General features: G+C 39.1%; 1 protein-coding gene and 1 long non-coding RNA gene across 2 annotated transcripts; both read left to right on the forward strand.

Annotated features, from left to right (window-relative positions):
* The first annotated feature begins 44,958 nt into the window (after positions 1-44,958).
* LOC131239855 (quinolinate synthase, chloroplastic) lies at positions 44,959-117,364 on the forward strand. The gene is made up of 7 exons (XM_058237743.1): positions 44,959-45,928; positions 56,860-57,144; positions 82,350-82,568; positions 82,723-82,902; positions 100,511-101,026; positions 116,866-117,027; positions 117,111-117,364. The coding sequence occupies exons 1-7, from the start codon at positions 45,197-45,199 to the stop codon at positions 117,156-117,158; spliced, it is 2,142 nt and encodes a 713-aa protein (XP_058093726.1). The 5' UTR covers positions 44,959-45,196; the 3' UTR covers positions 117,159-117,364.
* Positions 80,405-80,895, forward strand: LOC131239856 (uncharacterized). Its single transcript, XR_009168442.1, has 2 exons — positions 80,405-80,649; positions 80,699-80,895. It is a non-coding gene; the product is annotated as an uncharacterized LOC131239856 (long non-coding RNA).
* Positions 117,365-121,896: the final 4,532 nt, after the last annotated feature.

Below are 121,896 nucleotides of genomic sequence, written 5' to 3' on the forward strand. Positions count from 1 at the left end.
AAGTTATTCCCAAGTTTTGATTCGATGGTAGTCTAATGATGTGTACCAATCTAACGTATCGCCTTTTTAGAATTTTTGAAACGGGCAGATCAATGCTCTGTCATTACCTGCCACAGTATTAAGTTCTCTACAGAATGCTCTTAAGTGGTCCTTAGGATACCTTGTACCATCATATCTTTTAAATTTTGGTATCTCAAAATCTTGAGGTACATTTGTATCAAGGAAAGGACAAAGACCCATGAACTTGGTGAATGGGAGATCCACCCCCTGCTGCTTCCATAGCTTCCACTACATCTCTCATAATTGCTCTCGGAGCTCTTCAATTTTGGATGAACCAGATGAGAAGGATTTTGTCCCTTGGAATTGACCGAATCTCCTATTAGGAAGATGACGTTGGAATTAGCTGGGATTCTTAGTAGCAAGTGGTTGATTTTGGTAGCGATTCTCATTAGTGAGAGGCTGTTGGAAAAGATTCTCAGTTGCAAATAATTGGCCTTTATGGTGACTCCCATTGTTAGGGGGGATGCTAGAAAGTTGATATGATTGGGGCTCTAGGTGATGATACCTTTATAGTTTAGGTAACCCCTCTTTGAATATATTAAGCAAAAAGGTCCTACAAAGCCTTGAGATTTTAGGCCATATTGTCCATGGATACGGTGGTTGCAGTATTACCAGTCATGAGCTTGGGTGATCCGGAAGTGCCTTTTATGTGCAATGGTTTCTTCTTTTTCCTTTGCCATGGCAACTTTGGATCAGGTAAGCATAGGGGAAGCAAAAGCCTTTAATTGGTGCAAGCTAAAGACTTATGCTCATCTTTTTTTATACAAAGTATGAATGAAAATATTTGTATGTAAAATATCCCCTAAGATTGGATTACCACACTTTTTTGAGTTGGTCTCAACTAGTTCCAACTAGCAAGTCCCCAGTAGAGTTGTCATTCTATGAATGCAGAAAATTGGTGCCCACACTTTTTATGATTGTTTTTTTAGGGTATGGGCTGATTTTGATTGATGATGTAGTAGACTTGAAGTCGTCACTAGCCAATTAGCTCAACATCGCACTGTCAGCTAGAACCTGCAGAAATTGTAAAAGCTAGAGAATTCAGAGACTATCTTGCTTTAAGTTGACTCATGATCTACGACATGGGATTTCGAGTAAGGGACCTTAGTTACAAAGAGGGAATGTATTAGGCACCCTCTTTGCCCATACGGATGTACGGTCTCTACTTTGTATAGTAAGATGATCTTAAGGGATAAAATGACAGGATGTAAAGCATTAAAATGAAACTAGGCAGACTCAGATTTCTAATGTGGGAGGGTCCGAAATTCTGGCAAGCCATAGAGCATACGTCCAAAGAATGTCTAAAAATGGGATTTACCAATATATATGTTGATATTGGAATGTTATGTATGAGGACTAGGATACCATGACTTTCTGATGTGACAGGATCCAGAGTTCCAGCAAGTCACAAATCATACATTCAATGGAAATATAAAGGAAAATGGAGGTTAAGGAGGAAAGTAATGATGCAATTGATGAAGTAAGAATGCTAGCAATGATGGTACGATCTTTGGCTTGTACTTGAAATGGCTTGGAGTTTTGGGTGCATCATGGTTGGAAGGGTTGACCTAAGTGGGACTAGCAGGCTAAGAGAGGGTTAGAGGAGGCTAGGGGGATTGAAGAAGATGGGAGCTTGAGAACTCAAGCACTCCCTCTCACTCACACTCACTTTCTTTCTCTCTCACTCTCCTTCTCTTGGGTGAGACTTGATTCTTTGGTTTTTTTTGTTGTGAAATGAAGACATTGGGGGGGGGGTATTTATAGCCCATCGGGATGGTTTTTTGGTAATTATAGGGATTATGAAGGGTAAATGATGACCTGTCAACCTATGATTGGTGGAGGGAAGGGAGATACCAGATAACACTTTATTATGGGTTAAAGGGGCTTAGTAAAATGATAAATAGTAGGAACTCCAAGGTTAAATAAGTCCATCATATTTGACTTTCGAGGAGAGTAATAGCTATAACTCAGGGCACAGATTCCGAGATGAGACGATAATTCAATTACCGCTAGCAGTAATTGGATTACCGCTACTCACTGTTAACTTTCACGACTTAGCCAACTAGCTTATCTGGACCTAGAGAGTGGCTAAAGGCTTGGGTTTGAGGGTTTGACTTGGAAACGGCTCGGGTATGGATCAGCTTGGGGAGCGGCTTGGGTATGGCTCGGCTTAGGTAATTGCTTGGCTTAGATAATGGCTTGGGTTCAGATAGGGTTTGGCTTAGTCTTGGAAATGGTTGAAGTTTTAGGTAAGGTGTAGTTGGGTTTAGGTTTAGTTCATAAGGATTATCCATGCTTCATCAAGTTGCTATCTTGAATGGGGTGTCTGTAATAACACAGATCTGGATGAAGGAAAAACACAAAATCAGCTTGATCTAGAATGTTTGTGGCTCCTAAGTAGTTTTTAATGGTGAGCGTTCAATCACCACTTTTTCCTTCAGTGTGGCCCACCTAATATTTTGATCTACGTTATTTTTTAGCTCATGCCCTAAAATGAATTGGAAAAATAGATGGACAACATGGATAAAACACGTTATCTTAGTAGGCCCACAGCACGGAACAGTATGGACCTCATTAGTAGAGGTGTCGCTACCGAATTTGAGTTAATGAGGAGGAGGATGTTTGATGAAGGAACGATTCTCTACCTTATGTCGTAGGAACGGCATTCTATTAGACGTTCCAAAGTTGGCAATGTTATAGAATCAGTCCTCATCTAACATGACTGAAACATCCTCCTCTTTTTGTGCAAATGCGGCTGAAAATGCTATCTTCATCTAACATTATACTGAAACATCGATCTCCTTTTTCACAGGGTGCTTGTCATATTATAAGTGACTTATGTCTGGATCACGTAGAGAACCTTGCTTTAATCTAACATTAATATTGAGGAAACATTATTCCTTTTTCAAGTGTGGCAACATGGCCATCATCATCTATCATTCTAAATTACCATGAGAAATGCTACCGTAATTTGTGTGATTTTGCCAAGAGGCCCATTGATGGTGATTTTATATTACCATTAGCATACCTGTTTAGTGCACAATTCTCATGAATAAGTATTGGGTCTTTGTCCCGATGCGAGGGTGTTTAGGATGTCTTTGGATACTTCTCTCCATATCTCTCGTTTCCTCGTGTGTGAAGGTCTAGTTCTTTTATGTTTTGCCAGCTTCTTTTTTTTTGTTTATATAAGGAGCATGTACAAGTAAAAAGGTATTTCATTCATTTATTCTTCTAAAACTTTTAAATATAAATTCCTTATACAGAGAAAGAGTTGGAGAGAGAAAAGTCACTTTATATTGTTTTCTTGTTAACGTAGACATATCCTCGGATCACCTAAACATTTATATTTCTTGTCTCTTAATTTTGATTTGACCTCTAGCCTTGACCTTTCTCTTTTTGTGACTCGGCTTGTTCTACATCAATTATGTACCTGTCTTTTTCAATCATTATAGTCCAATGAAAAATGTTGCATTATTGAAATATCAGTCTCTTTCATGCTAGTGCAGCTACATTGTTCATCTTCATCTAATGTTGTTGAAACAATAATAATCTTTTGTGTAAGCAAGTGTGCCACAGTTGGTTATCTTCATTTTGGGTAAGAATATAGACGTGGTGGGGCCTACCTATTAAAGAATAGACATGGATTTTTCACAAATGTTAATAATAATAATAATGAACAATATCGACTAGATGAGGTGGCTGGGTTGTGTTCTCCTACTTAAGATGGAGACTCAAATTGAGTGGTGGTTGCGTATCCATGATATAATCTAGATTAATTACTAAATAAATATAGAAATAAATGGTCACAAGTTTGGCTTAGGCTCAACAGATTGTCAGGCTTAATTTATAGTTAAGAGTTTTGAGAGTGGGGTTGGGCATAACAAGCATGTGTTATGGCCAATGTCCGCGGTAGGGTGCAAAGTGTAGACTATTGGGACAAATATCTTGATATTTTTGTTTTTTGTTTAAATCACACAATGATGTTGTCAAAACATTATTATGAGGTTTTATTTTTTTCAAAATCTCAATAGTTTTTAAATTTGAGACTTTTTCGGTAAAATTTCTTAGGAATTTGCATTTTTCCAATGAAGTCAGGACAATTAGAAATTTCCAAGAGATGCTTTTCAAGGGAGAAATTATCACAATGCCCTCATTTATTTTTTCCTTTAAAAGTAGCGAAGTGCGAACGCTGCAGGGAGGCACACGCAAAGGTTCTTCGTTATCACAGTTCGAGGGGTATGATATTGGCTTGGATACAAAATACGTTTATACTACAGTCACCACTAGCCAAACGATACCTTGGAATCTAATGCTTGGTAGAAACCATAAAACCGATATTCTCCCACTCACATGACTACCGTGGATGATCTACATCATAGATTATGGGATAAGGGCTTTGGTTACGGAAAATGAAGGGGTTAGGCACCCATTCCACCTGGCCAAAATTCGGACTCTACAATATTTTTCAAGTTTTTTAGAGATTCGGCATAACTTCAAAAATTACTATATCAAGTCATACTCTGTAGGGTGTCTGAACTCTAGGTAGGCAAAGTTTTTTTTTTTTAAGAAGTAAATAGAACATAAAAGAGTGCAAGAAGAATGTGTGAATATGTGAGCTTTGCAAGCATATTGAGATGTGCTGAATGGATAGTAGGTGTTGATGCAGAAATTTGGTTAACCTTCCTTAGACTATCGAATAACTACACACATAAAAGAGAAAGGAGACCCTAGCTACAGCTGGGGACCCTCCGATGCCTAAGTCAGGTAGGGAATCTAGGTCTAGTAGAGAGTAAGGTTTTTAAGCTTAGATTGTGCGTACCTTCACATTAGCGATGCTCCTATTTATAGGTGAGGGAAGGTAGTGGCGTGAAAGGAGATCTCTCTATATAGTAGGAACGTATTGTAGAAGGATTTAGATTCCTCGACGTACCGCAATGATCTTCCGAGATCTTCGGTGAAGAACTCGGATAGAGCCATGTCACAGTCATCTTCATAGATCCTCGACTAGGATCTCAGATGAACAAGTTTGGTGAGATCTGGACAGTCAATACCAGGTTGGAACTAGTAGAAGCAGGCGGTAGGAGACCGAGGTGACTTATATAGCTGTTCTGGAGAGTGGTTTGCCGACCTGAATTCTTTAGTGAACCGTAGTCGAATTTTCCCTTAGTTTCATTGCCTAGTATATGGTTTGAATGAGTAACCAGACAATTCTTCTTGTCTTTTGGAACCCATTTTATGACAAGATTTTTTACTTTGGTAGATTCAGCCGCTTGATTAAGTACTTCCTTCACTCTGCCATTCATTTTAGATGATGATGGATGTGTATTTCTCATATTCCTAGGTGGACACATGATGTCTTGTATTTTCTTGGTTGGTTTGAATTTTTGTCCAGAATTATGTTGTGTCCTCCTAGGTGATAAGCATTCAAACGTATAATGACCCGAATCACCACATGAATGACAAACTAGAGTAGTTCTTGTGTTACTTCCCAAAGCGGCAGATTTTCAGTCAATCGTGCTGCTTTTCCAGATTTTGTTTTAGATTTTTCATATCCTAAGCCGCTCTTGTCCTTTCCAGGTCTTCCCATACCTAGAAGCTTTTCTAACTTCTCACTACTCTGGGAAAACTTATAGTTTAGCTTAACGATTTTTCTAGATTCTTCTAAATCAAACAGGAGTGTATGATTTTCATTTTGAAGGAGCATGTTTTTGTCTTTTAATAGCTTAACCTGTTTGTTTAATTTTTCAGACTCGGATTTAAGGAAGGTGTGGATTCTTTCAAGTCTATCGTTATCTGAATGATATTGCTGTAAATCATTGATTAGATGTGTATTAATTTTTAGAGTTTTATCCAATTCTTTTTGTAACAATTTCTTTTTATTTTCAGATATTCCAAGCCTTCTAACAATGTTGATGCTATGGATGTAAAGTTGATTATAAGCATCTTGTAGTTTATTCTGTTCTTCTTCTTTCTTTTCAGTTTCCTCATTATCTGATGGAAATGATTCAGTGGCTTGAGGTTCTTCGTCATTCTCAATTTCACTGGGAATGATTGGAGTAGTGGAGACCATAAGAATTTTCAAAGATTTCTGGTCTCCATCGCTCTCTAAATCGCTAGATTCTGAGTTTGACTCTTCCGTATCATCTCATGTGACAGTCATTGCCTTACCCTTAGTTTTTCTATTTGAGCATTCAGTAGACAGGTGTCCAAACTTCTGATAGGCATAACATTGTAGTTCTTTAGTCTTTTTACCAAATTTACCTACAGACTGTTTGTTGTCCACCCTTTTTCCTTTAAATGGATGGCCACGATTTTTCTGAAAGAACTTTCTGAATCGTTGAGCCAACAAAGCCACTTCCTCATCTTCATCTTCTCTTTCACTTTCAATGTCCTCATTTGTTGTTGTTTTTAACATTTTAAGGATAGTAGTTTTGGATTTTGGGGTTTGTTTGAAGTGTAATTCAAATGTTTGTAAGGAACCTACTAGTTCTTCTACTTTTATTTCATCTATATTTCTACATTCTTCAATGGTTGTTACTTTAGGATTGAACCATTCCGGTATTGACCTTAGTATTTTTCTATAAATTTTTGGAACCGGAACTTTCTTACCTAATCCACCCATGGAGTTGCAAATGATATTCAATTTTGTGAAAAACTCTATGAAGGTCTCATGCTCTTTCATTCTGAGACTTTCAAACTGTGATGTTAGGAATTGTAGTTTAGATCTCTTCACAATACTTGTTCCTTCATTGGTTGTTTCCAACAAATCCCATGCTTCTTTGGCTGTCCCACACATACTGATTGATTGAAAATATCTTGGGACACAGCATAGTAGATAGCATTCATAGCTTTAGCCTCAGCAGTTTGGTTTTCTTTATCGAATGTTGTCCATTTTTCTTTGGATTTTGGTTTGGTGATAGTTGTGCCATTTTCAAGTACTATTTGTTCAGATGGTGGCACATATCCTCTTTCAACTATATCCCAAACATCATGATCCAAATATCTCAGAAAGTAGTGCATTCTAGCCTTCTAGTATATATAATTTGATCCATCAAATACTGGAAGTCTAGAGATCGATGAGCCCTCTCCTTTGGCCATATTTCCAACTTTAGTCAAGATCACTCCCAAGGCGATAAAGCCCTTATGAGAGACCCACTCTGATACCAAATGAAATTGCGTTAATGACCACTTTAGTTAAAGTAGGATTATGCCAATATGTCCTAGAGGAGGGTGAATAGGACTTTTATAAAATTTTATAATAATTTAAAATCCTATCACTCTAATCCTAATAGCAAGCATACATTAGGATTACTCAAAAGTAACTCTATTGGCTTCCAAGCCCGGTAGAGGATCTAATAACAAACTATTTGAGAAATAAACAATGTGCAAATTAGTTTATGATGGATATGACTATGTGTGTGTGAGGTGTGATCTCAAATAATCAAATATGAAAATACTTAAGGAAATCACATACGTAATGGAAGACAATAGCAATCTCAAACACAGTCATTTTTATAGTGGTTCGACTACTTGACTACTCCACTCCTGGCAACTGCACTTAACCCTTGAGTGTACCAGATTTCACCAAGAAGGTTTCACACGATTCACCTCAAACCCGAGGTTTTAAATCAGGTTCACCTCTAACCAGTATGACTTACACCTAGGCTGACAGTTTATGCTCCCATGAGCAAGGGTCAACACATAGCACCCAATTTTAGGCACACTGGCCAAGGATCCACTCAAGGAACCTCACTTGTTTATGCTCCCATGAGTAAGGGTCAACACAACGTACCCGATTTTAGGCACACTGGCCAAGGATCCACTCAAGGAACCTAACATTTATGCTCTCCACAAAGCAAGGGTCAACACAAAGCACCCACCACCTACACTCCCGCTGGAGGCCTCCTAGAGGACTTGTAAGGGTTGAGAAACACCTTAGACCCAATCCTACAAAGGAATGATCACAAGGGTCCTCTAGATTCTATTGACATACAGATAAGTAGATAAGCCACATTCAGCACGTTGTCGAAGATCTCCTCCTTTGTTGATGAAGAATCTTCTGCTTCCTTGAACCATAACTCAGAAGATGTACCAATATATGGTGACAGGTTGGGTCAAGGTTGTAATGGAATCCTACTCTAATGAAAGTTTTCCTATAAGGGAAATAGAGTGATTCCAATCATTTATGCATTAAAGGCATCCCAGCTTAATGATTTGCCATTAAAATGGTAGCAAAAGGATCCTTGAATGCGGAAGTTCATTCCCCAATCCACTCTATTGAATGTCAATGACGATGAACTTCCATGAGAGAAAGGGTTTGGCTATATGATCTAAGGTTAAACACTCAAAAGCACTCTCTTCTTTCTCTACAAGCAACTAAGGACAAGCTCTTTATAAATAGGCAAAAGATTCCAATAGATATAAAACGGTCATATTTATGACATAGTTCAATATCATCGAGCAGGGTAAATATCATCAAGTGTATACTCTTGATTGCACCGACTGGCCGCTTGATGAGACAAACTCAAATGTCATACTCTTTTGAAACATTTAGCCAGCTGGTCGAGGAAACTGAAACTACGTTGATGTCATCGAATTTCGAACTCTGATTTCATCGACATGAGGGTCGATTCCTCAACATTTGAAAATGAGAGAGACTTGCCTTAGAAATATTTCAAGTCAAAAGGTATGATCGAGGCATACTCGATATCATCGAAATTTGAATGTCGATGATATCGATAGTCCTGTCGATGCATCGATAAATCCAAAGGATTTTCCCATTAAGTTTGCTGGATAGTTTATGTCCATTTTCGAAGCAATCGACCCAGCCTTGATATCATCGATATTTGAATATCGATTCTATTGAGTGACCCGTGATCCAAGATAAAAACCACCTAAAAATATGGCTGGATAACTGTGTCCAAGACCGATATCATCGAAGGCCTTCCGATATCATCGGTATTTGAGTTTCGAGGATATCGAGAAGAACTTTGAGATATCGAAGATTTAATATGGTTTTCCATAGAAAAAATAGGGACACAATATCTCTGCTATCAATTTTATCGAGTTAACTTCGATAGACTCGAGATTCAAGTTTCGATGATATCGATACAACTATCGATATATCAATAATTCTGTCCAGAAGTATATGCGGTTGCTGGACAACTTACGTCCTCATTCGATACTATCGAGTGAGCTTCGAGGACATCAACAGCACTTGTCGATAACATCAATCAGTTTATCGATAAATCGATAGGGGCAGAAAACTTAGAGATTTTCTGAAGTTTTGAAAAAGTTTTCTAACCTAAAAACCCTAAGATATTCTAATCGATTTTAAGGGTTTTAATTACCGAGTTTTTTAGGACATGGGATGTAAGCCTTATATTTACCTGTGGCGAGTTCGGGCGCACATCCGGTTGAGGCAGATGATTGATTGATCTTCCTATGGAGCTTCTCTGTCTAGCGGACTCAACACTCACGCTAATTGACAAACCAAGGCACTTTCACCCTGATCTCTGATCATAATCTTGGCCAATAATGTCGCATCCGTTGAATCAGTGGGAGGAATCAGGGACATTCCAGCACAACAGGGAACCAGAGGATTGGGACTTGTGGGAAAACCCACCATCTCCGCTTGTAATGATGAGTGGTAGGGATTTTCGAGTGTTTCACGAGTCAAGGATGACCGAGCAGTCCTCGGCCAAGCAACTAGTAGACGTTGAGGGGTCAGCCCCAGCTAGGGAGGAAGCCGATCAGTCTTCGGCAGAGTCAGAAGAAATCGGGCCGATCGGGTCGACGCTTACAGAATCTGACCTGGTGCAGATCAGGTTGAAGTGCCACATTCCAAATTCAGTGGTGCTCCGAGCTCTCGCACTTGGTGAAATTCCAAGTGAGCCCAAGGACAATGAGGTAACCATGTTTTTGTCGCCCTATAATGCGGCTTCAGACTCCCTCTCCATCTTATATCAAAAAGGTTCTTCTTCACTGGGGTTTGGCTCCCGGGCAAATAATCCTGAATGCCTAGAGAGCCCTGGTGGGGTCATTTATTCTGTGGTCCAAGCTCGGCCAGCCCGACCTTACAATGAATGAATTCCTCCAACTATACCAGGTGAAGTCCAACCCTGGTCATGAGGGTTGGTATTACTTTTCGGCTTGGGTGAAGATGGGCAAGGCCCTTATTACAGACGCCCTGACCTCAAACAAGAATTGGAAGAGCAAGTGGTTCTAAGTATCGTGGGACTTGAAGGCTCTAGTTGCTTCTAGGATACGACCTCAGGTCTTGACCCATTTTTCCCACCCAGGTCGGGTATATCTGAACTGACCTATCTCTTTAGCTTGTATTTCTATAGTCTTATTTCTAACTATAGTGGCTTCTGACAGTTCTGCCTAAGTATCCCTCTAACTTAAGTGATTCAGAGCACGGTCGGATTGCTGAGGCAAGGTATTGGATACCTGGCTAAGGTCTTGAAGGCTACTGATCACGCTCGAGCAGCTCCATCAATTTGATCTTGCTTCATCCGTATCAAGTACATCCATCCGCATCAGGCTACTGACTTAGTCGAAAATCATTTTATCTTTGTGTGTTTGTTAATCACTCCTTTTTATCATGTAGGGATGCCTAAGCAGGCTCGTTTCAGGCGTTGCTCTCCTTCTGAGGCCGAAGTGGCCCTGATAAAACAAAAACTATCACCTAGACAAAATAAAAACTATCTTTGAAGAGGAGGGGTACCGCCCCCTTGTCTACGCCAGGTCGGTCAAGCCTAGCTTCCGAACCTACCGCCACTACTACCACAACTACTTCGGACCCACCAGTGGTCACAGAAGTGGTCAAAGTCGATTCATCAAGGGAGGCGGCCCCTAGCATTGAAGCCCAACCTTCCGAGGTCCGAGCAGTTCCTGTCTTAAGGCTCAACCCCCCATCTCCCGAGCTCAGGTGAGCAACTCGACTGATTACAAGGGGGGCGAGGCTCAGGGGGCTCTTTGGTCTGCATCCTCCATGACAGAGGACCTCTTACGGTGGATAGCTCGGCACATTCCTGTTGACAAGTTTACCAGGGTGATGGAGACACCCCCGTCCGAATATTGTAGACAACGAGTAGAATATAAAATATCCCGACCTCAGGATTTTTATCATAGATTTTAAATAAGACACATAGATCTCAACCTAGTAGGTCGTTTATTGTAGATTCTGAACTGCAGACATGTAGACTTCGACTTTACAGGTAGTAGATCATCAGATAGTTGGCGTTTCATGGATGCGGCAGAGGTTGCCCTCTATGTCTTCGAGTCAGTAGGTTCCTGGTCAGGTTGTGCCCGTTATCTTGTATGGTCCTTCCCAGTTCGACCGCAGAGTCTCTGAACTAGGCCCCTTGGTGTTTTGGAAGGTTCAGTGGAGGACAAAATCTCTAGCTCGAAATCTTCTCATCATTACTCTGGAATTGTAGAATCGGGTGACCTGCTGTTGCCGAGTTGCAACCAAGAGTTAGGCTTTCTCACTTTTTTCTTCAAGAAGATCGAGGTCCGGGCCATGTGCCCAGCATTTTATTTTTCATCGTAAGAATGGATCCGAGTAGTATGGAGTCCAATCTTGACTGGGACAACAGACTCAGCTCCAAAGGCCAGGGAGAAAGGAGTCTCTCATGTGGTCATTTGTATCGTGGTTCGATACACCCAGAGGACATGGGGGAGCTCCTCATCCCAAGCCCCTTTAGCTTTCTCGACCTTGGTTCAAAGGTGGTTCTTGATGATCTTGTTGACCACCTCAACCTAACTGTTAGCTTGGGGGTGCCAAGGTGATAAGTAGGCATTTCAGATTTTGAGGTTCTCATACATGCCTTGGAACTGATCATTGTTGAGTTGCTTCCCGCTGTTAGACCCTGTAACGCCCTGAAAATCAGGGATCGAGCAGAAACTCAGCTCCCGAGTTCTAACGCATCACTTATGCAACATAGATAATGATGATTGAATGTTGTTCATATTAGTGCATTAAACATGAGTGGGATTATACCAAAACAACATATCATACTCCAAAGACAATTAACTTTCGCAAGCAGAAGACTATGATAAATATATAAAATATATAAATTGTTGTAAGTCTCTAGAGTGTAAACATGATTCCAGGTTAAATATATACATGTATACTCCAAAAATGAACAAAATGAAGATACATGGGTGTTCCAAAGGTGCAAAATAGCAAGTGTAATGGCATCTAATAAGCATCCCTATAACCCCGTCGATCAGAACATGGTCTATATAGACCCGCTTGATAGCTGCATATAAGAGAAACCCTCCTTATCATCATAAAAGTCTGGCTCCGCTTTGCAAACATCGCCATCATCTGAAACTAAAACAGGGTCTGGTTGGTGTTTAAAACATCGTCCCGTAACGTGGGAGTGAGTGATCAACTCAGTGGAGCCATAAAGCAAAGGTTAACATGCTGTCAATTCAATCAAGCAGTAATGATAAAGCAATACAATCAAACATCCCTAAGTACTGTGATTAATGCAAGAATGGTATGTAATAATGATACATGCCCTCACCTGCACTCCCTCTACGATCTTCATCTCACGGTCACTACATGTCAGTCACTTCCTCAGTGCTCTACCCAACATCAAACGGCACATGCAATGCGGTGCATGAGCGTGATTACCAAGTTCTTATTAGGCCTTTTCATACAGTAGGATTGGGAAACTAAGGTACCTCCCTTATATCATTTCCTAAATAATGATCCATTCTAGGGTCGTCAGTCCTAGCTAATCTCATATGATATTGCGGTTACAAGTCGCTACAAAGGGCTCGTCACCTCGATGCATGCCTGCTTTATACTCTTATTTACTACAGTAAGGCTCGTCACCTCAACGCAGTCTTAGAATATGCTCGAGGTCACTATGAATGGCTCGTCACCTAATTGTAGGCCGACAGTTCGAATACATTGTCTCATACCACCGTATTCGGCTCACGAGTTTGGGTTGCTCACTGGTTACTACGGGGAGGCTTGTCACCCTAGTGTAGGCCGACAGCACGACCACGGTGTCCCATACCACCATGTCCGGCTCATGAGTCTTAGCAGATCGAGGTACCAAGGTTAACGGGATTTAACTGGTGAGTTTGGTACCTTAGGTTCAAGCAGTAGCGTCCATACATGGTGAACATACATCGGGTCAATCGGGTTACTTGACGAGCTCGACTGGAATGAGCGCACCTCGAGTTGATCGACATGAAGTGCATAAGCACTCCGTGTGGCCTAACCACTGTTGACAACCAAAGTACGGCTTGAATTCATCGAACACATCCCGTGTGGCAAAAAAACCTCAGCCAACTGGTCAAAACCTCTTACCGATTGCCTGGACTATACCGTAGTCCCAAACACACCCAATTCCAACAAGTACTCATATGACATACTCAAAGCAGTAGTGAACAAATCATTCCAATCCTACAACCATTTGAGCATGTTATGAAATACAACATACACATGAATTCACACATATGCATTCCATGAGTAAAACAGACAATACAGTGTAAGTTGCATGGAGGGATTTATACACCCAGTTAAAGTAGTTGAGAATCTCATCTCAACACCCACATAAAGAACAATTCACCAAATACTTACTCATACAGACATTTTTACAAACACTTAGACTACACGTTCCAACATACACGACGTATGTTGGCCGTAATATGTATTAGGGCAAATCCTTTCGTCAAGGAGCTGTCGCATATACAACAATCATATATTCACAATAATTAATCATGGCAAGCACAAATCTAGATTCCATACGAATCCAATCATTTTATCAAACACATGGAATACACTAAACTCAACATAGTTCATATATATCTGAAAAGTGAAACAAACGTCGCATTGGCATGTGAAATGGCACCCACGTCAGTTATAAATCATTAACCGACATTGAAAGCCTTGAAAGCTATAACCTAAACGTTTATAGTCCGCACCCTACGTCGGTAACCACTAAGTCTTTGTCTACGACACCACAACAACCCATATCAGGGAATAGGTTAGCTATTTCATCTATTACACTAGTTGAAAACCCTAAAATAGGTTAGGTTTAGGATTACTTACCTAAGTACGTTGTCGAAAACGCCGGTATAGCGATACAGATGGGGTGGTTGAGTGTGTGGAGTAGCGGGATCGAATTCCAGGAAGAATCGCCAACTCACTCTCTCACTTTCTCTCTCTTTCCTTCTCTTTTCTCTCTTCTCTCCCTTAGGGTTTTCCAAATTCATATGGAATGAGAGAGAGAGAGAGGGTTTAAGCCCTTTATATAGGCTCAGAAGTGATGGGAATGGCCCTAGGGCCAAGGTATACTTAGGTTACCGCCAAATAATGTCTGTTCCAATCCAACGGAGCACTTCTAAAGGCCCCTTTGCTGAATGTGGTTGGACTCAAGCTCCCTGGCCATGGATCTAGGTCAGGCTAAGCTTTTGGTCCGATCGGGTCAGTGGATCGACCACGGCGGACCCGTTTCAATTCAACGGTCACTGGTACTTGATCAGGGCCACAAGTGCACTGACATGTGTTGGAAATTTTTTCTGATCTGAGGGTGTAGTTGGGTCAGATTTCAACGGTCAGAATCCTTAGATTTGGCCTGCAAGTGAACGACTCAATTCACTTAAGTTTCAGTTCATTTCCTAAAGATATTCACGTTTCTCACACACTTCGCTCCAGGCTTAAGTAAATAGCTTTGGGATACTATCTGGACTTGATTTCCAAGACGGTTGTCAAGTCCAATAAGGTAGTCATAACCGTATAGTTTCACAGTCATCGGACTTTCGACGTGTGGTCCAAGTCCGATACAGAGTTTCAAAGTGCTCCCGAGAGCAACTGGGTTTAGAGATTGATCTTAGGTTTCTAGGTAACGTAGCATTAGTGGTTCTACTCATTTTGGGTCTTATAGTTCGTATTTAAAGTGGTTCAAGCTAATTTTACTGAGTATTCAGTTTAGTACTTAACTAAATTATGCCCTAATTATGACAGAATATGGTCCTAGGGTAGTTGTACGCCCCTGTCTGGCACTTTTAATTAATATATTATTTTAATTATTTTTTTAATAGTTCTTCATTAAGTCTGGTTCATTTCTACCAAATTTCATTAGATTTTGTGTCGTAGAAAAATTCTAAAAATTCTAGAAGCAGGAGTTGTCCAAACTAATATTTTTCATATGATTGTCACAATAACCTATATTTAACTATATTAAAATATTTATTATATTTTTCACTTATTTTTATATAAAACTAGACTTATCAAGCTTCAATCTGGCTTTTGAATCACCTAAATCGGAGTTATAACGAGGGAGATATGACTTTTCAAAGTCAGACGAAATAACTGCAGAAAACGGCAGGAAACGGGCTGCTCGACCCGCTAGACGGCGAGGCCTCGCGGTTGCGGCAAGGCCATCACCGACTCGCTACCTTATCCGGGGTGCTTTCGCCACCCAATATTTGAAATGGGTGTATTTAACAAGATGGAATGAGTTATTTGACGTGCAATATATGTTTTTGGGGTGGGAGAAGCTGGTATATCCAAATAGCCTACTTATTTAGTGAGATTCCAAAATAATAATGATTAAAAACCCATTTTAAGTATTTAATTACTATTCATAGTAATTTTTAGTTTAAGTATTGTTCTTCATCACCTAAACTTTAAAATTTGTGTCTAATATGAAAGTACTTAGAAAATTTTGAAGAATAAGGTGGTGAAAGGAGAGATTTTTGAAGGAAATGGGAGATTTTGAAGGAAATGGGTTGAAAGGGGATTTGAGACTTTGGGATTGAGTTTTTTAGAAGTAATTAAGGTGTTAGGATCGACCCATTGCCTAAATACGTCTAACTCCAAGTTGACAAAAAATCCGGGGTGTTACAAACTCGATTGTTTGAGGGATTCTGTACTGACATATGATAGTTTTCCAGACAAAGTTGGTAATTTTCTGCTTGGTGATCTTAACTAATGGCTCGGCCTCAGGCCACTTGATGAAGCAGTTGACCGCGACGACTGCGAACTTGGTCTGCCCTTTGTCGATTGGCAGGGGGCCGATAATGTCTATCCCCCATTAGGCGAAGGGCCATGGCCCGGTCATGGGGTTAAGCTAGTTAGGTGGCTGATTAGGTATTGTCACGAATCTTTGACACTTATCACATCTCTGGGCATACTATTTGGTGTCTTTCTAAATACTCGGCCAAAAGTATCCCTGTTAGAAAACCCTATGGGCAAGAGCACGACTGCCGAAGCGGTTACCAGAGATTCCTTCGTGTATTTCCTTTAGAACATAGTCATCTTCCTCAGGTCAAAGGCACTGTAGGTAAGGAAGGAAAACCCTTTCTTATAGAGAATGTCCCCAACTATGGTATACCGAGCTAACCTAACCCGGATTCTTCATGCATCAAGCTTGTTCTCGAGTAGTGTGTCGTTATAGAGGTATTCAATGATCAGATCCATCCAGCTTGGGGCCGAGCTAATGGGGTAAGTGACCTCTGGGTCAGACTCATCAATGCTGGGGACAGAAAAGAAATCGATGGGGATCGAGTTTGAGATGTCATCCTCGGTTGTTGTGGCCATCTTTACTAGTTTGTCAACTTTGGAATTCTCTGATCTGGGGATTAGGGTAGCTTCACATTTTTTGAACTTGCCAATGAGTTCAAGGGCCTTCTAAATATAAAACATCATTTTTTCTTCCTTGGCTTGATATTCATTGTGACCTAGTTGACAATACGTCGTGAATTGTTATGGACTACTAAATTTTGGGACCCCATTGTTGCTGCCAGTCTTAGCCCGGCTAGCAGTGCTTCATACCCTGTTATGTTATTTAACGTCTAAAATCCAAATCTTAAGGCATATTACGTGCAGGTCTGGTCAAGGGCCTCAAGAACCACCCCGGCCCCACTGCCTTTAAAATTGGATGAGTCGTCGACGTGCAGAGTCCAGGTTGGTCGGTTAGGTTCCACCACCTGACCAGCTTCGGTCAGCTGGTCGGATTCACTGCTCTTTCTAGCTTCCAGGTTATGTTCGACGGCAAACTCGACAATGAAATTGGCCACTGCTTGACCTTTGATGGCAGTTTAGGACTGATATTTGATGTCGAATTCACTGAGCTCGATTGCCCATTTTATGAGTCTTCCTGACACCTTGGGCTTCTAGAGCACTTGGCAAAGAGGTTGATTGGTTGGGATTATGATTTTATGGGCTTGAAAGTATGGTTGAAGACGGCGGGATGACACGACTAAAGCCAGGGTGAGCTTCTCGATGTTCGAATATCTGGTCTCGATCGGGACCAGGGCTTTACTGAGGTAGTACACAAGTAGTTGTTTTCCCTTTTCTCATGGACTAGGGTCGACCTAACCGCTGCGGTCGAGATAGCCAGGTATAATAGTAGTGGCTTTCCTTGCTTAGGCTTGGAGAGTAGTGGGGGTGAGCCTAGGTACTACTTGAGCTGTTGGAAGGCCAGCTCACAGTCCTCGGTCCTACCTTCTGCTTTCCTCTCAACTACTTGAAGAAAGGGAGGCACTTGTCAGTGGCTCGGGAGACGAATCGATCGAGGGTAGCGATCCTGCCGATGAGGCATTGAATTTCCTTCATTGTCCTAGGAGAGTTCATGTCCAGAAGAGCTCAAATCTTGTTGGGGTTAGCTTCTATTCACCTTTAGCTGACCAAGAAGCCAAAGAATTTTCCCGACCTACCGCTGAAGGCGCATTTACTTAGATTCAGTTTCATCCGGTACTTCCACAAGATTGCGAACATTTCCTTGAAGTCGGCAGTGTGGCATGTGGCTTTGATGCTCTTGACAAGCATGTCATCAACGTAGACCTCCATGGAATGTCCAATTTACTGAGTGAACATTCTATTGATTAATCACTGGTATGTGGCCCCAACGTTCTTTAACCCGAAGGGCATGGCCTTATTACAGTACAGCCCCTTGTCAGTGACAAAAGTCATCTTCTACTTGTCGTGGGGGTGCATGGTGATCTGGTTATAGCCTGAATAAGCATCCATGAAGTTTAGGAGCTCATCGACAACACTTCTAGTTGAAGACATCTTCTCCTCCATCCGACAAGCTCTCATCAACAATATCAAAGTGGCCAAGTCCCCTGCTCTTTCCACCGAATTGAGTGTCTCAAGGAAGAGCTCCAAACCCTAATGCATTCGGGTTCATCGGGGACTATATCGGTCTAGATGATCGATAGGCTTACCTAGTTAATCAATCAATATTGGATCCTTTTTTATTTAAATGAGAATCTCTCGGCCAAACTACCGACCCTTAGGGATTTCTTGGAATACATTAGAGAAAAATACAAGCTCTATACCATAATCAGATGTTTCGAGGCAGAGCACGTAATAACGGGATCCCAAGTGGCCATGACTAATGGTATTATTGACAAACTATCACCCTACCACACAGAACTAAAGACATTAGATGTAGAGTTAGAGGAAATGAGCATACGAATTGTTGCTCAAGAGGCAGATTTGATGACGTTGAAGAGAGATTTGAAGAGAGGAGCACTAAACGGAATCGAAAGAAGAAAATGGTTGAGGACTTGGCCATGTCCGTTAAAGCTCAAACAGAGGTTATCGGCCAGGTTCGTCAAGCGGTCGTCAAACACGAAGTTGTTCGGCACAAGACGAAAGTCAACTAGAGAAAGTGGAAGCAACGGTTTAACAATTTTCTTCTTTTGAATTGTAACCTTCCTTTCCTTCATATTGTAAAAGTTGATCTATAAAATTGGCCATCGAGCCTTCTTTCATCATTAGTCGCCTTACTTGGTGTTCTCATTCTTTGTTTATCGAATAACTGACTGATGACATGGCATCCGGAACATGAGGACTTGTGCATGATCCTCCGAAATAATAGTGAAAAGGGCGAGCTTAATAATCCCAAAGGGGGGGTGAATAGGACTATGCCAAATAAAAATTAACTTGCTAAAATAATAAATAAATCAGGAAATATACTCCCACTAGTATTAAAAAATTGATTCAAACTTAGTTCATAGGACAACCTACACCCAAAACAAAGTTTAGGCAGGATAACCATATTTCACAAACAATCATAAGGATCAAGATCTCAAACTAAAGCAAGAAACAATAGAGCTATCTATTACAAGCATTCACCACATTTGCATAAATAAAATTACAACCATTCTCCACATATGCAAAAAGTAAACATTCACCACAAACACTAAGAATTATAGTGGTTCGGTGTGTAAACCAACTGTTCTCAAACAACCACACCTACTCCACTCCCAATAATCACAATCCACATGATATTGGCTTTCACTAAAAACAAGGTTTTCACAGGGTCACCTTAAAACTTGATATAGTTGTGATTTTAAAGGGCTATCACAAACAAAAACCCTACACTGAGATTTTCTGACTATCTCGAAAAAACCAACAAATGAGATTTTTTGGTTATCTTATAAAAAACTAAATACAGAAAGTAAAATGATACTTATCTTCGCTGAAGAAGAAGTTGTAGTCGTAGATCGCTTTTCTTGAATGACGAATGTTCGATGTTCAGTCCAATAGAAAACGTCCATGGTTCTAATTGATTTTAATTAGATTTAAACTCAAAGGCTACTTGCATTAATTCCCTCAAATCTTAATAAGAGTAAACACTCTTTTTGATAAATCAGAATGACAAAGTTTTGACATAAAGGAATTAATGAAAAAGTAATAAAATAAAATTATAAATACCGCTTGATAGCTTGATAATAAATGAGGCTTCTCTCTCTCTTGAATTAAGGCTTTGATAGGCTTAAGTTGTATTTTTGGATTGAGAAAGGACCTCTATTTATAGTCATAAAATCTGTTCCTTCGACTGGTCGAAGCACCAGATTCAGTTCCAATAAATTTTTAAATTCGAGTGGGATAAGATCCAACAGATCTTCGACTGATCGAAAATCCTATTCGACTGGTCGAGGGTGACCTTCGACTAGTCGAACAGTCTGTTCGACTAGTCGAGCAAGCTGAATCTGATTATATTATAATTGTTGGACTTCGAGTCGAGGAACCTTCGACTGGTCGAAGACGCAACAGAATTTCTATTAAACTTCGGCTGTTTCTTAGCCTAGTCGAGGAATTTCTTAGACTGGTCGAAGTGGTCGAAGTCGAATTTGGACAAGTCAAAATTTAGTCAATTATAAGTATAAAAACTCAATTTAAATATGTTTTGAAAGCCCCTAAACCTAAGGTCTTTCTAGGGTTTAAATTACCTGTATGGACTGAACTTCATAAAAACTTGAAGTTCTCAAAGGCGCTTGATCTTATACGTAGAAGAGTCATCAATAGGAGTTGAACTTGTACTTGAGCTTGATCTTCTACTAGCATTTTTAGTAGAACTTGAACGTGAAGGTGAACTTTCCATCTTGATCCACGTGACTTAAACTTCAACTTGAACATAAGCTAGAGTTCAACTTGAATATGAGCTTGTCTTTAACTTGAAGAACACTCTGCTAAGTTGTTTTGACAAGATGAAATTTGACAAACCAAGTGTAACATGTGCATTAAACATAATAGCACTTACAAATAGTCATGACAACTACACATTAATAGCTTCCTAGAACACAAAGTGTCATTGCTCACCATCAATGCATTGAACGTGGATCCCGTAGTCACCTATTTAAACCACCTTGGACCCTATTCTAAACTCACACTGAAATCCAAGAAAATTAGCAAGCTCCTTGATATTACAGCCATACTTCTAACCCAAGCTCCCCTTCCTTAATTACGAGAAGAGTTATCTGAAGGAGATCCTTGACTGGGTTCTCATCGAATTCAGCCAATCCTCATTGCTTTTCAATGCTAATTGCTTCATCTGGGAGGCCTCAGAGGTAGCTAAATCAGACGCCATAGTGGAAGCTCTTGAAAGTATCAAAGCACTTGTATTTCCTTAAAAATCGCTACTTCCAGCTCATCTTCGAGTCTAAGCAGCTTGTCGAACAGATGAGGTAACAAGCCATGGCCCGAGAGGATTCCTTGCTAGTACATGAAGCTTAAGAACTAGTGTGGAATGATTGATTATGGTGGAACTAGATTCACCAGTTTAACCGTACCTTGCTTTGTGTATTGCAAGCACAACACACCGAACTGCTAGAGGACATTAAGGAGAAGAAGCGTTCTTATGCTCCTAAGGACCCTACCATCCCAAAGGATCTCCTTTCCTTCATCGATTCGCAAATCGCCAATTGTAAGCTCGATCGAAGGCAAGCTGGATGGAAAGAGGGAGGCTGAAGGTTGAGTCTCCTCACATGGCAGCCGCGTCGATCAACTCCAGCATTTCCTACCTCTATTTATAGAAGAATAAGCTAATTGGAAACTACAACAAGAACATGTTAAGGCCGAGAAATAACAACTCCTTGAGGAGTTCGAGGAAATAAAGGAAAAACATGCCTGAACACCAGAACTGCTCAGTCATTTTATTTTTTTTACTTTCGTTCACTCTTGTAATGCGACCGATGGCTAGCTTACTTTTGAATGTGTATAATACATATCTAAAACTCCTGGGAAAAGTTGATCATCCAAGTTAGACAAATGGTCGGCCAAGAAATTAGTTATGGCTTGACCTTTTACTGCCTTTTGGGGAACATAACAAAGATCAAACTCAGATAGAGCCAATACCCATTTGCCAATTTGGCAATTCAAAATTGGTCGGTTCAACATGTATTTCACTAAATTGGTCAATGCTATTACATTCGCTCTTTCGGCCAACAAATAATACCTTAATTTGGTAGTCACGAAGTACAATGATAAGAATATCTTTTCTATGATAGAATAACGTCTCTCAGTATCTAGGAGCATCCGACTCAAGTAATAGATCGCATAATCTTTTTGGTCATCATCATCTTGGGCTAGGAGGGCTCCGACCGACTCTTCCGATGTTACAACATATAGCTTGAGCAGTCAACCTTTAACTAACGATATTAACTCTGACAGCTTCATTAGATATTCCTTAATCTTATAGAAAGTCTATTGATGCTCTTCCCTACACAGCTAGATATAAATCTCCATATGGAGTTAATCTGACTAAGAAATTGTTGCAGTTTCGATTTGTTCCTTAGTGGATTAGCATTTATAATCGCTTAAGCCTTGTTCTGATCCACCTCGATCCACTCCGATGCACCAAAAATTTCAAGAATTACCGACTGAGACCCTAAAAGCCTACTTAAGGAGATTCATTTTCAGCTTATGAAGCCTCGTTCGCTTGAATGATCTGCGTAAATGAGTAAAATGACCTTTTATGCCATCCGACTTCACCACTACATCATCGACGCAAACCTCCGTAAATTGGTCGATCATATCATGGAATATTGCGTTCATTATCCTCTAATATGTAGTCCTTGCATTCTTAAGCCCAAAGGGCATTATCACCCAGCAATAGGTCCCTAGAGTGCCAGGGCACCTAAATGCCATTTTTAGCACATCATCCGGTACTATATAAATCTAGTTGTACCCAGAATGGCCATCCATAAAGGACACAATCCGATGTTCGGCAGCCCTGTCGATCGGCTAATCAATGACTGACATCAGATATTCATCCTTTGGCGTTGCTAGAGTTAAATTTCAAAAGTCGATACAGACTCGCAACTTACCATTCCTTTTTATGACTGGAACCACATTCGAGATTCATTTGGCATACTTAATGGGCCTGATGAAACTAGCCTTGAATAACCATTCGATCTCTTCTTTTATTTTCTGGGTTACTTCTACTGTCATCTGCCGAGGTGGTTGTTCATGCGGTCGATACCCTTCCTTTATTAGAAACCCGTGCTCGACCAAGCCCCAATCTAGTCTCAGTATCTCATGGTAATCCCATGCGAAACAATCAACAAACTCTTTGAGCAAATTGGTCAATTCTAATTTATCTTGGGACCTAAGCAGTTCACTAATAAAAAGTAGGCTTAGGATATTGTTCGATCCCTAGGTTCACCTCTACTGAGGGGTCTTGAACCTAGGCCCTGGAGTCTTCTAACTTGTCAGGGGCTTCCCTAAATTCCATGTCTTCTTCCTCAGCCAAGGCATCTATGTTGGTCATATTCACAAAACTGTCATCATCGACATCCTTCAGGCTTTCTTCAAGCCTCCTTATCTTAGCCGTGAAATTGGCCCTATGCCGGTCACCTTTCGGCATACCAATCATGTGACTTCTTCGATGGTGTAGTAAGGAACCGGTTGAAAAGGAATAATTTCCCTCTGCAGGTTATTGACTGGATGGATCACTTCTGTGATATCTTGCATAATGTTGTATAGATTCTTTTTTTATCAATACTTCAGTCGGTCGATCATACTTATTCCTTCCAATAAACTGAATTGGCCCTACTTCTTCACCATAATAATAGGCTTCATTTGCATTCAAAGTGGCCAAGAAGGGTTTATTATCATCTAAAACCAATTCGACTTTATCTTAGTTGTAGAAGATCATGAACTTGTGTAAGGATGATGGGATGCATGTAAATGAATAGATCCAATCCCTATCAAGGAGAGCGTTATAACTGGATGAAGTATCGATCACAAAAAAATGGAGCTAATACCATTTTAGTCCCTGACAATTAGGTCAAATAGCAAAACCCTATGTGTATTTGTAATGTGACCAGCAAAATTACTGACGGTGACCTCAAAATGAGATTAAATCAAGCATTGACTTTCCCAATTTTGACATCATTCTTAATGGGCGAAGATTAACAGCAGCCCTATTATCAACCAGAATCCTGGTGATTGGGCAACCTTCATATGAATCAATATATATAACAACTTGGGACGTCGTGTCATACCGTGGGTGGGTCTTTCTATGACCACTTTTTCTGATGTAGCTCTTGATTCCATCATAATCGTGTTCACATGTGGCGCTTCGTCTACTCTTGGTTTCCCTTCAATTGTTTCCTCCGAAGGAAAGGAAGCATGATATAATACTATAGGGGGATTGAATTTCTCTACATCACCCACCATCTTGCTTGGTTGGGATAGCTTGACTTATAGATTTGAAGGCAGGGTAAGTGCCATATTGTAATAAAAAAATGATGGGTGGCAATGTCCCAACACAATATTCAGATTTGGACATTGCCCCTAGTGTTTTTGGACCATCTTGCATATTGGAATTTTCATTAATATGTTTAGCGTTCTTGTCAGCCGCAACATCGGAAAACGTGGTCATTAGTGAAGTCACTTATAATGCTTTAGTGGTCATCACTAGTCCATTTACTAGCCACTCATCCCCTGGAAAGCATTCATCACTGAAATAATCAGATAGATTATCCCACTCATTCTTGTCCTTCGAAACAACTGACTCACTGGGTTGGGCATCATCGTCTGTGTCTTAACCACATAAAACCAGTTATAGAACTGCCTCGACTGTGTTAACAGCCAAGCATTCTTCCGATAGCGGGATTCTCCAAAATGACTGGGGTTGTACTGCTTTTAGTCGAGATGCATTCTTAACATCTGCCGATTTTTTCCTCATGGTTGATTTGCGCCTCTACCAGTGATGCTTATGAGTTCGACTCATTGCTTCTGGCATGCCCAGGAATTTGGGGTGTGTGACCCGCTTCTAGACTCCCTTCAGGGTTGACAGAGGTTTAACCATCATTTGATTTAACACTAGGCACTGGGGGTAACAATTAAGAGGTGAAGGTATTCTTTACAACCGATGTTGACAGCTTCCTTTGGCTCTTTTTGGGGCCATGTATTGGCTTTGTGTCCTTGGTCAAGGAGGTTCTACCCAACTTGGGATAGTCATTCTGGCACATCGGTCGCATAACTGTGAACTCTGACCGTCTTGCCAAACAGTGTTTGACTGCTCGGCAGTCTACTTGGGAGGTTGATATCGCCCCCACGCTGATTGTCGTTACGTGGTTTCGCGGTTAATTAGACCAAGATCAACCCTCTGTTGCAGTCGATCAGCCTTTCATAGATTTGCCCTGTTAACTTTAAGATTAAGCAGGAATGGATCGGTATCGATTAACATCTCTTCATCACCTTTCTTGGGGAACTTCAGCAGCCCGTGATTGATGTTATCCTGAACCATATTCCTGAACACAACACATTTTTTAGTCAAATGGGAACGATTTCCATGCCATTTACAGTATTCAACTTTTAACAATTCGCTGGCTGGGGTATCTTATGGTTTATGAGAATCTTGATAAACTTCCCAGACAATAGAATCTCAAATATCTCGTCATCCCAAGTAATATTAAAAGTATATACCTTCTAGGCATTTTGTGCGGTCGATGTGGTCAATTCTGCCTTTACCAATGCTAAGCATATGAGTGACTTTTTAGCCACTACTTCGCAATCGCGATCTCATAATTTGGGTAATGATAATGTCCCAATTGACAAATTCTTTTGCCTAGCACCCTCCTGAAGAAGTTCCTCGTATCTCGAGACCTTGCTAGTCAAGTTTTATAGGTCCATGAACTTCATTCCAATGAATATCTTGCATAGTTTGTATTCAAGCCTGTCTTGTGCAAGCTGCACAAATTCATCTTCAGTCATAATGACCATACACCGGCTCTTCGCTCTTTTGAACCAGACAATATAACTCTTGTAAGTTTCCCCTAATAGCTCTCGAAAATGGGCGAGATCGGCTATGGTTATTTCCATATTCTTAGAGAAAAAAGTGAGCATGGAATTTTTCTTACATCTCTTGCCAAGTATGCATTGAATTTGGCAATAGGTTGGAATACCACACAAAGGTCGCTGCCATTAGCGAATGTCCAAATAATTGCAGCTTATGATAGTCATTATTTGCCAACTTCACACATTGCATGGTGAATCAGTCCACATGCTCATATTCGATTGACTGGGCTCACCCAAAAATAGGGCAATGTCAGGTCGATAATTCCTTGGCAATGACTATCGCCGATTAATCCATTCAATATAGGGATTATGATAGACTGGGAGAGTATTGTGGCCAAGAACTTGGCTTGCCACTTCCTGGACCATCTACATGATTTGATCACGATCCACTCATCGGGTTTCAGCCATCGATGGTAGATCAAGACCTACTCGATTCTGTCCCTCTAGGAATAATGGGTTCTTAGGGAATTGGTGGAAATTATGCCCTCCTAGTAACCCCTGATTCTGGACAGGGATGAAATTCCTAACCACCTGATCTAGTCATCTGAATTTGACAGGTGGCGGGGCATTTCATAACTCCTGAATTGGAATTGGTGGTGGGTTTCGCTGTAGGGGAAGCATTGGTGGCGGTTGGACTATATTGATGATAGAACTTCCTTCGGCATTATATTGTGTTGTTGCGAGTGTTCTTTAGGTCATCATAGCCATCAATCAACACATAGCCTCAATTTGGCTAGACATGTACCTATTAGTGTTCTCAGTTTGAATACAGAATTACTTGACCAGGGCCTTTCCGTAATCTTGAACATGTTAAATACTCAATTGTACATCTCGGAGTGCGACCGTTATCTCTTCAGGAGAAATAGTCTAAGAGGTTGAAACGCCTTCTTGATTCCTGGTACTCAGTGTTGGACTATTCAAATTTAACACTTTGGGGACCGCTTAAACCAACACGTCCTCGGTCGAAGGTGGTGCGGTCGATGTGGAATGTTTGACCCCAATGATTCGATTACTCATTCTATTCATAATTTCGATTGGCAATGTTACACTGGTAAGTTAGAGATAGTGTCCCACCAGGCGTGCCAAACTATTGTTGTGGTTGTTTTTCAAATTTGGCCACGTGATTAGTGCAGGCATGCCATAATTGAATTTGCGGCTCAATTCAAACCAAACAACTATGACCCCAAGTGTCAAGATAGGCAAATGTGTAGTATATGACCAAGATCGAATGAGATTGGCCACATATTCAGCCATTTTCTCAGTATGTAAATAGGATCAAACGATATTTAGAGGGTGGGCTTCATCCTCTGATGATGGGATACACATTTGCCTTCCGTATGAAAGGACTTTTCAGTACAGATAAAAGATCGAGAAAGGAATTCTCATAGTCGATCGTGTAGAACAACTACGAAGCACCTTCCTGTATGGAGAACTGAATCCAGCGTATGATAGTAGACCCAAATTACAGTTAAGATTATCAGCTACTTAATTAATGCTACTGACTACACTATGGAATGTAAACATCGAGCAAAGAGTAAAGTATTACGCTAAGAAATGTAATTGACTTGTAAAAATGTTGTAACACCCCATACTTTCAGTACTTGGGTGTTACCATGAAAATCTAAATTAATTTACATGTGCGTGGGAACACACATGATTTACCTTACACATCATCATCCAGTGGTCCTCAATCTATCCATCTAAACCATCATACTGCTAATCCAACCATTGATTTCTCTTCCAAGTAGAATCCAAGACCCTTAGGACTATTGGAAGAAAGCTTTATCCTTAAATCAAATGATTCATCCATTGGTTTTCAAGATAGATCATCAAATCATTCATTTTGTGAAACTATCTAAGGACATTAATCGACAACTTAAAACAAGTCAGCCGTTGGACTTTAAAATCATCCATTAATATTGAGATCAACTATTGGTTTAGATGATAAACCTACTTAGCCACAAAATTGACCATCTAAATGTCTGTTGTGGACTAGGAAGCATCCTGATCACCCAAACAATATCCAAAACTATTAAAGTCCAGACTAGAATCAATTTGACCGCTGGATCAATATGAACTAATAAAATAAATAAGAAATCATTTGATGTTGCCCACCTAAGCTTTGGATCTGCCACATCTTCAATTCCCTATCCTAACATGGTCTTGCAAAATGAACCAATGGATTGGATCATTCATATAATCCTTAGTAGACCCCACCTTAGATCCATAATAATGTGAATATTCTTCGCAAAAGAAATATGAACGCCAAATTCTGTCAGTAAGGCCCACTTTAGTGATGGACCTACATCTAAATCGGGTTGGGGTCCTAATTTGAGCAAGTGAAATGAATGAACGGAGTGGATTTGTCGATTGCATCACAGTGGACCCCACATTAGTATGTGTGTGAACCAGGGGCATTGCAACCACGATGCACTGGACTCTTAACACAGTCAAACGGGTGTTGACAGTGATGGGCGGTGTCCATTTGATTGAATTGTGGCCTGCCATCATGGACCATTGCAATGATCCGAACCGTCCATCTTGAAAAGCCCTCAAAACTGACCAAAACCCAACTCTTCACACCCGTCACTCTGCACCCGTGTGCACGCGAGATCCAATGTAAGTTGAGCTGTGCGCACGACCCATTTTCGAAAATGAAAACCTTCCATAGCTGACAAGCTGGCAATCCGCATATGGGAGGGCTCTCACAATCTGAGCCATCTAACTCGAAAAATCCCAGCTCTCCATTCCAACCTATTTTTAGGGTTTTCACAACGAAAAAAAAAGGCGGAAGGAATCCCGTCGTTTCGAGCGCTATCACGACCCCAGCCATTAGATTCCTTCTAGAAATCCCCTCAGATCATCCTAGATGTCCAAACTAGGGCGATAGGAAGCCCTTTCACTTATAGTGAGGAGATCTTGGGAGAGAACTTGTCGGCCCAAGAAAAATGTGCGGAACGAGAAAACCCCACATATCGTCTATGTACCTGTCCATTCATCCAAAACGTGGGCCCCACAATGATCAGAGTACAAATCCACACCGGTCAGACCATCCAGATCATTGGATTTACCTACCTTTCGAGATTCACCATGATCAAGGGAGTCATCTTCTCCTTTCAGCAGAAAGAACCCATCTCCATTGAATGGCCCCCAATTTCAAATCCAAGACGTTCATTCAATGGGCCACACACTTTAATAATCATCGATGGCATTAGGTCTTAGTCATGTAGCCTAATAAGAAGTCGACACTTCAAATATCACTAAAAAAATTGCCGCTAAAATGCCTTTGGTTGTAACTAATCCAACGATTAGTTACAGTCGAACTTTTGAGAATGAGATTAGAGAGCCTATTAAAGACAACATTTTAGGGTAACCACTAGCTAAAAATTAAAAGTTTTAGACAGAGGGAAGAAGCGTTGTTTTAGATGCTGCATTACATCGATTCAACTTAGTCCGAGTTACTTTGAGTTCGAGTTGAGTCCAACGCCCCATTCGGGTTTTCCTAATAAAGAGAGAGAGGAAGATAGGAAAAAGAAAGAAGAAAATAGAGGAAGAGATGGGTGTCGAGTTGTTCATCGTGTTGCTGTCGAGCCTAACTCAACTGAGTCAAGCCAAATCCTGGAGTCGGTTATAGGTGAGTGCGGATTTGTCCAACCCTATAGCTGTCCAGAAAGAGGAGAAACAAAGAAGAAAAAAAAAGGTGAAAGACAAAGGAGAAGTGTGGTCCGGGTTGCTGCCGAGTCGAGTAGATTTGATTCGCTGTGACCGAGTCGGGTCTAAGTTGTCAAGTCGAGAAGAATAAAAAAGGAGAAGAAAGTAAGAAAGGTAGAGAAGAAGGAAATTGAGAGAGGGTGTTGTCTACTGGGGTTCAATTCTGGGTCTCATTAGTTAGGTTACATCCAAACCAACTGAGTTGGCCGAGTTTTGAGTTGAACCAAGGTGGACCTGGTGAGCTAGATCTGTGGCCAAACTCCTTGCCAACTGACTCAAAAAGTAGAAAAACAAGAGTAGGAAGAAAGAAAGGAGGTAGATCAGAGAGAGTGCGTGTAGAGATGGCGGACAAGTTAGTGACTCGCTAGCTCGAGTCAACTCAGTTCGAGTCGCGGCTGAGTGCGGGCTGAGTCCAGAATTTCTTTGGTCAAGCAATGAGAGAGAAGCACAAGGAAGAAAAAGGAAGAAATAGGAAGAAATAGAGAGGAAGAAGGAGGAGAGAGACCGAGAGGTCATTATTGAGTCGAACAAGTCCGACTCGTTGGGCCAAGATCGGCCCAAGTTGGATGTGAGCCTGGTCATATCCAGATGTCGCTGGTCATCTAAGGGATAAAGGAAAGGAAAAAGGAAAAAAGAGAAGGAGAAAGAGAAAAGAAGAAGAGAGAAGCTAGTTAAGTTGACTCAACCGAGTCGGCATTGAAGATCAAAACCCGAGGTTAAGATCTTAACAGTAAAAGGTGTATGGAACTTAGATCTAACCCGTTCGAGTTGGATTCGTGCATTGGAGCGTTCATGTTGTGATCATCTAATATAAAGGTGAGGATCACCATTCAAGCCTTTCTACATCATGATAGTTAACTTTGTTTATTTATCTTCGTCCATTTGTCATAATGATTGCTTAATTTAATATCCAATAAAAATGATGATGAATGTTAGTTTCTATTTGAGTGAATTCTTCATATATGATTGATTGTTGGAGCTATGTTCAAGTATTTGAACATGTTATGTATTGTAAATATCTCTATTCTAGTTTAAATAAAACATTTTATATGAATAAGTGTTATTAATATTATTTGTCGCTTGTTTTGCCACTTGTGACTACTTGAGGGTGTTTTAGGAGGTCCTCGAACCAGTGGTCGTCTTGCCTAAAGATTAAATAGAATGTTTGTTATGGAATTACTATCTTGTGGATCATTTTTGCCTATATTGCTTCTGGGAATAATTCTTTTTTATCGCATCCTTGAATGTAATATTTGGCCTTTGTGGCTTTGATGGAATGATAGCCCTATATGACTTTGATGGACTATTTACATATAACATTGCGATGGTAAATTCCACTCATCGGACTATAATTAGTCACTAGTTGACGAAGTCACCTTTAAAACACCTTATTTGTTAGATCCCCATGTGTTGAGGATGTTGACATGGGATATATATGCCGAGTTGTTGGCTTATGTTGGGTGACAAACCCTTATAGTGACCTTTAAGCTTTCATAAATTGGTTGATTGTAATTGGAATAACAATGATTGGGCTAATCATACATTTCATGGCACACAAAATTTACCTGGTGGTCAATATAAGACAAGGGGTTTTCTTGGATCACTACGAGCCATACAGTAGAGTACTTTACCTAGTGATCCTAAGTTATCGTCGCGTGCATTCGACTACCATGGGTTGTCCTTTTCACCTAGACTTTTCTGGGTGTCTAGTTTTCCTTGGGCATATCATAGAGTACTCTTCCAAGAAGCTAGGTCACCTTGGGTATCCTTGTTGCATGATCTTTTCTAGGTAACTAGTGCCCCTTGGACGTACCTTGAGTACTTTTTAGGTGGTTAGTTCTCCTTAGGAGATATTTTGCCAGCTGGATGTGCATCCTCAGGTTTGTGAGCATGTATATGCATCCATGCATTTAAACAAGAATACCACTGTGAAATTTATTTAATGTTTGCGCATCTGATGAACTTTGTCTCATTATTATGATGGTTATTGCAAAATATTCATTATAGACTGCTCCTGATAAACTATGCTTAATTATCTTGATGTTTTGATAAATCTTGGGAGTTATACCTCATTGGGATATCATGTGGAGTATGAGGAGCTAGATGACCTTATTTGTAACGCCCCGTGTTTTCAGGACCTGAGTATATGACCCGTTTCCCAAAAACCCGAGTGTTAACCCCAAAAATTTATTGTCAATTTGAACAGCTTATCATTAATTAGAGTAAATAACAATGAATATAGAGTGAACCATGCATTGTATAAAAGCATTTCAATCATTACAAAATTCCAAGTGTAGCGCCCATACAGGACTTATATAATTACAAATATCCATGTTCATTAAACAAAGCAGGAATTTATCAACTAGTAGTGGAGCTTAATATGGGCCGCAAGAACCACGTCTAGCTTCTCAGCTACCCGATCTGCTCTAGCAACTCAGTGAATAGTATCAGCTTGCTCTACACCTGCACCAACTATTACGGTTTAATAGTGTCAATGACTATCGCAGTGAGGAGCACCCTCTAAGATTGCACACTCATCATTCATAAACCAGTATAGATCGCAAGACATGCAAAATGGATATATTAAACAGGGTATTTCATAATCATGATCATATTCTCAAAAATCAAGTCAATCAACAAAATCTCATCATAAGCAAGATATAATAGCAATCGCAATATAAGGGAATATGTCCAAATGATGATCAAATAATCAATCATGCGACTTTCTATTGCACCCGAAAATCACATTGTTCGTGAACTCTGCAAGATGGCTAGAAAATCGATAAGCGAACTTCAGCTCCACCCGAAAAGCATGGTACAAGTGAAATCTGGAAGGTGAATGGAAAATCAACCTTTAAACCTCTACTTCACTCAGGAATCATATCGTACGTGAACTCCGCAAGATGGCTAGAAAATTGATGAGAGAACTTCAGCTCCACCCGAAAATCATGGTACAACTGAACTCCATAAATGAAGAGACAATCAACATACAAACTCTAGACCACCAAAAAAATCATATCATATGTGAACACCGCAAGATAGCTAGAAAATCGATAAGCGAACTTCAGCTCCACCCGAAAATCATGGTACGACTGAACACCGTAAGATGGCTAGGAAACCAACATACAACCCTCTACTTCACCCGAAAATCATATCGTATGTGAAAATCGTGAGGTGGCTAGAAAATCGATAAGCGAACTTCAGCTCCACCCGAAAATCACCATACGACTGAACACCATAAGATGAAGAGAGTACCAATAAGAGAACTTCGGTATTATTCGGAAATCATATAAACTCCGCAAGATGGCTAGAAAATTGACAGGTAAACTTCAACTCCACCCGAAAATTATAACGAACTCCGTATAATGACCCAAACATTAACAAGATGTGCAAATATAACCAATAAGCCACGAAGAGCACCAATAACCGATCCAAGCCGTTTAAGGCAAATGTGGATCGCAGGATGATAAGTCCAAGGTAGGTTTCACTCAATTCATTATTTAGGTGCAAGTGGTAACACATAGTTAATTATTACAGTTACAACAAAAGATAGCATGTTATCATCAAATCATCTATACATGTTATAATTAAAGAGATGTTTATCATTTAACACATGAATTAGTTGTACAAACAAGTTAGCATATTCAATAGTAAGGTAAGTAACTCAGGGGAATCATGTCATCATCTATATCCAAATTGATGAATTTAAGTGGGAAGCTCAAGGGGTGAGTCCTCACCTTACGTTTGAACCGCTTGCACCATTGCTAAGAATTATGTGCTTCCTTGGAATCAATTCCTACCATCAATTGCAAAGTTGTACAATTAGACCCAAGCTTACACACTATTTAGGGTTAGGGTCTTAACCTAGCAGTTGGATTACCCAGGTCTAGGGTTTTGTGTAGGGCTTAGGGTTTTCATCATAGGGTTTAGTTATAGGAGTAGAACTAGGATGTATGAGCAGCTTAAATACAGTATAATAATAATATGGTTAGTTATACTTTAACGTTAATGATATAACTAATATTTGTGACCATGGTAATAATTAGTATTATAATCGTAATAAATAGTATAACCTATTATTAAAGATAATATTCTCAAGTGATGGACGCCATGCTAATATCATTAATGGTAAATTCATCCATGATAACTAATATTAGCGTAACATGTTAATAGTAAATTCATAATTAATGATAGAATTATAATTGATGATAACAACAACACTAATTAAAACAATATAGTATTTATTTATATTTCTAACAACGATATTAATAACAAAAGTAAATGACAAATCTGATTGATGAAAAGAGGTGAAAATCCTCACATGGCTGACTCGGTTCGAGCCGAGTTGACTCGTCTCAACATACCACCCACCGGTTCTTTCTCTCTAGTTCTCTTTCCTTCTTCTCCCCCATATTTTCCCTTTCCTTTGTTGGAATGTCCAGCCATACCTGGATAGGACCCAAGCCCAGCTGGACTCGGTCCCAGCCAACTCAGCCTTCTCCCCCTAGTTTCTTTTCTTCCCTCTCTTCTTCTTTTCTCTCTTGTTTTTCTTCCTTTACTTCCTTACTTTCGTTTCCTCTCTCCATTTTTCTTCTCTTTCATTCCTTTTCTCCCTGCGTCACCTAGAATGTAGCCAGCAGTGGTTTCATGACCAAGGATTGCCGAGGAAGACGATGGAGCTCTAATGGCGTCTTCTAGATGGTGATGTTTTCATCGATCTAGCTTTTATGGATGGTCTAGACAGACCCTACGAAGCTTCTAAATGCGTTGGAACGGAGGTTAGAAAAACTTCTGGCAGTGGGTTTTGGTGGAGAAGGAAATGGCTAGGAGGGCTGGTTTTCAGTTGCTTGTTTTTCTACCCAGCCCCAATTGTTGGATACGGTGGAGGATTTTTTGCAAATCCAAAACTGTATACGTATCTTTTGAGCTAGCTGTGCATGCTAGCTATGAGATTTCTTCTAAGTTTAGTTTGCTAGCTGGTGAAGATATACAGTAGATATTTTCTGGATTCTTTTCTTTCTTTAGCTGCCCCTAGGATGAATCTAGACAGGGATAAATTAGTCATTTCATAGAATAAGAAAGCCTATAAAAGGCAGCAGTATAATACGTTTTCATTTATTCCAATACAGTTGCAGTTCTCTCTTCTTCTTCTTCCAAAAGTTTCAGTTTTTGTTTCATGGTGGCTGCAGCCACACGTCAGCAGGAAGCTGGGTTTTGGACCCAATAAAGTGGTATCAGAGCCCTTGATCCTTGGGCCTCATCAGCCGTGAGAAGGAGCTGCTAATCCTTGGGCCTCATCAGCCGTGAGAGCCTCATCAGACGTGAGAAGGAGCTGCTGATCCGTGAGAAGGAGGTCATGCACCTCTACCTGTTTTGGGTGTCTGCAAATACCCAACAACAAAACCAGCAGAAAATTTCCAGCAAGTTTTCAGCCACAACAGAATTTTTTTTTCAAAAAAAATCTATTTTCAAAAATCAGATTGCAGAAAAAAAAAATCTGTTTTCAAAAAAATCTGTTTTCAAAAATCAGATTGCAGAAAAAAAATCTGTTTTCAAAAAAACTGTTTTAAAAAAAAAATCAGATTGCAGTAGAAAAAAAATCTATTTTTTTTAAAAAAAATCAGTTTTTTCAAAAAATCAGATTGCAGCAAAAAAAAATCTGTTTTAAAAAAAATCAAATTGAAAAAAATCTGATTGCAGCAAAAAAAAAAATCTGTTTAAAAAAAAAATCAGATTTTAGCCAAAAAAAATCTATTCTTCTATCTCCCTTCATTTTTCAAAAAAGAAACAGCCATTCCTTTAAAAAAAATAGAAAAGATAACTAGCACAATCCAGCCGTAGGTTCCTAAGTTGTCAAAGGACAACTATGAAAAATGGTGCATTCAAATGAAGGCATTGTTCGGGTCGCAAGAACTATGGGAGATCGTCACCGATGGGTATGAAGAACCCACTATGGAAGAATAAGCCACCTTCACCAATGAAGAAAAGATCACTCTAAAAACTCAAAGGAAGAGAGACAATAAGGCTTTGTTTCTCCTCTACCAAGGGTTGGATGAATCCACCTTCGAAAAGATTGCCGAAGCAATATCAAGCAAGCAAGCATGGGATACCCTTAGCACCATCTTCAAGGGTGTAGATCGAGTGAAGCGGGTTCGCCTTCAAACATTAAGAGCCGAGTTTGAAGCGACTCACATGAAGGAAGGTAGGAATATTACTGATTATTTTTCACGTTTGCTTGTAATTGTTAATAATTTGAAAAGAAATGGTGAAAAGATTGAAGATGTCCGAGTTATTGAAAAGATACTTCGATCCCTCACAACCAAGTTTGAGCATGTGGTTGTGGCGATCGAAGAATCAAAAGATATTGAGAAACTCTCCATTGAGGAGTTGATGGGATCGTTGCAAGTTCATGAGCAACGAATGCAGAAGAATGGCAGTTCCATGCCGATGGAACAAGCTTTGGAGTCAAGATTGACTCTGAATGATAACAATGGTGGACGTGGAAGTTCACAACATGGTGGACGTTTTGCTAACAATCACGCAAGAGGCAGAGGGTGTGGATACCAACAAAGCCATGGCCAAAATCAGCAGAAAAATAACAATTTCCGTGGAAGAGGAAATGGTAGAGGTAGATCTATGCGTGGACGAGGAAGTACAAAGAACGTCCAATGCTACAATTGCAACAAGCTTGGCCACTATGCATCTGATTGCTGGAGCAAGCCAGTGACTCAAGACGAGCTATCCAACTATGTCAAAGTATCAAGCCATGAATAAGAAAGCTCCACACTTCTCCTTGCACAAGAGAAAGGTAGTGATCAGCATGATGTATAGTATCTTGACACAGGTGCAAGTAATCACATGTGCGGTGACAAGAAACTCTTTGTGGAACTCACAGAAGAAGTTCATGGCGATGTAACGTTTGGAGACTCATCAAAAATGCCTGTGAAAGGTAAAGGTAAAATTTAAATCTTTCAGAAGAATGGTGTTCCAAACTATATCTCCAATGTGTACTACGTGCCTAATATGAAAAGTAACATACTGAGTCTCGAACAACTCCTCGAAAAAGGGTATGTTATACACATGGAGAACTCTTCTCTTTCCATTAGAGATATGCATGGACGTTTGATTGTAAAAGTCCAGATGATGAAGAATCATATGTTTCCTCTCCATATAAACACAATGCTTGAGAAGTGTTTTTATGAAAAAGCAAAGAATGATTCCTGGATGTGGCATCTTCGCTTTGGTCATCTAAATTTCAGTGGCCTGAAACTTCTGTCCTCATCAAGCATGGTGCATGGTTTGCCTACTATTGAAGCTCCAGAACATGTGTGTGAGGCGTGCACACTTGGGAAACAACAAAGGAACTCCTTTTCAAGTGGCGTATCCCGAAGAGCAAGGGAACCGTTGCAATTGGTTCACACTGACATCTGTGGACCATTAGATCCAATCTCTCTTGGAGGTAATAAATACTTTATTACCTTCATTGATGATTTCAGTAGAAAATTATGGGTGTATGTAATTAAAGAGAAGTCTGCTGCTTTTACTAATTTTAAAAATTTTAAGGCCCTTGTTGAAAAAGAAAGTGGTCTTAAAATCAAAACTCTTCGATCTGACAGAGGTGGGGAGTACACCTCAAATGTTTTTCGAGAATATTGCAGGGAACATGGCATTAAGCAATAATATACTGTTGCGTACACGCCACAACAAAATGGAATTGCGGAACGGAAGAACCGCACTATCCTCGATATGACGAGGACCATGCTAAAGGAGAAAAGTCTGCCAAAGAATTTCTGAGCAGAGGCAGTTGCATGTACTGCTTATCTGCTCAATAGGTGTCCGACTAAGAGTGTCAGATTCCAAACACCGCAAGAAGCATGGAGTGGATACAAGCCGAGCGTGGCACACCTTAAGATCTATGGTTGTGTTGCCTACGCTCAAGTTCCAGAAGCAAGAAGGAAAAAGCTTGATGATCGTGGTGAGAAGTGTATCTTCATCGGCTACAGCGAAGAGTCAAAGGCATACAAGCTCTACAACCCACTAACCAATAAGCTGGTGTTGAGTAGAGATGTGGTATTTTGTGAGGAAGAAGCATGGAAATAGAACGAGGAAAACTCAGCCAAAGAAAAGCATGTCGAGGTCGAAGAATACGAAGAAGAGAGACATGAGAAGCAAGGGCAGACACCCACATCACCCCCTTTGGATCACAGAATTCCAGGAGTACGCTCAATCTCTCCTAGAAATACTTCATCAAATCAGAATTCATCCAGCACATCTTCATCTGATTCTCCTTCACCCTTGGCTCCCATTAAAATGAAAAGCCTCAATGACATTTATGTAGAAACTGAGGAAGTGAATTTACTCTGCTTGTATGCGGACCACGAGCCTCTCACATTCGAGGAAGCTGTGAATGAAGAATGTTGGAGAAAGGCTATGGAAGAAGAGATTCATGCCATCGAGAAGAATCAAACATGGGAGTTGACCTCACTTCCTAAAAGTCAGAAGACGATTGGTCTCAAATGGGTGTACAAAATCAAGCGGAATGCCGGTGGTAAGATCGAACGATATAAAGCAAGGCTCGTAGCTAAATATTATAAACAAAAATATGGGGTAGACTATGAAGAAGTTTTCACCCCAGTTGCTTTCCTTGACACTGTAAGAATGATTATCTCCCTTGCAGCTCATCACAGTTGGATGATTTGCCAACTGGATGTGAAATCTGCATTCTTAAATGGGATACTCGAAGAAGAAGTATACGTTGACCAGCCTGACGACTTTATCATGCAAGGGGAGGAACACAAGGTATATCGGCTGAAGAAAGCCCTGTATGGGTTGAAGCAAGTTCCCCGTGCTTGGAATGAATGGATCGACGGTTATCTTCAAGAGAATGGTTTCGTCAAATGTCCGTATGAGCATGCCTTCTACACAAAGAAGAATGCCCATGGTGATATGCTTATTGCTTGTTTATATGTTGATGATCTGCTGTTCACTGGGAACAGCCAGGTGATGTTTGAAGAATTCAAGCAGGCTATGTTCAAAGAGTTCGAGATGACTGATGGTGGATTGATGTCTTTCTTTTTGGGCATTGAAGTGAAGTAACAAGTCGGCGGCATTTACATATCCCAGAAGAAGTACATAAAGGAACTTCTTGAGAAGTTTCAGATGGTCGACTGTAAAGCTGTAAATACACCTGTAACAATAGGCCTGAAGCTCACAAGAGATGGAGAAGGAAGAAACGTTGACTCAACCCTATTTAAGAGCCTAATCGGAAGCTTAAGGTACCTCACAATCACTAGGCCAGATATAGTCTACAGTGTTGGGCTTCTAAGCCGGTATATGGAGCCCCAAAAGAGTCACACTGGCTAGCTGCAAAATGAGTACTGAGGTATATCAAAGAAACTATTGAATTCGGTCTCTTTTATCCATACAATGATGAAGCAATGCTGTATGGATATTCAGACAGTGATTGGGGAGGTGACCAAGATGAGAGAAAGAGCACCACTAGCTATGTATTCTATCTCGGAACGACAGCATTCACATGGAATTCAAAGAACCAGAGTATGGTCGCCCTGTCCACAAATGAAGCTAAGTACGTAGCAGCTTCATCTACTGTATGTGAGGTGATCTGGTTAAGGAATCTACTAAAGGAGCTGAAGCATCTACAGGAGGAATCCACTGTTATATATGTGGACAACAAGTCGGCAATCGAACTTGCCAAAAATCTAGTTCAGCATGGAAGGAGCAAGCACATCGACACAAGATATCACTTTCTTAGAGATCAAGTAAAGCAGAAATTGGTAAAGCTGGAATACTGTCACACCACTGAGCAAGTGGCAGATATCTTCACCAAAGTATTGCCAACTGATACATTCAGGAGACTTAGATCAATGCTTGGAATGAAGTCGGTTTTGGTTTAAAGGGGAGTGTTAGATACGGTAGAGGATTTTTTGCAAATCCAAAACCGTATACGTATCTTTTGAGCTACCTGTGCATGCTAGCTATGAGATTTCTTCTAAGTTTAGTTTGCTAGCTGGTGAAGATATACAGTAGATATTTTCTGGATTCTTTTCTTTCTTTAGCTGCCCCTAGGATGAATCTAGACAGGGATAAATTAGTCATTTCATAGAATAAGAAAGCCTATAAAAGACAGCAGTGTAATACGTTTTCATTTATTCCAATACAGCTGCAGTTCTCTCTTCTTCTTCTTCCAAAAGTTTCAGTTTTTATTTCATGGTGGCTACAGCCACACGTCAGCAGGAAGCTGGGTTTTAGACACAACACTAATCTCTGAAAATGGAACGGACGGCTAAGATTACTTTGGTTTGAACGGTGGAGATGCAAAGATGGAACGTTACACGGATCGGACATGACAACAGAAGATTTCAATTTTTGAAATGTTGTGTTTTTGGGTCCCGTTTGCATCGGATCACGTGTGCACACCCGCGCATAGTACCTAGTGGAACGACCATGGTCCCAACAATATGGACAGTTTGGATCGTCAATGAACAGCCCAGATGGTGGGCCATCGATCAAACAGACGGACGTACGTCCGCTGCTGAAAGCCGAAGACAGAGAGAGAGTTCTCTCCTCTTTCGGCAGAACACGGGTCAGCTCGTGCTGACCGTGTTGACAGGTCCAATACACCTCGAGCGCACGACCTCTGTGCACACGTACTGCCTCAAAGTGGGGCCCACGAGACTGTTTTTCATAATCCCCACCGTCCGTGATGTTCCATGGCTCAACTAAGCCGTCTTGACTGAAGGTGTGGCAGATCCGATGCTTTGGTGGGCCATACTAATGAAACTAGGGTCCTTTTGTGCCGATTACATTGATACGATGGTCAAATTGATTCCAATTCAATCGTCAACGGTTAAAAGGTACTAATGGACCATATGTATATCCAAGACCCTCATCATATGTTAATAAGCAATCAATAGTTTTAATGTTTTAATTTTACTTTATTATAATTATAATAATAATTATTATTATTATTAGTAATTATTTACCTTATATATTTTGTCATATATAATTTATATTATTATATATTGTTAATAATTATAAATTATATGAACATCAATAAGCAAAGATTAATATATATATATATATATATTATTTGTATATTATTTGTGTGGTTATATATGTTTTAAGTTTTAAATTTTATATAAAATCTAAAATTGCTTGAAATATGTTGTTTGTTATAAATTTTATTAATTTATGTAATATAGATTTTTATGATTGAAATTCATATAAATAATGTCACAAGTGTATAATTATAATATGGATTGTAATTACATATCAACGTATTATGAAATTTTAAATATTTATGAAGTATACAAGTAACGTTTCGTAGTGTATGTATTTATATTGTATTATAGTATTTATTTAAGCAGTTAGATCATATAACATACAGATACTAAGTTATATATATATATATATATATGATAATTATTACATTTACACATCCTGAATTGGATGACCAATCTGATGATCGAGTAATTCCAATATTGATCCCAAGCGCACCTAATTGCTTCTTGATATTATCATCGATGCTTCTAAGTGTCCCCCTGTTATCATGGACGGACTCTAACCGTTTCTCTTAGGATTGCGTGGTTATGCCGTGTAGGCCAGCATCGAATCATCCCATGGGAAGCTGCGGGCTTGACGAGCAGTGGATCCTGTGATCCATAGATTTAAATCTACAATGGTTGGGATGGATCTGTTTATCAATGAAATTAGAATCCTAAGGATAGGTTTTCTGATGACGTGATGGTTCATCTCAAGGAATAACGAATGGATAGTGTGATATATGGGTGGGAACTGTTTTTCAACGGTCGGATTTTGACTAGAATGCACATGAACGTTTGCTTAAGCTACGCCCATACTTTCACTAAGCAGGGTTACTCGGTAACACCCGAGTACAAAAAGGTACGGGGTGTTACATTGCGGTTCTAGCTTATAGACTTCATTCATGTCTAATTTGTATTTATATGTATTTGTAAAAGATTTAAGATCTTGGTTTGTATAAGCCTTCGGGCAGCCACTCGAATATTTTGTTATGTATATTTGGATTTTCTTTTATACTTGATTTGTTTCTATTCTGCTAAACTGCTAACTCTGATAAAGAAAAAAAATATACGTGAAATTTGGACTATCTTTAAAGGTTAACACTAAGGTTTTCAGAAAACAAGTAGTATACTCGGGTTTCAAGAACTGAGGTGTTATAAATGTAGAATAACTACACTAAGGAATGTTAATGAGGAGTAATTGAAAGAATAATTGAAATATATATTAGGTTGATTGGGTTGGTATGAAACAAATCTTCTTACTGAATTTCTTTGCTAATAATAGCCTTGATCCGGCCATATGGATGCTTCTCACGTCATGACGGTTGTTGTATCACATGTTTTGACTCTTCTTACCTATAATCTTACCATCTATCCTATAATTACTTCTACACGATCATTCTTAAATTGACCACTTAATGGATGGCGTGTCATTGCTCGATGCACTCTAGCTATATTATTATAGAATCATTTTCGTATATCCCCGCAGATCTGTATATTATTGTAGAATCTTCTTCGTATATCCCCACATATATCCAAATACACTATGCAAATCCATCCGGATCACGCATAACTCACTTTGATTGACTTTAGCAAGAATTGGCAACAATAGGGATGAACATGATGATTTAAGTGGATCACATAATTAGAAATAGTACATAGGACAATAATCACCTTCTAAATTGTTTTCCTTCATGTGACCCACTTAAATCATAGATGAGACTAAATTTTGAGCCCATGCCTAGGTTATGTAATGACTAGAGTGGATTTCATATAATCATTATGGTGCTCTTGTAAGAATCAAGGGTGTACAGGTATCTCCTAGCTATTTTTCTTTGTGTGGTATACCTTAATTACATATTATCCTAGTTTTTTGGGATTTGGAGCTAGCATGGGATTACACATCTACTGTTCAGAGTAGATTTCACATATAAATCACAATGGGGCCCTTAAAAAATCAAAGGCCATGTCTTCCCTATTATAAGTACCCAGTTAAATGAGAGGTTGTCTGAATCTGCAATTACACCATATGCCAACACGATGTTACCTGAAACTCACTCCAACCATTAACTGCTACATAAAAGATAGTGTTGGGCTCAAAAGTGGAAGTAGGACCAGTGGGCACATGAAACTCTCACTCCACCATTAAATGCTACACAAAAGATAATGTTGGGTTTGTTGTAAAATATTGATTAAAATTATTTTACATATATATATATATATATATATATATATATATATATATATATATATATATATATATATATATATATATATAAGAGTGATTTTTTTTGCAAAAAACCATGTTTTGGTGTTTATAGGAATAGTCCCACATGGAAAAGAGGTAAGAAAAACTTGAGTTTATATGTGAGGTGTGGAGTACCATTATATTTCTTTGGTTGATCCGTGGAGTATCGTGGTTTACGTGGAAGTACTGGAACACCCACGTGCGCGCTCGAGCTCGGGCTTGGGCTCAATCATGAGCAAGGGCACCGGCTCGGTGCGAGGGCGTGGGCATGTAAGGCAATGTGGCTGTAGAGGCACTAGTGGTGCACTTTGCACTTCACGAGTTACGGTGCAACAAAGAAATGAGTCAGGTGGTTGGGATGAGTACTAGTGGTCTAAATGAGACTTGTGTGGCTTTTATACAGGCTGAAAAAACTAGCAGTTGGAGTGAGGTGTAACTCCTCATGCACATAAATTCTGACTATGCAGAAACCGATGCATGTGGCTAGCCCAATAGTTATAAATGGCCAGCATGCAACAACTATTATTCCACATGCACAATGGTCAGAAACTGCCAATAATAGCTAGTTTCTCACCAACAGCTAAAAAACGGTCCCATTGGTTAATGGCCCTAGACCAAAACGGTCAGCCACCCTAGGCTATATAAACAGTGCCTAGATGGTTCAACAATCCATCACCAACACTTGAATCACACTCACATACGAATCAAAGAAAAAAGAGCAACAAGTGTACTCTAAGCAATCAGGAAGGTTCATGCGAACCTTAGCCAGGAGACCTCAAGAAACAGATCAGTGAAGTGGTCTAAAATTTTCTATTCTCTTTCTGATTCTGGGATATTTTTCTTTTTATTTATCTGCTAGAAATTTGTGTACAGAGTTTCATTCGTGACTCTTCGTATTTGCTGAATGCAGATCCACACCCAAGCTCGTCCTATCCTAGAAGCTGTTTGCCTGGAACCTATCAACATTCTCAATCTAATTGAAAAGGGGCAAATAACGCTTTAAGGACAACGTAATCAAACGTGCTTCAGCCTGTCCTGAGATTTTTGGTTTAATCATTTTACAGACATTATAAATCTGTAATATTATTCCTAAAATGGCTTAAAAGTAGAAATAGGACCAGTGGGCATAGATTGCGTCCCGCCCTACATTAAATGCTTAATGTGTCAAGGCAAAGGTTTTTTGGGCGCCACCATGATGTATGAGTTTTGTCCATGCTTTCTATCCTTTTATTTAAATCATTTTACGATATGATTCTAAAAGTCAGGCAGGCCCAATGCTCAAGCTGACAAAACCATAGGAAATAGGACAATAATAAACTCAGTGTTGAAACCTTTGTAAAGACCACAATGATGTTTATTTGTCATCCAACCTGTCCATTAAGGCTATATAGACCTAGATGAAGGGAAAATACAAATATCATATTGATCCAAAACTTTTGCCACTCGCAATACATTTTTAATGGTGGAAATTTAATCCTCACTGTGTGGTCTCACTTGAGCTTTGGATTGGATTCATTTTTTGGTTTATATTATAAAATGGTCTTAAGAAAAAACATGAATAGACGGCGTTGATAAAACCCAAACATCACCATGAGGCCCATAGATCCCGCCTGGATGGATTATCTTTTTGGGTGGGAAGCAATCCGTTTTCACCCAAAAGTGAAGTCAAATTTTTGAAGGATAATTATTTAACTTGTACTACTTTCGATCGCTTGTCCATCTTGAATCTGCAGCTAGAAGTGAATTTCACTTAAATATCATTAGTTACTGTGCCCTATGGGCCCTATACAGCATGAAGTGAATTTCACTTAAATATCACTAGTTATCGTGTGTGTTTTATCCATGCTGTCCATCCATTCTTCCAAATCATTTCAGGGCTTGATCCAAAAGATCAGGTGGGCCACACCATAGCAAAACAGAAGTCATTGAATGTCCACCATTAAAAATCTCCTAAGGCCTACTGTAATGTTTATTTAACATCCAACCTGTTGATTATATGGATATTGCGTAAAAAACAAATATGAGCACGATCCAAAACTTTTGTGCCAAGGAAAGTTTTTAATGGTACGTGTTTAATTAATGCTATTTTCAGTGATGTGTTATACCTGAGATTTGTATCTATCTCATTTTTAGTATCACACCGTAAAATGATCTGGAAAAATGGATGAACAGTGTGGATGAAACACATACATTATGGTAGGTCCAGCAGAGCATCGAGCACTGGACATTTGCTGGTGGCACGTACGTGGTAGCATATTGAAAACTGTTTTTGAAAAGCACAACGGGCTATAAATTCTAGGTTGAGCTTTTGCATCTCCGAACTCCTTCTCCATTTCAGGATATCCATTTACGTGGTGCGTCGTTTAAGGATCGGCACTTTACTAGCTCAAGTTAACGGCTACCCCTTCCCCCATCCGAGTCTCTCTATGCCTCTTCCTCCACTTTCTCTCCATTCCCACCTCATAACAAACCCTAGAAAAGAGTGAAAACATTAAAACTTAAAAGACAGTTTCAAAAAAGAAGAAAAAATAAAATTTCAACTAAATGGATTCTGTAACATCAGCAACAACAGCTTCTTCTCGTTTCTTCAGACTCCCAAATCCTAACCTGAAATCTGCTCCTCTTTTTAAAAGAACTTTCCTCAACATGCTAAAATGCGCTCACAACCCTAACCCTAGCCCATGGTCTTCCCTCAAGTCAAGCCACCGAAGTCCTAGCTCCTCCATTTCCCACTCCGCCGCCACCGAAACCCCGTCGGATGTCTCCGAAGTCCCTTCCTTGAAACTCCAGCATCTCGTCTCCGAATTCCAGTCCCTCTCCGAACCCCTTGACCGTGTCAAGCGCCTCCTTGACTATGCTACCTTGCTCCCACCCTTCTCCGATGCTGACCGCATCCCGTCCAACCGCGTCATGGGCTGCACCGCCCAGGTCTGGCTCTCGGTACACATGGACACCAGTGGCCGGATGCGCTTCTCGGCTGACAGTGATTCAGAGATCACCAAAGGGTTCTGCTCCTGCCTGGTTTGGGTTCTGGATGGGGCGAGCCCAGAGGAGGTGTTGGGGTTGAGGACAGAGGATTTGGGGGAACTGAATGTCGGATTGCCAGGACGAGCGCACTCCAGGGTGAATACGTGGCACAATGTTTTAATTAGTATGCAGAAAAGGACGAAAGCGATAATAGCGGAGAGGGAGGGTAAGCAGCCTTTGGAGCCATTCCCGTCATTGATTATCACTGCTGATGAAATTCATGCCAAGGGGAGCTATGCCGAAGCTCAGGTTAGCAAAATCTGTCTTTCTATTCCATTCGTATGTCTGTATTGGTTATTTCTTTATACATACATACATACATACATTCTTACATACATATTTGTATATAAATATGTGTATACATACATACGTGTCTCATGGGAGGTTCCAATGAGGTAGAGCTCTGTGGGCCCATGTGTCATGTGAGCTTCCAATGAGGTCAAGCTCTGTGGGCCCTACCATGACGTGTTGGACAGACACACTGTGCATTTGATGCACCCTTCCAAAATAAGGCTGAACCATGACTTAGATGGGCCACACCACTAACAGCAGCTGAGAGTGGATGCCCAACCATTGAAACCTTCCTGATTGTTTTTAGGGCCCGTTGAGACGCGGTTCAGACATCCAGCCCATCTGTTTGTGTGTCCCACTTGGATGAGAGTTTGCCTCAGGTGGGCCCTACCAAGTGCTTTTAGATCTTTTAGGTATGATTTCACATAGTTTCGGATGGTGTGGCCCACTTGAGTTCCGGATGCGGTTCATTTTTGGGACATCCCACAATCTAGAGGGGACCCATCAAATGCACAATGTAGATGTCCAACACATATCACGGTGGGGCCCAGAGAGCTCGACCTCTATTTATCTGTATAGTGATATGTATGTGAAATCCACTTCGACCATTCAATGTGTAGGCCCAAGGCCAAAAAATCAGGCTGACTTGTGATCCAGGCGGGCCACATCAAAGGGGAAACAATTTTGAGGGAGACATCTACCCTTGATTTTTAAAGGGCCACCATGATGATTGTATGAAATTCACTCTAACCATTAGATGCCACACCAAAACTTAGGCTTAGGCCCAAAAATCAAGCCTACTTGTGATTTAGGTGGGCCACACTAAGGAAACAGTTCGGAGGGTGAGCTTTGCCCTTTACACTGTTTCCAATCGTGTGGTCCACCTAAATCACAAATGGGTTAGATGTCCCATAGTGGATGTGTAATCGCCGTTATGTATCAATAAATAACAAAATTATGGTTGTAACGGCCATACACCCCGTAACGGTCCAAAAACTACAACTTTTCATATATATATATATATATATATATATATGAGGTCGACCTCATGGGAACTTCCCATGAGGTTGAACTGTGTGGGCCCTAGCATGATGTATGTTGAACATCTACCCCATTAGTTAGATGCAACATTCCATGGTGGGCCACGGGCTTAAAAATCAAGTCAATCCATGACTTGGGTGGGCCACACTACATACAACAATTGAGGGGGGTTACCCTTCCATTAAAACATTTATAATCATTTACTGGGCCCACTGAGATGTGGTTCACAAATCCAGACTATCCATTGTGTGTCCCACAGTCCCACTTGGATGAGGGGTTAGACCTAGTTTTGGCCGCATCCAAAACTCAGGTGGACCCCACCACCTGCTTTTTTATATTTTAGGCATGTCTTCACATGATTTTAGATGGTATAGCCCACCGGACTTCCGTATACGGCTAATTTTTGGGATATCGCATTACCTAAAGGGGACCCATCAAATGCACAGTGTTGATGTTCGACACACATCATGGTTGGGGCCCACACAACTCGACCTCAGGTCAACCTCACAGTACCATTTCCTTATATATATATATATATATATATATATATATATATATATATATATATATATATATATATATATATATATATAAAGGTGGCTGTTTTGGGTTGAAATTCCACATTTCTTCGTTATTTGAGTTTCCCAGAGTGTTGGTAAATATGTTGTTTTTTACAAAAAAAAAGATGGGTAATTTTTATTTTTATTTTTTTTTCGATTTTGATTTTTTATTGTTCAGATACATGTAGAATGATTGCATTTAGAATCATATGCATTTGATCAGTTGTTTGAATGCCTTTATATATTTTTAATTTCGGTTGAATTTCGGAATGAATATTGACAATTAAAAAAAATAGAAAATAGTTTTTTTTTTTTTGAATTTGATGGTTTATGATTGGAATACATGTATAATGATTTGCATTTACAATCATCTACAGTAGTTGGTTATTTGAATTTTGAATGCCTTTTTATATTTTTAATTGATTTTTTTTTTTTTTTCAATCTCAATTCAGTATTGGAATGAATAGTGATAGTTTTTAGGATAAATGTTTTTTTTCCTTTCCCCGAATTCAATGGTTTATGCTTGGAATACATGTACAATGATTGCATATACAATCACATGCATTAGATTAGTTGTTTGGAAGCCTTTTTATATTTTTAATTGATTTAAAATTTTTTTTTCTTGAATATTGGAATGAATAGCGACAGTTTCTAAAAATTAGAAAAAATGGCTTCTTTTTTTTGTTTCGTTTTCGAATTTGATTGTTTATGGTTGGAATACCTGTATAATGATTGGATGTATAATCAAATGCATTAAATAAGTTGTTGGAATGCCTTTAATATTTTTATTCATTTTTTTTTTTTTTAAAAAAATTTCGGGAATATTGGAATGAATATTGACAGTTTAAAAACAAAAAAGAAAAAATGTTTTTTTTTTAATTTCCAAATTTGATGGTTTATGGTTCGAATACATGTACAATGGTTCGAATACAATCTCATGCATTAGATCAGGTGTTTGAAACTTTGAATGCCTTCTTATATTTTTAATCCTTTTTTTAAAAAAAATAAATAAATTTTGGTTGAATCTTGGAATGAATATTGACCGTTTAAAAAAAAAAAAGAAAATGGTTTTTTTTTTTTTTTTTTTCTTTGAATTTGATGGTTTATGGTTGAAATTTCAACATGTACAATGATTGCATATACAATCACATGCATTAGTTCAATTTTTGAATGCCTTATATTTTTTAGTTGATTTTTTTATATATTTTAAATTTCAGTTGAATATTGGAATGAATAGTGTTAGTTTTAAAAAAATTAGAAAAAATTCCTTTTTTAATTTAAATTTTTTTTTTTTTTTTTCAAATTCAATGGTTTATGGTTGTAATACATGCGGTGATTGTACATACAGTTACATGCATTAGATCAGTTGTGTGAATGCCTTTCTATACTTTTATTCGATTTTATTTTTTTAAAACTTTCAGTTGAATATTGGACAGTTAATAGAAATTAGATCAAAATGATCTTTTTAATTGATCTGATTTATTTATGTGTTTATAATTTGGTAGAGTAGGAAAGCTTGATTTATTTAGATTTTAGACTATAAGTAGTATGGGGATTAGGGATTTGGGGTTGTATTGTAACTTGTACTTTTGTAGTGAGTTGTTTAACTTGTACTTTTCTACTGAGTTGTGTGTACTTTTGTAGTGAACTAGTTGTGTAACTTGTACTTTTGTAGTCAGCTTTGTACTTTTGTAGTGAATTCTGTGGACTACTAGACTTGTTGTAGTGACTAGTGAGCTGGAGAAAATTAAGATTTCTCTAAAATTAGTAAAGAAAAACTCATTATTACAAGACTATGGGAGGGAATGAGAGGGAAGAAACTTCTATAAGAGGGTTCACGCCCCCATGCATGGGGAGACGCGAACCCCCCAATGTGTGTGTGTGTGTGTGTGAGAGAGAGAGAGAGAGAGAGAGAGAGGAGTGCAAATCCACTTCGTTGATCACGTGGGGTCTGGATTCTTGGCTCAGCCCTTGGATTGGCAAGTGGGTTTCTTTTCTTTTTATCTTTGAAAATCAACCGTAGATGTAATCTTAAAACTACTATCTGTTTCTCAAACTTTGTGATTTAAGGGCTGGCCTATGAAATCATTGTTTTGGGATCATCCAAAGCTCGATCTATACCCTTGGATGTGTTTAGATGATGGCTTTACGCCCAAGAAAACAAATGCTTAAGAATCTACATGTAAATCCATTGGTTTGGAGTGTTTTACACAAAACCGCATTATTGGTATTACCGGACTGCATGAGGGCTGAAGTGGGGCCCATCATCAACCCAAAAAGTGACAGGGACCACGGTCCCAAAGTGGACTGAGAGTGGGAGGCCACGCTATCCAAAGTGGACAGTGTATGGGCCCCAATCACTGTCCCAATCGTGGACCAGTTTGGGACTGGTTTGGGTCCCCTATGCAGGCGGCGTATAACAGCCTTAAGTTCATACGGTAGGACGGTTGTGGGGCCACCAGGGACCCCTTCGATCACGGGAAATCTATCCCTTTATACTTTCTCTAAAATGGCTCTTTGACATAAGCTTGTTGTAAAATTGTTGAAATTGATTTCTTTACTAAAATTGTGTTCTCAGGTATATTGGGGACCTATGTGGGGCCTACTTGATCATTGTGATTCTTACCATAATTGCCCTGAGTAAAGATAAGTGGACCATAAAATACAGTTTCAATCATATGGGTGGAGTCTACTTACAACCACCATTGAAAATAGGTAGAAACCGGTTCTAACCCAGTATAATGTGATTTTGGGCCTAGTTGTGGACACCCCTCTTGGTCCAAAATGGGGCCCACTAATGGCCCTAAAACTCCCAACAAACTCAATTTTGGACTGGGCTAAAAATTGTTCTTTTAGCAGGCTTTTTTTTTTGGTAAGTTTAACCCGTATAATACAAAACCATGAGATCTTGTTCATATATTGTACTTGCTGATGTGACTTGGCACAAAAGTGAGACACACCGATGCCCCAATGATCCTGGATGTAAATCTCGCAAGTACGAGGTGGGTAGCTTGAAAATCCCTTAACTATGCTATATTTCGATCTCTAAGTTGTAACCGTTGAAATTATTGACCTTTTTGGACCGTAGTATTGGGCTTTAGGTGGACCCACGAGATTTTCCCTACTCAAGTGGAGTACTTAGCAAGTGGGATTATGACTGCCTCAAATAAATCACATGCGGGGTCCACTCGAGCTTCATTTATGGAAAACCCATATAAATGGAGTTAACCTATAGTCTTGGATCATCTTTCTAGTGGGAGCCTAAAGGCCCAATGGACTATTCTAAGATCCGTGTCACTTTATTACACTAGATGTGACGATTATGATAAGCGGACCATAAGTATAAGTTAATATATTGAACTTGTGAGATAATTAAAACAGCTACATTTTTCAATGACCTTGCAAACCCGATCGCTAGAAGACTTAACCTAGACTCACTTGGACATAGGAGCTGTTCATGCAAGTGATAAACTTAATAAATTAACTTTAATTACCCAAATAGACTTTTAAAAGTTACACGCTAAATGGACCATTAATGCAATCAAGGTTAGGGTAGGGTAGCTTTGAGGACCCCACTTTGTTGATAGTTGATCCATTCCATTTCACCCAAATGAGGTTATATTAGGGAAATTTTATAATGGGAAGGTTATCAAATATAAATGTTTATTTATAGAAAGTTTCCTGAAATAGAATGGAAGGATGAGATCACTAAAAAAAGGATCTCACCTTCTTAAGCTGACCCCTAAGAAAAGGAAAGAGTAAAAAGTTAGGGAATTGCAAAGAACACTCAAAGGATTTTGATGGACGTGTCATATATGTATGTGAAAATATATTAGTGAGTGGTTCTAAAACCAAGACAAGTTGTAATTTATAACTGTTTTACCTTTGAAATGATTTTTTATTTAGAAAGTTACTTCTTTGTAAGATTCTATTTTTGGAAAGTTTTTGAAATGTTATTGCATACATACAGCTCTAAATTGAGTGAAAGTGAGGATGATTCTAAGTGATGAGAGATCATGAGAGGTGATGAGTGAATGGAAATAGAGGGGAACTGAGGGGTCCCTTGGGTTGAGAATCCTTGGTCCTAGTGGTACCACATGGTGTTTTTCCCTTGCGATCTAGTAGGTGGCCATTGCCCTTTGGAGGTCCCATGAGATGAGTGATGAGTGACTTTCTGAGAGGGATGAGTGATGAGTGACTTTCTAAGAGGGATGAGTGATGAGTAACTTTCTGAGGGGGATGGTGACTTTCTATGCAGTGATGAGTAGAGAATTTTGGCTAATTGGAGAAGAATCCTTGGTCCTAGTGGTACCACATGGGGTTTTTCCCTTGCGATCTAGTAGGTGGCCATTGCCCTCTGGAGGTCCCATGAGATGAGTGATGAGTGACTTTCTGAGAGGGATGAGTGATGAGTGACTTTCTAAGAGGGATGAGTAATGAGTGACTTTGTAAGAGGGATGAGTGATGAGTAACTTTCTGAGGGGGATGGTGACTTTCTATGCAGTGATGAGTAGAGAATTTTAGCTAATTGGAGAAGAATTGGCTTTGACATTCATAATGACAACTATATTTGACTTGTGAAATTGAGCATGCATCAGTACTTCTTGCACATAACTCTCTATATATTGGCATCCTATCTCTTTGGTCTTGTATTCAGAACTATCTCACTAGGCTATAGATAGCTAACTCTCTATATATTGGCATCCTATCTGTGGTTGTTTTAGATTCTTGTATTCAGAACTATCTCACTAGGCTATAGATAGCTCATACCATTCAATTGAGAAAATCAAAACTAAAGAGCTGGTAGCAGTTCGTAGGAGTTTGCCTGATGACACATGCAACATAGACGAGTTGCTTTAGCTAGAATTGATTGTTATCATGAGGATTAGACATTTTATTTTAATTTTCTTGGGATTGTTAATGATAATTGTGGAACAATGAATAATTATTATTGAATTTCAATAAAGTTTTTCGGATTCCTCCTTATATTACTTGTGGTTGAATGTGTGAATGTATGAGTGTGAATAATGATTGCTGAATGTTTAATGCTTTAACTGCAGTCATGTCCCTTAACCCGAGGCTTGGGTTAGCCTTAACCATGGTTCCGGAGTTGGGGGCATGACATTTAAGGAAGATGTAGTTTTTGAAGCACGGAAACGACAAAAATAGGTTGGATACTTTTTGTTCTCTCCACACTCACTATAACTTATACTAGTCTATTCTCCCACAGTGTAATCCATTGCCTTAATTCTCCCAGGCATGACCAAACCTTCATTAACAACAATGGGAGTGAAGCACGGACTGGACCCATTTTGAATTTTCTCTACTGCCCACCAATGGTTGCTATATTTTGAGCTTGCATATAAGGGCATTGAAGAAGTATCCTCCTACCACCATCTCCACATCCTGTATAGAGTCCATTTTAGCCACACTAACTCCTTTCTCAATCTTTTAGACACTATTTCAAAGGTCCCAAAGCCCTATTGGGTATTGAATCTATTGATCCAATCTTCCACCTCCTTGGAATAGTTGCTGCAAGCTAGAATTACGAGCTAACTCCTCCCAACTCCTATCCCTTTGTTCACCTTATTGCACCAAGACCACTTTTGCCTCTCCAACCAAGCTTCTTCTTGTGCCTATCCCTTCCTATGAATGACCATGTCTCAGTATGAGGTCTACCTCATCCTCCTAGCTGAACTGCTTGTTTTTGTCGCTGAGCTGGCCTGTCGATAAGGCTCTCTTGTCCTTTTTGGTCACTCTTTGTGTGTTTGTGTGTCTGTCTCTCTTGACAAGGAGGTTGCTTGTTCCTTGCTTATGGGCCATATCGTGCTGATTTTGTGTTGACCCATAGAATCCTTTGATAATTATCTGTTGTTAATGATCCCAATTCCTTTTGGGGCTTCCCCTTCTGTCTGATTTTGACAAATAAACCCTCTTATTTTTCTCGACTCCTGTCTTGCGATGTAGTGATCCCTAATTACCCCACTTCCTTAAACAAGCTTTAACGATTCCAGGTGGGTGATTCTGTTCAGAAAGTTGAGAACGGAGAGACTAGAGAGTCACCCGTCTTCAGTTGCCTGACTGTTCCCTTCTTCTGATGCACCACTTTTCTCCATTCCTCGTGTATGCTTTCTCCTCCATTTCATAGATTGGTCCTCTTTATCCTTTCAAAACAACCTTCATTTTGCACTATTTTACTTTCAAAACCAACCTGCTAAGACCTTCCACAACTAAGATAAATAAAATAAGCAAGTGGGCAGCCCCTTGGCAGATGCCTCTTGAACTTTTGAAGAAATTAGCCAGGGAATCATTATAGTTTGTCAATCTTCATAGCCAGGAATCATAGGACAATTGATGCAGGGACATGTGATGATCAACTCTAGATGCATGTATAATCAAATTAAAGAATATTCAAATAAATACACCAATTAACTAACCGTTTCCAATTAAAGGGATTAGGTAAATCTCAACACAAATATGAGGTTATTCCGTCAGGATCATGCCCCTTAGCATAAGATGACGTAAACAGTAAAAATGGAGGATCTAGGGATATGAGGATATCCTAGATCTAGCATAAGTCAGTCCACGGTCAAGTTTGGATCTGATTCTACTGACTAACCATCCCTCTTTTCCGTTCAAACTAGAAAGGGGTATTCAGAGAGGAACGAAAGGGGTGAAGAAGGAATGGTTCGAGATGAAGAAAGTACGAGTCCTTTTATCATCAAAAGAAAAGAAGGAATATGATTCTTACATTTATTGCACCTCGAAGATCTAGAAAAAAGGAAACCTGAAATTGGGGTGAAATCCTCAACACCCAAGGGCCAATCCTGAAACCCTAATCTCTTGAATAAAGAGGAAGAAAAAAGACGAATTTCTATTCATTCAATAATAATGAAAATAGGGTTTCTCACAATGTATATATAAGCTATGGAAAAAGTAAAAGTGCACTAACGCCCCTGAAAACAAGAAAAATAAGAAAAAAAAGACGAAAAGTAAAGAAAGTGTAATAAAGACTCTGAAATAAGGAAAAGAACAAAAAAAAGCCTAAAACTAAAACACCCGTGTGGTAGGGTGTGAAATCCGACCTATGGATCTATGGTCAGGGTGCGATCATGCCGCTTCTGCACTTGTAGCGCGTTAGAAAATGGGTCCGATGGACCCAACGTCCATCCACATCAACTCCTCCGTTCCGGTACTCTATTGGCGACACCTCTTCCTTTGGTACACTCTAAATGTTGCACCACTGATGTCCGTATCAACAATAGTCAATTGTTTTTGAGAGATGTAGATTTTTAGATGAAGGGAGATCATCAAAGAGGCCCAAAAATACGTGAATACCATTTGGGGAACTTCCATTGGTGGCGATAATGGCTACCATGGTTACCGTTACATATGGGTGTATATATATACACACGGTACTATAAGGATGACCTCATGGGAACTTCCCATGAGGTCAAGCTGTGTGGGCCCCACCGTGCTGTGTCGAACATCAACACCGTGCATTTGATGAGTCCCCTCTAGGTTATGGGATATCCCAAAAACCAGCCGTATACGGAACTCAAGTGGGCCATGCCATCTAAAATCATGCGAAGACATGCCTAAAACATATAAAAGTACTTGGTGGGGCCCACTTGAGTTTTGGATGCGGTTGAAACTTGGTTTGACCCCTCATCCAAGTGGGAAACACACAATGGATGGTCTGGATTTGTGAACCACATTTCGGTGGGCCCAATAAATGATTATAAGTGTTTTAATGGGACGGTAACCCCTCTCAGCTGTTGTATATGGTGTGGCCCACCCAAGTCATGGATTGACTTGATTTTTAAGCCTGTGTCCCACCATGGAATGGCGCATCTGACTGATGGGGTAGATGTTCGACACACATCACAGTGGGGCCCACACAACTTGACCTCATGGGAAGTTCCCATGAGGTCGACCTCATAGTACCATTTTCCTATATATATGTGTATGTATGTATGTATGTATGTATGCATGTATGTATTGGGGCCCCATTACAGGCTGTTACAGGTCAATTTTTCCATAATGGCCATTATGACCTTGTAACCGTTACTGTTATGTAACCATTTTGGAATACCTTGCTCAAGACCCATGTGTTTTTTCTTGGAATAGCTCTTGAAAGGGCAATTTCTGTAAGCTGTTGTGGTTGATTCTTAAGGTCTCAAGACCCATCGTTTGGTGAGCCACTTCCAGCAGAGGGATTCATGAATCAGGAGTGTTACAAAGGTAGAGCAGTCTGGCTTTTAAGGTACAGAGTCTACAGACTGTTAATTGCAAGAAAACCTTTTGGAGTGAAGTGGGGAGCAACTTGCAATTGCTATTGGAGCATAGCTGTGGACAAAGTTTCTGTAGCAGGTTGATCAGCAGTGTGCCTGTTGATCTTGTCTTCAAAATTGAGTACATAATGTGGTTGTTTATGGGAGGATTGTGCCTTTCTATCGATTGAAACCGAGTTATATCCTTCTCAGCTCAAATCCTGCTAGTATCATGCAGAAGTTGTATACAACACATGATTGTAGTGTATGTTTCCCACATTTTACTAAGTTGTGTCAACTTATCCACCAAATACATGCAGATCAATGAGGCCAGCCAAAATCTGGGTCCATATTGGATGTATCATGGTCAGGAAATCCTGCTGATGGGATGATCCTGACCATCCAATGGGTGGTCATTAAATGGATGGTTAAAAAAAAAAGAAAGAAATGTTTGGCACTCTGTATGCCATGAAAGTGGCAGATGGCCCACTATAATTTAGTTAACTGTGGCAATATGCATACACCATACTCTACCTTGTAGACGTCATCATGGATATCCCAGATAACTCAATGGAAAAGCGATCCCCATTCAAGAAGGTTGCTGTTTGCAAAACCCATTCTGAAGTATGTGACTTTTGTTCACTAATTGAGATGTTTGCAGAAAAACACAGTATGAATGTTTCTCTTTGATGTTTTCTGTTGCCTTGATATTTCACTTTCATTCTTGATGCTGCTCCGTGAGTTTAGTAACTTACGAAATGCATCTGTTATAGGAGCTGGCTGAACATTTACCATGCATGGCATAGATATTGTAACAGCTATAGTCTCTGATCTCTGCCAAAAGAGGAAATCTTATTATATTTATTGTATTGTAACTCAATTAAATTTCATGCTTTTATATGTTAAGACATTTATCATCTCTGCTTCTCTGCTTATAAGATTATTTCTGCTATGCAACTTGCACCAATTTCATGCATGTATGAGAATCCTAAGTTCCCTTATAGTGTACTTGCAGGCAAAGTTTTTGTTCCCTGATGAGTTAAAGGTTAAAGAACTCGTCAATTTGCTTAAGGAGAAGAGAATTGGCATTGTTGCACATTTTTATATGGACCCAGAGGTCCAAGGTGTCTTAACTGCTGCAAAGAAGCAGTGGCCTCACATCTATATATCTGATTCCTTGATTATGGCTGATATGGCTGTCAAGATGGCAGAAGCTGGATGTCAATATATCACAGTTCTTGGCGTAGATTTCATGTCAGAAAATGTGCGTGCAATTCTTGATCAGGCTGGCTTTGAAAAGGTACGTCTGGCTTCTTGTTCATGGTTTCCATTCTTTATTAGGCTTCCGTTCTAAAGTTATGTTTGGCTTCTCATACATGTTTTTCTTGGGATTTTACTATGCATATCAAATTGCATTTATAAGCACTCACATGGTGTATCTAAGGCCCTCTCAACTGCTAATCCAGGAGTATCACCTGGATTTTGGATCTGAGCTATCTATGAACACATTAGAAACACACTGGCAGGACATTGCAACAGGATTGCATATACTGTTGAGTAGATGGCTTTTAATGGACCTGGGCATGGGGCAAGGTTGAACAGACGATCAAAGGATTGATGGACCCAATCAATTTCAAGTTTGAATATTTACATGTAGTGTATAAGTGGCCAGTTTTTCTTTCTCCTTCTTTATTTATTTTTTATCCTGGGATATGCATAATGTGGGTCCTATCGCTAAATTAGCAAATATGATGGAAATCAAAGCTAAATACCAACTGGATTTGATTTTAAACCAAGAGTTGCTCAAGGAAGTACTCTTCACAGATTTTCAGATTCCAGGATGATGGGCAGATTATAGATTCACCTTTGAGCTCTCCAAATTCATACAACAAAGGACTAAAAGAAACAAGGAATAGGAAAATATTATGCGGGTTTCGCCACAATAAAGAATGACATGAAGGATTCTCACCTCTAGGATTCTAGAAGTGTCTAACATCTAGGGCCTATTTGTTTCGCGAATTTTCATGTTAATGTGTGTAAATAATCCATCATTACTATATCATAGCATTTTTTAAAACAAGTATGACAAATAATTCTAGGGTCAAATGCAGATATAATAGGAGACAGGTTTTACATTGTAAAATTGCCATGTTTACAATTTTACCCGGATAAAACAAACAATGTAAGCAATGCCATCGCTACAGTAAAATGCAGTTGATGTCGCTAGATAAGTAAAGAAAATTGTAATCATTACCCATTTTCTCTACTTTCCTGATGTAATTGATGAAACAAACAGGCCCCTAGAGAATTTCCCATCTCTAGAATCAACTAATACTTCATGTCAAGTCAATATGTCGATGTATGTTGATTCATATGCATGGCTATTAGAGTTAAATCTCTACTTAATTTCTATTGGCTATTAGCCTCTGTGAATCCAACACAACCATCATCATCATCATCATCACCATCTTCTAAGTCTTATCCCAATTAGCGGTCGTCTACAAGAATCCTGTTCCGCCATACCACTCTATTAAGGGCCAGACCTTCAGTTAGACCTAGGTCATCAAGTATTTTCTTACTACCTCTACCCATGTCCTTTTGGGCCTTCCCCTTGCCCTTTTAGAGCCTTTGACTTGTACCAACTCCTAACCGGAGCAATTCTTGGTGTTCGCTGCACATAGACCAAACCGTCTAAGTATGTTTTCACTCGCCTTATTACATATCGGTATTACTCATAAGTTCCCTTGAATCTATTCATTTCTATTTCTGTCCTTTCTTGTCTTGTCACTTGTCCATCTCATCATCCTCGTTTCAGCTACACATCCATCTCAACATCCTTGTTTCAGCTACACATCTATCTCAACATCCTTGTTTCAGCTACACATCCTATGAACAAGTTGTTCTTTAACCGCCCAATATTCTGACCCATAAAGCATGGCTGGTCTTATATCCTAGAAAATTTCCCTTTCATTGTGATAAATAATTATTACCACAAAAAGGAAATTAACTAACAAAGAAATCCTGAGACTACTAAAATTATTCCAACCTATGGTATAGGCTATAGGGTTTGTACATAGGACTTGTGGGTCCCACAGTTCAATCAATTCATCCATTTGACCCATCTTACCATACTCTTGAGCCTCACAGTCCAATCAGATTATTAAAAATCTCATCTGATGGTCTCGTGGTTTCCACAAGTTAATTGGATGGTCCTTTAGTTGGAAAGCTTGTGGGGTCCGCTACTGTACTCCTTTGGTGGTTGGGATTGGATGTTGCCCTGTGTTGAAGTAGACCCAAAGTACCGCTGCACCATTAATTTCCAGCAGCCTAAATAGAAGTTCTAGCAACATCTTGCAACTATATGAAAGATTTTTTTACTTTACCATCCGATAACTTTATTTCAATTCTTTCTACCACCTTGTCCCACAATTTTTTTTTTTTTTTTTGCAAATTATCTTTAAAAGATATTTGTTTCACTTCGGGACTACTCTCCACCCATCCATCTTGCCATACATATGCAATTCCAATATGCTTTTGAAGCTGTTTCACTGCAGAAAAACAACATTTTGGTCGCTGGCATTTTGAATCTAGTTGCTGGAAATTGATTTCATTGTTCTTCCATCACCTCGTCCCACAATCTTTTGCAGATTATATTTAGAAAAAATATATTTATTTTTTTTCACATGGGGACTTCTCTCCATCAGTACATCTTGTCGTATAATGCTAATCCAGTATGCTTTTTAAGCTGTTTGAATGCAAGGAAAAAAACTGTTTTGGTTGCTAGCATTTTGAATCTAGCTGCTAGAAATTTATTTTATTGCTGGAAATAAATTCTTTTTTATAGGCATGTTGGAAATTCATAGTGCTGGAAAATTGAAAATACCAGCAGTAAAATAAATTTCTGGTAGCTAGATTCAAATGGCAACAACCAAAATGGTGTTTTTCTGCAGTGAAACAACTTCAAAAGCATATTGGATTTGCATATGTATGGCAAGATGGTAGAAAGAATTGAAAGAAAGCCATCGGATGGAAAAGTAAATATCTTTCCTATAGTTAAACAAAGTGCGTGTTGAAAATCATTGCCGAGTCCTAATTTCTATTATGATAGTTATTACTCAAGCTTTGATTGAGTCAAATTAGGAAAGTGGTTCGGAAATTAGGGAGCTCTCTTTTATATAAGGGCTGGTTAATATGTATACAACACATGCAAATTCTCTCTCTCTCTCTCTCTCTCTCTCTCTCTCTCTCTCTCTCTCCCAAAAAAAAAAAAAAAAAAAACAACTCTCTTCTTTTTTTTGCTTCCTTTTTCTTCATGGATGCTAAGACCCTCCTCTCAATAGTGTTGCTTGTATGATTTTGTACATGGTATCAGAACCTCATCAGTGTGTAGATTTGTTGTGTTTTGAGTTTTTCTACTTCCACTTTCTGTTAGTTTATTTCTTTTAGAAGTTTATTTTTTTTTGTGACCGGTGATGACCCAAGCAGGACTTGCAAATTGGAGGAAGAATAATGTGAAGACTCTACATGTGATTCAAATATCTTGTGGATCAGGTATTCTTTCCTATGATAGGGAATTGAATTTCGTGAAAGATGTGTGGGATCAATCGCACACCGTGCAAGAGAAAGTGAGCAACACTAGGAAGGCATTTTCGGAAGCAGTATTGAGGGTGATCAAGCAAGGCAACAATTGCTTGATAGTTTATTTATTTATTTTAATTTTAGTTTTTCCTAAATATGGATCTATATGATCAAATGGAGGAAGAACTATGGAAATTGGAAAGTGTGGCTACGAAGCTATTTGATGGTCCGAGGCATTTGAGATATCGTTGACGGTAGGCCCTTTTTTTGAAAATTCGAAAAACCATTTTTAAATGATTCTTTTGCTGTTTTAATGATGTCATGTGTTAATCATATAGAACATGTTAATGTGCCAGATTTGGGGTTCCATTTTATATATTTTTTATATTTTTTTCTATTTACGATTTTGGCCTTTTTTAAAAATTGAAAAATCATTTTTTAATGATTCTTTTGCTGTTTTAAGATGCTTTCTGTTAGTTTATTTCTTTTAGAAGTTTATTTTTTTTTGTGTGTGTGTGCGCTGGTGCACTCGATCATGTCAAGCATTGAGTGTTGTTGTTCCTGAAGTCCTTAGAATGAAGAACTATGGAAATTGGAAAGTGTGGCTACGAAGCTATTTGATGGTCCGAGGCATTTGAGATATCGTTGACGGTAGCTACCCCAAACCGGTGATGACCCAAGCAGGACTTGCAAATTGGAGGAAGAATAATGTGAAGACTCTACATGTGATTCAAATATCTTGTGGATCAGGTATTCTTTCCTATGATAGGGAATTGAATTTCGTGAAAGATGTGTGGGATCAATCGCACACCGTGCAAGAGAAAGTGAGCAACACTAGGAAGGCATTTTCGGAAGCAGTATTGAGGGTGATCAAGCAAGGCAACAATTGCTTGATAGTTTATTTATTTATTTTAATTTTAGTTTTTCCTAAATATGGATCTATATGATCAAATGGAGGAAATTGACGTCAAGATAAAAACAACATTTAAGTGGTGATTATGTCCAAAAATTTACGAATTGTGTTTGGTGCTATGAGAGTGTTACTTCAAAAAAATAAGTCGTGTATGGAGAAGTGGTATATCAAGAAAAGGCTCTTTTAGAAAGATGGAGATTGGAGGTTCAAAGTGGCTCTAAAAAGGTGAAGACAAACAATGATGCTTTGTTTTCACAAACACGTAGTCAACCCAGTGGAAGAGGAAGAGGACATGGCTCAGGACGAAATTCTCAAAATTTCCACTAAAATCACCAACAATTCCAAAATCGCCAACAATCTTGAGCACTCAACAATAATAACAATATAAGAAATTCTCAAAGAGGCATGGGCCAAAATCAAGTTAAGTGTTATAATTATGAAAAATATGGGCACTATTCAATAAAACACCTACTATTATCCCTAAAACAATGGGCATTATGCAATATAGGTGGATTCGATGAGGTACATTGCTGAAGATAAGAAAAGAGATGTTGAAGAAAAGACCAAAGGAACACTTTGTATGATGCGAGCTTTAAAATTGGGTGTAGATGAATGGTATTATAGAGTAGGCATGCTTGTGTTGCATGACACTAAGTCAATATCACTTTAGTAAGAAAGAGCCAACATCGTGTCCATCTGGTATTATTACCGGAGATAACACTTCCCATGAAGTTGAAGGTAAGAGTAGCATCGCTGTGCAAGATTTAAATGGGAATGTAAAGCATTTTTAAAATGTATTACATGTGCTAAAATTAAGGAAGAATCTCATGTGCGTAGGACTTTTTGTAGAGCAAGGCTACAAGGTTATAATTGGTGGAGGATGTGAAATTCTATTGAAGGATGATGGTAGAATATTGCTCATAAGGTAGGTCAATTATTTGCACTTGTGATGGAATTGTTTTCTAAGAATTCCTCCTTTGAAGTTGCCAATTTCTAACATATGAGATTGGGTGACTGCAACCATCATAGAATTAGAGACATGTCAGGAAAAGAGCCTCATCATTGGAATGTGCCACCTATAAAGTATGATGGGAATCACATGGGTGAGTCATGGGAATTTGCAAAGGTGATGCATTGTCCTTTCACATAGCCTGTCATCACAACCAGTTATCCACTTGAAGTTGTCCGTAGTGATGTTTGGGGCCAAGCCCAGTCAAATCACATACATACTAATTGGGGATTACTAAAGTAATGTAATGGAAAAGTGCCATTATTATGATTTTACCACCACAAAACCAAACACGAAAATCATTAGTTAAATGCATATCTTTTTAAGAGATAGGTAAGGGAATTTGTAATCATTGTGCTTTTCAATTGCATTACTTCGAAAATCTAGAGTCCAAACAGGCACATCATTACGCTTTTACCACCGATAAACCAAACATGGCAATCCAAAGTTAAATGCATATGTTTCAAGAGGTAGGTAAAGGAATTTGTAATTATTGCAATTTTCCATTACATTAATGTACTGATCTTCAATCCAAACAGGCCGTGAAGGTACTATGCATACTTCATTGATGAGTTCTCATGGTATGCTCGGATGTATTTTCTTTGTATCCGAATTACTTAGAATGCTTTAAATAATTTAAAGCACTCGTGGAAAATTATTTCAATCGAAAAATAAAAATTCTACGAACTAATAATTGTAGAGAGTATGCATATAATGATTTCAATGCTTTTCTAAAAGCATTTGGAGTTAAAAGGCAACTAACTTACTGAGGAATGCCTTAGCAAAATAGGATTGTTGAGAGGAAGAACCATCACATTGTTGAGGGGGTTGAGGCTATGACGAATAAGAAAAAATTGCCCAAATGAATTCCTTTATAAATTATGACTTTATAAAGGAACACCAAGGGGTGGAAGGGGATCTAACCAAAGGTTATTAAATGCAACGACATTTTCACACCGGGCTCGAGTGGGGTTGCCTGTGGGATGCAGGGGCACACTCGGGGTGGGCAGCCCGTGTGAGGCGGGTGGCTCGTGTGAGGCGGTACTCATGTGATTTGGGGCCCACGAGGGGGGTTCGGCCGAGGTCCTAACCCATGAGATGTGAGGCCTAGGCTATGAGATAAAGGGATTGATTCGCCATGCTCTAACAGTTCGAGCTTTTAGAGTAAGTGGTTAATTGTCCTGCATCAAATTTGGTATCAGAGGATAGGTTTAGCATAGGATTTTTGCGTTGCATCTAGGTTAGAGTCACATCTAGGGTAAGCAGAGTATGGATTGCATATAGGATCATATTGCTGAATTTTTGTTGGAATATCTTATTGATGAATTTTTTGTTTGCGGCCCCACTTATACCATTGCTGAAATTTCAGCATAGTAATTTCAAGTTATCACTTTGCTGAATTTTTAGCTTGTAATTTTCGGATTACACCCGTGTTGAATTTTCAGTTTGGCACCCTTGGATTACTATCTTGCTGAATTTTCAATATCAAATTTGAGGATAACGACTTACTGAATTTTTTGGTTAGTGTGTCTAGCGCATGGTGTGCCGTAGAGGTCGTTAAGGGGCCGTTAAGGCCATTACATAAAGGTAATGGTGGCAACCGTTACACGTTACGGGGTCGTAATGGCTGTAACAACCGTTATGGAAAAAAATGACCCGTAATTGCCGTTAACGGTACGTTACATCCCCTATAAAGGCCATAATAGCCCCGTAATGGTCTATTACGGGACAGACACATGTTTTTCATACTTTTTAATCAATACTACGGGGCAGATACAGGTTTTGTGGGGGGTTTTTCAATAAATAAAAATAAAAAAAATAAAAAAGAGAGACCATGACGGCCGTTACGGGGCCGTAATAGCTGTTATGCCCCGTATCATAAAGGTAATAGTGGTGGCCATTATAGCCACTGTTACCGTTACAGAACACCTAGTGTGATGTTCAGGTTAGTACTATCATTGTCATCACATTGTCTTAGGACCTAAGGTTTCATTTAAAATGTCCTTGCGTATGCCCACTCGTTCAGGACGTGGTTTTGGCATACATCCCACTATGAATCCATAATAGATTGCCGAGACGCTTAACACTATCAACAATCGTATAACAGCTATTGAAGCGCACAATAAGACCACCGTGACTCAATTGACTGTGACCAATGCGCGTATCAATCGGCGTGAAGCCTCCCTTCAGGCGAACCCCGACACTGAGGAAGACGTCCAATCACAAGCCGGGGATCAAATTGAAGGAGTTGAGACTGTGCCAGCTGCGCCTTAAGCCAAAATGTAGAAAGTAATGATTGGCGCAGGAATTCAATTTTCCACACTTATGCTAAGTGTGGTGGCAAAAACTGCAAGGTGATCATTGATAGTGGCAGTTGCATCAATGTGGTATCTGCTCATACCGTGGACTGCTTAGGTATGCTAGTCGTTCCTCACCCCCAGCCTTATCGAGTCTCATGGGTTGACACATCTTCGATTCTGGTTTATCAGCATTGTCTCATTCCCATCCAGTTTGGTTCCTATACGGACACGTTGTGGTGTGATGTTTTGCCTATGGATATAGGCTACATCATTTTGGGTAGGCCTTGCTTGTATGACAGGGACGCAACACTGTTTGGTTGCTTGAATAAGTGTTCGTTCCTCTATGGAGGCAAAATGATTGTCTTGAAGCCTCTCCCGCCCAAGAGCACCTCAGAAAAGGAGGATGTCAAGAAACGTGGTCTTGAAGGTGTGACGAAACTCCAGCTTGAGTCTCTTCCTATAGTTAATGCCAAATAGTTTGAAAGAGAGACTACAACTGATTTGACGTTGTATGCCCACATGGCAAGTGCGGCTACACCTAAGGTTTTTATGGAGATGCCACTTGAGGTTACACCCGAGGGTAGAGTAGAGTTACCATATGAGGTGAGTTCGGTATTGGAGGAGTCCATTATTGTTATTCCAGAGGACATACTGTATGAGCTTACACTTGTGCTGGACATTCATGCATTGACTCTACCAAACATTCATCACAATCAAACGAGTCTTGGGGAGGAAGTGGATTTGGAAAGACAAGTAGATGAGCCTAGGACCCCTATAGATCGCATACCCATGTCAGTGTTCCATAGGCCTTCAGAGTCTACACATGCATCTACACGACGTATACATCACTTGCATGTGGAGATTAGAAAAAGAATCAATATAAGTAATGAAACATACAAAATGATTGCTGACTCACACTATAGGTTTAAAGAGTTTGTTGTGGGCGATGAAGTCGTGATTAGAATACGTCCAAAAAGGTTCCACAGGGAACTATTAAAAAATTACAAGCCCGTAGTGCTGGAGCATATAAAATCTTCAAAAGACTGGGTTCGAATCCTTACTTGATAGTTCTTCCTCCTAACACGGGTATCAGTTTCACATTTAATGTGGAAGATCTTGTACCGTTTCATAGGCCTTGTCTTAACCCTCACATGAACTTTGATGATGATGCCCTTGACCTGTCCCATTACCCATGGCCATTACCGGACCCTTCTTCTCAACCTTTACCACCCATACCATCCATACCTACAAGAAGAAAGGAGATAGAGGATACCTTAGATGAAAAAGTGGTTTCCACACGACATGGAGGTTACCAGGAGTACCTTGTCAACTGGAATGGCAGACCAAAGTCAGACAGTACATGGATCACAGTGGCAAAGCTTCAATGACAAGAGCCGGATCTCATCGAGCATCATTGCAGCTTTATTTTGCTAAAGGCGAAATCTACTCAGCCGAGGGGAATTGATGAGGACATCTGAGCATCATACCAGAAGAGGGGGGTTGAGCCAGACTCCTTATGGTTAGACAACCATTACATGGGGCCCACTTGGCCCAATTCACATTCCTAGCTACATTGAAGACCCCACGTGTATGTTCGTGCATATTTGAAAACCCTACACTGAGAAGATGCACGTGGGCTGCATATGGGAGCTTGATAGACACATCGGACTATTGGATTAAGTGGACACGATGATTGGAACATTGGATCATCATCATTGGACATCTTGATCGTGGACCCCCATGCGCCACGAAATAGTTTAGTTGTTTAGATTGTTTACATGCTTCATTACTTTTGGTATACTTTATATTTGTGTTGAGATTAGGGAGGTAAGAACAACTTTTAATTTATTAAATGTCTTTATGTTAAGAATCTTCTTTGAGAGCGTTTTTTTGTAAAAAGGCATTTTTGAGACTATAAAAGAGAAAGATGGGTGTGTGAAGCCTTAATGCCATTATTTTGAAGAAAAAAAAAGTCGTGTTTTCTTTTCTTCATGTGATTTGAAGAATACTCAATGTGATTTGGAGCTTGGGTGTGGCGTGATTCCATTCCCCATTCAACGAAGGTGCGAGGTCTCCATTTATCATCTTCATTCTCTCTTCATTTCTATCTAAAAGCGGTATTTTTCCAAAAAACTTTATCTTTTTTCTTCCCTTCCTATCCAAGACCATCCAAATCATATTTTTCTTCAACTTCTCATCATCCAACTGCAACCCCAATCGAAATCAATCATTGAGGACCCAAAAAGCCTAGCCAATGACCCACACGTATGAGCCCCTAGGCTAACCGCATGGACAACCATTCAATCCTTTGATTTCCCCTTGCTTCTCGTATAAAAATCTATTGATTTCCCATCCATAACCTTACATTAAACCCTAGATCCCCAATTTCCTATTTTCCCAAAATTCTAAAAATCCTAATTTTCCAAATTTCAGATTTTCCCATTCCTAACTCTAATCATAAAACCTACAAATTTGTCCCTTGAGTAAGGAACATGCCTATGCTAATTTGGAAGTTTTATCCTTCCATCGGGCCTAGTTTCAATTGATTTATGTGATTCCGTACCATGCGGGCATGTGATTTAGGTTAAATCAGATTTTATTGCCTATTGTTTACTCTTAATTAGTTGGTGGGTTAGCATCTTTTGTTAATTGAATTACTTTATGGACTTTTTTATAATCTCCGCATTGCATGCTATCATTAAATCATGTGTCCTGCATCAAATCACATGGGTACTGCCTCACACGAGCCACTCGCCTCACACGGGTGAGGCCCATGAGAGGGGTTCGGCCGAGGTCCTAACCCATGCAATGTGGGGCTTGGGCTGTGAGATAAAGGGATTGATTCACCATGCTCTATCAGTTCGAGCTTTTAGAGCAAGTGGTTAATTGTCCTGCATCAAAATGGTATCAGAGCAGGAGGTCTTGTGTTCGAGACTCCTCACCGGGGGTGATTAATGCAGAAACATTTTTACACCGGGCTTGAGTGGGGTTGCCTGTGGGATGTATGGGCACACTCGGGGTTGGTGGCCCGTGTGAGGCGGTACTCAAGTGATTTGGGGCCCACGAGGGGGGTTTGGCTGAGGTCCTAACCCATGAGATGTGGGGCCTGAGCTATGAGCTAAAGGGATTGATTTGACATGCTCTAATAGTTCGAGCTTTTAGAGCATGTGGTTAATTGTCCTGCATCATTATTGCTTTTGGGATTTGTTAGAATGAGTACAGAAGGCTCAAGCATCTGGATTGGGTCATTCAAATGTGTTAAATGACGATTATTTCGTGTACTGTTAGGGGTCTGGGGTGCCTCCATAGGTGAAGCAAGGTTTAATAAATTATGCAAATTGTAGAAGGTTCACATCATAACACTCCAAGAAAAGGAAGGTTGGGATTCAACCATGATGATATATGGGAAGGCAACAACTATGACTGCGTTGCGAAGACATGATGGGAGCACTGGGAGTACGTTGGTGGTGTGGGATGCTTCATTGCTTCAAAAAGAGGGCAATCTTGAGGGAGAGTTCATTGCTTCATTGCTTCCAATTCCACTCATTTACCCCCATTTACTCCCATACAAATGACCCCTAAGAGCATTTAAATTGTTGGGCCCACCTGATAGATGGATTAGATTGTACACACATGTGCCACTTTAACATGTGTATGGTATGTTAGCGAGCTCTCTTACATGTGTGTGGCTGGGAAACCGTATTTCTTTTGCTAGAATAATTGATATGTTAAATATATATAATTTTACCATTAAACCAATTGGACACGACCCAGACCCAACTAGATTAGACCTGACTGGACTTTAACTGAGTCTATAGCACAGACCCGACCTGAACCCGACTAGACCTGATTTTTTACCAGGTCCGGACTCATACCTGATTTCTTAACAGGTCCAAGGAATGGGGCCTAGACCCATTCAAATTGGTTCAGGTTCGAGTACCATTGATAGCCTTAACCCTAAGTTTGAAGGGCTCTCTTTATCAACCATTGTTGAAGAGGCAGCGATGGCCTCAAAATGCCTTTTGAAGAGAAGGAAATTTGTTGGGTCATTTTTTGCTTTGACAAAGGCAAGGTGCCTGTCTATGATGGTTTCTTTGTAACCACCTTAAAAAGTGTGCTTCGATGCTTTGAGGTGGTTCCAGTTTTGAGAGTTAACCTGGGAAAAAGTGTTTGCTGGGATTGAGGTGGAGGAAGTTATTTGTTGGTTGTTAGTATGATTGGATGCAAGACTCAGTCTTTTTTGATTCCTTAGTTCGGCCTACCATTGGCAGGCCAATTTGTTTGCCCTCCATGTGGGTTGATTTAGAAATATAAAAAAGGCCTGCATTGTGGAAGAGAGATTATCTCTCCTTGTGTGGCTGGATCACTCTCATCAAGGAGGAAACCCTTGTCAATCTGCCGGTTTAATATTTCTCCTCATTCAAGATTTCTTCATTTGTGGCCAGGAAGATAGGAAAATTTAGAATGATTTTCTATGGGGATGATAAAGTAAAATATGGAGATTTCACTTGATCAAATGGAGCAAACTTTAGGAGGGGACCTGAGAATTGGTAGATTTATAGAAAGGAATTGGAACCCATTATGCAAATGGTGGAGGAGATTTGGGACTGAAAAATAGGCATTATGGAGTGGTGAGCAAGAAGTATGCGACAGGAAATAGGGAATGGGATTCCAGAATTTCGAATAGAGATCAGAGTTTTAAAGCGTGGAAAGGTATTATGTTGACCTGTGATTTTTCAAAGCCTTGGGGTAAGGTGCTTCACAAAGGATTCAAATCTATGGTCGACAAAGATGAAAGAGAGTTCTTTTGGGAAGATCCATGCTAAGGTGAAAACCTGTCAGTAGCAGGATTTTTGAGATTGTACTCGATGTGTCGTTGAAGCGGAATATATGGGTAGAGAATTTACCAAGCAAGATGGTGACAAAACATACATTTTAGAAGAAATCTCAAGGAAGAAGCAGCCTTGGGGTAAGGTGCTTCACAAAGTATTCAACTTTATGGTCAACAAAGGTGAAAAGGAATTCTTTTGGGAAGATCCATGTTTAGGTGAAAATTTGTCAGTAGAAAGATTTATGAGATTGTACTCAATATCGTTGAAGCGGAATATATGGGTAGAGAATTTACCAAGCAGAATGGTGACAAAACAATCTTTTTAGAAGAAATCTGAAGGAAGAAGTTGAAGAGTTTCTATTGTTGTTGTGTTCGTTGCATTTAGTAGTTCTGGTGCCTAATGAGGAATGTGGGGATGGAAATGGAAATTTCACGAAAGGATCTTGTTATGTACTTCTTCCTTCAGCTAATCGAGTCCAACTCTTTGTGTCTGAAACTCAACTTGATGTCTAGAAGCTCTCCCTAGAGTGGAGGCATTTGCATGATTAACATGAAAATGCAAGGTATTCAATAATGGTAACGATGGCCGTAACCATAATTACTGTTAAGATACGGGTTGTAATAGCCATTTTAAAAATAAAAATAAAAATCAAATGCACATATTTTTTAAGTTTCTTTTGAACCGTAAGTCTATTTTCATACATTTATGTACTTTTTTTAGTTTAGTGTTCTTTTATCTCTAAGTTTATTTTATGTAAAATGTTGGTGATCCATAGATATTAAATGGTGTGGAACTCATAATTTAAATAAACATAAAGTGAAGTAAAAAGTTGAAACAAATGCTTTTTCATGTGAAATGGTGGTGACTTATTGTCATTAAATTGTGTAAAACTCATACTTTAAATAAACTTAAAAGGTAAGTTGGAGGCAAATGTTTTTCTTGTAAAATGGTGGTGATCCACTGCTATTAAATGGGGTGAAACTCACACTTAAAAACAAAGACAGAAAGGTAAAGTTAAAAGTCATAGCTTTCGAAAGAGTTTCCAACGAGGGTTTTGGAAGACCCTTCTTTCGAAACTTGAACTCGCGATGGAAGCCCCCCCTTGACCCCCAATCCCTCTTCCCTCCTTTTTGAATTATTTTTCAAATTCTCAACTATTAACGTAGTTGGACTGTGCGTTTCGGTAGTTTTGGGCGATATTTCGACAATATTTATCGAAAACATCAGCTCGATTGGTAGTGGTAGGTGGTGATAATTTCGGTGATAATAATGTAGTGATATCGATTTCAGTGAAATTTTCGACGATTTCTCGCCGATACTTAGAAGGGATATGAATTTCTAGGGTTTCGTTGTAGTTGGTTCGTCGACAACGATAATATCGACGATATTATCGATTTCATGGCGATACTTCAAACGCTGGTTATATGTAAGGCCAAAGAGGCATGTTTGTGATCTTTTCCTACAGTGCCTAGTGTTCTTCATGTTGAGTAAGTTTTTTTTTTTCCATATTTGGTATTGAGTGGATCTTAAGGGAAAGGCTTCATGAGATGTTTAGTTATTGGAGCACTGCTCCTTTTAAGGATAATGCCTTGATTGTGTGGCAATTGCTTCATTTAGTTATGTGCTACTATATCTGGAAGGAAAGAAATAATTGTATTTTCAATGACCAATAGGTTTCACTTACCATGGTTATTGAAAAAATCAAAGCAACTTTATTGAGTGCGCTCTCATCTCCTTAATTGCAGGGGCTAGTTGTTGGCAAACATATGCTCGACTCTTTATACAAGAGCTTGGGCATCTAGCAAGCAGTAATGGGGGAGTGAGTTATTTTTCACTAGGGATTCAGTATATTGTGAGCTAGTATTAGATTTTGGGAAAACATGTGGTGTGGTGAAACTCTGCTCCGTCCTACCTATTCTAGATTGTATAACATATCTTATGATAAGAGGAAGTTGCTTTCTAGTGTTTTTCTAGTTAGGAGGACACGATAGAGTGGTGCACTTGCTTTTGAAGGAACCCTATAGATGAGGAAATTGAAGTGTTTACTAGTTTGCAAGACCACATCCATTTTGGTACTCTTGACTCCTCGAAGGTTGATTCTCTGTGTTAGAAGCTTGAACTTGCAGGGAAATTTTCTTCCGTCTTCTTAAATGCGGAGAGTGTAGTCATGATATTGGTTGTCTTTGACTTTATTATGGCATTATCCAACCCCCTCGAGGGTTATGGCACTTGCATGGCTAGTGCCTAAGGATAAAATCCTAATCGTTGACCAACTTTGCACTGGTGATTGCAAATGGATGGCCTGTGTCCTGACAATACGGAGTTTGTCGCTCATCTCTTCGTTTGTCGTGAGTTTGTGCAGGTTATTTGGACCAACCACATTTGTTCTATTCGTCCCGATATCCTAATCATCGACCACCTTCGCAATTGGACCATGATGATTATGATCTAATGCTTTATGTGTCTTAAGGATGTTGAGTCTATTAGTCATCTCTTCATTCATTGTGAGTTTTTCTAGGCTATTTGTACCCAGACTTTTTCCCTCTTTTACATTGCTTGGATTTTGCCTCAATTGATCAAAATTTCATTCCATGGAATTGGGGTTCGAAAGGCTAAAAGAATGGCGACGCCTTTTTTTTTTTTTTTTCCGTTGGTTGTGTTTTGGCCACTTTGGAAAGAGCACAATCATAGGACATTTAAACGGCGGACCTAAGAGCCCTTGATGTGGTCTTCCTCGAGAGTAAAAGGCTGGGTAATTTTTTGGGCTTTGGGTCTCTCCCAATTCAAGGGATGTAAAGGGGATTGGGACGATCTCTCATTATTCCCTTCCTCTTCTATTTCTTCCTTTTCCTCTTTTTAGTGGTGCTTACAAAATTCTGCAAAAAGAGATCATATTGCTTGTCCAAATGTTGAAATTGCTTGATGAAGTGACAGAAGAATGTGGGTGTTAGGATCAAATGGTATTTTCTCGGTGAAATATTTTTTGTTGACATATTGGACCAAGGCTCGTCTTTGGTTTCACTGGTTTCTTCTATGCTTTTGGTATGCATCCCCCCCCCGTTGGTTGTGATTTGGCCACTTTGGAAAGAGCACAATCATAGGACATTCAAACAGCAGACCTCAGAGCCCCTTGATGTGGTCTTCCTCAAGAGTAAAAGGCTGGGTAATTTTTTGGGCTTTGGGTTTCTCCCAATTCAAGGGGTGTAAAAGGGATTGGGACGATCTCTCATTATTCGCTTCCTCTTCTATTTCTTCCCTTTCCTCTTTTTAGTGGTGCTTACAAAATTCTGCAAAAAGAGATCATATTGCTTGTCCAAATGTTGAAATTACTTGATGAAGTGACAGAAGATTGTGGGTGTTAGGATCAAATGGTATTTTCTCGATGAAATGTTTTTTGTTGACGTATTGGACCAAGGCTCATCTTTGGTTTCACTGGTTTCTTCTATGCTTTTGGCCTGCATCTGTCCCTTTGAAGTTGAATGTGTTATGTTAGACGACAGCCTTGGACAAAACTCTTACACTGGATGACCTAAAAGACATGTCTTTACTGAACAGATGTTCGCTTTGTTATGTTCATGAGGAGAATGTTCCCCACTTGTTGCACTGCAATTTTGCATGGAAAATATGGGCGACTATTTTTTTTTTAGCATTTGGTATAATGTGGGTAATCCCTGGATCAATGAAGGCTTTATTTTCAAGTTGGTGGATTGTGCTATTCCCCCATAGGACTTTTGCTCTGGAAGACAAAAAATTCCTGCAGTTCTCGTATATGGTTGGAAAGGAATGCCAAAATCTCATAGGGAAAATCTCTAGTGAGGACAAAGCGGTTGAAAATCTCTAAATGGCTTGCAACAAAAATCTATTTCAATGTTAAGATCAAATTGGCAGGAGGTTATTAGAACAAGGTTGGGTTGGTCAAAGCCAAGTGGTTGATGGTGTCTGCCTCCTGTGGGCATTTTAAAGTTGAACTTTGATGGATGCTCATTAGGAATCCAAGGCCAGCTCAATGGAAAACCGCTACTTTGATGCAGGACGGATGACCTATCCTAGAATGATGCAATGAGATCATCAACGGATCAACTAGAACAATTCAAAATACAAAATAATGCTAATCAATCACAAACTCAATGAATTTAAGTATTTAACTATGCTCAGATTCAAGACTAAATCACAACCCGTCAATTAGATCTTATAAATCATTATTAAATAGGACCTATGGTATGTGGGACTTCCATCTAGCATAGGAGTTGATCTAATTCTAAAGGGAATCTCTTGGTTTGTTAAAGGGTTTAAGAACTAGGGTTTTGAGATTTTGGAAAATTTGGGTTTTTTTTTTTGTTTTTTGTTCTCTCTTCTTCTTCTTCTTTTTCTTTTTTTTTTTTTTTTTTTTTTTTTTTTTTTTTTTTTTTTTTTTTTTTTGCAAAATTAGGGGTTTTGGGGGAAATTAGGATTAGGGTTTTAGAGGGTTTAGATGTGGGGTTTTTAGGGTGAGGGTTTTAGGGAACTAGGTTTGGGATTAGGGATTATAGGGATGAGGGTTTGAATTAAGGATTCTAAAGGGAATCTCTTGGTTTGTTAAAGGGTTTAAGAACTAGGGTTTTGGGATTTTGGAAATTTTATTTTGTTTTGTTTTTTTTTTTTTTTTTTTTTTTTTTTGGCGGAATTAGGAGTTTTTAGGGAAATTAGGATTAGGGTTTTGGAGGGTTTAGATGTGGGGTTTTTAGGGTGAGGATTTTAGGGAACTAGGTTTGGGATTAGGGATTGAATTGAGGATCAAATGACGAAATGGAGGGGGGGACTAACCGTACAGATGGTTGTACAAGTTCGTATGGTTGTACAGATAGGTGGGTGCAGTCAGGTATGGCTGTACAGTTGTACGGTAAGGTTGGTTAGATGGGAGTTTGGGACAAGTTAGGTTGCGGGTGTATGGGTTGGGAGAAAGAAGAACAATGATAGATATGGGGATTGTTTATTGATGGGGAAAGAAGAGAAGAAAACTAAAAGGAAAGAGAGAGAAAAGATAAGAAATACATTTTGATTGAAGAAAATGAGAGAATGATAACAAGGAATCACTACATGGTATCACACCTAGTTGCTCCAATCGCAGAAAGTTTTACGTCATCACAAAGCAAAGAGAGATTTTTTTTTTCCCCTTCATATGCAATAATGGCTAGGGTGTGGATGTCCAAGCCTTACAGTCTCAGGAAAGACTTTTTACAAAAAGACGCTATTAGATAAAAGGTTTCACATAAAGACGCTCAATAAAATAAATTTTGTTCCTACCTCCCTAAACTCAGTAAAGATATAAGCTAAACAAAGAAAAAATAACAAACATATAGACAATTAAATATACTAAACTATTTTGTGGCCCATGATCAAGATATCCAATGATGATGATCCAACGGTCGGAATGGTCCAACTAAGTAGCCTACATGCATCATCCCAGTGCGGGGCCTTTTAAAGATGCATAATCATACATGTGGGGTCTTCAACGGGCTAGGCACTCGAATTGGGCCCATGGGGCCCCATATATGCATCACCTAGCCATAAATAAATGGGAGTTCTCCACCTCCTCTGGTATACTCTAACTGGTGCTTGGATTTCCTCATTATAATGTTTTCCAAAAATGGAATGCGGCCACCAAATAAGTTAAAACTTAGTGTTGAAGACCCGATGAATTGTTGCGACAAGCCATATCACAAACTGGATAAATGCTTAAAAACACATTGGAAAACATGTAATGAATATAGAAATAGGATTTTTTTTTTCTTCCTGATTTAACTGCTATATTTTTCAGGTTTTCTTACTTGAGAAATTCATAACAATCTGGCCAATATGCACTCATAGATACCGACTGAACGATTTGACTACTGATGCAGATAGTTTGAACCTTACACTAATTAAATTCAAAAACATATCTAACTTAATTTTCTTCTGCTTGCATCTTTACATGATATGGACTGTAAGATACCATGATCAGCTTTATGCAAGTCGTATTGGACAGTGTTTTGATATGAGCATGCAAAACACCATAGATAAGATTTTTTAATGCAGGACATGAAAATTAAATGTGATATGCAAGATTTCAGGCTTTAAATCACACTAATTTTAAAACAATCACAAAAAAAATTCCACATCCCACATAAAAGTCAAGCATTCAACAAAGGGAATCTATAAGAGTCCAAGCCTACACATGTTAGGGCTGGATCAATTAAAAATTATAGACTAAACAATGCTCAAAGGAGAGTAAATTCATCCACACATGCAAAAGATTGCTTCCCAATCCAAGGGATTCACATGTTTCAAATTAGGAAAACCTAGGGTGTACAAAAGTGGAATTGGACTTGGGATTTAGGATTATCTAGGGTAGGGTTAGGGAAATTAGGCGAGAGGAGTGAAATAGAAGAGGGAAATGAACCCAAGATGATCCACACATGTGGACAGCGGCGTAGGCCTGACGCACGTACGTATGATCCTGCACACGTGTGTGGGGCTCACGAATTTGAAATCAGCCAGCTAGGTGCTGGTCGGCCAGAGGAGGTCCAAGTTTCACGCCGATCATGTCTGGTTTGTACATGGTGCTCCGCCGAAGTTTCAGCCCTCCTGCAGGGCCAGATTCTGGAAATCTGCTGTAGGGGAAAGATTAGCTGCAAACATGAGTGGATTTGATGAGGGATGGCTGTAGGAGATGAGGAATATGGATGGTAGGAGATAGAGGCGATTTGAGATGGATGTGGCTTTGCACCACGGTAGTTAGCCCTTCGAAGAAGGGAGGGTTTTGCACCCATTTAGGCTTCACAATTCAGAGAGGAGCAGGAAAACGCAGAAATTTTATTCAATCTTTAATGAGGAAAAAGACTACAAGGGGTGTCTATTTATAATAAAATCCTATACCTCAAAACACGCGCCATGTGCGCAACCTATTACTTAGAGACAAAGTAACCACAATTAACAACTAATCAAAATAATCTAACCGTCTATGATGTTCCTAATAACAATAATAACCAAAACTCAAAGTACTGGATCGTTTAGAATAGTGGGCCACGATCATGAGAACCCATGGTGGGATTCACATGACGATTGGGTCCACTCCAATGAACCAAAACGCAATCCTCTAACTAGGACGTCGTCATTAATCCAGATCGATGGTAGGGCCCTCCTCCTTGCGTGCGTTGGGGGGGGGGGGGGGTGCATGTGCCCAAGATGTCCCCATCAATTCTCCCCGGCTGCGAAGGTTTTGCTACTGGCGAAACAAAACTCCTGAACCGCTTCGAGATTCAGGATCAAGTCTCTGAAGCTCCTCCTTAGCGAGCCACGTATTGTCTGAAGCTGGGCGTGACTTCCACTTGACCAAGAACTTTTGAAATCCGCTGTCTGACGTCGATACTATCTGATGGTCTAAAATATCCTCTATCTCCTCTCTGGGTGTGAGAAGGATACGTATGGGAGGTAGTGGTTGGGAAGATGGGTCGGAAGGGGGCCATGGATCAAGGGAAAGGTCTGGAGAATCAGGATGGTTAGGTGCAAGGCCGGACAATGTATCAGTGGTTCCCTGAAATGCAACTAGATCCTCCACATTGAATGTGAGACTGATTCCCATGAAAGGTGAAAGATCTACCACATACGCATTGAGATCGTTTCGTTTTATACTTTTGAATGGTCCAGCGCTAAGCGCGTGTAATGTACGAACGATTCCCTGAGGGTACTGCTTTGGCCTGATGCGGACCATCACAATCCCCTACATTGAATTCCTTGAATCATTTATGTTGGTCTGCAAAAATTTTGTAATGTTCATTACTAGCAGTATCTTTCGCATGATTTCTTGATGCAATGAGTGAATGTGATGAGCAAAAGACTCTGCAGACTCTGATGGCTTATGGGACAGTGACATAGGGACAAGATCAATAGGTTTTCTAGGTTTATAACCAGTAACGACTTCAAAAGGACTTAGACCTGGGGACCTATTGATAGAACTATTAAACGCAAACTCGGTTATAGATAGTACGGTGTCCCACATCTTGGTGTGCTGTATATCCCTCATAGGGGGAAACTCATCCGGTAGATCATCAGGAAAGACATCACTAAACTCATTCACTACCAGAATGGCCTTAGTGGGTAACTCTACACTAGCCTTTGGTGCACTCTCTCTAGCCACAAGGCCGTACATGTTGTACCGCTCAAAATAGTGGTCCATGTCTGCCAACCAATCTAGAAAAGCTTTAGGGTCCAAGTGGCCACCAAACGTGGGGGCATCTACTCTAACTCCTTTGAGAAGTTGCACATCGGGGTCTGATGCAGGACATGAAATTTAAGTATGAGATGCAAGAATTCAAGCTTAGATCATACCAATTCAGAAACAGTTACACAAATTCCACATCCCACATGACAATCCAAATCATTCAATTAAAAAGGTGAATCTATGCGGGTCCAGGCCGACACAGGCTAGAATTGGACCAATAAAAATTATAAACTAAACGATGTCAAAGGGAAATAGAAATCAACCACACGTATAAAAATCAGTCCCTAATTCAAGGGATTCCCCAATTTCAATTCAAGGAACCCTAGGGTGAAAAAAAAGAGGCAAATAAATTAGGGCTAATGCAAACTAAGGCTAGGGTTTAGGAAATAGGAATGAAAAGAGGAAAACCAGAGGAAAACCTGACCCGGAGAGAGCTCCTGCGTGCAGATGGTGGGCCGGGGCTGACGCACGTGCGCGGGTGGGGCTGGCCGCACGTGTGATGGAAGCCCGCCTCCCCAAAGTGACACCTAGGCCTTGGTTGGCCAGGGGAGACCTCCAATCCCTCCAAGTTTGACGATGATCCGACGTAAGGTCGGGACGTAGTGCTCCACCGAAGTTTCAGCCCTCCTACAGGTCCAAATTTTGGAACTTGGTTGTAGGGGGGTGAATATTTGCAAAAGCTGAGAAATTCAAAGCAATAATGATGATAGAGGATGAGAGATGGATGGAAGAGGGTAGGGGCGGATGAGGATAGATGTGGCTTCGCACCACGGTAGTTAGCCCTTCAAAGAAGGGAGGGCTTCGCACCCACTTTTGAATTATTCCACAACTCACGATGATAGCAGAAAAATAAAGTAGGAATTTTTATTAAACTTGAATGAATGAAAAGAACTACAAGGGGTACCTATTTATAGGGAAAATCTTATACCCCAAAACTCGCACCATGTGCGCAACCTATTACTTGGCGGTGAAGTAAACTAAAATAAAAACCAAACAAAGAAATCCAAAGCATTCACGATGTTCTAAATAATAACAATAAGCAAAACCTAAAATATGACATCAATCCCACGAGTGGGGCACGATCATGAGGTCCTATGATGGGCTTTTCTTGACTATCGGGCCCACCATTTTGAACCAAAACTTTTTCTAGCTAAGAGGCCCTCCTTGGACGTCGTCATCGAACCAGATCGATGGTGGGGCCCTCCTTCTGCGTATGTACGAGCGTAGGGGGGGTGGCGGGCGTGCGCGTGTAGGCGCCGTGTGCACGATGTCCTCATCAGGGTCATAGTGGTCTTGCTGCCCCTCACGGGATGGGTGCACGTGTGTGTGCCCATAACCGATTTGGCCACCTCCATTCCTTGGTCTATCCTCCTGACCACCTGCCTGAGATTGGGCATCTTCCCCAATAGTGAGGATTGCCCTAACGGAGGTTTCTAGTTGGGTAATGCGCACATCAAGCTGTTCAAAGCATTGGTCAATACTTTGTTCCAAACACTTACCCAAAGAATCAAACTGCTGGGTCATTTTGTTCATTGACTCTGGGCAATTGCTCCATGTTTAATGTAGGGCGCAAGCCAGAACCACGACCGGTACGTGTGAGCATACAACTGCTAACTCAATTTAAAGACTCTCTACACAACTATATGCGTCTAAATGAGACTAAATGATCCTATAGGACTATATGAGGGAAACTACGCAACGCTCCTAAAATTCCAGCAACATAACTGTCCAAACAGTTTGTTAACAGAAAATTCAGCAATGAAAATTGGAGAATTTCTGACAATAGAAAATTCAGCAGTCTATGTTGTGAATGATGGGTTGATGCAAGACATGAAATTTAAATATGATATGCAAGAATTCAGGCTTATATCAGACTAATGCAGAACGATCACATAATAATTCCACATCCCACACAAAAGTTCAAACATTCAAGGGGAATCTGCACGGGTTCAGGCCTACACAGGCTAGGACTGGATCAGTAAAATTATGGACCAAACAATGCTCAAAGGGAAGTAAAAATCAACCACACATGCATGACAATCAATCCCTAATCCAAGGAATTCTCCAATTTCAAATTAAGGAACCCTAGGGTGAGAAAAGGGGCAAATAAATTAAGGATAATGCGATCTAGGGTTAAGGTTTATGAAAAATTGGTATGAGAGGGTAAAATAAGAAGAAAACCTGAACCGGAAGACAGTTCCCGCGCACGGACAACAACAATTGCCCAGACGCACGTGCGTGTGATCACGGCCGTACGTGTGTGGGGCCCACTATTCAGAAAAAGGCCACTTTGGCCCTGGTCAGCCAGAGATGGACTCCAAAACCCCCAAATCTCAATTCGATACAATGCACGGTTTGTGCATGGTGCTCCGCCGAAGGTTCAGCCCTCTCGCCGGGCCAGAATCTGAAATTTTGCTATAGAGAGGAAAACTGCTGCAATAAAGAACGAATTTGAATCGTGGATGATTGTACGAGATGAGAAATATGGATGGTAGAAGATAGAGGCGAATCGGGATAGATGTGGCTTCGCACCACGGTCGTTAGCCCTTTGATGAAGGGAGGGCTTTGCACTCAATTGGATTTCCAGAACTCAAGAACTCAGAGGAGTAGAAAAACGCAGATTTTTTATTAAACTTCAATCAATCAAAAGAATTACAAGGGATGCCTATTTACTTGGCGATGAAGTAAACCAAAATAAAAACTAATCAAAGAAATCTAAAGCGTTCATGATATTCTAAATAACATAAATAATCAAAACTTAAAATATGAAATTAATCCGACTAGTGGGCCCCGATCATGAGATCCCATGATGGGCTTTACTTGATTATCAGGCCCACTCCAAGGACCCAAAACTCCGTCTTCTAATTAGGGGGCCCTCTCTGGACGTCGTTATCGAGCCAGATCGATGGTGGGGTCCTCCCTCTCCTTGCGTACGTGCGTAAGGGCGGCGTGCGTGGGCGTGAGCGCGTGATGTCCCCATCAGGGGTCCTAAACAATCCTATATGATGAAATTTAATGCAAAATAAACGCGAGTAGACTAAACCCTAAACATGCAATGCATTCCTCTATAAGAACCCTAAGCTCTGATACCAAATTTGATGCAGGACATGGAAATTAAATATGATATGCAAGATTTCAGGCTTTAGATCATACTAATTGTAAAACAAACACAAAAAAATTCCACATCCTACATAAAAGTCAAGCATTCAACGAGGGGAATCTATAAGAGTCCAAGCCTATACATGTTAGGGTTGGATCAATTAAAAATTATAGACTAAACATTGCTCGAAGGAGAGTAAATTCATCCACACATGCAAAGGATTGCTTCCCAATCCAAGGGATTCGCATGTTTCAAATCGGAAAAACCTAGGGTTTGCAAAAGTGGAATAAGACTTGGGATTTAGGATTATATAGGGTTAGGGTTAGGGAAATAAGGCGAGAGGAGTGAAATAGAAGAGAAACGAATCCAAGATGATCCACACGTGTGGACAGCGGCCCGGGCCTGATGCACGTGCGTGGGGCCCACGAATTTGAAATCAGCTAGCTAGGTGCTGGTCGGCCAGGGGAGGTCCACCATCATGCCAAGTTTCACGCCGATCGGATGTCTAGTTTGTGCACGGTGCTCCACCAAAGTTTTAGCCCTTCTGCAGGGCCAGATTCTGGAAATCTGCTATAGGGGAAAGATTAGCTGCAAACGTGGGTGGATTTGATGAGGGAATGGCTGTAGGAAATGACGAATATAGATGGTAGGAGATGGGGGCGATTTGGGATGGATGTGGCTTCGCACCACGGTAGTTAGCCCTTCATTTAAAAAAAAAAAAAAAAAAAAAAAATCTTTATCAAATGTCTTTTCTTTCCTATGCATAGCTTCTTCTCATTTGTTTTCTTTGGCTGTATTTCTTTCTTCTTTCTTTGTTCATATCTTTTTTTCTTTAGTTTTTCCACCTTCATGGATACAGTGTAAAAGAGTAGGTGACTGAATGAGCAGGTCAGATTTGCTACTAATAATTTGTTTATTCAGTGAATGAGTGCAGTGTGAATATTTATTTGAGAATTTTACATTTAGTTTCTTATAAAAAAATGGATACCAGATGCATGCATGGTAGCCTTCAGAAATATTGATTTGTGGTATAGAAGGAAGATCATTAACTGATTATGTTGAGGTTTCTTTCTGATAAACACCCACAATTAATTCAAAGAAATCTCCCCTCCCCTCCCCTCCCCACCCACCCACCCACATAAAAATAAATAAGTAAATAAAAGGGAGAGGGAGGGGAGGGGAGGGACTTATCTCAGCAGAAGTCATTGCCTTCCATTTTTCAATAGAAGGATATACTAGTAAAGATAGCATCATTTATTCATACATTTTTCCCTTTCTTCATGGAAAAGATGGTTGATAAATGATCAGTTTTGGCAGTTGTTTATTAAAGTTCTTTGTGCAGGGACTGTGTGAAGCCTAATTCCTACAGTATTTTTTTCTCCAGTTTTCTATGCATTGTTAAGTTCTAATAAAAAATCGACACTGCACGGAAGTAACATTGCTGTTTTTGCGATTCTTCTTTTCTGTGATAAAATAATAATCTCTTCACATTTTGGTTTCTTGTAAGTACATGATTGTGACAGGTTGCTTGCAGGTTGGTGTGTACAGGATGTCAAATGAACGGATAGGTTGCTCTTTGGCAGATGCTGCTGCCAGTCCCACATATATGAATTTTCTTGAGGCGGCTTCAATATCACCTCCTTCTTTGCATGTAATCTACATAAACACTTCCCTGGAGACAAAAGCTCAGGCTCACGAACTTGTGCCAACAATTACTTGCACTTCTTCTAATGTTGTACCGACTGTGTTACAGGTTGGTAGAGTTGTCAGCACTTTCAATCATTAAGACTTCTACAAGCTCCTACTAGGTCCTTGTGTGGAAAATTACCTCTTGATCAGTGAATGGTGTCAACACTAGGTGCCTACCAATTTATTACGTCTCTAACTCAAACAGCATGTTTCATCAGGCATTTGCCGAGATACCTGATTTAAATATCTGGTATGGTCCTGATTCTTATATGGGTGCAAATATCGCGGAGTTGTTTCGCCAAATGGCCAGTATGTCAAATGAAGAGATTGCAGCAGTTCATCCAAGACATGATAGGAAATCAATTAAATCGTTGTTACCCCGCATGCACTACTATCAGGTGATTTTTCATGCGTGCTTTTGTTTCTTATGAAGTTAATCTATGCCTTTGCATTTGAGCTACATAAATAACAATTTTCCTGCTACGACAAAGTCTGCTGTTTTCTTACTTCTATTATTCTATATAATGTTGGCATTGATTGATATAGCGGGAAAATTGGATTGTGGATGCATTCATCTTAAATTTCCAGGTATTCCCTTTCAAAGTTCCAATTACTTACATGTTCTACCGCACCCAACTACGTACATATATGAGGTTTCCTAGCCCTACATGCACCTCTAGAAATGGAAACATGTGCAAACCTGGAATCAGTGTTCGAAATATCGGTATTGCGCAATGTATCGCACCCTTGGGATACAGATACGTATCGGTTATCGCACGGGATATATCGTTTGTATCGCATAGTTTATAGCACTTTTGGGAAACATGGGGAAACATTGGGAAAATTGTTGAATTTTTCAATGAAACTTCAGGGATTATTTAAAAAGACCCTAATACACACTTTCAAATCATAAAATGTCAAAAAAGAAATGGACATAATAGGTTTCCTTTGTATATTGTACTAAGATATGCGCTGTGCGATTGAACTAAGACAACTATATTCAGTATCCACCCCATTCATCCATTTTTTCATATCATTTTAGGACATTATCAAAAATAAAATAAAAAATGAAGCAGATCCAATAATCAGGTGGACCATACCATAGGAAACAATGATGATTGACCATTAGTGGGCTACAAAAGGTTAGATCAAGCTGATAATTGTTTTTTTCTCTTTATTCAAACTTATGTGAAGTTAACAATAAATTAAGTGCCTAATAAAATACAGGGAAAATCAAGGTGCACCCTAAAAAAGTTTTTAATGGTAATGTGTTCAACCACCATTGTTTCCTTGAGTATAGTCCACTTGAGATGAAAAATAAGATAGATCTAACGATCAAGTGGACCACACTGAAAAAAGTGGTGGGGGGATTGAACGTCTGCCATTGAAACCCTTTAGGGGTTCACGGAAGTTTTGGATCAATATAAAATTTGTTTTTCTTCTTCATCCAGGTCTTTGTGAGCTTATGAACAGATTGGATGGAAAATAAACGTTATGGTGGGCCCTACAAAATTTTTAAAGGTGAAAATCATTTTCTCCACTACTATTAGTTGTGTGGTGATATGATTCATTTTTTGGTTAGTACTCTAAAATGATCTCGAAAAATGGATAAACGGTGTGGATATAATAAATACATAATTGTGGGGCCATGTACCTTTGATCTCCTTTGAACAGTTGGTACAACTTGGAGCTGGAGGAGCGTCAGCGCTCGTCTTCGCACGAAACATACCTACTCCATCTACGGACAAGATTCAAAGTTATATGGGCCCACAATAATATATTTATTATATTCACACCGTTCAACCATTTGGAGAGATCATTTTAGATCATGAGCCCAAAAATAAGTAATATCCAAAGCTCAAGTGGACCACACCACAAATAGCAGTGGGACAGTGATTCTCACTGTTAAAACATTCGTAGGGCCCACCATAACTTTTATTTTCCATCCAATCTGTTCATGAGGTCACACAGACCTGGATGAAGAGGAAAAATAAATATCATATTTATCCAAAACTTCTGACCTCAAAAGGGTTTCAATGGTAGACGTTCAATCTCCCACTGTTGTCTGTTGTTTGCAGTGTGGTCCACTTGATCTCTGGATCTGTCTTATTTTTTGACTCAAGCCTTACGATGAGCTTGCCAAATGGATGAACGGTTTGGATATAACACATACCTTATGATGGGACCTGCAGAACTTGATGACGTCAACACATAAGTTCGGTGGTGTGCGGTACACCACCCAACCCAAAATCACTTAAAGAGGGCTCAGATGCCTTTTTTTTCCGACATAGAGGGTTCCGGCCTTCCGGAACCCTAAAATCTCGCCCAAATCCAGAAAAATTTAAGATCTCATGATGATTTCTCAAGATTTCTCCGGATTTCGCTTGGATTTCTTCGGACGTTGACAGATTTCTCTCCCACGACCCGGAAATGTCGACCATGGCCCACCAAATTTAGTAGAAAGCTCCGCTCTTAGGCATATTGAATAGGTAATAGATTTTTTTCTATATATTTTTGGAATTTCTGGATGGGATGTGGATAAAATGTTATGGTATGTCGCGCGCAAGGTGTCCCGTATCGGTATCGGTTGGCGTAATGGTATCCTTCAAAACCAATACGGATACGGGGGCGTAACGGTGCAAATTTTTTTTTTTTGGCAAAAAAATATGGATTAAATCCAGAATATTCTAAGCATTCCAAATATGCATTCATTTATAAATTGGAATATGTTTATGGTGGTGTAACGGTCCACTCTTTGGTGAGAAGTTGTATCGGACTGTCTGATGAATTTATGAACCAGATAACCTGAATTTGACTACAAAATTCATATATTTAATTTTCTAACTATCTACTATCAATGATAGATACATTAGAATGAATGTAAAATTAAAATATCTTACATTAGGTGTTTGCAATTATTTTTGAGGAATTTCTCGAACATTCCTGTGCACGTGACTGTGATTCCTGTCTTTGACCTGTCATCCTCAAGTCAAGAATATTAAAAAAAAAAAATAGTAGTGTCTGATATACTCCCCTGCAACCTGATTAAGGATTACTTGATTCGTTGTCAGGGGAGCTATTTTAAATACAAGTTCGGCAGTGTCAAGTGTGTGTATGGCTTCTTGCAATAATACTGTTGTGAGCTGTCTGCTGCAAATACTTACCTTAACACAAATATATACTCATAATCACAAGTCACCACCAAAATGAAAATCTGCTTTTTTGTGGTTGCTCGACCTCCACATCATCGTCATCGTCACCATCAGGCTGAGGCTATTCAATAGGTGTAGGTGCTGCATATTTATAATATCCAGTGCTAGAAGGAAATACTAGATCAACGAAACTAGAGGATGACTGATCCTGACTAGGCAACGACTCTAACCCGGAGTAAGGATATCTACCAGTGCCCGTCGAATAGCCATACTGGTGCCCATACTCAGGCTGTTGAGATCTTGAGATTGAGAGTGCGTCTGCTGTGATGAGTAACTTGGATTTGGATTTGGATATCTATAATCATATGGATATTGATCGGGAAGGCTACTCCAACATGAATGGATGGAACAGGCTCAGTATAACCATCATAATTCAATTGACCATAAGAATATCCATCATAATAACCAAGACCATGAGCCTGCTGATGTTCCGGACCTCCCGGACCCGGTGCACCACTAGATGTATCCACCTCCTGCTGGCTGTATCATGACTCGGTACACTCATAAGTTCGACCTTGTGTACCACCTCATCGATGTTCATCGACATCGTGATCTGTAGACGGCTGTTAGGGTGTTGAGCAACACCAGAAGTGCAGCACCAGGGGCAGGGGGGTCATTGTCATCATCCGACATGGTCACGCTACCACTGCTCGTACTCTTTTGTTGATCTTGAGCCGTATCCGTACGTGGCATAAATGTTGCCCCTCTTACTAGGTCCAACACATCTGCACGACTCTCTTGTTGCGCTCTGCGTATTTCTGGATTATCAATTTCCAATTCTACACTATCCTCTTCAATTTGCTTTTCCTTTGTTTCCAATCAAGGTAGAAGTGGGTCATCCTCATCATAAATATTGTCCAAGTTTATTGGACAGTAGTCTCTGTCATCAACAGCTATAATGCTCCTATGATGTCATCGCATTCTTAGTTTTATATTGTAGTGCATGAAGACAAGTCTATCTAATGTTCTAGTCTGCAATCTATTCCTATTCTTTGAATGAATGAGCGCAAAACAACTCCAATTCCTTTCGCAGCTAGAGGAAGATGTTGTCTGGCTCAAAACTTTTACTGCAATTATTTGGAGAGCTTTCATACTCTCTCCGAAATTAATCCACCATTCGGCCGGTTGCAACCTAGATACTACATGCTGTGCAAGAGCATCTCCAAAGCTACCAAAGCGATTTCCAAATGTATCTAATTCATTCAATGTCTTTATTTGCAGATCTAAGTCAGGCTCTAATCTCTTTATCACATTTTTTAGCCCGACACAAACTTCATCATCCGCAACAAATGATTGGCCATATCTATACCTAGGATTTAGGTAGTAACCTGCTGCATGAAGATCGTGATGGAGTTATTTTGTCCATCTCTTGTCGATCATCTTCCAATAAGTCTCCCAACTTCTACAATCACGTTGAATTGCAAACTTTGCCTTATCCATGACATCATATAAGAAGCCCATGGTAGGTGCTTCATCGGATTCAACAAGACGGAGTACCCTCATTAGTGGCTCCATCACCTTTAGGATCGCCTTAACCTTCTTCCAATATTTGTTGTCCCGTATGGTGTTCGCAACTTCGACCGGTGTCCCTGATGTCTTCTTCTCATGTTTTGTGTTGAGCCATTCTCGGGAAGCGAACATCTCACTCAACTCTTCCCTATGTTGGAATAAACTCTCTAATGCTATAAAGTTTGTTGCGAATCTAATCGCTGCAGGCCTCAACAACTCTCGTCCTTTCGTGAACTTTCTCATTATTGCAACTACTTGATTATGGTTGTAAATAAACGTCGTCACTTCCCTTGCCCTTTCGACCATTTCCTTAACATTCTTCTTCTTCCCAATATCTTCCAATATATGATCAATACAATGGGCAACACATGGTGACCAAAAAAGATATTTTCTCTTATCCATCAACATGTCCTGCAAGCTTATATGTTGCTTCATTATCTGTCACAATCTGCACTATATTCTCCTCTCCAATCTCGTCCACAACTTTATCCATTAGTCCATTAATATAAGTAGAATTTTTTGTTGCCTCTGAGGCATCAATTGACTTGTGGTATATAATTTCTAAGTGGCAGTACACCATGAAGTTGATCATGCTGCGTCTGGTTGGGCCAATCCAACCATCACACATGATTGTGCATCCTCTGGCTTGCCATACAGGTTTAAAGGTAGCCACGTATGCTTTCACATCCGCATACTCTGCATCTTTCCATTTCCCCCTAATCTCCTTAGTCGTGAGAGCTTTTATTCCTTCACTTGCTTCTGCTGCTGCATCAATTACTACTTGCCAATATGGAGAATTGGTTGCGTTAAGAGGTATATTGGCATGTATAAATAACTTTGCTGCTGCTCTACTTAATTTCTCAACGGAAGTTCTACTCTACATTTGTTTTATCTTCTTTTGTTTAGTTGATTCTTTCCTAAACAGGATTGGATCAATAGAGGGTCACTTAGGCTCATTTACTTCTTCATCCAAACGTATATGGGCATCACGTGAAGATGTCTGTCGTCGGCTCCCAAACATACGTCGTAACCCACCAAACCTACCCTCCACCTGCAGAAGCAGTTGCACTCCCACTGTCTCCCCTGTATCACGCACTGACCCATGCGTGCCAAACATGCGGCGACGTTCTTCCTCTTCACGAGCTAGACTCAAGCTCTCTCTCCTAGCTATAGTAAATTCTCAATCTGAATCTTCGTCAGAATCAATAATATCTTCATCACGAATGCTCATATATTCAGGACCAAACACTTCCTGTCGAGCTGCATTCAAAATATCATCTTTTTTCTTTTGTATAACAACACGTTTACCCTTCGACTCATCTAGACTAGCTTGCATTAAAAGCATTATGTCTTTCGGTACTCTACTACATGGCGCAACTTAACCCTTTCGATGTGCCAAATGTTGTTTGGGACGGTAATTCCACCAGTCACTAGTCTATCATAATACTTGCACTTCATTTGGTGCCCAGTACCACCAACCCTCTCACAATGTTGCCATCCAATTTCATCACTTGTTGTTGGCCAGACCCAGACATTTCTTTAGGTTTAGGTAGATACTAGATAATTAGATATGAGAATGAGTGTATGACCTATGTTAATAAAGATGATTTTATATTCTAACTAAACCCTAAGAAGCTCCAAGGCAAAACCTGTCCAATATAAGCAAATAAAAACATAAAGTCGCTAATTCGAAAATAGAAAAAAAAATATAAAATGACACCCCAAATCTGTAAAATACACATTAATATGTTCTACTATAATTAACACATCACATGGCATGATTAAAACAGTAAAACAATCGTTAAAAAATTATTTTTCGAATTTAAAAAAAAAAGGCCATAATTAATGCGTAAATAGAAAAAAATATTAAAAAATTATAAAATGGCACCCCAAATCTATAAAATGCACATTAACATGTTCTACTATGATTAACACATCATATGGCATGATTAAAACAGCAAAACAACCATTAAAAATTGATTTTTCGAATTAAAAAAAAAATGGCTAAAATTCATGCATAAATAGAAAAAAATATAAAAAATTTATAAAATGGCACCCCAAATCTGTAAAATGCACATTAACATATTCTACTATGATTAACACATCATATGGCATGATTAAAACAGCAATACAACCATTAAAAATTGATTTTTCGAATTTTAAAAAAAATGGCCAAAATTCATGCGTAAATAGAAAAAAATATTTAAAAAATATAAAATGACACCCCAAATATGTAAAATGCACATTAACATGTTCTACTATGATTAACACATCATATGACATGATTAAAACAACAAAACAACCATTAAAAATTGATTTTTTGAATTTAAAAAAAAAGGGGGCAAAATTCATGCGTAAATAGAAAAAAATATTTAAAAAATATAAAATGGCACCCCAAATCTGTAAAATGCACATTAACATGTTCTAATATGATTAACACAACAAATACAACCATTAAAAATTCATTTTTCTAATTTAAAAAAAATTTGGCCAAAATTCATGCGTAAATATAAAAAAATATAAAATGGCACCCCAAATCTATAAAATGCACAGTAACATGTTCTACTATGATTAACACATCATATGGCATAATTAAAACAACAAAACAACCATTAAAAATTGATTTTTCGAATTTTAAAAAAAAGGGTCAAAATTCATGCGTAAATAGAAAAAAAATATTAAAACAATATTAAATGGCACCCCAAATCTGTTAAATGCATATTAACATGTTTTATTATGATTAACACATCATATGACATGATTAAAACAACAAAACATATTAAAAAAAGTATAAATACCTATTTTTGACGAATTTTTGAAAAATGGCCCACCGAGATTTGATTCAACAAAATCCGTAATATAATGTGTTTTTTTCTCAAATACCCAGCCAAGGTTGGTTGAAATTAGTAGTAGGAGTGAGAAACAGTTTGGAAGTAAGAAGTTTTAAAAAAACAGCAAAAACAGAGCTTAAAATGCAAAAAAAAAAAAAGTTACCGTTTTTTTACCGTTACGGGTCAGTAACGGCCGTTACGCCCGTAACGGGCCCGTATCGGCCGATACGGGCACAAAAAACCATAACAGCCGATACGACCCCGAAACGCGTATCGGCCTTCACCATTACCGTTACGTATCGGCCGATACGTAACTGTTTTGGCACACCCGCGGATACAATCCTACGCAAAAATCTGCCATATCAGGCATGATCGTGCAATATATCGGCGATATCTCACGATATTTTGTGTACATCGTGCGATATCACCGATACATCGTGCGAGATCTGGATTTTTTGGTTTTTTTATATCTTCCGGGGGTTATCGGACGGGTTTCGTCTCGCTAGGGGCCGATAACGATAATATCGATCGATAGTATTGATACTTAAAACACTGCTTGGAATATATGTAGGACATCTGAGAGTTGAATTGGAACCCAACATCTAGATAACCTGGTCAAGATTACCAGCCTGACATTTGAGCCAACTCATGTACATGGTGGGTCCCACCTGAAACGTGGCTAAAATTTCTTACATGTGATTTGGGCGCAGTTTTATCTTGTTGAAATGGTGCGTGTGGGTAGCAAACCCCTATGTATGGGCTTAATTGATTTTTAAAAAGGAAAAAGGAAAAAAATTAATTCTATTAGTCTAACAACCTCCTTATTTCCAAATAAATAAAGATCTTTATTCTTTAATTTTTATGAGATCAGTATCAGACATAAGACTTATCTATCACCAAAGAAGAAAAAGAAAAACGAAAAAGAACAAAAGATATCTAGATTCTTGAAGTGGGTTTGCTCGTGCCAAACAAATTTAACTGTCCACAAATTAGATTCTTCTCCATTGTAGGTATTGTATTTAATTGTAAACTTTTGGATGATTCTTTGCTTTCTAGTAATTCAATTTAAATTCATAAAGGATCTATGATGGAGAATGGTGTCTTCTACCAAATACTGTAGTTAAAAGCGGGGTTGCAGATGACAAGGTTTTTCTTTTCTTTTTTTTTTTTTGAAAAAAGTTGTTGAAATGTGGGTTACTGTCAGTTTTGGACAAGGTTTCCTCTCTTTACAAGCATTGCAGAAATTTTGATTGTTACTGAGAAAGAAGAAACAATAGACATGAACAATCAGTTTCTGTGGTAAAATCATATTTATAAGCAGCTTGTATAACCAATAGTCCATTACTTCAACTAGATGGCATTGCATGGTGATCCATTTTTGTGCTTGTCTTGGAATTGGTCAATCATTTGTTAAGCTTACGAGAAGATATTGATTCACAAACACAGAAATCAGTAGTAGACCGTCAAGAATTGGGGCATCAGCCAAATTAGCTTCAACATACACAATCAACTCTTTAGGTTAAAAGAAGAAATAAATAAGACAGCTTCTTAAAGGTGCAGGGTGTAGGCGAGGCAGTTGGACTCTTCAAGGGCCAAGGGTAAGCCTCCTGGTGTGCCAAGGCATAAGCCTAAAAAAGTTCTAAGTAAAAATTATCTAATAATGGGAAAAACTGGAAAAGGATAATAAAATAGAAAACAATTGAATATAACAAAAATTAAATTGTAAATAGTGAGATAGTGTTTTGTACTAGGCATTTGGGTTATGCCTGCATGTCAGCTATAAAGGATGATTAATCGATCAGTTCAAATGTAGTAGACTACTAGTACACCTAAGCAAATGTGATAAACAACTAACGTGAATAGAACCACAAAATATACTTGGCATTAAGTGTGTTCTTAAAACATTATACCACCCATTATAGTGGGAATAGTCACTCTCTATGGTGTTCTAACAAAAGACTTCAAATAACAGCTGTTATTTTGAAATTAATGACTGCTATTTTCTGAACAATGTCCATTATTTAATGTAATAATGGTCGTTATTTACACAACAAGAGAAGATGTTTTTCAAATATAATAGAAATATTATGAATCGTAATGCCATTTGGTAAATAGTTGTGGACTTAATGAAAATAAGGGGCTCTTCTCTTCTTCTTCTTCTTTCTTTCTTTTTTTTTTTTTTTTTTTTTTTTGGTTTTGATCACCAAACATGATCCCATATCTATATAATCCCAGTGTATCCTAATTACAGTAGGTGGATTGTATACATTGTAGCAGACCACGCTTGCAAACCTAGGCATAATGTATCGTGTTTTAAATGGGATTTATTTCTCATTTGTTACTCTATTAGGCAACCAATGCCCATTCAGTTGTCTTTTTCAAGGTCAAAAGTCAATAAGAGTCTTGCCGATGATTCTAAAGAAGCCTTTTGTTTGGCAATTCTAACCATACCATCTGTGGCTTGGAAAAGGGATGGCTATAAATGACTAGACCAAATTAAAGATGAATTGGAGAATCTAAACAATGTGATTTTTTGCAGGGTAGCCCTTGAAATGTCTATTTGAGTTAATTGGACAATTCAGATTAATTTTTTGGACTGTCCAAGCGTACTGATGCAACTAGGACCACTATAGCTTATAGTGGTCTGATAGCACTAGATCATTTCTCATACATATGCTGAGGATATGGTCCTTGACTCCTTGCTAGAGTGAAATGGCGGAACAGGATTCGTGTAGTTGAAACCAGTGTTCGAACTATCGGTATCGCGTTACGTTTTGCACACTTGGGATACGGATACGTATCGGTTATCGCATGGGATATATCGGTTGTATCACGTAATGTGTCGCTGTTGTTGGAAACATAGGGAAACATTGGGAAATTGGTCGATTTTTTCAATGAAACTTCAGTGATTGTTAAAAAGACATCCATACACTTCTAGCCCTTTTATGTTATTATTAGTCTGTAGGACATAGATGGTATTTTTTTCTTTTGTTACTTAAGGATACACCTTTTTACACGTGCACTCACACCCCACACACCCACACACTCACACCACAGTGGTTTTTCACCACAATGGGTACTCGAACCCACGACCTCGTGTTGAAACTCTTGTGAGTCTACCATTGAGGCATGAGTAAGGACCCAAAATCTATTCATATATTGTCTAATTGAATTGATGCAAATGTATTGAAAGTCTATTCATATCATTCATAAATATAAGAAGACGTGTGGAAACACAAGCAATACATTCAAAAGAAAAAGAAGAATCACTAGATCATGTTACATGCATGTTTGATTTTATGTTTGGACACAAAAATTGCAACCGATTTGCGAGAAACTAGGAAATTTGATTTTTTTCAATTTTCCGTAACTCAGCCCATCTCCTCCAAATCTTGAAATTGAAGCTCTCAAAGCATGAAAAATCATGGATTTGTCACAATTTGACACCAATTTAACATTATTTACAGGAAAAAAAAAGGATCGAAAATTGAAAATGCTTACCGAATTGAACATGTGGGATATATCCCACTACATGTGTATTTCATATCGCATGAGTGGGATACAAGATATATCATGGGATATATCGGCCCGATATCGTCAATACTTAAAACACTGGCTGAAACCACATAGTTGGAATCAGTGTTCGAAATATCGGTATCACACAATGTATCGCATCCTTGGGATACAGATACGTGTCGGTTATCGCATGGGATATATTGTTTGTATCATGTAATTTTTCGCAATTTTTGGGAAACATGTGGAAACATTGGGAAAATGGTTGATTTTTTCAATAAAACTTCTGGAATTATTAAAAAAGACTTTAATACACACGTTTAAATCATAAAGTTTCAAAAAAGAAGTGCGCATAATAGGTTTCCTTTGTATAGGGTCCTAAGCTATGCGCTGTCCGATTGAACTAAGACAACTATATTCAGTATCCACCTCGTCCATCCGTTTTTCCATATCATTTCAGGACATAATCCAAAAAATAAAGCAGATCCAATAATCAGGTAGACCATGCCATAGGAAACAATGGTGATTGACCATTAGTGGGCCACAAAAGTTTTGGATCAAGATGATAATAGTTTTTTCTCTTCATTCAAACTTATGTGAAGTTATCAGCGTATTGGGGCCTACAGTGATGTTTATTTTTCATCTAACCTGTTCATAAGATCACAAAGACCCGGATGAAGGAAAAAAAAAAAAAAAAAAAAACAAAAAGAAAACAAAGATCATCCTGATCCAAAACTTCTTTGGCCCCCAAGGATTTGTTAATGGTAGACGTTCAATTTGCTATGTTTTCCATGGTGTGTTCCAATTGAGATTTGGATATGCTTAATTTTTTAGGCTAAAACCATAAAATTATCTGGTAAAATGGATGGATGGAGTGGATAAAATACACGAATTATAGTGGGCCCACAAAGCTTACGGCGTACACTGCTGACCATGCATCCGTTTCCCACCACGCTGGAGCGCTGTCGGACGCGGATTCCTACTAAGTTCCTACGCTCGAAACCTAGGTGGGGCGCGCTGTAATGTTTGTAAGAAAACTACCCTGTCCATTCATATTTTGAGATCATTTTAGTACTTGAGAGCAAAAATGAGCAGGATCTAAGACTAAAGTGGGCCACACTAAAGGAAAAGGTGGGTAGGAAAATTTCTACCGTTGAAACCTCCTTGGGGTCAACAGTGATGTGAACATGCCATCTATACCGTTCATAACGTCATTCCTACTAGGATGAATTGAAAATACAAATATTAGTCTGGTTCAAAACTTATATGGCCCACGAATATTTCAAGTGTGGATGTTCAATCCTCACGTTTTTGGCACACTTGAGTATCAGATCTTGCTCATTTTTTACCCCATTTCCTAAAATGATCTCACAAAACAAATGGACAGAGTGGATTCCTCAAAAACATCATAGTAGGCCCCACTAAGGTTTCGAGCATAGGAACTTCCTACGGAAGGCTTTGGCAGGAAATCTGTGTCCAGCGTTGACGCTACTGGAGCTCAAGTTGTATGAACGTTTCAAAGTTACGTGGCCCCACAATAATGTATTTATTATATCTACACCGTTCATGCATTTGGAGAGATCATTTTAGATCATGAACCCAAAAATGAGTCATATCCAAAGCTCAAGTGGACCACACCACAAATAGCAATGGGGGACCAATTCTCACTGTTAAAACATTCGTAGGGCCCACCATAACGTTTATTTTCCATCCAATCTGTAATTAGGTCACACAGACCTGGATGAAGAGGAAAAATAAATATCATATTGATCCAAAACTTCTGTGACCCACAAAAGGGTTTCAATAGTAGACGTTCAATCTACCACTGCTGTTTGCAGTGTGGTCCACTTGATCTTTGGATCTGCCTTATTTTTCGGCTCAAGTCTTACGAAGAGCTCGCCAAATGGACGAATGGTCTGGATATAACACATACCTCATGATGGGACCCACAGAACTTGGTGACGTCAGCTCGGAGGTGTGCGGTACTCAAAGGCTCGAATGCTAGAAGCCCATTTTATTTTTGGGAAAGTAGCAGCCGAGCAGGGAGAGGGTTTCGGGCTTCCGAAACCCTAAATTTCCACAAATCCCGCAAAGAAAATTGGCATTTGAATGCGGAAAGCTTCGGATTCCATTTTCGAGAAGGAGATTCAAACGACGTGAAGCTCTGATTCGAATGGCCCACCAAGTGAAGCTTCCGATTAGATCCAACACCTTTTCAGGTACCAAATCCTCCCTCTTGAAAATTTTTTACTCCTTTTTTCTCTGATTTTTTCGAATTTTTACTATGGTAGGTGGCTACAGTAGCTATCGGTGAAAAAACCGCGATAAAAGTTATAAATATCGCACGATTTTTAGTGATATCATGTGATATGTAGGAATATCGACGGATATTTAGCGATATATTGATTGATAATAGCTATTTCTTTTTTTTTTTTTTCCCCTAAATATCTTTCGGATGGTTTCGTATCGCAAGAGTGCGATACCGATAATATCGGTTGATATATCGGCCGATAGTATCGATATTGCGAACACTGCTTGGGATAAGGCGTAAATGATGTTGATACTAGATCTGTATAGGGTTCAAGTTCTCGGTATCGCTACAAGTTTCGATGGTTGGAGATCAAGATATAATATCATTATTGCTAATAATATCGTCGATAACTAGAAATGCAAGGAAAAATTAGGAAAACGGTGGAATTTTTCAGTGAAACTTCATGACATGCCTAAATACACATTTACGTATTTAGAAATAAAATTTTGCCAAAAAAAAAGAAGCATACATAATAAGTTTTCATGTAACGTGAGCCTAAAAGCATGCACTGCCGTAAGATATCACTCTAATAGTAACTAAAATGAGTTTATATAATACAAATGCAGCCCATATAAAATAACTAAGACATAAAAGTAAATGAACTAAAAAAGCACACATTTCTGGCGTTGTCCTTTATGTATGTATTTTATATCCACGCTATCCTTCCTTTTTTTCATCTCATTTTGGAGCATACGTAATAAGTTTTCATGTAATAGGAGCCTAAAAGCATGCACTGCCATAATAAATCACTCTAATTGTAACCAAAATGAGTTTATATAATACAAATGCAGCTCATATATAACTAAGACATGTAAAAGTAAATGAACTAAAAAAGCACACATTTCTGGAGCTGTCCTTTATGTATGTATTGTATATCCACACTATCCTTCCTTTTTTTTCATCTCATTTTGGAGCATAGATAATAAGTTTTCATTTAATGGGAGCCTAAAAGCATGCACTGCCGCTAATAGTAACCAAAATGGGTTTATATAATACAAATGGAGCTCATATATAACTAAAACATGTAATAGTAAATGAACTAAAAAAACACACATTTCTGGAGTTGTCCTTTATGTATGTATTGTATATCCACGCCGTTATTCCTTTTTTTTCATCTCATTTTGGAGCATGACCCTAAAATAAATTAGCGTATCCAAATCTAAGGTGGACCATGCCATAGGATATAGTGATTGAACATCCATCATTAGAAATTCCTTAGGGTCCACTTTAACCTGGATGAAGGGAAAAAACAAATATCATCTTGATCTCAAGTTCTTGTGGCCTATAAGAACTTTTTAATGGTCAAGCACCATTGTTTCATGTGTTTTGGTCCACTTGGGATTTAGATCTACTTCAGTTTTGGGCCCATGTCCCAAATTAATTTGAAAATCGTATGGACGGCATGGATATACAATATGTACATCAAGGTGCACACCCCCAATATTACAAGGGGGCTGATGTGACCTTTTAATGATCGTGACTTACCCACATGGGGTCCACCGCGAAGTTTGTGAGAAATATACCCAATCCATCTGCTTTAGTAGCTCATGTTAAAATATGAGACAAAAAATCGGGTGGATTCGAAACTAAAATGCACCACATGACTGAAAAACAATGGGAATGGGCTGCTTACCTTCAAAACATTTTGGGCTCCATCGTTATGTATATATATGCAATCCAAACCATTGATGAAGTGTCCCCATTGTTCATAAGGTCAAACTTCTGGGATGAATGAAAAGAATAAAAAATATTAACCTGCTCCAAAGCTTTTATGGTCCCACGAATGTTTTAATTGTGGACGACGTTTAATCCTCACTATTTCATGTCGTCCGGGTCATTGGAGCTTTGGATTTGACGGACTTTTGGGCTTATGCCCTAACGTGGTAAAAAAAAATGGATGGATGGAATGGATTTGTCACAAACATCATGATGGCCCCACTGACAGGATGTATGTGGGTCCTTTTCTGTAACTAGTGACTTTGCTGCAACACGGAATGAACTAAGTACAAATTTCATTGCCGTGAACTATGGGTGGGAACCTGACCATAGGGCCCACCTCAATGTATGCATGATATATCCACACCGTCCATTTGTTTTTCCAGCATATTTTAGGGGATGGTCCCAAAAATGTAGACATAAATTTCAGGTGGACATGGACCGCACCCCAGAAAATAATGGTTATTGACCATTAAAAACGTTGTGGGCCACAAAAATTTTGAATCAAGGTAATTGTAGTTTTGTTTTTCCTTCCAAGTCTGTATGAACTCATGAACAGGTGGGATGGCCAATAAACATTATGGTAGACCCATGAAGTTTTTAATGGCAGGTGTTCAAGGACCACCGTTTCTTGTGATGTGGTCTTATTGAAAATCATATCTTGTTCATTTTTGGGCAATGCCCTGAAATAAGTTGTAAAAAAAAGATGGACAGCGTGGATATGCAATGCATACATCGAGGTGGGCCCTACGAACTCCCACCCACATCATTGGTTCCATGGCCGTAAGAGGAGCGGATTAGGTGCAGCCCTGACCCGACCTAAGATGGTGCCACACATACAGTGGGCCCACCTGGATGTATTTGTTGAATATCCACGCCATTCATCCGTGTTTAAAAATCATTTTAGGGCATTAGCCCAAAAATGAAGCAAATTCAAATCTCAAGTGGACCGTACCGTGGGAAAGATAAATAAACATGTTGGATGACAAATAAACATGTGAGATTAACCTGCTGTTTATTGTTTTCCCTTAATCTAGGTTTATGTGATCTTATTAACAGGTTGGATGACAAATAAACATTACAGAAACATTACGATGGGTCCTAGGAAGATTTTAATGATGGAGGTTCAGCCGTCATTGTTCCTTAGAGCATGGTCCACCTGAAATTTTTATCTGCTTCATTTTTTGTCTCAAGCCCTGGAATGATCTAGAAAAATGTGTGGACGCCATAGATATATAATACATACATCAAGTTGGGCACCACCGTAAGGGCCGCACTGTATTCCGTAAAGCCGAAGTCGCACCTAATTCACTCCATTACAAAACCGAGTTGAGAGGGCTTTCATTTTTATGAAAGCCTCATGCTCCGTTAAACCCACAGCGGCGATGAAATACCCAAATCCTTTCTCAAATTATCTTATATTTCATATTCCAACCCAAATCTCTAAAACCCCGCTGACATCTAGTTTCCTTACAAATCTAATCTCGTGGAAGAAAAATTGGTTTTTCTTATGTTCGAAAATTTGGCGCTATCTACCATAATCGACCACCAAATCCAGTCGAAAGCAACTCCCTCAGAGAAAAAAGGTAAGTGAAATCTTTTTTTTTTCTATTTATTTTGGATTTCTGGAATGATAGGGGAGAGTTGAAACCGAAATCACTGATCTTTTTGCTATTTTAATAAAGTCGAAAATGTTGCCGAAATTTCGTCAGTAATAGGAAGAGACGAATCTTTGGGGTTTTGGTGTCCCTGGTTTGGCAACACCAATATTATCGGCGATAATATCGATTTCTCGCCGACAACAGAAACACTGGATCTAGAAAGAAACTAAAAGCAGTCCCAAATCACCCCGTTGACAGATCCAAAAGATTTGACAAACAATTGCCAAAATCCTTCTTAGAATGAGATCTACCAAAGTGTTAATAGGACTTGCTCACATGAGGTTGAGGGGGTTCTTCATAGCATACATCTATGAGATAGGGTTCATTCATCTAGTGGGGCCCAATAATAGAAGTGAAAAAAGGGCTACTTTTTTTAGAAAATACTCTGGCAGATCCTCTCTCTTCACGTGAGGCACTCAAGTATGAGAAAAATGGAAGTACAGTCCATACCCATTTCACATGCGAACTCACCTAATTTGGGCTAGGGAATGCTCATACTGGGAAGTGGGAACCACTTGATTAATGACTTGGATCTCATGCATGTATGCTACATTGGCACATGTTTCATCAAGAATTCCTCCATCTCACACTAGCAAGTCCACTTCGCATCCCTTGTAAGGCCTCATGATCCCAAGATGTCCAGTGATGATGTTGGCAGTATGGGCACAAGTTAATAATTTACAGAACTAAAAGTCCAGAACAGAAAAGTTGAATAGTTGTCCAAGACTGGTGCAAATCTTTCATCCGCTCAGAACCTAGATCACCTGCTATGTATAATGTTTTTTTTTTTTTTGGAAAAGAGGAATGAACATTGATGAACAATGTCACCTGTGGGAAAAATATATATTTATACTCCAGGAAGGCATGATTAGCCAATCCATACTTAACAAGAACAAGAGGAAGGCTTAGGTATTCGATAAATAAATTGATAATTACATGAAGATATAGTAGTACATACTCTCTAATAAGGGGAGTTTTATGAATTGTAAGTGGGCTTCTTGGATGTTGTTTAACAGTTCTTCAGACCTTCAGGGAGGCGGACAGACTCCATTTTGTTTTGGCTAATTTGCAATTTGTAATAATTATTTAGTAGAACTCTTAGGTCTTCTAACTTGTTTTAGATTAAATATCATTGATGCTTATTTCTACCAAGTATTTTGAATTGTTCCTGTGTATTATTTGTCTTACATTTTAAGAGTTATGTTACTCCCCATTCAGTTTTCTTGCAGTGGTATTTATGAATTTTCTTTCAGGATGGAACTTGCATTGTACATGACCTTTTTGGACATGAAGTAGTGAAGAAGATACATGAAATGTATTGTGATGCATTCCTAACAGCTCATTTTGAAGTCCCAGGAGAAATGTTCTCCTTGGCAATGGAAGCAAAGCGAAGAGGAATGGGTGTCGTGGGTTCCACGTCAAACATATTGGATTTCATCAAACAAAAGGTGCAGGAGGCTTTGGACAGAAATCTCGATGACCACCTTCAGTTTGTCTTAGGAACAGAGTCAGGGATGGTGACTTCAATTGTTGCAGCAGTACGTGGAATATTACACAGTGGTGAGTCCTCTACTAGAAGAGGAAAAGTCAACATTGAAATCGTATTTCCAGTCTCGTCAGATTCATTGTCAAGGTCGTCTTGCAAGTCTTCAGACAACATGAATTCTATTGAAGAAAGCAATTCCAATGAACTTACTGTTGTTCCTGGAGTGGCAACTGGTGAAGGATGCTCAATTCATGGAGGCTGTGCTTCCTGTCCGTACATGAAGGTGAGCTTCTCCTGTTCTATCCTGCATTGCTTTTCCTGTAATGTGACTAGATTTCTCATGTAACTTGACTATTCTAAAAGATAATCAGTTTGACACTATCAATATGCAATATTTAGTAGAATCAATTGATCATTGCTAAAAAATACAGATTGGAGCATAGTTACCAGCCATGTTTTAAATAGCTACACTATGTAGCATGTAGCTTACGCCACATAGCGTAGCATATCCTTTACGCTACATAGCTCATGAAAATAGCTTAAGTCACATGTAGCCTACGCTACGTCATAATTTGCATACACTCGGTGTTTGAAATATCGGTATCGTGCAATGTATCGCAACCTTGGGATACAGATACGTATCGGTTATCGCACGGGATATATCGTTTGTTTCGCGTAATCTATCGCACTTTTTTGGGAAACATGGGGAAACATCGGCAAAATGGTTGATTTTTATTCTTTTTTTTATTTTTTTATTTTTTATGAAACTTCAGTGATTATTTTAAAAGACCTTAATACACACTTTTAAATCATAAAAAATAAAAAATAAAAAATAGTGCACATAATAATTTTCCTTTGTATAAGGTCCGCGTTATCTGATTGAACTAAGGTAACCATATTCAAATATGATACATAACATTTATAAATGTATAAAGATATGTATGAAAACATAACCAATGCATTGAAAAGCAAAAGATATAGTAGAAATTAGAAAACATACCTATCAATGATGTGTGTATTCAATATCTACCCCGTCCATCCGTTTTTTCATATCATTTTAGAACATTATCCAAAAAATGAAGCAGATCCAATAATCAGGGGGACAATACTATAAGAAACAATGGTAATTGACCATTAGTGGGCCACAAGAGTTTTGGATCAAGTTGATAATTGTTTTTTCCCTTCATTCAAACTTATGTGGACTACGCAAGTGAAAACAATTGGAATTGATGCTACCGTCGAAAACTTCTTGGAGCCGCAAAAGGCTTTGATCAATTAATGCTACCATCGAAAACAATAGGGGCCACCTCGATGCATGCATGACATATCCGCATCGTCCATTTGTTTTGCAACCTGATTTTATGGGTTGGGCCAAAAAATGAGACAGATACAAATTTTAGGTAGATGTGGACCACTCCACACAAATAGTGGTTATTGACCATTAAAAATTGTGGGCCACAAATATTTTTTTGGATCAAGCTGATATTTGTTTTTTCCTTTCATCTAAGTCTGTGTGAACTTATCGATAGGTTGGATGGTCACAATGGATGTTAGAAAGTTTTCAATGGTGGGCATGGGCCAAAAAATAAGGCAGATCCAAATCTGAGCTGGACCACACCACACAAAATAGTAGTCATCGAATGACCAACATTAAACTTTTTTGGAGCTACAAATTTTTTGGATCAAGTTAATATTTATGTTTTCCCATCCAAGTTTGTTAAACCTTATGAACTGATTGGATGGCAAGTAAACACCACAGTGGGCCCTAAGAAGCTTCAATGATGGACATCATTGCCACCACGGTTTCTGTGGTGTGGTACACTTGAGCCTTACATCCGTCTCCTTGGGCTCATGCCCTAAAATAACATATGAAAATGAATAGATGGTATGGATTGGCTGGTGTACCACGCACCAGTGACCTGGCTAGTGTGGGTACATTTCGTGCGAAGATGAGTGCTGACGCTCGTCGAGCTCCAGTTATACAAACAGTTCAAAGGAGAACAAAGTTACATAGGCTCCACAATAATGTATTTATTATATCCACACCGTTCATCCATTTGGAGAGATCATTTTAGATCATGAGCTCAAAAATGAGTCATATCCAAAGCTCAAGTGGACCACACCACAAATATCAGTGGGATAATGATTCTCACAGTAAAAACATTCGTAGGGCCCACCATAATGTTTATTTTCCATCCAACCTGTTTATGAGGTCACACTGACCTGGATGAAGAGGAAAAACAAATATCACATCGATCCAAAGCTTTTGTGACCCTCAAAAGGGTTTCAATGGTAGACGTTCAATCTCCCACTGCCTATTTCAGTGTGGTCCACTTGATCTTTGGATTTTTCTTATTTTTTGGATCAAGCCTTAAGACGAGCTCGCCAACTGGACGAACGGTTTGGATATAAAATATACCTCATGATGGGACCCACAGAACTTGGTGACGTCAACACATCCTTCAGGTCGGTGGTGTGTGGTACACCAGCCCATCCGCATCCTATAATAAGGGCTTGGAGCCCTTTTTTTCGAAGGAGAGAGGGTTCCGGCGTTCCGGAACCCTAAAATCTCTACCAAATCTATCATTTGGCCGAGGTTTTCTTTGGATTTCACCGAGAATTTCTCCGGATTTCGCCGAGAATTTATCTGAATTTCATGATTTCTCTGAATTTCGACGGATTTCGCCCAAATCAAAGATTTTGTTGCTGCGATTCGAATGGCCCTTCAAATACAGCTTCTGAATAAGGCGATCTCCTCTATAAGTACTGAAATCTACTTGTTGAAAGTTTTCTTTTTTCCTTTTTTTTTTTCTTTTTTTTTTTTTCGTTTTTTTCGAATAATGATGCTTTACCAACGTCCCGGATTTGTAGTATCGTTGATATCGCACGATATCGAATGATATTTGGTGATATTATGCGATATTTATCAATATATTGATCCATACAAAGTATTTTGCAAATTTTTTCAATTTTTTAGTATCCTTCGAAGGGTTTCGTATTGCTGGACTGCAATACCAATAATATCAGTCGATATACGCCAACCAATACCGATACGGGACACCTTGCCACACGCTACGTAGACTACGCTACACTTTGTGTAGCTCACATGGTGTTTTCAACAATTTGTAACATTTTTCCATTTCCAATATAAAAAAATAAAAAAATAGCTATCCTTTTTAATGCTTTTGGTAAAATAATATAAATAACAATATTAAATAAGTTTCATTGCTCTTTCTTTACTTTTGCACTTAATCATTGCCCTCTCCTATTATTTTAGGTTGCACTTTATTGCACCAAATATCATGAAATTTCATGAAATTTCATTATTAATCAGTCTAATCTGGTATAGAATATCATGACATTGGCGCAACCAAGGACCTTGATTAAAAATCTAGAAGTTGTGTGTAGCTTACGCTACACGCGTAGCTTATGGCTCACACTTCAAAGGGGTGAATGCTATGCTACACACTTCACTATTTAAAACACTGGTTACCAGGAGGCATGTTGTGGAGCTTGATACACGTTTCACAAGAAATGCATCTTCAAAACTGATGCGAAACACATTTCTCAGGAAACTCGGGATTTCCTGTAAAAAGTACATTTCCTACTTTTCAGGAAAGTGGGAATGCATTTCTTATCTTTCAGGAAACCTGTTCCTGTTTAGAACATGTTTCCATCTGATTATTTCACCAATTTAAACTACATTGTTTTAACTTTATACCTAAGAGTTACTTTTAAGCTCTCTCTGTTCATCGGCTCGAGAAACTCAGAGCTAATGTTTCTGTTGCTTTTGAGGTTGATCCAAATTGGTGGGTTGTCTCAAATGAAAATCCTATTATTATCATGCATTCACCTTTCATTGCACAGAATTCTTCCAACCAGGTGCTGCTCCTGCTCAAATTGCATTTCCAACTTATTCCCCCACATCTGCTTCCTTGCTGTTTATACTCACTAACGGTAGGAGAGTAGAGTGTGTGCACCTGTATGTGAGTCCAAGTGTTTGGGATTTTATATGTATATGTAGTCTCATTTATAAGGGTGTGCACGTATATGACTTGGTCCTCCCTCAGGACACCATTCCTTTATGTTTATTGGGGTTAAATATTATTAAGGTATGAGAGGATAAGATTATTCTCTACACCACTCTTTCTCCAATTCTCCTTTCTTTTCTGTAGTGTGATTGATTACATGGTATTAGAGAATTAAGATCCCCATCACCTCCTTCCCTCCTCCCCCCCTCCCCCTCTTATTTCTTTGCCTTTTTCCATATCCTTCTACCGTCTGTTTCTTTCTTCTCGTTTTCCATTTGTTTTCATCATCCATGTAGCGAGATATGTGAGGAATATGTCTTCTTCTGTTTTGTGCATGTGTACATTCCCTTGCAATCATGTGGAGTATCTGACTCCTCCTATCTATTTTGTTTATAAGAGGTGTGTTAGCCCCAGTGTCAACACACATAAGAAAAATATTCCCCCGACTCTTCCCTCTCTTTTCCCTTCACTTTCTTCCTTCCTCTATCTCTCTAGGTATTCCGTATCAATAACGATGGCCGTAACGGTCACCACCAACCATTACGGCTATCAGCCATTATGCCCCCCGTCATGATTGAAATTTTATTTTATTTTTGCCCAAAAAAATCTGGAAAAACATCTTAAAAAAATCCAGAATAATGTAAATATTCCAAATATGTATTCATTTTTTTTAACGCTTTTATGGTGGTGTAACAGTCCCCTCTTTGGTGAGTGTTGTATTGGGTTGTATGATGAATTTATGAACTTGACAACTTGGAATTGACTGTAAAACTCATATATTTAATTTCCTAATTTTCTAATATCAATGATAAATATATAAGAATGAATGCAATATCAAAATATCTCATATTTGCACATTTTTACTATTATTTATAGTGTTAGTGTATTACATGCCTGATGACTCACATACAATGTACAATTAGTATTGTTCTCTACATACTAGAGACTTGTGTGTCCTATCCTATGATTCATGTCATGTCATCCTTAAGAGAACAAAATAGTATTGTTTGATTAACTACCTGGTAACTTGATCATGGATACCTCGATGATTAGTCAAGGGAGTTATTTTAAGCACAAGTTCGGCAGTGTCAAGTGTGTGCTTGGTGAATGTGTGGGTGTAGAAATATTTACCTTAAATGTTAATAATCTTTTTTTTTTAAAGTACTTACCTTAATAAAAACTCACCGGTCAATCACCGCCAAAATGAAAATGTTCTTTGTTGTGGTTGCTCGACCTCCATGTCGTTGTTGTCATCGTCGTCGTCATCCGGTTGAGGTTGTGGAACAAGTGCTACGTTATAATGTCCAAAGCCGGAGGTAAAGACCAGGTCAAAGAAACCCAAGGATGATTGGTCCTGATTAGGCATCGACCCCGACCTTGAGTAAGGATATCCACCAACGCCAGACGAATAGTCATGCTGCTGATTGTACTCGTATTGCTGAGCCTGAGAGTGAGACTGTAATGACGAATAACTTGGATATGATCGGAATATATGTATCCATATGAAATTTGTTGATCAAGAGGGCTACTCCAACACGGATGTGATGTAATAGGCTCCATATATTGCCATTGGTTGTATTTGTAATCATATCCATACCATTCATTTGTCTGATGATGTCCCAGTGCTCCATGAGCGTCATTGTTGTTAGCCTCCCTATGATGCTCCTCCCTTGGTTGGTTATATTGTGACTTAGACGTTCGACCTTGTATACCCTATCAATGTTCATTGTTCTTGCGATCTATAGATGGTTGTATGGAATGTTGAGCAACACCACCGCCACCATGATCATCCGTATTGGCATCGCTGCTGCCGCTAATCGTATTCTTTTGTTAGGTCTGGCCCTGGATGAAATATGTCCTCCTTGGATCCAAGACAGTTGCACAACTCTCTTGTTGTACTATGCGTATCATTGGGTCATCAACCTCCAATTCTTCATTGCCCTTTTTTATCCGTTTATCCATTTTCTCCAACCAAGGCAAAAGTGGGTATGTATGATGTGTTGAGCAATGCAGAAGTGGGATCAACAGTAGGTGCATCATCATCACCATTGCCATGATCATCTGTATTGGTATTGCAACTGCCGCTCTTACCCTTTTGCTGGGCCTGGCCTAGGATGAAATTTGGTGCCCCCCCCCCCCCTTTGGGTCCAAGACAGCTACATGACTCTCTTACTGCATTGCGCAGATGATTTGGTCATCCACCTCCAATTCTTCACTGCCATTCTTCTACTTGTTTCTCTCTTTCCTCCAACCCAGGAAGAAGCAGGCCGTCCTCATCATAAATATTATCCAAATTTATTGGACAATTGTAGGTGACTTAGTCGACCATATTGCCCACCTTATGTCGCTAAAATCTTAGCTTGGTGTTGTAATGCATGTAGACAAGTCGATCTAATGTCTCAATCAACAATTTAGTCCTATTATTCGAATGGATGAGTGCAAAACACTCCAGTTCTTCTCACAGCTAGAGGAAGTTGTTTGGCACCAAACTACGTTTGCAATTTCTATGTAGTCGAAATCTTACCTTCATTTTGTAATGCATGTAGACAAGTCAATCCAATGTCTTAATCTACAATCTATTCCTATTATTTGAATGAATGAGTGCAAAACACTCCAATTCCTCTCGCAACTAAACTTGTTTGGCTCAAAACTTTAACTGTAAATTTTTTCAAAAGCTTTCGAACTCTCTAAAATTCATCCACCATTTAGCTGATTGCAACCAAAATATTGCATGTTGTGCAAGAGCATCTAACTTGTCCTGGCGATTTTTCAATGTTTCCAATCCATTTAATGCCCTTAATTTGCGGATCTAGGATTCAACAAGATGGAATACCCTTATTAGTGGCTCCATCATCTTATGGATAATCGCGACCTTTTTTCAATATTTTTTGTCACTTATAGTCTTGACAACATCAATCAATGTCCCTGGTGTCTTCTTCCCATGTTTTGTATTAAGTCACACCCAAGAATCAAACAACTCACTCAACTCTCTCCGATGTTGGTATAAACTCTCAAGGGCTATAAAGTTTGTTACAAATCTAGTTGCCAAAGGCCTAAGTATCTCTCTCCCGTTCGTGAACTTCCTCGTTATGGCGACTAGTTGATTATGGTTGTAAATGAATGTTGTCACTTCTCTTGCCCTTTCAATCAATGTCACAACACTTATTCTTTCCAATATCTTCCAATATGAGATCGATGCAAGTGCATCACATGGTGATCAGAATATATGCGATCTCTTTAGTATCAACATCTTTCCCACTACCTTCTATGCTACTTCATTATTGATCACAATCTATAACACATTCCTCTCTCCAATCCCATCCACCATCTTATCCATTAGGGAGAAGATATAATCACCATTTTTTGTTGCATCTGATGCATCGATTAATTTGTGGAACATCGTTCTCAAGTGGCAATACACCATGAAGTTGACCCTACAATATTAAGTGATTCGTTTTTAACCCTTATAAAAAGAAAACTGGTTCTTGAACCTCTTTCACGCTCATGTCATGTCGAGGTACGAATACGAGCAATGCCATCGCCTACTTGAAGTATGGTGTTGGTATTCACAATCGTGACTTCTCTATTATATTGTTCAATCGTCTGGTTAGACTTGGGCCGATCCAGCCATCGCATGTAATTGTGCATCCTCCTTCACATCCACATCTTGTTCCTTAACACGCCATGCTGACAGGATCGTTGGCACTACTGTCGAGTGGTCCATTTAGAAGCATTGTTCTGTTTCTGTTTTGTTCCCTTTGTTGTGGTCTTTTGCTTTCTATTATTTTTGTATTCTTTTCCTTCCAGCTTGCTAGGTGTTCTTCTTGATACAATCATTATCACTCTTCAAAAAAAAATAAAAAATAAATTAAATAAAAAATAAATAAAATACCAAACCAACTTATTAATTCAAATAAATGACATGGTTATGTGCCTCTAATGTTCACACAACATAATCAAGCATTAGAACTAGAAATAGGGGAAAATATTGTTTTTTTACTTTTTCATTTACAATAGAAATAATTTTGAAAATTAAAAAAAAATACTAAACCAAGTAATTAATTCAAATAAACCACAAAGTTTATGTGTCTCTAATATTTACACATCACAATCAAGCGTTATAACTAGAAATTGAAATAAAAATAGCATAAATACTTCTTTTCTCAATTTTTTGGAAAAGAAATATCGACGATACTTGGTAATATTATTGATAGTAGTGATACTTTGAGAAGAATTCCTTAAAAAAGTTTCGTGGTATCGCAATACCATCGATAATATCCCCTGATTCCAGCAATAATATCCCTAATAGCAACAATACCATTGATAATATCCCCCGATTCCAGCAATAATATCCCTAATACCAAGGAAACATCTATAAATAGGTGAAAATTGACAAAAATGACCTAAGTAATCTCCATTTTTTGAGCTTTGTTGGGAATTTTGTTCTTAATGTGATTTTGATCACTCTTGGTTATTATTGAATCAAAATTTGGATTTGAGGAGAGATCTCGACTTGTAACGAAGGCGGTCATTTCTTTTCTTTTTTCTTTTTTCAAATGTTAGCATGTATTGCAATGGAAATCCATATCTATGCATAATTCTCATGCATTAACATGGATTTGTGGTGAAAAAAATTAACATTTTAAGTGAAAAATGGGGAAATTTGGGGAAATCCTAAGTTTTCCGTTCTCATATTAGAAAATGTGTTCTTCACCCCTAGTTAATGTGGAAATTTTATATATTAACAAGTTTCAGCCAATCTATTGATTTGCTATAAATTTTTATATTTATTTTATACTCTTTTTTTTCGATGACATAGTTTAGCCTTTATAAAATGGAAACTTATTATGTTATGTATAGTTGTCTTTCGCAATATTTTGATATCTACGTGTGTAAACTTGTGTCTTCTACCATCTCTTGAAGTTTCACTAAAACATTCTACATTTCCCTAACGTTTTCCCAATGTTTCCCTCAAAGCGATATTTTTCCAAGCATCGGTGATAACGTTGACAATACCGACTCATGTTTCTGTATCCCCTATCATTGATACATGTAATGATAATGATACTTTGAACACTGTCGAGGAGTTTATTGTTAGTCGTGGGAGTGTGCCTCATGATGAGAAGGATAAGCTATATTGTACTCACTTTAGGCACCCCCATCATATTAGCTAAATGTTGGGATCTGGTTGGAAAGTGGAATCCTGAAGAAGTAAATGTGATGTGGAATGAGATGGTTAAGTGCATTAATAAAGTGGCAAAAGATGTTTTAGGAGTATCTAGTGAAAATAACCAATCATATTAGGAATCTTGGTGGTGGAATGATGATGTATCTAAAAAGATATTCATGAAAATGTTCATGTTTCAAAGCCTAAGAAGGTACTAAAAACGATGAAAATTTTGAACACTATAGAAATGCCAAAAAGATTGGCAAGTAGTAAGTGAGGCCAAACATAGGGCTTATGATTATCTTTACAATAAATTGAGAACAAGAGAAGGTGAGAAAGATGTCATCAAACTTGCAGAAAGTGAGAGAAAAGAAGGGTAGGGGCCTAGATCATGTTTGATGTATTAAGAGTGATAACCAGAGGATACTAGTAAAGGACAACGAGATCAATGAAAGGTGGAGAAGCTATTTTCAGAACTCGTTAAATGACAACCATTTTAAGAGCATAGGGATAGAAGGAACCATAAATTCAAATGATGTTGGAGTCAATAGATACTTTTGTAGGGTTTGGATATTTGAAACGAAAGAAGCTTTGAGAAAGATGAAAACAAGAAAGGTCTTCAGACTGGATGGCATACCAATAGACGCTTGGAAGTGTATAGGAGACATTGAGTTATTTTGGTTGAAGTTCAACGAGATTGAAAGATTAAAGAAAATGTCAGATGAATGGAAGAAAATTTCCATGGTACCTATTTATAAGAATAAAGGAGACATATAGAGCAATAACTATCATGGGATTAAACTTATGAGTCATGCTAAGAAACTTTGGGAGAGGTGGTTGAGCAAAGACCAAGACATGAGATGAATGCGTTGAAAAATCAAATTGGTTTCATCTCTGGGAGGTCTACCATTAAAGCTATTTTGTACTTACAATTGATGGACAAACATACGATGAGGAAGGATCTACATAATCTTTATTGACTTAGAGAAAGCATATGATAGGTTCTTTAGAGAGTTAATCTAGTGGGTGTTGGGCAAGAAAGGAGTTTCAAGAGGATATATTGACATGATTAAGGATATGTATGAGGGAGCGGTAACAAATGTGAGGATCACTACTGGAGAGAAGTGAATTCTTAATTTTCGTAGGCATGCACCAGGGGTCGACATTGAGCTTGTTTCATTTCGCATTGGTTATGGATGAGTTAACGAGTCATTTGCAGGAAAAGATCCCATGGTATATGTTGTTTGCAGATGACAGTTTTGATTGACAACACGAGGGAGGGCATAAACACAAATTTATGGAAGGTTGCTTTAGAATCTAAAGGATTTAAAATTAGTCGAACTAAAACAAAGTACGTGGATTGCAATTTTAGTAGCAATAAGAGTAGAAGTAATCGTTGACCAAGAAGTTTTGAAAAATGACTAGTTTCAATAGCTTGAGAATAATTCACAAGGGTGGAGAGATTTGAGAAGAATATTTACCCATAGAATTCAAGCTAGGTGGAAGAAATGTAGATGTGCCTATGGAGTTTTATGTGATTTCCATGTTGCACTCAAACGGAAAGGGAAATTTTATAGGATATCTAGAAGACTAGCCGTGCTTTATGGGACAAAATGTTGAGCAACTAAGGAACAACATGTTCATAGGATGGAAGTAGCTAAAATGAGTATGTTGAGATGGATGAGTAGCAAGATGAGGAAGGATAGAAGTAGAAATGAATGCATTCAAGGGAACTTAGGATTAACACCAATAGGTAGTAAGATGAGGGAAAGTAGAATTTGATGGTTTGGTCATGTGCAATGGAGACCAAGAACTGTGCCGGTTAGGAATGAGTTGGTGCAAGTTGACGCTCTAAAAGAGCAAGGAAAAGTCCCAAAAGGACGTGAATATGTATTAAGAAAAGACTTGATGATCTATTGTCAAACTGAAGGTATGGCCCTTGATCAAGGTGCTCCAAAACGATAACGGTGGTCGTAACGGCCACCACTGTTACCATTATGATACGGGCCATAACGGCCATTACGGCCCTTTTTTTATTTTTTGAAAAAACTGTTATAAGACTGTTACGGGGCCGTTATAGTCCGTTACAGCCTTTTTTTTTTTTCTGTAATGGCCATTTTGACCCCGTAACGCGTAACAATTATGACCGTTACCGTTACGGCCGTTACATAACCGACTTTGAATACCTTGCCCTTGATAGAGTGGAATGGTAGAACAGGATTCATGTTTAGCCGATCCCAATTAATTTTGTTAAGGGTTAATCTTAGATGATGATGATTGCAAGAGGGAAAATGTTCTTCTACCTCTCACCTATTAGCAAATTTTGTGTCGTACCATTTTGTTTCGCCTTCTTTTAAAACTTCCCTTCCTTCCATCTCATCTTTTTCTATTCCGTCCAACGTCACAGATGCCCTGGCTGATCCTAGTTGGAAACCTGCAATCATCGGCAACATGCTTATTCTTTAGAAATAGGGCACATCAGATACTGTTAATACTCCTGCTGATAGACTTGTTGTGGGATGTAAATGGGTATCCACCTACAAGCATAATCCAGATTGGTCTATTGCTCAATACAAGGTCTGTCTTGTTGCAAAGGGGTTCACTTAATAATTTGGGGTGATTATCAAGAGATCTTTGCCTATGTTGATAAGTTGAATTCTGTGTGTTTTTCTATTTGTAGCTTCTCATAGATGTCGGTCTCTTGATCAGCTTGATGTGAAGAAGACCTTTATTCACAGCGATCTTCATGAGGAAGCTCAGAAACTTTGTTTCTCAGATTGGATTCTGCAGAGGTGTGTGCAATCATTCAGTTTTTATTAAAGACGCTAGTCAATCTTTCGTTGTCTTTAGTCGTCTACGTTGATGATATTGTTCTCACTGATAATTGTGAAAGAAAGATTTCCAATGTGAAGCAGTTATTGTTCAAATCCTTTTAGATTAAAGATTTGGCCTTGGTCAAATACTTCCTTGGGTTGAGGTTACCCAATTGAAGCGAGGTACATTATCTCTTGGAGGAAATGTGCTCTGTGTTTACTTCATGAGATAGGGATACTGGGTGCTCGACTGTCATCTACGCCAATTGAGGTTAAGCATTGTCTTCATCATGCCAAGTCAACAGCCCTCAATCACCCTAGCATGTACCGGCACTTAGTTGGGATGTTGATTTACCTTACTTCACCCGACATTGTGTGTACTGTGAGCTTGGTCAGTCAGTTCATGGAAGCTCCTTGCTCTCACCATTTAGATGTCCTACAAAGAATCCTTTGTTACTTAAAATCAACTGCAGGCAAAAGGGCTCTTGTTTGCCGATCATGATCACCTTGGCGCTCAAGCATATTGTGATGCAGACTTGGCTGGGTCTTCTCATGATCATCGTTCCACTTCTGGGTACTGCATGTTTGTTGGGGGCAACCTCGTTTTGTGGAAAAGTAAGAAACAAAACACAGTTGCTCGTATGTCAACCAAGGTTATTTGGCTCCAATCTCTTCTTTGCAACATGTGCATATCTGTTTCTACTCTGATTCTGTTGTATTGTGACAATTAGATAGCTATTCGCATTGCATCCAATCCAGTCTTTAATGAAAGAACGAAGCACATGAAGTTTATTATCATTTTATTCGTGAGGAAATAGCCAACTCTTTGATTCTTCATTCTCGCCATGTTCGAACCAATGATCCGCTCACAGATCTTCTTACAAAGGCTATTCATCCTTCTCCCTTCAAGCTATTATGGGCAAGTTGAGTATGTGCAACATTTTTGCTCTAGCTCAAGGATGAGTGTAGGAGAGTAGAGTGCGTACATATTTATGTGCCTCTGATTGTGTGGGGTTTTAGATATCTATGAAGTCTTGTTTATAAGGGTGTATATGCATATATGACGTACTTCTTCCTCAGGACACCATTCCTTTATGTTCATTAGGGTTAATAAAATATCTTTAGGGTGTGACAGGAGAGATTCTTCTCTATAGAACCCTTTCTCCAAAGTTTTGTTTTCTTCTTATATCTTCTTCTTTCTTCTCCACCATGTGATCAGTTGCACTTATGTTTAGACACTGCCTAGCTTTCATATCTGAATATGTTGCCACTTTGCTTCATGCCGAGTACGACTATAATTCCCTCCTGAATGATGTTTAGATATAGGAGAAACCCAAAATAAACATGTTTCTTTTGTTTCCTTCATTTGTGTAAAGGGTTAAGTTATATATGTCAGGGTGGCAATGGATCTAGGCAGCCCACCAGACCTAGTGAGCTTGATCTGGCTTTGGTCCGGGCTTGGACGTGTCAAGTAGGCTTGTGGGTCGGTCTTAGGCTTTGTATGCAAGGCCTGATCAATATTTGCATTGGGCTCGGGCTCGGGCTCGGGCTCAGGCTCAGGCTCAAGTCATTTTACCCTGGCCCTAAATCCACTACCCGATGGGGGCATCACACACGCACGCACACGCACGCCACCCCTCTACGCACGAAGGAGGGCCCCACCGTCGATCTGGATAGATGACGACGTTCAAGGAGGGCCCCCTAGCTATAAGACGGAGTTTTGGTTCCTTGGAGTGGGCCCGAGAATCAAGTAAAGCCCATCATGGGATCTCATGATTGGGGCCCACTAATCGGATTAAGTTCATATTTTAGGTTTTGATTATTTATGTTATTTAAAATATCATGAACGCTTTAGATTTCTTTTGTTAGTTTTTGTTTTGGTTTACTTCATCGCTAAGTAATTGGTTGCGCACATGGCGCAAGTTTTGGGTATAAGAATTTTCCTACAAATAGGCACCCTTTGTAGTTCTTTTGATTCATTGAAGTTTAATAAAAATTCCTGCAAGTTTTTTTCTACTCTCTGAGTTTCTGAGTTGTGAAAATTTTCAAGTGGGTGCGAAGCCCTCCCTTTTCGAAGAGCTAACTACCGTGGTGCGAAGCCACATTTATTCCCATCCTCCCCTACCCTCTTCCATTCATACATCTCACCTTCTACAGCCATCCTCGCATCGAATCCATCAGTTTTGTAGCGGATCTTCTCCCTACAGCTAGTTTCCAGAATCTGATCCTGCAGGAGGGCTGAAACTTCGGCGGATCACCGTGCACAGCCCGTAGCTCAGATCGCCTTGAAACTTTGGGGGTTTGGAGCTCACCCCTGGCCGACTAGGGCCAAGGAATCGGTTTCCGGGTGTGGGACCCGCTCGCACGTGCGGCCAAGCTAGTGCGCACGTGTGCCAGGCCCTGGCCTACTATCCGCTCGCGAGATTTGTCTCCCGGTTCAGGTTTTCTCTTATTTTTCCCTTTTCATACCTATTTTCATTAACCCTAACCCTAGATTGCATCACCCTTAATTTATTTGCCCTTTTTTTCACCCTAGGGTTCCTTGAGTTGAAATTAGTGAATCGCTTGGATTGAGGATTAATTACTGTGCATGTGTGGATAATTATTTCTTATCTCATCGTTTGGTTCATAATTGTTATTGATCCAGCCCTAACATGTGTAGGCCTGGACCCGCATAAATTCCCCTTAATTGAATGTTTGGACTTTCACGTGGGATATGGAATTTGTGTAATTGTTTCTAAACTAACGTCATCTTAAGCCTGAAATCTCGCACATCATATTTGAATTTCATGTCCTGCATCACTACCTCCCTTTTCTGAATGACAATGGTAGCAAGTTTGTGATTTCTAGCAGCCTATTCCCGAACTCCAGTAAGCTCTCTCCAAGTTGATTGGGTCATATCAGATGATACTAAAAACAATGTTCCATTGACTCAAATTCAGTTTGTTGTCAGGTTGGGTGACTTCTGTATGATGTGTGATTCAGACACTCATTGGGTACTGTATATAAAGATTTTTAAGCTTTCTTTTATTTACTTATATTTTGGTATGGAACTGAATCTAAATTTGGACCTGAACCAAGTCTGGACCTGATTCTATACCCAATTCCAAATTGAAACCCCATACTGAATGCTAATTTATTATCAAAACTACACCTTGCAAGACCTGACGAGATACCCAAATCCGATCAGATCTAGGTCCAGTATCTTATATGTGGTAACTATATTGGAAATGCAACAAGACCCAATCCCATTCTCTTAGTTCAGAAATAGGTGCACCAGTATCTAACCCAAAGCCAGCCCCTTTTTTAGGGGTGGCAGAGGATGAGAGGGTTGATTATTTGATCAATGATATGCATTGGAGAACTAATGGCCATGGATGAATCAAGAAATGTAATGGATCCAGTTCTCTTACTGAAACACAGAGGTTGCCATTTCTACTTAGAATAGGGAGCTAGCTTTGAGGGCAAATGCTACCTTGCCCGTGGCAAGAGTGGGGAAGAAATACTTGTGTTGGGTTGGGAATGCTTTCCCAGTTGCTTGATGTGGGTTTTTTCAATTTCATTTTCAAGTAATGACTTGTATTTAAACCTTTTTGAGATTTTAATAAAATCTTATCATCATTTAAAAAGGCATTCTAGTTTGATGCCCCATCTCGTTTCTTATTGTTCAATGTTTTAAAGTTGTACCAAGCTGATGACGTGTACAAGTAATGACAGTTGTTGTTTTGCAGTGGCAAAATTTGTATTGAGATTTTCATAATGCATATATCTTTGTATTTCGTTTGCCGTCTTACATTTATTTTTGAGTTCTTGTCTGATCTCATTGTCCAGACTTTTTGGCTAAATTATGGAAGGTTATTTATTCTCTATTTCCTTTTGTCCACTTCTTCAGTAACTTTGGCCATTTCACCATCCAAACACCCATTAACAGGGTTGACTATAGCTTGTGATTGATACTTTTTCTGATAGCCTCTGAGAAACCCGTTGGCATTGTGTTCCGTCAATGGCTTAATGCAGAAAAGCCTTCTAGCTATTCCCTTGGGCAAACCATCTTATTTCACAAGTTTGGATGGGAAGCACCTCTCATTGCATGTTCTCTTGTGATGTGCAGATGAATTCGCTTAGCTCACTCCTCAGAGTTTGCCACCAACTCCCTGACAACGAAAACATCCTTGCCAACTACAAAGCAAACAAATTTAATGCATGGACCCCACGTGGGAAGCCAGTCGCTGATATTGGATGTGAACCCATTTTACACATGAGGCACTTCCAGGTAGGTTTTGTCGTCCTCTCTCAAAGACTCACTTCTGTTAACCCATGGACTGGACTGAAATGGTCTCTGTATTCCTTTTGCAGGCAACAGGAAATTTGCCAGAGAAGCTTGTAACTCAGATCCTTCATTGACCCAGCAAGGGGAAACTGCTGTCTTAACAAGCAAACCAACCTGAGAAACCTGAGCAAATTACTTGGTACTCATCAGCAAAGCTGCAAAGGAAAAATAACGAAATTTTGTTGTCTGGACCCATTTGGTTTTCTGCTTGTTACATTTTCTTTCTCAAATAATAAAATATTTAGTAAGAATGAAATAAGATTCCCATTCATTATTAAAATGGCTCGGAGATGCAGGGAAAAAAAATACAAGCAGTAAGTGATGATTGCATGGATAGCATTTCCTTGTTAATGGTTGGATTGGAAGAATCCTTGGTGTACGATTGGAAATCCTAATCATTATTTAATGATTATTTCCCAAGGCACTACGCAAACATGGATTCCATTTTTGAGGTCTTGGTTGGATAGCAGGTTGAAATCTCATGTTCCTCTCAGAATCATCACCTCATAGCTGGTGCTTGAAAATCCAAACTATGGAGAAGCATCTGATTGCTCAGTGGAGTCAACTATTTTCTTTGCTGGCCAAACAACACAAAAGGTCTCATTATTGGAAAGCCTTTTATATTCCCCTCGATTTCCATGATTTTCCTTGTATCCAAACATGCGCAAGATTATCTTCTTAAAGATTTCTTTTGAGATGTGTGTAGCTTAGAAAATTTCTTTTAAAATTTTGGCTTCATTCCAAACACCAGTTAGAAGTATTGGAACTAGGGTTTTCATTTGGTCTAAGTGAAAGTATAGCCTTTGATAGATGGGAATGGCAGATAGGATCCATGTTGCTGACCCCAAGTAGCTAGGATAAAGCTTTAAGATCTTATCATGATATTCCCCCTTCTGTGTATCTTTTTTTATTATTCTTATATATGTGTGTGTGTGTGTGTGTGTGTGAGAGAGAGTAATGCTCACACACAACTAGTTGGACGGTCCAACTAGTTGCCAATTTGAGTGCTAATTAATGCTAATAAATAATGACTAGGAGGAAATTATTTTGAAGAGTAAACGAGTTATTAGCCTGAGTGGGCCCACCATAGCATTAATTAGAAATCCACTCCAACCATTAGGCGAGTCACACCTTGTTAGACCTAGATACCGGAAATAATCCCCATCCATAGGTTAGGTGGACCACACAATTGGAAATAGTATACAATGAAAGCTCACTCTCCAAACGGTTTCCCTTGGTATACCCTAGTTGAATCATATATGGGCCTGATTTTTTGGAGTCAAGACTAAAGTTTTATGTGTTATCTAATGGTTGGAGTGGATTTCACATAATCATCATGGTGGGCCCTATAAAAATTAAGGGTGGGCGTAACTCTCCAAATCATTTCCCTTGGTATAGTTCACTTGAGTCACGGATCAGCTTTCTTTTTTAGCTCATGGACTATCATGGGATTATACATGTAATGATCGGAGTAGATCACACATACATATCAATATATATCCCATAAAAAATCAAGGTTAAGTGTATATCTGCAATATGTAAATTCATCCCTAAGTTACCGTAAAAGTGATACGTTTCCATGAGAAATAGCCGTTTAGTTTAATCAGTTGGGCTATAATACTATTAAGCGTATGATAAATTTTAAAGTATTAAGTGCGTATAAAATCCAACCCTTTCAACAATTTAGCCCCAACATGAGGATCATTCATTACAATGATTGTTAGTATTTACCTATCAAGTGGTCCACACCATATAAAACAATAAGTATACGTTGGTAACCGATGACCATACAACTGGATATTAAGGAGTTATGGAAAAAGGTGATTCTTATGATGGTCAACCTATTAGAGGGTTTAAATGTCATATAAACATAAAAGGTTGGAAGTTACTAGTGGTTGAACCTTGATATATAGTCCAAACCATTGGATATGAAACTTAAAAAAATGGGACTCGGATTCAGCAGTGTCCATTAATGCCGCACCAGAGGTGCTTTGTGGCCCATTATAATGCATGTGTTTTGTCCACGCGGTCCATCCAATTTTCCATATCATAGTGGGACATGATCCTAAAAATGAACCAGATCTAGACTCCAAGTGGACCACACCATAAGAAATTAGAGGTGGGCATCAGTCCGAGTTGACTCGGATTGGGCCCAACCCGACCAGATCCGAAATCTCACTAACCTTACCTGAACTCGACCCGATTCGGTACCAAGTTAGGGGCAACTGACTTAGTTCAATCCGATATTTACATTACTTAACCCGATCCGAGTCCGACTCGGTTAGGAAAACTGAGTCGGATCGGCTCAGATTTACTTTCCACAAATTGCCTTGAAATGTGTGCCATCTTTAGTAAAAAGATGGGGTATCTATTTAATCCACACCATCCGTCTTCTTTGGCAGATCTCAACTCTGTTTACAAGCAGGAACTGAAGCGGGATCTATCGTAACGATCTCAGCTATGTTTTTATTTTTTATTTTATTTTTGGATTTTTTAATGAATTTTGGATTTTGGATTGGTTTTTGTCAGAATTCGGTTTATGGGTCATGTTTGGAATTTCAGGTTGCTATCGAATTTTGCCTTTTCCTTTTCGATCATATCTGTTCCAACCGGGATAACCACTCTTTACAACACTGGCTTGACGTTTGGGGGACCCGTCGCCACAACATATGGGTGGTTCATCGCCGGAGCCTTTACCATGATCGTGGGGCTGTCAATGGCTGAGATTTGCTCTTCTTACCCCACATTGGGCGGACTCTACTACTGGAGTGCCCGGCTCGCGGGGAAGGATTGGGCCCCCTTTGCTTCATGGTTGACAGGATGGTAATTGTTTTGATGTCTTTTGCTATCATTTTTTGACGTCAAACTGCCAATTTGCTAATTGGGCTTTCACTTCTTTTCGGGTTTTTTCTCACCGTTATGTTATTCATGTGCAAATAAATCGATTATGTATAAATGTAAATTTTTAACTGAAATTTCTAGTAGTGAAATGGGATATTTTTGCTGATGGAGATGCTTAAGCTCCAATGGTTAAGGTAGCTCCAAACATAATAAGCTTGAAATGATTTTGATAATAGTGTGTTTTGATGCTTCATTGACTAATTTTCAGTAAAATGGAGTTGAGGGACTTTTAATTCGTAAGGTCGGTCCAGGTCTGTTCGGTTCGGTTCGGGTATCCGGGTCGGATCGGTCCGGATAGAGGTCTAACCGGACCCGACTCGAAAAAATATTGGATCTGGAAATCCCAACTCAATCAGGCCCGATCTAGGCCATCGGTTCTGTTCAGAACGGACCGGATCGGGTTGGATTGGGTCGGATCAGGTCGGATCCGCCGGATCGGGTTAGTTCTGCCCACCTCTATAAGAAATAGTATTGATTGATAGCTCAGCATTGAAAACTTTATAAGGCTCACTACAGTGTTTATTTTCCATCTAACCTGCTGATTAGGTCTCAAAACCCTGGATGAAAGGAAACACAAACATCGGCTTAATTTTAGAGGATAAATACAAAAGAGAAGAAGGCCCATACATCATGGTGATCCACTTATGCTTTAGATTTGCCTCGCTTTGGTTCATGCCTTAAAATAATACAACAAAATGGATGATCGGCTTGGATAAAATCCAAAGATCATGGTGGTTCCCACATAGCCCTCTCTAGGCAAAGGACTAACTTGATTGTTTTCATACGTATAACGGATAGAGCATTAAACAAGAAAAAAAAAATTAAATTAAATGAAGAGAGAGAAAGGAAGAGGAGAAATATTTATAAAGAAAATGGGATGACTAAAGAAGATGTACACATATGATATATTCGGATAATGCTCCACATATCTTGAAAATCTAATCCGTTAATTAGGTAGGGTCTCTTATAAGCATGTGAATGATAAAATATTAATTTTTTACGATAAATAGTATGATGTCATGTACAAGAAAAAGTGAGCTGTTAGAAATCTATTCCAATAGTCCAAATTCAACTTCTACATGTGGCTCTAGTGGTGATGATCATTTATTAATTTTTAGTATATAAATTTAGTGGGCCTTATTTGATGAACATGTTGGATTTATGACACACCATTCCCATCGTACTTATGTAAGACTCAATATCACGTGTCCTCGCATGTGGCGCATTACATGTTGATGAAAATAGTAATTTTTTCCATTTAATGCACAGCTAGTTGGACCAATTTGAATGGTCTAACTAGTTGTGTGTGAGCATTTCGATATATATATATATATATATATATATATATATATATATATATATATATATATATATATATATATATATATATATAGCCCACCATAGCATTAATGAGAAATCCACTCCAACCATTAGGTGAGTCACACCATGTTAGACCTAGGTACCGGAAATAATCCCCATCCTTAGGTTAGGTGGACCACACTATTGGAAATAGTGTACAATGAAAGCTCACCCTCCAAACGGTTTCCCTTAGTATACCCTAGTTGAATCATATATGGGCCTGATTTTTCGAAGTAAAGACTAAAGTTTTATGTGTTATCTAATGGTTGGAGTAGATTTCACGTAATCATCATGGTGGGCCCTATAAAAATTAAGGGTGGACGTAACTCTCCAAATCATTTCCTTTGGTATAGTTCACTTGAGTCACAGATCGGCTTTCTTTTTTAGCTCATGGACTATCATGGGATTATACATGTAATGATCGGAGTAGATCACACATACATATCAATATATATCCCATAAAAAATCAAGGTTAAGTGTACATCCGCAATCCCTAAGTTCATCCCTAAGTTACCATAAAAGTGATACGTTTCCAAGAGAAATAGTCGTTTA

This window comes from Magnolia sinica, chromosome 3 (assembly GCF_029962835.1).
Source record: "Magnolia sinica isolate HGM2019 chromosome 3, MsV1, whole genome shotgun sequence".
Lineage (NCBI taxonomy): Eukaryota > Viridiplantae > Streptophyta > Magnoliopsida > Magnoliales > Magnoliaceae > Magnolia > Magnolia sinica.

Coding starts and splice junctions, on each gene's coding strand:
- LOC131239855 (XM_058237743.1), top strand. CDS start 45,197: ATGGATTCTGTAACATCAGCAACAACAGCTTCTTCTCGTTTCTTCAGA. Junction 57,145..82,349: donor ATCAGGCTGGCTTTGAAAAG/GTACGTCTGGCT, acceptor GGTTGCTTGCAG/GTTGGTGTGTACAGGATGTC. Junction 82,569..82,722: donor TTGTACCGACTGTGTTACAG/GTTGGTAGAGTT, acceptor ATGTTTCATCAG/GCATTTGCCGAGATACCTGA.